The 138,407-nt window shown below is 41.3% G+C and overlaps 3 protein-coding genes across 3 annotated transcripts; 1 reads left to right on the top strand and 2 right to left on the bottom strand.

Annotated features, from left to right (window-relative positions):
- Positions 1-35,546: 35,546 nt before the first annotated feature.
- Positions 35,547-99,876, bottom strand: arhgap35a (Rho GTPase activating protein 35a). Its single transcript, XM_030743900.1, has 7 exons — positions 99,186-99,876; positions 55,635-59,478; positions 47,297-47,438; positions 42,148-42,225; positions 40,081-40,212; positions 38,462-38,567; positions 35,547-37,430 (listed from the first exon to the last, which is right to left on the bottom strand). The coding sequence occupies exons 2-7, from the start codon at positions 59,364-59,366 to the stop codon at positions 36,959-36,961; spliced, it is 4,662 nt and encodes a 1,553-aa protein (XP_030599760.1). The 5' UTR covers positions 59,367-59,478; positions 99,186-99,876; the 3' UTR covers positions 35,547-36,958.
- A 7,831-nt stretch (positions 99,877-107,707) lies between these two features.
- On the top strand, positions 107,708-115,094 carry ap2s1 (adaptor related protein complex 2 subunit sigma 1). The gene is made up of 5 exons (XM_030744352.1): positions 107,708-107,860; positions 108,341-108,490; positions 109,139-109,252; positions 112,879-112,938; positions 113,552-115,094. The coding sequence occupies exons 1-5, from the start codon at positions 107,858-107,860 to the stop codon at positions 113,651-113,653; spliced, it is 429 nt and encodes a 142-aa protein (XP_030600212.1). The 5' UTR covers positions 107,708-107,857; the 3' UTR covers positions 113,654-115,094.
- Positions 115,095-115,842: 748 nt separating this feature from the next.
- rab4b (RAB4B, member RAS oncogene family) lies at positions 115,843-125,340 on the bottom strand. The gene is made up of 8 exons (XM_030744515.1): positions 125,159-125,340; positions 121,778-121,858; positions 120,637-120,751; positions 120,325-120,387; positions 119,435-119,589; positions 119,250-119,345; positions 118,902-119,078; positions 115,843-118,787 (listed from the first exon to the last, which is right to left on the bottom strand). Exons 1-7 carry the CDS (start codon positions 125,172-125,174, stop codon positions 118,963-118,965), a joined length of 642 nt encoding a protein of 213 aa, XP_030600375.1. The 5' UTR covers positions 125,175-125,340; the 3' UTR covers positions 115,843-118,787; positions 118,902-118,962.
- Between the last annotated feature and the right edge of the window lie 13,067 nt (positions 125,341-138,407).

Below are 138,407 nucleotides of genomic sequence, written 5' to 3'. Positions count from 1 at the left end.
CTGAAGAACAAGTTTTACCCCAGAAATGTAATGTCCCCTATTGTGTGTAACTAATTTCATCCAACATGTCACTGTTTTACTGAACCACTAACACATTCTCAGCATTTCCTGATCTGAAGCTCCGGTCATAGTTTTTCTGATGGTTTCTATTTTCTTTTATACCTAAAGTTCAATTTATTCCTGTTTAAAAACATGGAAAACAAACAGCTCAGGTCCCAATCAATCAAAGCTGCCACCAATCTGGCATCACTATTTTTGAGATAATAGCTACCTCGGTTAAGGTTAGAGAAAGCTCAAAGTCATAGTTAAAAGTTGACTCCTCACAGGTAATGGGATACAAACAGAAAGCATGTTTTCCTGGTCCAGCCATTCATTATCTATGAGGCTATTATCTTCTTTTGTTTTGCCTTTTAACACATAAACATCATATAGTTTGTGACATACTTCACACTGTGAATCACTAATTTATTTAAATTAATATTTTTGGCCTCTGAGGTCTAAGTCATCATCAGTGACTACCAGAACCCTAAGCCCAATGCTATGTAGCACTCGCACAGTTAACTATAACAAGTCACAAAGGCTTTGCCAAGAGTCTGCATGGAGCGATAAAGCAAATGTATGAAACGTCCAAACAATTCACAAACTAATGCACTTACTAACTATTAGTAAGTTTAAATTATTTACCTTGAAATTTTATTGGGTAGACAAATGACATCTTACTGTATTGCCTCTATTTACTGGACTGCAGTGAAGACAGACACTCTTATTTGTGGTCCTTCAGAAACGTGAAACTTTTTAAACTCTAAAAACTGTGAGCCACAACTGGATGATCATAAAAGAACCAATAATCATTTAATAATGTCACTGTAAAGTGTACAAAAGGGGAAAAAAAAAAGATTAGAATTAGAATTAGATTAGAAAGCTTATCTCCATACTAAGACTGCATACTACTGTTATTGGCATAAGCCTTTTTATACCAAAATTATCATGTATGTGCTGGAAAAAAGGGGGAAAAGTTCACAACTGCTGATCAGATTCTGGAGTTGAGGAATGCCCGTGAATACTGTGGGAACACTTTATTTTTCAGAATAAATATTCTAGCCTTTCACACTTAATACAAAAGGCAGATGTTTAGTCTTTTTTTTGTGAAATGCGAAAGGAGCTTTAAACTTTCTGACACATGCAGTGGCCTTAAGAAAAAAAAATTAATTTACCTGCAAATATAGCTCTTGAGATTTAGAATCTCTTTTGCAAAAGTTTCTTTGGCCAAGGTTGACAGAATTAAGCTAGTGTGTTATTTGATGGTAGAGCTGATGAAAGAAAACCCATGGAGGGAAAAGCATGAGGAAAGCATAAATATTCCACAAAGAAGGTCCACCGTATTACTAATTTAACCATCGTGACAGGCTGTCATCCATGACAAAACTTTGGTCAAATTTTGGGGCAAACATTTGATAGCAATGAAGCCACATTTTAATAGGGTATCAGTTATACTTTATCCTATCATCCCTAATATCTCACTTTTTGTTATATATATAAAATGATGTAATGTTGGGTTTTCAAACTAAAGACAGCCAAAGTTTCACATAAAGAGTTGAATGCATGCAAAAGTAATCCACGGGCTTCCGACTTCTCGGAGCAGTTTCCAACACTATTTTTTTTTCTACTTTTGTGCCGAGGATACATAAGCACATCACAGATTTCTTCTTTTAATATTTTTTATGCCACTCGGACCCAAGCCGATCCTGCAGACATGAGGCACCACACACACACACACACACACACACACACACACACACACACACACACACACACACACACACACACACACACACACACACACACACACACACACACACACACGGGAAGTACAGCAGATGGTTTGCACTTCTGTATACCAATTAGCAGGGGCATATATAAAAATCTTATTTATGTACAGCTTTTTATTTAAAAAAAAATCAGATTTGGGCTCAGATGTATATGGATAGATCCATTTCAAATCATTAATGAGAAGTGATATTACTTATTATCTTTAGAGTTTCCATCCATTCATCCATTTTCTTCTGCTTATCCGTTTGGAAATTCAACATCAGCAAGAGGTGGAAACAGTGTTCAAAAGCACAGGGTTCTGCAAAGCCTCCCAATCAGAAGAAGGTCCCAGAGCTAAACTAGTTTGTTTCAAAAAGGTTTTTACATTATCATGTAAAGATGCAAACATGCAAAAACACAAGAATAAAAAAAATACATAAACCTACAAAACAGTATCACAGATCCCACTTTTAATGGACTGGGGGATCATTAGTACCATGCTCTTCTATTATTATGGTCCAAACAAAATTCCCCAATCACAGCTGCCTAAATTAAATTGAATGGCAATGTGTATTTAACCTGGTTTTTGTGCATAAACATCTGAATTCTTCAGGAAGTCAGTGAAAGCCTGCTGCCTTCTACTGTGAAATTTTAGAAAAGCCTTTGAGGAGGCATAGAATGGAAATACTTACAATAAAGTACAAAGGCCTAAAATTGTACTTGAGGCCAGTAACTAAGTACATGAAATTAGTTACATTCAACTACTGTCTATAGTCCATGCATGCTAAGACTAGCGACTACATATGCATAGATAAAAACACATTCAATCAAAGATGTAAACGTATACCTGAACAAATAATCACACTCAGAGACTCACTCAAGCACTCTCTCTCCCACCAATCTCTCTCCCTCCTCCCCCTTCCCCTCTCCTCTATTCGTTCCCCTTGCCCTCAAACACTACTCAGAATATTGATACATCACCCCCTCCTCCTTTTCTCTCTCTCTCTCTCTCTCTCCGTCTCTCTCCCTCCATCACTCACTTTCTCTACTGAATACTGATAGGCTGTCTACTCCGTGGTCTGAGTTTCAAATCTCTCCCTCCCTCCCGCTCCCTCCATCGCTGCACCCGCTACAAAAAACAGCAACATAAAGGAGGAAATAGCAGAAGTTAATGCACTGAGGTAGACATAAATTCACTTAAGTACCATTTCAGATTATGTCAAGCTAAAAATGGGCTTAACATTGTGGAGGGGGGACGGGGGGTAATAGGAGGAGGGAGGAGGAAAAGTGCAGCTTTGGTTGGCTGTCTTGCCAGCGGAAACTGGCCGAGCGGCTCGCAGCACAGTAGTGAACTGGCGGCCGGCAACAAAAGGGAAAAGACGTGTGAAAAGTTCAGGCAAATGAAGACGCATTCAGTGGTTTTTGTCCGACTCTCACCCCCCCCACCTCATTGTTGGGCATGTCGACTGTGGCGCGGACAGGGTGGGGGGAAGAAGGGAGTGAATGAGGTCGTCAAAGAGTCCCAGAGAGCCCCCTCTACTTTACACACTCACTCTCTCTCTCTCACACACACACACACACGCACACACGCACACTCAACATCTCGTAACAGCTGAGCGCAAGAAAGCATGAAAATGAGTGAAAATTAAGAAAAACTACACAGAATAAACTGTCCTGATTTTCCTGTGGAGGGGAAGGTTGCAAGGCCTTTGTGTATTTACAACTCTTGAGTGTGTGTAAGATTAAGTGTGTGTCTGCGTGGGAGAGAGCTGTGTGTGCTTAGTCTCTTTGGAGGAGGCTTTCTGTCTGCATTAGAAGTGCAGCGCGTCTGAGATACTGGTAGAGGGAGTGTGTGATTTTGTCCTCCAAGTCTTCCCCAGGCGTCCTTGAAGGAGACTTGAGGGGAATATTTGACTGTGTGTGTGTGTGTGTGTGTGTGTGTGTGTGTGTGTGTGTGTGTGTGTGTGTGTGTGTGTGTGTGCGTTTGTGACAGTGAGCCCTCACAGGCTGAGTTTAGTACAGTACCAGAGGCTTGCCTCGCAGAGCACTATTACAGGTGTTCCCTTCACAAATCAGGGTGCTCCTAGAAGTCACAGAAACCACAACCTGCAGCTGGAGAATTGACGTGGCCTGCTGAATGAGAAATGTAATTAAATCGGGTGAATAAATAAGACTAAAAAAAAAACGGGGGGGGGGGGGGGGGGGGGGGGTCCTTACTCAGTGTGTTTCTGTAAGTGTCTGCCTGCACATGCAAGTGGCATGGCGTATAACGACTGTAGCAGTCAGCGAGACAGTCACACCCATGTCTGACCTTGTTTCTCCGCCTGTCTACACATGCTATCGGCTGTGGTCAGTTCGACGTAGTGACAGCAAACTGCCCTTTCAGAAAAGCATTGCAGGCAGGTCAGTGATAGAAGAAATATTATCTTTAGAAAAGAAGTTACAAGTAAAGGGGGCTAAAAATATGCATTAAAGAAAAACTTTCTTTTTTGGAAAAATTGTTATTTCTGATATAAAGGATTATGCACCATTGTACAGATTTAAAGTAGTGTTAGCTGCACTGGTCAAGGTGGAGCAAATGTTATTATGGACTATTATGTGTAATTTTCACTGATATAGGACCCCCTTTTGCCTTCAGGACTGCCTTCATTCTTCGCGGCTTAGATTCAACAAGGTGCTGGAAACATTCCTCAGAGATTTTGGTCCATATTGACATGATAACATCAAACAGTGGCTGTAGATTTGTCAGCTGTACATCCATGATGTGGCTGTGAATGCTCCCTTTGCAGCCTTAACTGTAGCCTTGTTTTCTTGTTCTTAACTGTAAGTGGCACCCAGTGTGATCTTCTGCCGCTTTAAGGTTCCATGTGTTGTGTGTTCAGAGATGAGCTTTTGCATACCCTTGTTTGTAAAGAGTATTTATTTAAGTTATTGTTGCCTTATCATCAGCTTGAAGCAGTCTAACCATTCTCCTGTTACCTCTGACATCTACAAGGTATTTTGCACCCAGATTACAGCCTCTCTCTGGATATCTTCTCTTTTTCAGACTTTTAACACGAGAGATGATTCTGCAGGAAAATCCCAGCAGATCAGCAGTTTCTGAAACACTCAGGCCAGTGTGTCTGGCACCAACAACCATGCCACATTCAAAGTAAATTAAATCACCTTTCTTGTCCATTCTGATGCTTGTTTTGAAATGCAGCAGGTCATCTTGATGACATCTACGTGTCTAAATGCATTGAATTGCAAACAAGTGTATCTAATAAAGTGGCTGGTGAGTGTATTTTATAGTGCCACATTGTTCCCTGCAAACTGCCAAATAATTTTAGATAGGGGAAACTTAAAACTAAGTGTGCTGTATTCTCATTTACTTAATTAAATTTCCTATTTGAAGCAGGCAAAAAAAAGGAAAACAAGGTTAAAGGAAAGACTACAAGGCATAAATGTTCCTTCTTAACCCAAGATCTGACTTGTATAAAACCTCTGAGATGAGACACAGTTGATATTTAGTGGTAAAAAAAACAAAACACAAAAAAAACCCCCAAAACTTTTGTTCAGGGATCATAGGTGACTACTATTTGCTCTACTTTACAAAAAGAGAACTTATGGCTGCTATCTAAGCTCTGGTCACAAACAATGGAAAGAAAACATGTGGCAGTTTTATGTTAAAGACAGATGAGATTTATAACGTGTCCTCTGACCTAACACACCCTACTTTCTGTTTCCGTAGAAAGTAAACCCAGCAAAACTGGCAGCTAAAACACACTGCATGTGTGCACGGAATGAAAATGAAGTTGTTCTGCTGAAAACGTCCAAAAATAAACCGGGCAACATCAGGCATATAAACACTGAATTTTAATTTTAACTTATAATATCTGAGCGCACAGACCACGCAAGCACTAATTGTGTGGACTTGATTAATCAACAAAATGTGCCAAAAAAAAAACTGATAATCTTTTGTTTTGAGATAAAAGTCACCTTCCCTGTACTCATAATCTACTAAAGCAAAGTTATATACCTTTATCAAGTCTTGCTCTAAGTAATTAAGTTTGTTTTTGACATTCAACTAGCAACTGTTAATGGGAAAATCCTCCAATTTAGCACGTAAAAAAACGTTTACTGGTGTTTGTTAGAACAAAAAGACACCATCAGGTTGCATTTTTTTTTTTCCCCTTTCCCATACAGCAGCGCACATCGATGATAAGCATAAAAGGGTGTTTAAAGATAACTGCCACAGAGTAGATAATATTCCAAATCTATCAGACAATAATTCTTTGAGGGCATGCGGCCATTAAGGAGCCATTTCGCCTTTTTGTTGAATATGCTCCTCCATATTTCATTGAGATGCATATCTGCCTCTCACACTGTCTGCCTGCACCGCTATTCTCTATTCAACAGTGACCCATTGCTCCCTGCCATACAATCCTTCACCTTTCTGGGCTTAAAAGTAATTACCACTTTAATTTGCTGTCCGCTTTTGTGCATGCCTGAGTGTATCTGTAACTGACTGGAGTGCCTGCTGTGTGTATTAATGTGTGTGCAAGGGGGGGGTACATGTATGCATACAAGAGATAATAAAGTGCATGTATTCACATAAATGTGAGTAGAGGTGAAAGAATTAGTCAATAATTGATTAAATGAACTGACAGCACTTGATAACTAATTGTTTGTTTCTCAACCATAAATAAAGCTGCTGTCTTCCATTTTTGCATGTTAATTGTGATGATTTGCTGCTTTGGTATTTCACAAACAACCAGAAGATATTGCAACTGTTTTCTTACATGGAAACATTACATTATTATTATCAAATTCAATTAAACGAAGCCCCCAAAAGGTATGTATTTTTCTATGTTCTCTGTGCAACATTAATGTTTGCATACATGCATATACAAATGGTTTGCACAGATCAGTGATTGGTGAGTGCCTCTGCAGCTATTATTTGCCTGGATAAAATATAAATATGTATTCACATGCATGACTGTGAATAGCTTTGTGAATGATTGTAATATAGAAATGTAACAAAGTGCAATTGACATGTGTGTTTTTAATATATGGGTGTGTGTGTCTGTGTGTGTGTGTTTATGGTTAGCCTCCCATTGGCCCAATTACTCCACAACCAAAACCCCAAAGCTTCCAATCTCTCCACTAAAATCCCTCACCCCTCTCACCTCACGGTCCCAGTGGTAGACTCTCCAAACACCCCAACCTTCCAACCCCGCCCCACAGCCCTGCACAGCCAGATTGTCCATCACAATAAACTCAAGCCCTTGTAGGACCTCCACCACCTCCATTGTACCTTCTGCTCCACCTTTCCTCCTAAGTCACATTCAGTCATCACCACTGCTTCTTTTCTCTCCTCTTCGGCCATCACCTTGCATTTCTCCTCCTTCATTTACCCTGTAAACTCCTCTTTTTCCTCCCTCTTCCCGTTTGCCCCTTCCTTACTCCTCCATTCTTCCTCCTCTGCCCTCCCCAGTCCCAGGTGAGCTGACGACACAAGGAGAGCAGAAACACTCTGCGAATATTAATGGTTTGATCTGAATATTAATAAAGCTTGCATCTTAATGATCTATACAAAAAAAAAAACAAAAAACAAAGAGCCACAGTCAGGGCTATACCGCCTGTATGCACACACACATTCACAGGCTTGTGCATATATGCAGACACACTGAGCTGAACTATCTGTCCTGCACTGTGTAGATTAGTTAAAACAGGGCCTTATCCTCCAACCTGCTGTTTAAATGCTGAGCATCACGTTCAAGACAAATGTGTTGTCTTTTTTCCTCTTCTCAGTAAATGAAGACACCTCTTCTTTCCCACGTCCTTCTCCTCTATCTCCTCCTGTTGCTTTCTTCATTTTCTTTTTATCTCTTTCTACTCGTTTAGTCCAGGCAGCCCCCAACGCCTCCCTCTACCTCTCACGGTTGCCCCATTTCACCCCTCCTCCCTTCCTCTTTTCCAGCATCCTCCCCCCCCACTATCTCACCCTCTCACGCTCTATCACTTTCTCACTAGATTACCCCATCTCTCCCTCTCTCCCTCTCCCAGCCTCACCTACTCGATATTCCAGCCTTGTTCTCCTGCAGTCTCCAGCACAACTTTCTGACCCACTTCCTCTCTCCTCCCTGGCCCCCTGATCAAAGCCTGCAGGACGGCATCGCCTTGGGCAGAGGAGAGGGAGTGAGCGAGATGGGGGGATGAAGGGATCCGAGCTGGGAGAAGAGAGAAAGAGACAGATAGAGAAAGGATAGAGCGGCACGAGAGAGAAGGAACAGAGAGATCACAAGGACAGGAAGAGGAGCCAGGTGCCCTCTCAGCCCAAGGACAAAAGCTCTTCCTGGCTGATCACACACGCGCGCGCACTCGCTCACACACACACAAACACACACACACACACACACACACACACACACACACACACACACACACTAAGCCCTGTCAGCGCCGTCATTTCTGGTTGTGTATGTTACATCTGACAACAGCGTTGACATTAATGTGGGGTGATAAAAAAAAAAAAAATCATGTTTTTTTGTTGCAGTTCGAATCCCCAAAACAAGTCAACTTTACAAGTGATGGCCATTAAAATTCAACAGGATGTTTAATAAATTACACTTTCAGATTACATGTTGTCCAATCTTGTTATTCTGTTTTGCATTCAGGCGCGGCACAGGTGAGCGCACTGACAATGTGTATCTGTATCTCAGCAGGTGTCAGTCAGCGCGTAAACTCTCCCTCTTATTAAGTCATTTTTATCTCAGAACAATTGAAAAAAAAATCTGAACAAATAAGAATTTCAAATATGTTGTACAATCAAGGCATATTTTTCTTGATTGTAGTGCAACAGGCAGCCCTCTCCTTTGTTGATTTTAAGAAATGTGCACTCACTTCTTAAAAATGATTACAAAATTTATTGCAAACCGAATTTCTCTGACGTGCTGTAACACATTTTTAAAGCCCAAGTTAAAATAGCAATTTTTTTTGCAGCGCACAGCTTCCTTCTCTATGGAGCCGTTATAATTTTAAGAGCCCGTGTCTGGCTTTGAGATGTAAGATCTGTCCATCCCAGTGGCCGTGTCGGTGGGGCAGCTGGGGCGGGCAGAAAGGATGGAGGAACACCAGCCCATTTGTACCCAGAGCGAGGTGGCGTGTACTTTAACATTCCCGGCGCATCCCGACAAAGAGCACTAATTATAAATAAATTAGGGACACGACACGGTGTGCCACAGGGGGACCAGCCAGAGCAGTCACAGAATAGAGAGACTGATAGAGAGAGAAGAGGCTGCGTAAAAGAAATGGAGAGAGTTAGGAGGGAGGGAGAGGAGAGGAGAAGACAGAGAAGAGCAGACAGGAGAGATTTGGCAATGACATAGAGGAGCAAGTAGAAGAAGAAAGTAGATAAGAAAATAGAGGAATGGAGCACGGGGAGGCCTGGGGATAGAGAGGAGTGGAGAGAGGAGGAGTGAATGCGAGAGGGTATACAAGGCCTGAATCCTCAAAATATAGCTTGAACATACATCTGCTGCCAAAAAACTGACAAGATTCTCTCTAGATGACGGAGGGAGTGCAATATGTTTGAACTGAGATAGAAAAAGGTGGCAGGGAAATTAACAACCAAAATGAAACAGAGTGAGGCTGTGTTTAAAAAAAAAAAAAAAAATCCAATACGAGAAGAACTGAACAGTAAGAGTGAGACGGACAAAAAAATCTATTAAGAAATGGATTCCTGTTATTTTAGAAGTAAATACTACAAATCTGATGAAATAAATACTACACAATAATCATAAGGTTGCGATATCTAGAAGAGTGTTCTACACACACTAGTAGTCAACACTCCCTACCTGCCACTCAAGCTTATCTGAGATGACTTGTCAACCAAGCGAGTGCATGTCAAGAGACTGCTGCATGTGTGTGTGTGTGTGTTTGTATGGGTATATAGAGCAGGGGGATCTGTTTCTGTTTCTTTGTGTCCATGTACACACCCCGTTTTTGTGTGTTTGCAAGTGCACACATGCTTTCGTCTGTGTTTGGGTTTTCTAGTGTGGGGTGTGTTTAGCTAAGTGTGTGCAAGTGCACAGGGAGAGAACCTCGCTGCTATCTAAATGGATCACACTTCAGAGTGTGCCACCATTTCTCAGAACCTGCCATCTCCACCCAGACAGACAAACACACAGGCAGACAGACTGGCAGGCTATGTGGTTTTAGTGTTGGGACGTGGGGGGTGGGGGGGTGGGGGCACACTCAGCCCACTCGCTCCACTCAAGGTTATGTCCTGCCTGAATTTGAGAACTGATGACTGTCGCCACGGCAGGGAAATATGCTCGAGTTCCAGAGGAAAAATAACCATTGTCTTTACTTGCGGCCATTTCTCTGTGTAATGTGATGTCATTGTCTTAAATGATGGAAGAACAAAGCAGCTGGAAGATAAAGCCAGGAGACATTTATCGTTCCAAAACAACTGCTTTGTGTCTCTTGGTTAGACTGACTCTTAGAGGTGGGGGTCAAAGGTCAGCTAACAGTGACACAGACAGAGAGAGGTCAACAGACTGACCTGTGATTGCCCCGCTGATATGGGGACCCCCCCCCCTGCCCCCAACAAACACACACACACACACACACACACGCACACACACACACACACACACAAGTGACACCACAGTAGCCATAGTTACTGAGCTGCAGGCAAACATGATGTCAGTGTATGACACAGGGGTGGCAAGGAGAAGAAGAGAGGTAAAAAAAAAAAAACTAATCTAAGATTCTCCTCAGCACACACACACACACACACACACACGCACATCTACATACAACTAACCACCCATTTAAACAAAAAAAACAAATCTTCCAGCGAGACTATATTGTGCCTGATTTGAAGAACCATGCTGATCTGTAAAGTGCAAATAATATGAAACAGTTGGCGGTCTCCATTATCAAAGTATGCTTTTGTCTATAGTCTCTAAACTTTCTGCACAGAGGAGAGTTAAAGAAGAAGAAAGGTAAAGAAGGGCGGGAAGACAAGAGAGGAGCAGCTTGTTGCATTAGCATTCCACCAGCAGAGAGGCTGTCTGTTTGCCTCTGGCAGCAGCCGAGAGAGGGGGACACTCTCTGCATCCTCACACAGCTCGTCTATCTCTCCCTCTGTCTGTCTCTGCCTGTCTCTCTCTCCCTCGCTCACCCTGAGTCTGTCTGTTACATTTCCCCCTACCACTCTGCCACTGCCTGTCACTGTTTTTCTCTACTCTGGATGATTTTCTCTGCAGTCTTGTTGTATATTACTATCACTCTGTCTCAAACTGTCATCTTACTGTTTATCTTTCTCTCTACTAATTTCTATTTTGTTGTCTTTTCTCCTCTCCTCCCCAAGAAATTCTATTCACAAACTAGAGAGCCTACAGCTCAAGCCATGAGGGCCAATAGTGAGTAGCGAAACAACACGCTGTATCACAATCAGTGTGTTCAACAAGTTGCAAATCATGGGTAAGAGTACTCAGATCATGTTTTTGTTATAATAACTGTTATAATGATTCAGGTTGACTTGTTAGTTTTGCTACTCAGGTCATCGAAACACGCCCGTTGAAGAGGAGAGGAGTTGCAGTTTGGAAGCTGGACTTTTGCTTTGGTAAGAATTTACAAGCTTGTTGCTGGTTAGGTAGTGGAGGAGATGCCACCAATATCAACTTGCTATGCAATAAGGCAAAATCAAAACACTCAGAGATAAATGGACAGTAGGCTACAAATCCTCTGGATGTATACCCAATATTCATCCATTTTCTTCCACTTATTCAATTCAGAGTCATGTGGGGGCTGAAGTCACTCCCATCTGTCATAGGGCTAGAGGCGGGGATCACCCTGGACAGAGTGTCAATCTATCAAAAGGCTAACACAGAGAGACAGACACTCATTCATACGCACATTCATACCTATAGTCAATTCAGAACTGCCAATTAATCTAACATGCATGTGTTTGGGCTGTGGGAGAGAGCCGGAGCACCAGTAGAGGACTCACACTGACATAGGGAACCTCCTAACAACTGCGCTACCCAACATGTGCAAACTAGGGCCAAATAGGTGTTCATTTTGCCAACTCAAAAGTAGTCTTAAAAGTAGGAAAGGCTTTAGCAGATTACTTTTTAAGTAAGTCATCTTACCCACTATTGTATCATGATGTCAGGAGGTATGCAGGAGGTAAAAAGAAGGCACATCCTCTCTCATTTCTAAGATTTTACATGTTGGGATATAATTTAAAAAATCATCTTGTCCTGAGTAGGTCTTAAAAGTAGGTCAAGACAACCTCAAATGAACAATAATACACAACATATTACACCGCCTTATTATTTATCAACCAAAAACTAAGCTAAAAGCAGTGTGTGAAATATTTAGTATACTCTTACTGCTTCTATAGGAATTAAGAGCAGGAAGCCTTGTTTTGCAGCCACTGGATCTGAGCACCTTGCAGTCATTGAATCAACCATGTATTCCTCTGTATAACAAACTATTCTAGAGTCAAATGTGAGGCCGTCTGCCCATCATCTAAAGCTTGGCTGAACGTTGATCATGCAATAGGACAATGATCCCAAGTACACAGCAACAAATCTGCTAAACAGAATGGCCAAAAAAAGGAAAAGAATCAAAATATTACAATGACCCAGTCAAAGTCCAGACCTCAGCCTGACTGAAATGCTGTAGTGGGACCTTATAAGATCTGGGCACAGGTGCTGGTTTAGCTCATCGGTTGAGCATGAAACTATATGGTGCAAGACTAAATGCAGCAGCCCAGGGTTCATCTTTGACCCGAGGCCTTTTGCTGCATGTCTTTCCCCACTTTCCTGTCTTGTCACTGCACTAACAAAGGTGAACGAGCGCTCAAAAATAATAACCTGTGCATAAACGAATGCCTGCAAGTCTCGAGAAGAGTGGGCCAAAACTGCTCCACAACAATGTGACAGACTGAGAGTCATATAGAAATCAGTTACTTCAGGTTGTTACTGCAAAAGGTGGTTCTGCAAGCAACTGAATGATAGGCTGCAGTTAATGTTTCACACAGTGTTTCATTTTTGTTAAATAATGACACAGTGTAAAATCTCCTGTGTTGTTGTTCATGTGAGGCTTTATAAATTTAAGACCTTATAAAGACAAGATGGCTTTTTATTATGTCCTGATATGTAAAGATTTAGAACTGACAGAGGGTGTACTTTCTTTTTACCATGACTGTGTGTGTGCGCGTGTGTGTGTGTGTGTGTGAGAGAGAGAGAAATTACTTGTAAGCCTTTCTGAAATAACATTACAGTTTTATCTAGCAATAATTAAGGAAACATATAAAACACAGGAAATAAATAGATTCACATTCACACAAGTTTCAGTCCCTTTGCTGTTATCACCATCTGGAACATGCATGCACACGCACTGTGCACATCCATTTCAGTAATCATTAGATTATTGCATTAAAATGGTTATTAATTTATGGAAATATCATGAGGGTTAATAAAAGCTTTCTACAACACTGAGTCATCAAAGTGTAAACTTTACCACACAAGTCAGTGTCGCAGGCAAGTGCAAAGCCAAACTAAGTCCCTTTTTGCTGCCATGGTGATGCTAATAAACCTTGGCCATTCCAAGCATGCAGATACATAAAAAGCAATCCACTAAATAGTATTATATTCATTTTCAATAATTCATTGAATGTATTAAAGCTAGCATTTTTGCATTAATTATTAAATGTCATTTCTGCTGTAAATGAATACAAGACAGAAAATGGAGAGCACAGCCCAATCAAAACATTCAATTTAATCTTATTTTATACTGTGCAGTGGTCTGGAGGAGGAAAAAGTGTTCATTTACTACCTTATCTTTACTAGACGGTGACAGCAAGTGGACAAATGTACTGTGCGCTCTGTAAGTACTGAACAGCCTTCACATTGTTTAAGTTCTGTAGTTAAAAGTAGAATTTGAATGGGATTCAAATTCCATTATTATGGCATTATTTTATGTCTTCAGTATGTAACCAAGCAGAATAATTTTGCAGGAAAAAGATTTCAGATCAAAGCCATAGACTCTCTACTTTAAAATGTTTTAAAGCAAGTAAAATAAAATGGTCCTAAAAAATGGGACTCCAAATATTTTTCTAAAGGTTTGAACTGGTGAGCTGCTTTTGTCTAGCTGTCTGTGAAGGTGTAAGGACCTGAAAAGACCTTTTAACCTTTTAACTATCCATCCATCCATTTTCTTCCACTTATCCAGGGCTGGGTCGCGGGGGCAGCAGCCTTAGCAGAGAATCCCAGGCTTCCCTCTCCCCAGTCACTTCCACCAGCTCATCCGCAGGGACCCCAAGGTGTTCCCAGGCCAGCCGAGAGATATGATCTCTCCAGCGTGTCCTGGGTCTACCCCGGGGCCTCCTCCCGGTAGGACATGGTACGTCCTGCCAACTGCTCCTCCACATCGAGAGGAGCCAGTTGAGGTGGTTTGGGCATCTGACTAGGATGCCTCCTGGGCGCCTCTTGGGTGAGGTGTTCTGGGCATATCCTACCGGGAGGAGGCCCTGGGGTATGGCTGCACTCCTCACCCTATCTCTAAGGGAGAGGCCAGCCACCCTTTGGAGGAACTCATTTCTGCCGCTTGTATTCACAATCTCATTCTTTCGGTCACTACCCAAAGCTCGTGACCATAGGTGAGGGTAGGAACGTAGACCAACTGGTAAATTGACAGCTTTGCTTTTACGCTCAGCCCCTTCATCACCACAACAGCCCGGTGCAGCATCTGCATCACTGCAGACGTAGCCCCGATCCGTCTGTCGATCTCCCGCTCCCTTCTCCCATCACTCGTGAACAAGACCCCGAGATACTTAAACTCTTCCACCTGGGGCAGGAACTTGTCCCTGAGCCAGAGAGAGCACTCCTGTCATGGTCCTGGGCCGGTGGCCCAGTGTTGTGTTTCTTTTGTATAGCTCTGTTTTGTTTTTCTTGGGTTGTGCCTTTTAGTGTTTCTTATAGTTTAGTTTTCTCAGTTTGTTGCGTGGGTGTTCTGTTTAGCTTCCGTCCTTTTGTTTCTTTGTGAATGTCTGATCCCTTTTGTCAAGTTTTCTGTGTTAGGTCTGCGTGTGTTATGTTGGTCACTTCCTGTCTTATTTTGGTGGTCTCATGCTCCGTGTGTGTTGTGTTCAGTTTTGCTTCCTGTATTAAGTTCATTCATTCCACCTGTTTTGCCCCACTGTTTCCACTCACCCCTTGTTCCCTCTGTGTATTTAAGTCTCAGTGTTGTTTAGTTCTTTGTTCAGGTCCTTGTCGGTTTCATGTCTCGTTTGATATTCCTGCTGTAAGCCTTTGTATTTCAAGTTTCATTTTTTGAGTTTCATGTTTTGAGTTTCTTTGTGGTGTCACTAGCCAGTAGAGGCCCTGCTAAGTTCTGTTCAACAGCAAACAAAAAAAAAATGTATTTGCAAACAAAACACTTGGATTTGTCACATTTAATAAAGGATTTTTTTTATTGCAGATGTCCACAGTTTTTCTCTCAGTTTTCTTGATTGCAAATGTGCCCTGTTTGATTTACTATGAACTTTCAAAGTTACTTGAGGGTATTTATGTTTTTATTACATTAACAGTAAATGTAAAACTTTTATACAACAACTTTTGGATTCACAAAACATTACAGCATGACCAATCAAATGGTCCAGCTGATGATGTGAATGTAGTTATGTGGCAAGAACCCCATGTACAAGTTTGTTTTAAGAATTTGTGCTTTTTTGAAAGACAAATGGTGGCCACACCAAATACATTGAATTTTTTGATTTACTTGACTTGATGTTTTACATCATATGATTGTTTCCATTTAGTTCTGCCATCTATCTATCTATCTATCTATCTATCTATCTATCTATCTATCTATCTATCTATCTATCTATCTATCTATCTGTCTATCTGTCCGTCCAACATCCAACAAGACAAAAATAACTCAAATAACCACTTGTTACAATCAAGCTATGCAGAGGACCATCTCTGAACACACAACACGTCAAACCTTGAAACCGAGGAGCTACAGCAGTAGAAGACCAATCCCACTACCACTGCTGTGATTTAAAAACAGGAAACTGAGGCTACCATTTGTGTGGGACTACCAAAACTGGACAATTTAAGATTAAAAAAATGCTGTCTGATGAGCTTCAATTTCTGCTGAGATATTTGGACAGTGTGGGTGATATTTTCTTGGCACACCACAGTGTACCCATGTTCTGATGGCTGCTTCCAGCAGGATAATCTGTCATGTCACGAAGCTCAAATAATTTCAAACTGGTTTCTTGAACATCAGTTCAGTGTATTCAAATGGCCTCCACAGTCACCTCCACAGTTCTCAGTCTAATAGAGCACCTTTGGGATGTGGTGGACTCACATCATGTGGGAAATTCACATCATGGATGTGCAGCCAACAAATCTGTAGTAACTTAGGAATGCTATCATATCAATATGGACCAAAATCTCTGAGGAATATTTCCACCACTTTGTTGAATCTACACTACTCACAAAAAGTAAGGGATATTTCGCTTTTGGGTGAAATTTCAGGACGAGCCTAAAATGCATTCAAACCTTTACAGGTGAACTTAATGTGACCTTCTCTAAGCTTTTGAATGCACATGTCCAACTGTTAAATGTTTCAGAACTTTTTGCACAAGTTGCTGTTCTTTAACGAGGAGCTTAACGGCAAAATTCACAACAGGTGTTTGATCCTCGAATCGACTAATAAATGTCCTGGTTCAATTAGAGCTGGTGTTTAAACAGTTGTCCTCATCATGCTGTTCACATGTTGACATCATGAGACCAAGACGACACCTAACAATGGATCAACAGTACCTCGCCATTGCGATGCTTCAAACAGGACGTTCTCAAACGGAAGTGGCCACTGAGCTTAGAGTGTCACAGAGTGTCATCAGCAGGTTGCAACAGAGATACAGAGAGACTGGAAGAGTCACAGAAAGGCGTAGAATTGGACGTCCTTTGGCCACATCCCATGCTGATTACCGCTACATTGTGAACGATGCCCTGAGAAACCGAATGATGAATGCCACACAACTCCAGGCACGTTTAAGGGAGGTGAGAGGCACCCAAGTGTCACGTCAGACCATTCGAAACCGTTTACATCAGCATGGTCTGCGTGCTAGATGACCTGCTAGGGTACCTGACCACACCACCAGGCACAGGCCTCAACGTCTTGCATGGGCCAGGGAGCATTTACGCTGGACGAGGGACCAGTGGGCCTCAGTGCTGTTTTCTGATTAAAGTCGATTCATGTGGAGCAGAAATGATGGCCACCAACGATGTTGGAGACGTCAAGGAGAGCGCTATGCATCAGCCACTGTTGTCACCAGACGAGCTTTTGGTGGTGGCGGTGTTACAGTGTGGGCAGGTGTGTCCACTCGGTACAGAACTGCCCTACACTTTGTGAATGGTACAGTGACAAGCCCATACTACCTGAATAACATCATTAATCTACTGATTGTGCCCCTACATGAACACCATAGGCCTGATTTCATCTTCATGGACGACAATGCTCCAGCTCATCGAGGTCGCATCATCAGGAAACGGCTGTTAGAGACTGGTGTACCTCAAATGGAATGGCCTGCATTTTCTCCAGACCTGAATCCCATTGAAAACCTGTGGGATCAGCTGAGTCGCCTTGTAGAGGCTCGAAACTCTGCACCCCAGAACCTCAATGACCTGAGGGCTGCCCTTCAAGAAGAGTGGGATGCCATGCCTCAGCAGACAATAAGTCGACTTGTGAACAGCATGAGACGTCGTTGTCAAGCTGTAATTGATGCTCACGGGCACATGACGAGTTATTGAGACTTATTGAGAGTTATTGAAATTCTTTGTTGTGGTGTGCCCACCATTGTTGTTAACTTTTGTTTCAATAAATTGTTTGAGATGAGGAAATCACCAGTGCATTCTTCATGATATGATATCACTGTAGCGAGAACTTTTTACATTTTCCATAAATTTCACCTGAAAGCCAAATATCCCTAACTTTTTGAGTAGTGTATGTCACAAAGAATTAGTGCAGCTCTGAAGAAAAACAAAGTCCAACAACTAGGAAGATGTAGCAAGTGTCCATTGAGTGTAACTATCTTTGTAACAGCTTTATCTCTGTGCAAACTATGTGATCTCTGTAAAAGTAGGGATGCTTTCATTTAATAGTAATTAATAATTTAATAGTATCTTTTTATTATTCTGTTAAAGGAGAGATCTTCTTTGTGTGAATATGATTTTGACCCCACATGTTGGGAAGCAAAACACAAAACCTTCAGTGTACATATGTGAAGACAGGAGTGTATATGTATTATCACAAGTCCTGAATGTTTTAGTGAGTGAGCATACGTTATCCATCCATCCATTTTATTCCGCTTGTCCAATTCAGGGTTGTGGGGGCTATTCCAGCTGTCACGGCGCAAGAGGCAGTGTACTTTCTAGATAGGTTGCCAGTCTGTCGCAGGGTTTGAGTGAGAAGTAACACCGGCTAATTCAAATTTTGCTGAAATTTTTTTTTTTTTTTTTACATTTTGTAAAAATGTAACATATCTAAAATGGGTCTTCAACTTGCTATTTTGCACTTCCATCCCCAAGTTGTACAAAGAAGTTACATCTTTCATTTAATATACACGTAAACACTTAAGGCTGAAAGCAGGCTTAATCAGAGCAGTTGTTTCATGAAAATTCAATTTGCTGAGTTCAGCAAGTTTAACACAGCTCTTTTCTTATAAAAATAGAAAAACAAAGCAAAAAACAAAACACAGACATCTGAATGGGAACAGAAACACTTAAAAAATTAAAAACCAAAAAAGCAGCACAATGTCAAACAAAAGTAAATCACTATCTTACTAACTCCAGACAACACTGTTTGCACACGTGTGCACACATAGGAAGGCCCTTTGACTCAGCCCTGCTTCTCTGCCATGAAAGAAGTCAAACATTGTGAGGATCCAACTTTTGTCAGCAATTTCTACCAGCTTGCGCATGAACCGATGCCTTGTGAAAATCCAGCACAGTTTACCATCACGGTCTTTGTGAAAACAACCAACATTTACTTTTCTATCATCCACACAGGCTACTGCAACAAAGGGACTGCACCCTAAAACATATTCCAACAAGAATGCGTAAAAAAAACTTCTTAATAAACGTATTCAGTAACAATAGAACTAAATCACCTTATCAGTATGATGAGTACTCGCCATAATATTCTAATGATTGCTCAGCTTTATCAAATTTAATTAGATTATAAAGGCTTAGCCTCCAAATAGCTCTGGGTAAGTAAATCACGTGTCGTTCAAGAGCTGAGCTTAAGCCAAGACAACTGTACTGTAGCCACAGAGACAAAATGCATTCAAACAAATTAATAGTCCATTAAATAAAAGCAAACCTCTGCCAGCTAATAGTACCTTAAAAGCATATTAGCATTAGAACAGGATAGACACCCATTTATCTCTTAGGAAAGTGTTTCAGCAGTGAGAAAGTCTGGGTTAAGTGAGCATCAAGCCTCGTGCTTCTTTCTTTGCATACATGCGACTTTTGGTGGAGGTCTTTATCCCCACGGTGCTGTGAGTGATGGTTCGACCTAACCCGGACATGATCAATTCTTTCTTTTTTTTTCCTCCTCATTCTTTCTTTCCTTTTTTTTTTCATTGTCACTGAAACTCATCCTTCTCATTTAAAAGGTACTGTATCTCCCTTGTCTCAATTAATCTCCCTCTCTCCCTCTGTTTGCCCTTCCGCTTTTCCTCTTCCCGCATCCCTGCATCCATCTTGTTCCGGCCCTCCCCCTTCCCTCAGGCCCAGCCACCACTCTGGTATTCCCAAAGTCATCTGCAATCAGACATCTTCAATGGATTAATTACACTGTCCTCACAGAACTTGATTGAACATCTAACATCTACACCCACCTCCTCAGACCCCAGTGCTCCCATCTCACCCCCACCCACTTACAGACTTTGAATCCTTTCTTCTCACCATCTCTTAAGCTCTCTTTCATGCTGCCTCCGTTCCTTCCTATTTCCACCTTCTCTAAATCTCTACCTTCACCCTAACCCTGTCTTCTCTAAAATTGCTTGAGCGGTCATCCCGCATCTTCTCTGAGAGCCTGGCTAATTGGACATTGATTGGAAGAACCCCTCTCCATGATCTCTCCTGAATACTGGGATCACACTAACTGAGGAATTAACTTAGGCGAGACTTGGACCAAGAAAATTCAAGTGGGAGAAAGGAAAAGACATGCAAAATGCTTCAGTTTAAAGAAATACAACAATGTACAGATGCATGCACGAGCACTGACAAAGGTAAAGACATGCAAGAAACTGGAGCACTTTGAACAATAAATAGGTATAGACATTTAGCCACATTGCAGAAGTCACAAAATGTAGCACTGATCGTTATTATTTGATTTAGAGTGACTTTAATCAGGAGAGCTCCAATTAACTTCCTTAACAAAATAAAACAGAAAAAACAGGGGAAATTAAAGAAACTTCTCCAGAAGGAGTTTTTAACTACAGACAAATCTTAACTTATTTTACCAAACAAACACACAGTCTTTTTTTTCATTCCTCCCTCCAACACACACACACACACACACACACACACACACACCGACTTCACATCAATCATGGATCCCAGACCATAACCCCAAAAGCCGAGTGCAGCTTTGAATCATCCTAAAATCATGATGGATGACAACTTCCCAAAGCAATCCCTCTGCGTGCCACCATCATTTAACTAAAGGCATCAACCTGCCCCAGCCAATACCACTCCTCTGTTTCTCCGGCCTGAGAGCGCCAGACTCCTCCTTTCAAACCCTGACATGATTCTGAAAAAATAGTCCTGAGGAGACATATGAAGGCTGCCACTGAAGAATGGGCTTCACCCAAGTTTTTGATCCCGAATCCCCCTCCCCTAGCCCCTTCACAAACTGTAAAGGCAACGGGAGACGAGACTGTGAGGAGGTTAAACTGACCTCAGGCTCATGCTTTGGAGCAGCTTACCCTGGAGTGTGAGATGACAAAACATTTAGCCCGATCTCACTTGCAGCTCACTGACAGGCTGAAACAAAAGAACAGCCTCGGAGGAATTTCAAATCATTGAATGAATGTCAATTAATTTCACAGGACAGAGTTGAATTGATTAGAATATAAAACAATCTTTCTTGAAAGCAAAAGGGAATTGATGTCCAAGGCCTTCAAACAGCGAAAGGGGGAAGACAGAGAAACGACAAAATGAAAGAAAGACGGATGATTTTGTGTGTATCAGTGTGTGTGCTTAATTGTGTATGCACTCAGGTGCGTGTGTGAGTGTGTTTGTGTGTGTGTGTGTGTAAGCTCAGCAGTTGTGTTGCACGCTTGGCTGGCAGGGTGTGTGTAAAGTAATTAACATGATAGCCTCCCTCTCAGCCTGATAGCCTGTTCCCTGCAGCGAGGTCGTTCAACAGACACCAACAGACACCTGAGCTGCATCTCAGACACAACCCTGCAACGCCTCTCAAATGCAAACACACACACAAACATGTTTAACCCACATATGCCTGGTACCAACAAATACTGAGAACATACGGTTATCAGCATATGACAGGATACATGTATGCCTGTCAAGAGCACACTGCGTGATAGCTGACAAACAGTTTCTTCAATATAAGCATTTATTAATTCACCCTGAAAATCTTATAAACACAGTGCAAAATATATATGTTAGAGATGCAGAAGCAAAGAGCGTGCACAAGCATAAGCTAGAAACCAAGCAGCAAACTCTGGAGTCATTGCTGAGAAACCAAAAACTGCTGATCCTCAAATGGTCACACACTCTATTACAAAATGTTTGAATACCTGAAATCTGAGCATAAATAAACAGTTTAAAAGCCTGTTTTGCGTCCCATAGCTAATTTTTCCCTTCATAATACTTATAAAAGAGTGTGATTTATTTTATAAACGGCTTAAATTTCCCAAAATTATTATTTGCATTATTTGAGTTTGCCCCTTTGAGTGGCAGGCAGATGCCAAAACAGGTAGCTGACAGCCATTAGCTGTCTGCTAGGCTTTACCTGAGCCAACTTTTGTCACTGAACTTAAAACTGGACTGCATTTATAGTTTGCATGTCTTGTATGTGCAGCGGCCACATACAGTTTGCAGGTTGCACCTCGTTGTGGAATGCAAGTCCACAAACCAACGGGTGACGGGTGATGTCAAGATGAAAAACGTTAACATATTCTTAAATATACATCTGCGCTGAATCTAACGCAGCCTGTGATGTGCTGTCAATGTTTGCACTGTTATGTAGAGTTAATATTTTTTTTTAATAGCAGTTCACGCAGGCATGACTATTCTGAATGATGCTCTAACTTTCTACATATGTGACTAAAAGTGGGTAAGCACATTTTGATCTTGCTGACTAAAGCACAAACAAAAATGAGGGAGACAGAAACATAATCTCTTTCTATGAGGTAATAAGACCACTGGTGACGGGCACAATGCTGATATTATCCTTCCTCCTCCTCCAGTAAAATCCATTGTTTCCCTCTTCTTCTACCCCAAGACCTTCGCTCTGCTCCTCTAATCCTAAAACAGTGGCTTGATGCAGACCCTCAAACCCCCTCTTTAGCCCCACACAGCCCTCATTTGCTAAAGGATTAGAGTGAGGGCACAAATGTCAAAGGTAGGCCACCACCAGAGACCCAAAAAGGAAGAAATGCACACAGCCAAGAGCCAGGGATACACACAAACACACACCCATTAGCACTGTGTGAACTCTGCATGCATGACACTGCTTTAGAGCACACAATCTGAGGAGCAGAACGGCATTATGTATTCACTTACTGTAGGTGTGTAGGCAGGACCCTAACCCCCCAGACATGTACTGAAACAGAGACACAAATTTGCATGAGCATGTACAGAACTAAATAAAATTGACCTTAACGGTCTAACTCGAAAAATACAAACACACATTTGTGTGAATTAAAAACAACCAGGGTCAAAAAACAACTTCACAAAGAGATCACCTCTAAGGTACCACGTTAGTGAAGAAGTCTAGGAGAGAAAGAGAGGAGGAAGAGTTAGGGTGAGGAGAAAAGTGATTGTCAGGGAGAGAAGAAACATCACTCTGAAAACTTCTGAAGAAGGCCCTGCTCTGGGTTTTAAATGCTCTCCTCCCTCTATCACTCCCTCTCTCTTCCCACTTTCCTCTCATCCCTTTCATGAATTAAAAGCACGGCCGGTCTGTGGGGAGAAGCATAGTTAATTCCGATCAGATCTCCTCCTCCCCCCTCTCGTCTCCCACAACCCTCCTCCTCTCCTCCCTGGGCGACGGTTGCCGTGCAGTCTGACAGACGGAGATGGGATCTGACAGTAAACAGGCGTGTGGATGCCCGGCGCGTGATTGACACGTAGGCAGGTCGGTGGGGGCCCGCCCCCCTCCTAATCCTGCCCTGTCAGCTCTAATTGGGGAGGTGGGGCTCTATGTCACCAAGGTGACTGATTGACAGGACCCCAGCTTTGCATAGATATGAGGGAAAGGTGGGGAGGTTCACGCATGGCAGAACACTGTTAACACTACTATACTGCTAATAGAGATGTGTGTGTGTGTGTGTGTGTGTGTGTGTGTGTGTGTGATAGCTGTGCACTCATGCACATTCACAGGAGCCCAGATGCAGGTGAACACACTCAAGAACATGGCTGAGCACACAAATAAACCCACAACAATAACAATGAACAAAACTGACATGCATACAAGATGTCTGAACACAGAGTGCTTCTACAAACACACAAACGCATGCACGGTCTCCTGACATGGTGTGACGAAGAGCAGGGGTTGTAAATGCTATAAGTGCTCAGATACGGAATTTTATTGAGCACCGGTTCAAAGGTCCAATCCATGTCAAGGCCAATGAACACCAGGGCAGGGATTAGGCACTTTAACAGAGATGTAACACTTCAGCCTGTGGAGGCACAAATGTATGAGCTGTGGTCAGTGAAAGGCCGTGTGAGTGTGTTTGGTTGATTAAAAACCACATGGAGCCATAAGAATAAAATCAGGTGACAGGTATAATGAATAAAATTAACTATCTTGTTACAGTAAAATGTTCTCCTGGAATGATGTGGATCTAGGCATTTGTGACATGTACAAAACATTGATGCACAACACGTGAATCCCCTATGGCAATGCCACAGCCTCCCTCTGCAGGACAGCACACCCTGCAACACTACAAAAAACAGTTTGTTTCTTTTTTGTTTTTGCTTTTTTTTGCAGTGTTGCTTGGTCTTTTTCAAGGAACTGACCCAGCTCACAAATTCTCTAGACCCAGAACAGCCCCATTCCACAGACCCACCTCAAACCCCCACAGAACCCACCATCCTGGTGCCAGACACTACAGCACACCCCGAGAGATCCCTCATTCATTCAACTAAGGTGTCAGTCACACAGGTATAGAGACCAGTTAGTGCCCCCCCCCCAAGCAACCTCCAGTCACTAGGGAAAAATAAGTGTGGTTCCTGGAGATTGCTGGCTGTCACCAGATGCAATCAATCACAAAAAAAGGGAGCTTACTAAAAACCTCTTCCTGGTTTGGTCACTAGCAAATTGCTGTGGTCACCCATACGACACCAACTTATCTGCAAACACAAACATCATTTACTCTCCAAGCTGTAGTGAAATTTGAAATTGCCACTAAGATGAGTAGTTGTTCTCCATTTCTTCAGAGAACATTGGCATTCAAGGTAAAATTTATGCCTTGCTAGTCCAACCAACGCATTTCAAAACTTTAATTTCTACTACTTTTACCTTGCAGGTGAATGGTTAGTCTCTGTTTCCAGTTTAGGTCACACTTTTTCTAATTTTACTACAGTGTGGAGAGTAGTTTGCAAGAGTTTGCACACTTCTTCCATACAAACTGCAGACGATCACAGCAACCTGCTAGCAACCAAAGCAGGTTTGCTGTGCGGCACCGTATTCCTCTTTGGAATCAATCTCACGACAGTGAACAACACCAGCAACCTCCCACAACCAGCCACCAACTGATGTGCTGCTAGGGAAAATGCACCCTTTTCCCTTTTCGGTGGTTGCCAGATGGTTGCTGATCATTCTCCAGGCCTGTGTGACTGGGGCCTAAGTCCATTTTTGCACCACATTAGCATGTTAGCATGCTAACATTTACTCGTTAACACCAAACACAAAGTTCACCTGCAGCAAAATTGAAATATTGACCACACATTCATTTCCCTCAAAAGCCACAAATATTAACCTTGTGGGGTCATTCAAGGAAACTCAGGGAAACATCAAAATCATTAATGATATCATGAACTTCTGTACAGCACAAGATCAGCAAGTAGCTGGTGCTGACATTTCAGCAAACATAGATCAGCATTTGAACCGCTGACATTGCATATTGCATAAAGTTATAACAAGGCATTACATGACTTTCAGTTCAAAGCATATTCGTTAAACAAAACCTACACTTATAAAGGTTATGATGAGATGTTAGAGGTGTTCATTTAAAGTGTCTGACCATTCTGATGCCAAAAGTTTCGGTAGTTGAGTGTTTTTAATATAGCCCACTTTTCACTAATCAGCTCTGTCCCAGAGCCTAAAGGTTGGAAACCACTGCTGTGAAATTACCTGAATTTGTAGGGGTAATTATAAGTTGTTAATTGTCAAACAACATAGCTGTTATCTTTATGTATGAATTTATTTTAGTGATAGTGTGTGTGAGTGCTTGCGTGCACGTGAATAGGTGCATGCATGTGTGTGTTTTGATTGACAGCTGCCACTGACCTGTGCCAGTCAGAGTGCCATGCTGCAGGGCGGTGGGGTCGATCGCTGCGGAGATGACCTTCGCCCTCATCTGCATCCTGCCTTCATTAGCGGTGCCAGGCAAGGAGAATAACAACCCAATAAATTAATAAAGAGAAAGAGGGAGAGTGGAGAGAAGGTGGGGAGGGAGGGAGCGGACAAGAGGAGAGCAAGAAGAGCAAGGGTAAAATGGGAAGAAAGTACAGGAGGGAAGGAAGCAGATGCGAGGAAAGGGCAGGGAAGGAAGCGTATGGGAGGAAAGAGCAGAGCACTAAAGTATAGAAGGGTGCGAAGAGATGGAGGGAAATTCTGGCAAAATAGGGTGTGTGAACATGAGTGTGAAGGCTAAGGGTCTTTGGTCAGCTAAGGCAGAAAAAAGCTAGCAAATAAGAATGAAAAGCAGTGGAAGAAAATGGGCAGCAAGGGTAAAGGTAACTGTTAAATACTGTATATCCCTATCAATAAAATCCAAGTGCAGATTAAACATGCATCTGCAGTATATTGCGAGGATGCAGCACACTACAGTTCGACCCAAATTATGTACCCAAGCAGGACTGCAAACTGATATTGCCAAATATATTTCTGGGGCTGATTTACAAATGTGGCTCTGAGCCCTGTTTAAAAGAGTGTTGATACATTACCATCTGTACTGGGTGTTAAATGCCAGTATATAAAGTGATTCTCTAACTGGCCCAGGGAGTCACATTTTGACGGGGCCAAATGTTCCAGATTTTCCCTCTCTCATTCATGATTGGGATGAAGTTAGCATGCCAACCACACAGCAAATGTGTTAATAAAGCATGAGGTCTAATCATCTACTATTTTACTGGATACATAGCCTTCCTGGTCTTGTTCACAAGCACACAGAAATAGAGGAAAATACTTCTCGAAAACCTCCACACTTGCAGTAAAAAGACACACAGCAGAATCGAGGGGAAGCTTTCCACGTAAATAAATTATGAACAAGTATGTTGTGCAGAATAGACTGTTGGTTGGGAGCTTTCCCAGGAGGGCTCTAGTAATCATACTTTCTCATCTTCCAGTAGAGTTGTATAGCATACACCACCTTCCATTACTCCATCTTGGCGCATGAAATTATGGCCTATACTTACGCCAGGAGATCTATGTTTTAGATTTCTCAAAGAGTAGCTGTTTCCAGCAGTGAGCTGCACCATTCAAACATATCCAGTGTTGTACATACTAACACAGTGCTTCCCAAACCTTTAGTCTGATGTAACCCCTCTGACCTTACAGAGAGGCTGTGACACCACCGTTTATTATATAGAGGTTTTCCACTCAGTCTACAAATTAACTGCTTTTGTCCAGACTGATGTTCACATTCATATTAGTACGTGGTGTGTCAAACCTGGACAGACAATTAGGCAAATTACATTCTAGTCTTTCTAACTGCCCCCTTAAAAATGCAGTTTCACGTGGAAACTTTTGGACATATTTGGACAAACAGAAATGTGATGTCCCTGAAGATAAAGGTGACACGCTTTATCAAACCACAACGCTATTTGAAGAAAAGGATCTTCCTGCTTAGAAGTAACTTTTTGCAGATGTTTTGCCCACCAGTCTTTGGCACTGACCCCACTTCAATAAAAATTCAGTTATGAGATGTCCGAGGGCTTTCTTGCCTAAACTTCCTTTTTACCAGTCCCTGAGGCAGTGAAGCAACCCTAAAGCGTGATATTTCCACTACCATGATTCTCAGCTGTTATTCACAGCAGCTCTTCTCCTGAAATGCTGTTCTTTGATCTGTACCAAACATGTGGCCAAACAACTCTATCTTCAGTTCATCTGTCTAGTGCACATTGCTCATAATATTGTTCTGTCTAAATGTTCGATGGTCAAACTGTAGCTGCAATGTTCCTATTTGAAAAGAAAATTGCTTGTTTTTGTTTTTTGCTTCCAATGTAGATTTCCTACATTGGAATGATTTAATTCAAATAATTTGTAGATGTCTTTGGAGAATCACAGGCAGCAACAACTTCTTTTTTTTCCCTAAGACCTTAAAGATCTGTTTAGCTGTTGATGTGATGGCACCACAAACTTCAATAGCAAAGAGAACAGCAGATATATCTCAGAGGTTTAAGTAGGACCTGTGTTACTCTCTAAGGAGATTTAGATCTTTGGCATCTAATCTGGAATTCCTCATTCTAACTCTCTGGGTTTGCGGTTGTGATAGCTGTTCAGATATATTTCCTTTTTCATTGACTGATCTTTATTATTTATTTAAATTAAGAATATACTACAAAACAAAAATGTTATGCCTCATTTGTGTTTTTACCACCTTTATCTGTAGGTGATGCATCTAAAAGGCTGTGGCTCCACAGTGTAGTGGTTTACACATTTGCCTAACAAGCAAAAGCTCTCCAGTTCGTGCCTGGAAGGAGACACAAATCCCTTTAGGGTTGTGTCAGGAAGAGCAACTGGCATAAAAATCTGCCAAATCAACATGCAGAGCTACCTGCTGTGGCAACCCCTTACGAATAAGGGAGTAGCTGAAAGTAGCTGTGTCTAAGAGGATATATATTTGTCCAAACTGCAAAAAAAGCAAACCATTTCAATTGGATGTCTTGTATTTTCATGTTACAGTTCCTCCTGGTGTGTGTCTAGTTGGAAATCACTACTGTAGAGGAATCCAGATCTCAATCAGTGTTCTCACTGCAACACAAGTTGCAGTGAGAAAGCTGTATAGATAGCTCAGTTTGAGATATTGAGAGTTTATCGAGCTGGTCACAGCAAAGTCTAACTGAATTTGGAGAGGCAGCAACACCAGTTCTCCTAGGAAAAAAGCACAGCCTGCCATAATCACCTAATAACACACATAACATCAACAAGACCCATCTATTGAGAAGACAAAGGCAATGCATCTGGCCCTATTTTCCATGTGTCTACCCAAGAAGTGCTGCCTGTTCAGGGTCGAGGAGCGTGAGCGCCGGTGAGCGGGCCCTGCTGTGCTGGTGAGGAAATTCTCAGGACGATCGATGCAGAGGATTAGGGCTGGCTTTGGGGCTCAGAGGCCTGGATCTGAGCAGTATTCTCAGTGGGGCCCCTGGGAGAGCTGGAGAGGAAAGCTGGAGGGAAGAGAAGAGGAGGGGCAAGGAAGAGAGGAAAAAAGGGCTAACCTGGAACTGTCAGGAGGCTGAAAGAAGGTTGCCCAGGCCGGGAATAGAAGAGCAGTCAGGATCACCAGGTGACATTATGAATGGTACTGAGACCCCACCACCCACACCAATAAACATACACAGGTCAGTCTGATTGGATAAGCTGGAAAGTACAGAGGAAGGAGATTTAATATAACAAAAAAGAGAAAACAGATCGACAAACACAGATGAAGTCGGCTCTTTGGTCTCCTTACATTTCATCTTTTAATTTTCTTCAGGCCAAATCGGTAGTTGTCTTCTAACTTGATGAGCGCAGTGCACAACAAAAGGCTCCCCGCGTCTGTGTGTCTGCCTCTGATGCTCATGATTGGTCAGCCCATTCGCCAGCTCGCTGCTCTCCCCCGGGTACAGACGGTTGGATCCATGATTCATTTTGCAATGAGGAAAAAAAGGAGAGAGCGCATGTGAGAGAAGAAACAGCCAAGACCACTGGGAAATTATACGGTGGAGCAGCGTGGTGGATCTGGAATTAAACGGCATAATTAATCAAGTAAAAAAACAAGCACGTTGCTCATACATTTATTATTTGCATTTTTTCCACTTCAGGAGATGTAATCAGCAGATATACATCGGGGCCCCTGATCCTTGTCACAAGGACCTGAAAGGCTGAGCGCCCATTTCGACCACTGACCCTTAAAGTATAAAGTGGGATCAGTTCTGCTCAATGCTTTTTTTTTTTTTCCTCACTGACTATCATCTTCACACAATGCCCTCTGCCTCCAAAGTAATCTCTACAACAAGCAGAACAAGCCACACAGAATCATGTTGTTGTCTCCCTATCCTTTAAATTAGGGTGTCTGCAAAATTGGGTTCACAACTCTGGGCCCTCTGCGGAGTTGTTCTGTATTATGCAGTGTGCGCTCTTGACACAATGAAGAAAAACTAGCCACTTTTGGAAAGATATGGTGGAATTGTGGAAATATGATCACACAGCCACGAGGACAAAACCATGTAAACATCGGGCAAAACTAATTCAGAACAGCAAAAATGTGGCAACAAAACCCGCACTATGGCTTCATGACATTTTGCAGCACTGTAACCGTGTGACAGCTGTTTCTCCTTTTCAGTGTTCCCTGGTTCCCTCTAAATGATCCCCCTCTCTTAAGGATGCACGTACAAATTGGGCACAGATGATTTAGCTTATTTGAAGCTCGGTTAGCTGTCTCATCTGGCTTTAATAACTCATTTATCAAACTACTGACTGGCACCAGCCTTCTTTTGTAGCAGACAAATGCTACTGATTGGAATTAAATCTAACTTGACCTGATAGTTGGAGGTGTTTTTAAAATATAATTTTAGCTCTTAAAAGTCCTTTCTTGTGAATGGCACATTTGTACCACCCTCTGGCCCCTGGCCTGTGGTCACTTTGGCTGTGATATGGCATGCAAAAAGTTGTTAAGTGCATAAATGCATATTAAATCACACCAAGGAAGCCCTGAATTGTTACCCCAGATTTGGAGGAGAATACTTAGTAGATATTTACATTAAGCAAATTTTATTTCATAAACAGCTAATTAAATTTATGCATACAATGCACACAGAACTTTGATTGAATTTCAGTATTTTGGAGATGCTTTTTTAGTTCAACGTGCATATATATATATATATATATATATATATATATATATATATATATATATATATATATATATACACACACACACTACATCATTTTACTCACTTAATACATTATAAGTACTGGCAGTAAGAGTAGCTATAACAGCTTGTTTTTTATTGTGGGAATATTGATCCCCCCCAACCACCCCTCCACAGGATAATCAGCATGAATAGGTATATTTGCACGTCATGGATATCCTGGGTTTCCACCACAGATATCCACCCTCGTTATATCCATTACACATAAATACATCCGCCAAACAGTTTGAAACGTATCACTCTTCAGCTGGTCAATATAGCTTGTTCCTGAAGCGCCATCATCAATCGAGGTATCAATATGGAAATACCACTGTGACCCAGACATTAATCAATTGGGCTCCTCGGGGAGGAGAGGAAGGGCAGGGGCACCTAAAATCATCAATGAGACGGATCGGCCTGCAGTCAGGCTCGGACAGTCTGTATTGATAAGAGCATTTCCACCTGTAGCGGCCTGAGCGGAGAGACAGGTCGCATCTGAATTCAATACCCGCCGCCGCAGCTGCGCGCTCGAAGCCCAGAAAGACACGGTTGAGCGGAGATACGTGCCTCGACTTATCATAAGACCAGTCTCTTTTTCTCCATATATGTCGCCTTCCTCCTCCTCCTCCTCCTCCTTATCCCCATCCCCAATCTTTTCTGTCTACCTCAGAACTTTTAGGCCAATGCGCTGCACCGAAGAAGCATCACGCCTCTAATGCAGAGCAACAATGACTTCAAATTAAGTTCTTTTGTCTTTATTCCACGGCTTACTTTGCCGAGCACCCCCCCTCTCCTCACACAATCTCTGGAGTTTAGTCAAACCTATCTCCTCCTCCAACTTCAGACTGTGAGAGAGGAAGTCAGTGAGAAAAGTCTTCAGATGCTCGTTTCTCGCGTCCATCTCGCTGCGAGCGCAGGATTAAAGCGCTGTCTCACCGCTGGCAACTAAATCTTGACACAATCAATTAGATCCATGCTCAGTGTTTTTGCTTCATTTACTCAGATACAGCAGAGCGGTGGATGGTGGGCAGCGTGAGACAAGTCAGCCTCCTAGTGGTGTGCTCGCGTACGCACAGGGGAAAAGAAGGAGAAACGCTTTATTCAAACAAAGTGGAATATTAGATCAGTGTGGCTGAGCAAAGTGAGGCTAAGGTTAGGGTTAAAATCATGCAAGTCTCCGTGAATGCTACATTAGCCTGTCAAGCAATGTTGACAATCCTCATATTTGACTTCCAATCACATCCCAGAGCACTCTCTCCCTCATGGTACTTCTTAAAGGTTAGAGTTCATGGGTCGTGTGTCCTGTGTGCACACAGGCCTGCCCTTTTCATTCCTAATCAGCTGCTCTTTTTTTTTCTTCCTGTGCCAGAATGGAGCGATGCACCACAAAGGTCATAGACATGGATTTCCTTTGGTTTGACTCAATGAAAAGGTCAGATGAGGGCACCATGAAATGGCAGTGAGGCCTTCACATTGGCCACACAGGGACCAGAGTTCTTACATGACCCTGAAATGGCACAGACTGAGACCCTCTTGGGCCACTCTCACAGGAACCGGGAGGGTCCTGTGGGCTGCTGTGACCTCGTCCCATCCCCCTGTGGCTTAAGTGTCCCTCAGCAGTGTGCAGAAAGAGAGGAGCATCAAACTGCAGTACAGAGATTTTATGTGAAACAAAACTTTTGAGACCACAGTATAACTGTATTTTTATTACACTGCAACATAAGCTACCAAAAGCAGCTTTCTAGTAACTGCCCCACAACTGTCAAAAGATTGTGTACTTTTCTCTTTACTGGCCTGTTTCCTGTATAAACATTTGCTGGCATTTGTATATGTTTATGACAGCACAGCCTGTCTTTAGCTTGAGCTCACTAAACCAGTTTTCTGTGGTGGTCATAGCTCTCTCTGACATTCATAAGCAAAACACTGAACCTTAAAAGCCTCCTGTATGGAAAAAAGTGAATCACTTCAAACAAAAATATTCTGTAATTTTATACACAGCAGGAGTTTTAGCTGAATATTTGATGATTTCACTGTTGTTGTTTCTTAGACGAGTTTGCATTGCTGCATTCGGTTTTCCAGTATGAAATACTTGCCTTTGGCCTCTGCAAGTTTCCCGTGTGCCAGGTTGTTCATCAAGTCAGTTGTTCCATCCCGCTCACACTGTTTTATGTCATTTTAGCTGAACCACGATGCTGGGTAGACAAAACTGATGGGCTGCAAGTCAGGGACAGGCAATGCTCACACAGAGGAATCATCTGCTCATTCACAGAAACATGCTATAAATTATTTGTCCTTTAAAGCCTTTTTAAGGTTTAAAGTATTCTGTGATTTTGTCAGCGGTCATAAAATGTACTACTTTCCAATCCACAAAACTTAAGACATGGGTAAGTAAACTACCAGCTCACTTCGCAGCCACTGGTTTAGTGATTAGCTGTATTTACTTGTATTTATTCTTACAGTATTATGTGACTAAACTAATTATCAATTTTACTGCTTTAAACCTTTAAAATTTTGACAGAAGTAATCCAAACAGCATCTCTCCTGGACACAGGTACACACATTCAAGTAGCTGCACACCTTTCAGTCACTGAGAGCTATTAGTTATTCCTTCATGGTATTTATAAACGTTTACCACAGTCTGTAGTTAGCAGAACGTATTTCTCCATGAAGACATAGTACATGAAGAATTAACTGAGTAGTTGTGATATCTGGACTGTCATCGTAACTTTTCTCCTCCAGCCTGGTTGGGATTTCCTTTAGAGCCTCACATGACATAACTGAACAGGTAAAAAAAAAAAAAAAAAAGACAAGAAACAAGAGTTTTACAAGATTTGTTTTATTAACTATGATACAGATCACATAAGGCCTTGCTGTTTACACCATTCCCATTGAGACAAATTACCATACTCCGTAAATAATGACAGTTTTTTTGTTTGATGTTACCACTTCAGTTTACAGTACTTCATTTATTTATTTATTTTTTATTATTTCCACTCCGCCCCACCCCCCCGTCATTTCTTAATATTTTTTTTTAATCATCTCTTAAATAGTGAGAGTGGTGGAGCCCACTTCCTTGGTTGGGAAGAAATCATGCACTATACTGGGCTGGTCTCTCAATCGTTCACCAAGAAATTGTTAAAAATGCTTTGTATTTTTTTTTTTTTAATTAATAAAATAAACATAAAAAGAAAGTTTTTTTTTTCTATCACCACTGACTAAAGGGCAAAGTGTTAGACCCCCTAAGATACCAACAACCATTTGAATATAGTTTTGCTTGTTTCTCAATTTAACTTAATAGACAACTGTCACCATTGTTGCAAAAAAAAAAAAAAAAAAGAAAGAAAAAGGAAAGCAACGCAGCCACAAATTATTGACCAAAGTCACATTTAAAAAAAAAAATAAAAAATTCAATGTTCTTCTAAACTGTCATTTTGCTTCCCATCTCTCGCTCAACCCTTTTTTCCACAGTCTTTGGCTGCCTCACAGTCAGTTCAGTATTAACACATTGATATACACAGGGAACGCCACTGGCCGGCATTCACACACAAGTACCAGTGGTCACCCCTCCTTCCTCCCTCCGTCTCCCAAATAAAGATCCCATTCACCAGTTTGCTGTCTGTCTTCCCTCCCTCGCACCCCCACCCCAACCCCCCAATCTCTCTCACACTTTCACTGAGGATCAGTGTGTGTAATCTGGACGAGCTAACAGGGTTACACAGTGGGGTAATGACCGCGAGAAGAGCTGCATTCCTCTCCTTCACGTTTGGTGGGATCACGCTGGTGTTTGGCCATTTGCCAAGCACCACTTGCAAACATGTTAGCTCCAACCTGCTCCAACACACACTCTTACACACATACTGTACATACACCCACCCACCCCCAGACACACACACACGGTAAATAGGTAGTGTGGACTGATAAAAGCTCCTTTAAGAGCTCAGTGATTGGCTGAAAGGTTTTTCTTATTTCTTTGGGCAGCGAGCACAGTGTGGAGAGAGATGCAAAGATGCAATCTAGTGTCAAACAGAGTAAGTGACCTCAGTGAGCATCTGCTTAACATTAACACACATAACTTACTCAAGCTCAAAAAAGCCCCACAGACACACGTGTATGAAGACACACACTGCAAAACCTGCTTCGATCAGGGCTCAGCAATTCTCCTCGAGCCCCATCTTGCTGGTTTCTACGGTAACAGCAGGCTGAGCAGAGGAATTTTGTGATGCTCCATTCGAGTCATGCAGACGAATGAATGGACTGTCTGTTCTGTCTGCTGTCTCTCCCAGACCCAACTGTCTTTCTTGGACAGGGAATGAGGAGGGGAAGCAGTAGCATAACAGTCAGGATGGAGAGAGTTTGGCGTAGTGGTTGCACTCTTGCAAATTAAATTTTGAGTCCACCAAGAACAGGTTTTAATCTTCGTTTTAGAGACATAACACTGTCTCATGAGAGGACAGCATGCTGGGCCCTGGAGCAGTGGTTACCAATTATTTCCAAGGATAAAAAGCCTCCCACCTCTCAAGGCTTGAGCCTTACCTCCAGCTCTTATTTCTCGCCTGTAATGCTACATTGTAACTCAGTCTCTAAGTCTTCATATTCTTTCTCTAAAATGACTTCTGGGAAGTGGAATGAACTACTTTACAAAAGGCTGAATGCTGAGTTGGTGTCCACAGGGAAGTGGAAACTAACAACAAAAGACACAGAGGCAATTTCATTCACTGCATGCCTAACCAACTGCAATGTGGCCACATGCTTTGTGGTTCCACTGTCAGGATCTATATAATCTCAACTGATATTTACCAGATTTTAAACTGACACTCGCTTCATTTATAGTTTTACACTTAAGTTAATTCTACTTGACAGATTATTCTTGACAACTGGACCTAAGAGAGAATCTGACGCTACAACACAAACAAACAAACAAAAAAAAAAAAACCCAAAACACACACACACACACACACACAGTAGGATGCTACGCCCATGCAGCAGTGGAAGTGGCTGCAATACCCATTTCTTCCCCTAGATGTCAGTGGTGTGCTCCCTGAAAGAGAGAGTAGGGTGGACTGAAGATAAAGTGAACAGTGGCTGTCATGTCATGGCAGCTCCAATTTAAAATGTGCCTTAAAAGTGCTCAGAAAAGTGCTTTATGAACAAGGTCCTTGGAATGAAAACTGCAGCACCAGCTCACTTGTAAAACCACCACAGTGTGAAAGAAGAAACATGACAGGTGAGGGTCCAAACCTGGAATTATTCCCCGTCTGTCTAATGCAGGGAATTTCACTTAAAACAGAATGCCACGGATACAGGTGCGCACAGAGAAATAAACAGCGGGCCACACACTTACAGTCGTTGACAGTTCAGCTGGGATTTTTTTTTTTTAAATGAACAAAATAATAAAAACAAATGGGGAAAGTGGTAATGGGATTATAGACCCAAGGTTTTTATCAATTAAAAATCACATTTTAAGCTGTTTGTTTACGTGTTTACAAGAAGAGAGCATGAGGATGAAGTTCAAAAATGACAGCGAGCACAAACAGGAGACTGGGAGGAGCCTTCCAAAAATGCATAGACAGCACAGCACCCATAATCCTTTGCTCTAATTTGCTGCCCCGTAGATCCAGTCGAATGAGATTTATTTTTATTTTTTTTAATGTGCTTGGCATACTGCCTCAACTAAAACTGATTTTGTCTGTGTGTGTGTGTGTGTGTGTGTGTGTGGCCGAGTAAGGGGTTGACAGATAGGAATTTGTGATCGGGGAGAACATCCTGTCGGGTGAGCTGTAATGTGTCTCTTGTTTAAGTCCTCTACAGTGGTGAAAGAAACAAATACATGTTCAGGCTCTGTGATCCACTTTGTCCCAGCCACAGCCTCCAGTTACATACAGCAGGTGGGTTGGTTTGCCAAAAAAAAAAAAAAAATATATATATATATATATCCACCAAATTTCCCAGCACAGTTAGAAGCAAAGGGACTGAGGAGAATGGCTGCTGGAGGCACACTGGCCACTGGGTGTTTGCATTAAGTGCATGGTTGTGTATATGCTGAAGCAATCCCAACATAATGGACTTCACATTCACCCTTGTAATTTACTTCTTAATCCCTCCCTGAGTCCCTTTAACAATTACTGGTACATCTGACTCTTCATTCGCTTGTTTGTGTGTAGATTTGCTATAAGGCAAGGAGGGCAGATCTAGATGAAGTGAGACTGAGAGATAAAAGGGATAAAGTGGCGGGGAGGGAGAAAGATCATACTGCCAGTTCAAAGGCTCTTCAGTGTTCCTCCTTCCTGGCTCCTGTGTGTCCGTTTTTCTAAAAGCACTGGAGGCTGAAATAAATGCCCCCTTCTTCTCCCAAACATGTAAATTTCTCCCTGTACATACTGCATCTCAGTCGCTCTCTCCCAACCTTTCTTCCTACTTCATGTTCTTGTGTCAATTCATCATCTTCAGTTCGTTCCCAAAAAATTCAAAATCTCTCATTCTGAAACCTTTAAACTCTGAATCTTGTTATCCTTCTGCTCTTTTGCTTCTTTCCCTTGATCCCCGTTTCACAGCGTGTGTTGCTCTGCTGGGGGGTGATGTGGATGCAGGGAGGGTGGCAGCAGGGCTGGGAGCGGCGACTGGGGAGTAGGAGGTGGGGAATGGGATGGGGACTGATGTTGATGGGAATGATGGTGGACAGGAGGACCATAGTGAGGAATAACAGGAGGAGTGGCAGGGAGGACGTAGGGAGCTGGGGACGGAGCTGGTGAGGACGAGAAGCCTCCAGCCATGCAAGAGTAGGCAGAGGTTCCTCCCCCAGAGAGTGTAGATGTGGGGGAGCCAGGGAGGCCGTCAGCCAGAGGCTGATTGTAGAAGAAGTATGCACACTGTTGGATGAAGCTCTCAATGATTGTCTGGTAGGTGCGGGTAGCAGTCAGGGCATCCATGGTGGTGAAGTCTGGTCTCATAAGCGTGGGCCAGAAACAGATGGACAGGTTCTCGCTGGTCATCAGGTTCATCTTGTTGTTCTGGCTCACCCTGGGAAACAGAAAGAAACAAGTGAAATTAAATGACCATAACTCACAAACTCTGCATCCTAAATCTCAGTAGTTGGTTAGCTTTATTCCACAAATGTCTGTATGAAGCATCATAACAATCCAACTGTTTTCCAAGATTAAATTGACCATAAAACTTACAAATTTTCTAAAAAAACAAAACAAAAAAAACTTGCATATGCTTTGAGATTATTAAATAATAAATTAAACAAAACCCCAACAACTCATGATTAAAATAACAAAACAAAACAAAAAAATCAACAAAACACCACAATTTCTGTGAACAGATTATCCAATTTTATTTATTTATGTGAAGGAATGACATTGCCTCACTCAGGTGTGACCTGTGACGTGGAAAATGCACGTGTATGTTTGTGACAAGGTTCACTAGTAACACAAAAGGTATCACCTAGTCCAAACCAGTGCATTTTTCTCATTTTTGTCTCAGAAATTCAGAATATATATTTTTAGATTTTTTCTTGCTTGTTCCCTAGAGCAAACCTAGTATGCAGCTGCTGTGTGCAGTTCAATTGTTATCCTTCTTAAATTCCTTAATTTAAAGGCATGAAGAGGTAAAATTGTCTCTTGCTAAGATAAAGAAAGGGGAAAACCGTAAAATGATAACCATAAATTTGGATAACAGATATGCCCCTGCTTGCTATTTCCTTTAATCATCCTGTGGCCTTTTAAGGTCACCTGAGGGGATTAGACCCTCAGATTGTAGACCATCATTCTACACTAACTTTTAAATTTAGGCCTCAAAGTTTTCTGACACATGGTGGTAACAGAATTATTAACACTTTAATTAAAATGTAACATCCACTACCATCCATATAAAAAATAGAGATAAAATGGCCACAGCATTAACAAAGATCATCTCTGAACCTGAGTAAAACCTCTATTCATCAGTAAGCTCATCACAGTGATATCACCTCTGGGTCACATGATTGGCTGACCAGTGGTGAAGTCAGCACAGTTGCCAGAAGCCATTTCTGACCCCACCAATTCACTCACTTGTTCAAGTGGCTGATGACATATTTGAAGACTTCATAATTCTCCTTGGGGAAGCGGCGCAGAACATCCTTCATCGTCTGGAAGCGCTGCTCCCTGTCGTTGATCTCTGAATGGTGGCAAAGAAAGGCAGGAGGTTAGAGGAGGGAGAAAAAGTGGCTGAAAGACAAGATTAGAGGAATCTGAGGCAAAAATGTCAAGGGAGTGAGAGTGGAGAGTAAAGATAGATTAGGAGGGATGAGGAGAGTACAGTTCACTATTGGAGAGCTTGAAGAGGATAGGCAAGGCAATTTCAGCTCTCAAAAATAAGTGCAGGACACACTGATGTCCTCAGTAACAGTTTCACATATCTCCCCGACAAAAACAAAAAGGATTTAAAAGGACTCCAAACTAGAGTTCTCAGAAATAAAATAATAATAATAATAATAAAAAACACTGGACAAAGACCACACACATTCCAGGAGAAATACACCATGCATACACCCATTACAGTGTTCTGCAGCTTACAACAACACACACACACTCGCACACAAACACACATAGGGTGTGTTAAGCCTGATGGCAGTGAGGAGTGAGTCAGACAAACTGACGTCACCGGCTAACACAGTCCATTGAGAGTGTGTGTGGGGATGTGTGTGTGCGAGTGAGGCAGAGAGCAGCAGCGAGAAACGGCAGATGTTCTCCTGCACATCACAAACATGATTTACAATCGCACAATCTGAGTTTTCATTCCCACAATGAGGTCAGCGTGGATCAAAAACAGATTTGAGCCCGAATGACTTTACGCAGTCACAGTTTCCTCCTGCTGTACATCCATCACGAGTGATCAAAAGTTAACTAAAGTTCCTACAGCTTATTTAAAGTAATGTCACCATGACAATATCCACCAAAAATCCACCCACCAGCTTTTCTCTCAGTCTCCTTTTTCTCCACCTCTCTGCTAACCCCAATTTGCTATTTTCTACAAATGACGCCTTTCTCTTCTCTACCATACTTTTCTCCCCACCTTCACTTCTTTTCCTCTATTGTGGCACAGACTGCAGGAGCTTTATCAGGTCTCTGTCACGGCTGAAGGGTCTCGCCAGGGGCCTTAAATAACACACACATACACACTCAAACACACGGGATGCAGAGCTCGGTGAGTGACAGCAGCCTCACGGCCCAGGGTTAAATCTCTCTGGCGTGATGCAAAACTAAGCTATGCTTTAAATCTCCATTCTGACAGATTACAGGACACAAAGAGAAAAGGAGAGGCTGTGGACAGCGCAGGAGCACTCTCGTTTATCTAACATATTTTCTCATGACTTCATCTAAACCCTAGTGTTCCTGCATCCCTCATCACCATGTGCAATCAGCCCCTCATCCTCTTTCCGAAAGCCTTAAATATTCTCTCCTCCATCCATTTCTCCTCCTCCTGTTTCCAGCCCTTTACCAAGTGGCAAATCCAATTCTCCCCATGGATGGATTTGGATTGCAGGAGTTTTGCTTGTTAGGTTAAAGAAAAGTTACAATGAAGGGGAAAGGATTTCAGGCAAAATCCAATACACCTCAGGATTTAGTGGGGAATTCTCCACACATCCCTCAACCTCACCGTCCCCTCACACCACAGCCCCAGGACTTACTGAAGGCCTCCACCAGCTCTGCCTGCATGCTGTAGGGCACCAGAGGCTCAGGTAGCTCAGAGAAGAAGGCCTTCATGGCTCCTGCCACTGTGTTGATGGTGAAGTCTTTCTCCACGAGATCAAGATTGTGGTCTGGGAGAAAAAAAAAAAAAGAAATGTGAAGACAACATTTTAAGTACAAGACACATGTATGCCAAATATATATATCACAACTGTGCCTGCATAGAATACATAAGCAAAAACAGGTTATAATCTCATTCATTCACCACACCTGCAAAAACAGTAGTATTATAAGCTCAATTTGCTTCATCCCTAGACTACGCATGTAAAAGAAGGTACTTTAATACACTGAGCAGTGAAGAATTTTATTTTTGGACAGTGAACTGCAACAATTTATCAAAATGGTACCAAGCAGGGATGCAATAATATCCCCCCATCTTTCAGCTTTTTGTACTATCTTGAAACATTTAACCTGCCACTGTTGCCTGGTTATCAGTGTTATTTTATTGGCTGATATCAGTCAACAAGTTTGACCAATGCTTCTTTGCGTCCATGGAACCAAGTTATTAAAGATTAAGAAAACCCTGAAAACATCTGTCAAAACCCACTTGTTCTTCCTTCCTTAGAGTTTTCTTTTTTCTGTATTCTGTCATCTTTAAGTACTATGAACAGTGCAACATAACATAAGCAGATTTATAACTGATATAAATGAAATACAACAGCATGGTGCCTTGAATTTTTAAAAACTGGGCATGTTGGTAATGTCTTCTCTTGGCTGCTCCCTTAATCTCATCCTACCCCTAGCAACCCCTTCTGTCATGCCAGCCTTCTGCATGTCCTCCTTCACTGCATCCATAAGCCTTCTCTGTGGTCTTCCTATTTTCCTTCTGCCTGGCAGCTCCATCTTTAACATCCTTTGTCCAATATATTCACTATCCCTCCACTGCACATGTCCAAACCATCTCAGTCTTGCTGAGCTGTTCCTCTGATATACTAATTTCTAATCCTGTCTCTCCTGGTCACTCCCAAAGAAAATCTTCAACTCTGCCACCTGCAGCTCCACCTCATGTCTTTTTGTTAGTGCCACCATCTCCAAACCATACATCATAGCAGGTCTCACTACTATCTTGTAAATCTTAGTTATCCCTTCAACATTTCCAGAATATATGCCCATCATTAACAGCAGTGCCTTGTAGAAATAATGATCATTTTAGTTATAAAAAAACTCAGTTAAACAGAACAATGAATGATAGACAATTATAAAGTTAATTTGAGTAAAGAGAAAGTCCAGAGAGCCAGAGAGCAAAACCAATAGAGCACCACTCTCTACAGAGAGAGTGTGTGTGGGAGAATTAAAAAAGCCATTTTCTGATAACTTTTTACTTTACAAAGGTAATATGTGAAGAAAAAATAGAGGCAAGAAAAAAAAAATCTTACAACTACAGTTCAGAGAGTTCTTAAAAGTCTATGCTGCGTTCCCATTTTTAGGGTTTCCAAGTGCAGAGCTTCTGACGCTGCTTCACCCGCAATGAGTTATCTGAATCTTCACGGAGGTGATGAAGTGCTATCTTCAGCACTGCTATGAGACACCTGTGCTGTAGCTTCACCTGTAATTGTCTCGTCTCATTGGCCTGAGCCTCCAAATGATTCAGCACAAGGTTTCAACTCTTATTGCCAGAGTTGGACATAACCTCAACCAGTTGTGGACGCATTCATACAGACACTAGCCATCTTTCTGTGCTATCTATCTCGGCAGCTGCATGCTTCATTAACCAAACCAATCTGCAGGCAATTAACTGCCCACACCAGACAGACACGCATGGAGACGCACATCGAGAGCACTTGTACCAAGTGAGGAGCAGGTAGACGATGGAGGAAGCAGTAATCTAAGAGGAAGTGAAGGCCAGTTCCCTCCGAAGAATTAATGCTCCAAGGTTAATTAAGGTGATACAATAGATAGAAGTAGACATACAGATACACATGCTTTTTCTTCACACAGCTGTAGGTGTGCATCTGAACCATATGCGCACATGAACATGTGAGTACAGTAAGCAGAAAGTAGCACACCTTGGTCAAATTGCCGCTGCATGCTCTCCATCTCTGCCTTGTTCCCGCTGACCCTGTAGATGCCCTCTGTGCTCAAACCTGGTGGAAAGAAAGAGAAAGGGTTAGACAGAAATGTCATTAGCTTGCTGTTCTTTTCATATGTTTAATTTGCAACAAGTGTCAAATATACGTGGGAGCTGCTGAAACAATATATAATTGTGGAGTGTATAAATGTACTCAGAAGTGAGAAAAAGAAGAGCTACTGAGGGCTGTGCTTATTGCCTACATCCACTTCAATCTAAGCACATTACTAGCACGATTTATTAAACCCATAAAGCACTCCTGCAGGTCTGCTAATAGCCCATCGGTCCACTGTGAGAAGTTGAGGTTACCTTAGTGCCACAATGCTATAAAATTATCTGTGAAAGTGTGATTTTTTCCCCCCCTCTCACAATATGCAATTTGAAAGGTGTTTTTTAAACACTAAACAGTCAGCTCATGGATATATTTACTAAAAGCTCAGCAAAAACAATTTGAGCTAGAATAATAACTGCAGCTCAAATTTCCAAGGTCACGATCTGACATTTTTAATTAACAATAAAGGATTGTGGCAAATAGGCATATCTCTAACATAAGATTTCAATTCATGAACGCAAGATAAAAGAGGAGGAATGACTGCTACTTTTCATACAAGTCTACCTTTCTGTTCCCTTTGCCTTCTGTTTAAATTTGTATTTTTTGTAGACTTTTAATGGCCCACAGCAGGTGCACTCTAATGCAACATGATTGAGGTAGTCAATTAAATGCTTATCACGGAGCACTGTTGGTTTTTATAATCTGTTTACAACAATAATCTATCCTAATATAACCTAATATAAATGGCAGTTTAAAGGTTTGGGGAAATGCACCTATTTTTCATAACTTTTCAACTCAACCAGTGATCTTTATGTTGTGATAATAAATACCAACTACACTAATATTTTCCTCACACGTTAGACCACTTACTAGTCATCAAAAAACACACCTGATGAACAAATGAGACAAACTGCGAGCAAGCCAAAGTGGGACAGTTACAGAAAAAGGTGCCACGTGGACTGCCAGTCTGAATTAAAGTGTGCTGCATTTTGGTTAATTAATGCATTTCTTTTACCAATTTCCTTCTAATTCTCTCTTCACTCATACTTTGGTGGCAATTCATGAAGACAAAGAGCAATCCAGAGGAGATGGGGAGTGGCAGAAAAAAAATGGGCCTGAAAGGAACAGGCAGGGAGGAAATGAGAGAGCTCTCAGTCAAGGCATACAAGGCTTACAACATCGATTTCCTCCCCCTCCTACCAATCAATTATCCACAAAAGCTTTTCAAGCCAGACACTAGGAAAACAGGGATGGGAGGTCAGATAGGGAGAGAGAGAGCAGAGTAGCAGTGGTGGGATGAGAGGCTTTGAGATAGGTGCAAAAAAAAAAAAAAAAAGCACCCAAGGATGGGATGGCCATTGGGGGAGTGTGAGGACGCATAGTCAAGACTTAAGAAAGAGAGGACAAGAAAAAATAAAGGGATTAAGATAAGGAGGGCTGACCAGAGGGATGGGAAAACTCCAGAACACGCCACTGAGGGAGACTTAGGGGCCAATGAGAAGAATGTGACAGGAGCAAAAAAGACAACAAAAAAAACCCAAACAAAACAGTGGAAAGGGTAGAAAAGTCACCAGATGTAGAAAGTGAATAAAATAAAAATAATTTACAGAGAAAGCTTGCAACAGCATCTTCTTCCTCCTGATAAAACAAATCACTTCTTGGGGCAGCATAAATAAAAATTTCCCTATGGCAAACAAGTTTGTTTTCTGCCCCCTCAGATGATGTCTTATTTAAGGCTACTGCCAATTCATAACAGTGCATATTTGGACAAATAAATCTTTGGGTGCATATAGTTTTATGCACGGCACACACATTTAAACAAAACAAAAACTTAAAATACACTAATCTGTGGTGACTTGTTAACTTCCAGGAGCAATCAAATGGTCAAAAATGCCCGTGGGCCTGCAATCACACAAACTGAAAGTGCGATAAATGTTCCTGCTGCTTTAGAGGCTGCTTTTCTGCAGAGTGTTACTATCTGACACCACTCCAGCTGATCCCACATCAGCCCAGATCCCAGCCTCTCTCCCTGGGTTCAGCAGCCCAGAGGCTGATTTCATAGTTCACCATGGAGATGAGCGGTCGCTGGGTGCTGCCCTTTTCGTCGCTATGGAGGCTTGTATGGCCGGCAGATATGCCTGCACACGCTAAGACACATTCATCACCTCAGTACCCATGAGCAGAGCACACTGCAACTACTACGCTGAGAAAGCCATAGCTGAGAGGAGATAACAGCAGTCGCTATAGATTGATTTTATATAGCTGCTTTTCTACAAGTTCAGAATGCATGAAAATAACACAAAATACCACATCCATTCCTATTATTCTCAAGGACAAAGAGAGTGAGCAATGAAGCACGAATAAAAGAAGCAACTGAAAAGAAGACTTAAGAAGAGAAGCTACAAGAGCAGACAAAAAGGTGTTTTATTCACAGCCAAAAATAATGATTATGAACATTTGTGTTCTTTTTTTTTTTTTTTTTTTTTATGTATGCATTTATGACTGGAGGATTGCCTTTCACATTTGCACAGATGCATAAATGCAGGGACAGGCTTTAAAGGGACATTTCACCACAAAATAAAATATAGGTCATCTCTTCTCTTGTTTACTGAAGTTCTAGTTATTGTGATATTGGCTGTATTTGGCTTATCTTGGATATGTGGAACTAGAAGGCTGAACCACGGCATCCAATCATCCATCTACCTGAGCTGAAAGCTAGCTGCACGCTTAATTTGGTTGGTGAATATAGTTTGGTTTGGAGAACTGGGTCATGACTTCAGGAAAGAAACAGTTATACAGAGTTTCTTAAATTTGTTTTTTCATTTTTTTTTAGCACTGTAAGATGAGCAAAATCAATTTCCATTATAGTCAAGAGAAGGCATATATTTCTACATCCAATATCTCAAAACCTGGGAAAGTCACACCAAATTGAATATGATCGATAAATAGGAGGAAAAAAATGTTTATTTGATTTGGTGGGAAACTCTTCCTTTAAGTTAGTGCCAAGTATTTTTGTTCAAGGCTAAAGGAAAAGGGAAGGATGTAGGTTAAAGCAGCAGGTCTAAGGTCAGCTTGACGTCACTCATTACCAGCTCGCACTGTAGTGACAAACATAGTATCAGGGCTGTATAGTAATTTCCTGAGAGTGTGATTATACCCAGAGATTATGGATGCAGACAGGAGATAAGTAAAGTCTGACTTACAGCAGCAGCAATCAAAACTAAATAGCACATTGTATCTCATTTCCCCTTCCAGTCCCAGAATGTCTCTATGTGGCAGTACCATTCTGTCCCATACGTGTCAGTACGTAAAGAAAATATTCCCACACACGTACTCTGTTGGATATTAAGATGTGAGAAGCCACACATGCACATACTCATAAGTAAAACTGGCACAAGCTAAACACATAGGAATCTTCATAAGCCCGTGACACTGATCAGACAGGAGGAGCCATTTCTTTAACTTTGTTTTACTAAAACACACCAAAATGTGTGCAAACAAAAAGGTGAGAGGAAAGACAGAAAGTAATAAAAGAGAAACAGAATTTGAGAATAGCACAAGGGGGAAAAATTATGATGACTAGAGAAAGGAGACAACGGGACAGGGAAAGAAACAGAAAAGTGTGCTAGGAAGAAGATGAAGGAAATCAAATGTGACAACTGTAGGTGATCGGAGAGATGGGAGGGTGAAGGAGGAGTGGATCAGGAGAAAGAAGTTCAGAAACAAGGACACAGAAAGAGAGGAGGGGAGAAGAAAACTGCACATTAGGAGAAATACTACAAAGGAGCAAGTGAGGATAAAAGGAGGAAAATACCTCCTGACGAGCATGGAATTCACTCTTTTGCACACTTAAATGCATATTCGACCAGTTTTTCTTCTTTAACCAGATGTAACCGCTGGAGCCACTTCCAGTTAACATCTGAACAGGGCGAGGTGAAACCTATCGTGATGCTTTGTTATCTCGAGCTTATGCCCCTATGCTCCTACACAGAGGAAGGCGGATGTTTTGTGAGGCCGCAGTAATCCACAAATACAAAGTCTTTAATCAGGACAGAGATTACAGTGGAATGCATTGGCATGTCAGTACGCTTGGCCAAATGCAACTGCCATTATGGAGTTAATGTGTGCACATTTTTTTTATTAACTCACAACTCGATCTAAAATCTTTGTTATGACCCAGCCAAGAAGAAAGAGAGGTATGCAATATCTTTACACAATCGCTGACCCTGCAATACTTGGCCTCTGCTTTAACATAACAGCTGGTAACAGAGTGAGAAGCAAGCTGGCAGTCCTAGGGCAGTGGGACAGCTGTGGAACATGGTAACAGGGTAGCAAGGTTAGAAGAGGCTATCGGACCACATGTGTCTGCGCTCGCAGAGACGAGACGAGACATAGCAACAGACTAAAGACCTGTCAGCTAAACACAGTAGCAAAGACATAACAAAAAACAGATAAAAATCTCTCAGTTATAGTCCAGCCATAAGATTATAACATTATACTCTATATTAAAAAAAAAAAGCTAAAATCCATGATTTTAGCTCTAAAGTTAACACAAAACACTGTGACCTTAACCAGAAACGGAAACAATCACGTTCTTTTTAATGCTTTTGCATGAGCCATTTGCAACGTGCCACACAAACCGTGGAATATTTATGCAAAATGTGAATCCAAATAAGGACACCACTGCATCGAATGATATTTAAATTTATTTTGCTTTCTGTATTTTTAACATTTAAAGTTCACGTCCCTGTAGGTGTCCTCCTGTAAAGCCTACAAGCAAGTTTAGAGACAATCGTGTATTAAACCTGAGCAAAGAACAGTAGACATATGCAGAAAATATGTGAATGTAAACAGACAGCTTGAATGTGACTAAAGGTGGATCACAGTGAGAAACAATCCTACCAGAGATTTAGATAAGTAAAATACCCACCAGCAGCTATAGCACATTCATTTTATAAGAGATAACAGCTAAAATGACTGAATAACCTGCGATACATCACATTGGATGCCATTAAGCATCTGTACAAATCCTTACCCGTTGTTTCAATGAAACGGATGCACTTCTCGATGAAGACTGGGATTGGTCTCTCAGGAGTGACCACAGTGGATAGTGGCATGCCAAAGTAGTTGCTTTCAATGGGTTTTGAGATGGAATGCCTGGGTTTGGGACGTGGTTTCTGGGGGAGGGGGGTAGAAAAAAAAAATGGAAGAAAAATCAGAACGTTGGGAGCAATAAGTGGAAGAACTTCAACACTGATACTGCCGACACAGGCATACATTTCACAACATCAAACTGAGCCTGGAGGCACTGGTCTTGACACGGCCATGACCTCATTTAAAAGTGATTGTATTGTTAGATTAGCAACAATTTGAGAGGAAAGACATGTTTACACCCATCCCGCACATTCCTTGAGATGTTAAACTTGGAAGCAATATTCCATTCTTAAGCTCCGTTCTGTGAGAGGTATGCATCATGTATTTCATCACTCTATCTCCCCTTCTTTGTCTGGCATTCTGTTTCTCTCTCTGTGTGTCTGCACTGCTCTTAACAGATAATCAAACTCCCTTATTCATTGCTTAAATATTTTCAAACTACTGTTATGGGACCTGTGATACACTCCTGGAACATTTTTGCCTGCCACTCCGTATGGCTGAGGCATCAGCAGTAATTGTGCTGTGCTTTAATGGTGTTCAGTGGGAATGTTTTGAAGGCCCCTGAGCCCTGGATCTCTAGTAAGTCTGTCAGCCCCCTGAGGCTCTGGCCTGGCAGGCTGGGTGTTGAGGCAGAGATGCATGGTTGGCTGGACACACAGACTATTGGTGCAGTGCAGGCCTGACAGACACAAGAAAAGGAGCAGAGGAGTGCTCATTAGAGAGAAGAAGAACGGCGTGGCCTCTGCTCCAGATACCGGCCTCACTGCACTCTGCCAAACATTTTCGATTGCACATATATTCACACTCACTCTCAGTGGTACTCGAGGGAACAAGCGGTGATACATTCATTAAGACTGGACAGATTAACAAAGGCTCACCTGGAGTTTTTCTGCATCACCATGGCAAGATATCTTTCATTAGGCTTCTATCTATAAGGCCATTATTAGAACTTCTGTAGGCTAGTATTATTGGCTGAAATGTGGATATCACACATAAAATAAACCATTATCAGTCACTTTTAGAGAGGCATAGATGTTTTATGGGCAGTGTTTGTCTTTCTTTCCTTTAACTGTGGGTTCATTTTATAGGGTTTTCTCAAAAGCTAAAATTTGAAATATTCTAATGAGGTTTGCTGTTCAAAACTCATTGCCGCACTTACTGTTATGGCTTTCATGCTAAATCTTATTAACTCATATCGCACTGCGTTTAGGTAAAAAACAGATATACAACAATATATTTTGCTTCCAAGTATTGGCATTGGCCTCATTATGCTTTTGTATGATAATATTTAGGAAAAGGACATTGTCAGTGTTACAGTTGTCAAGTCACACACACACACACACACACACCCACACACACACACACACACACACACACACACACACACACACACACACACACACACACACACACACACACCAAAACCCTAACTAAATGTCAAGAGATAAGAGTGTGCAAAATGAAGAACCTGCTTCAACACTCCTGATGAGGCCTGGACCTGCACTAAGACACATGTTAATTGCCTGCAGACTTCTTCAGCCAGCCAGTTACTGTTTCCCAGTTATCTTTCCATCATAACCCCACATGAGGAAATTTCCTAGATGGAATTCCTTCACTTATCACAGCTACCTCGCCCGCTGCCAAACCCCATGTCGCTTTGGTACTCCCTGAGATGTCCGTGTGACGAGCAGAGGTGGGAAGTAACGAAGTACAAATACTTCGTTACTGTACTTAAGTAGATTTTTCAGGTATCTGTACTTTACTTAAGTATTTATTTTTCTGACTACTTTTACTTTTACTCCCTACATTTTTACACAAGTATCTGTACTTTCTACTTCTTACATTTTCAAACAGACTCGTTACTTTTTAACACGTCAGAGAGAAGTTTGCGTTTCCGGTCAGTGCGCCTTCAAACATAAAACGATCTGAGCCTAAACGGAGGAATAATAACATATAAGAGAAAATCGTACTGGCGTATCCTCCATCATCGGGGCTTATCTCGTACAAAGGGATTAAATACGCAAACCCATATAATTAATGTATCATTTATAGCGCTATAATCGGGCCGGACCGAGTCCGTAAGTTGCGCTGCGGCACATAAACAGCTTAGCTAGCGCTACTGAAGAGGAGCGAGCATGAAGGGAGTAACGTGTGGCAGGTAAATGCAACGTTTCTAAATGCTCAACAAATATCAGCAAACACACAAAGTGTGTGCAGTTTGTCACACAGTGTGTCTGCTAGCTAAAAGAAGAGCTGCTGTATTTCAGGGAGAGCAAAGAGAGAGAAGTTCACTCAGAGATGGAGAAAGAGGACAGGAGAGGAAGAAGAGGTTAGAATTAAAGGTAAGGACTGGAAAATAAACTGAAGTATGCTGACTTTGTGTAATTCAAAGATTCTATGAAAATGCTGCAGTTTAGTGCATGATAAACAGGTTAGCTTGTTGTACTGTATTTACAGTAAAGCTCTGTGTTGGACTGGAGCACAGTGTTTGTGTTCATGGTCAGAGTTACAGGTTACATCAGTGCAGCAGAGATGAGTCTGAATCAAAGCTGCTGATGCTGAGATTCATTCACTGAATCCAACATTTCTACAGCCTGTATGCTGTCAGTGTAGGGGATGGAGATCAGCTCAGAGAGCTGTGAAATACTGGGTTACATCTTTGTGAGTTCAGTTCATCCACACAGAGCAGTAAACCTCAGAGCAGCAGGTCAGCTGATCACAGCCTGCACACCAACATCATTTACTGCAGCTACAATAGAAAGCTGTGATTCTTCTCCCCATGCAGAGCCACTACAGCTGATCTTAGGGTTCCTCCACCTTCTGAATCCCACTGTAACCCCTGAGTATCCTCATGTTGGTGTTTAGGTGGAGACACAGTCACCCTCCACTATGGAGGACACAGAGAATAGAGCTGTGTTTAAATTCCCTTTAACAGTTTGTGTCCTACATAACAGATTCAAGCTGAGTGCATTCATTAGAATTTAAATTTAGATTGGAATAACGTTTGTGTTCTCATGTACTATTTTATATTATTACAATAATATATAATGAGGTTCGGTTTGTTTTACACAAAAATAGCAGGTAGAAACATCCTCCAAAGAGCTACTTTTACTTTCTTACTTTGAGTACATTTCAGAGCCTGTACTTTTTTACTTTTACTTAAGTAGAGAAGTTGAACCAGTACTTAGACTTTTACTAAAGTATTTTTTAACATAAGTACTTGTACTTCTACTTAAGTACAGAATGTCAGTACTTTTGCCACCTCTGGTGACGAGTGGTGGCACATCTGTGCGTATACTTGTGAACCCTGCATTCATGTGTTCACAAGTTTGTGAACCTCCAACGTAAGCCTTCAAATTTAAAAAAAGCAATAACAGACAAAACAGGAGTAGAGAGCTGTGTTGTTGTAATGCGCTGCCAGTTTGGTTTCAAGCTCCAAATCGCAGCTCATAATTTATTTGTGTCCTATCACACTGAGCGTGTTGTATATCTGTGCCCTATCTCAGTTTAGCAGACTGTCTCTATACAACCGCCCCCTCTCCACGTCCTCCTGTACCCACTCTCCTCTCTTACTGTCTTCTCCCCCTGCGGTTTTGCCTTCTGGCCACTCCTTTTAGTTGCTGACTGAGACACGATATGTTGCCAGCGCTGAGGAGACAAAACAGACCTCTACCACAAAATAAAAACACAACACATCCTTAACAATAACATGCAGACACCACAGTGAGCATTTACACACACTGTAGAACACTGAAACACAAAGCCGCTCTAATGTTTTACCATAACTCCTATTCCTCTCCACCCCCCATTTTCTTTCCATGGCTGTTTTTGTGCCTTTTCTTTGACCGTCTCCCTGCGTTTTTATTTCCTGCATGAAGACAGTAGACAAAGTAGGTGACTGAGGAATTTCAAACACTCTTCTTGCTGGCTGAGTAAGTTAGGGGGGGAGGAAAGGTGCAGAAGAGACAGGAAATGTTTCCGGCCGCTCACTGAGGGAGGGTGATCAGGACAGACACAGTTGGCCAGTGCCTGAGGTAAAGAAGGTTTAAAATGGGCTAAGAGTGTAGTTTCCATTACTTGTTCCTAGACGTCATGACTCAAATTGGTAGACAGTACCCCGAGGTTCCGTCCAAGAAAATGTTTACACTGCATAATGCCAAACGTTCACATAAAACACAACTGAAAAAACAGGCTGTGTTAACCCCGACCAGCCAACAACAGGAATGGCTGATTCTATGCCAAACTGAGGCACTGCTACAATACATCTCCCTGATATGACCAAATAACTCAATAAAAGGTCTTCCTGAAGGGATTTCTGGCTAGAGCAGACTGAAAATGGACACTTATCTTAGAGGCAGCTGCTTAGAAAATAGGTGATGGAACTTGATCACTTTGTTACAACCACAATTAAGCCATAATGGCCTGTAATATGAATATCCAGATCCCAAGACATGCTGTAGGGCAGAAATCACGGGCACTGATATGACTAATGATGTTGACACTGACCTACACTCTGTTGGCTTCATTTTTTTTTTAATGTGTGGGTTTAAAATGTGTTGTGTAGCGCTGGGCGGTGTGTGTGTGTGTGTTTATATATATCTTTTGTCAGTATATAGAAAATAAAAACATTTAATGACTTCATAATAAAAAAAATAAAATAATATACTCTTAGGCTTTGTTAACAAAGTAAATATTTGGCACAGGGATATACAGTCGCTCTGTGACAGAGTCCCTGTTGTGCTTTTCAATAAGATAAGATGTAATGTCACTTTTCATTGTCACTGTTTTTAAGCTAATTCATTCATTCTCCATCTCTCTTTACTGTTCTTGAATGTAGCAACAGGCCCCTCCCAGCTGTTAATAAATAGACTGTTATCCTACCTGGCTAGCTAGCATTACCCAGCAGACCTTTCAGTTTCATTATTTTTCAAATGTGAAATTATTAGTAATTGTATGTGTTTCACAAATTGTGTGTCCTAAATTATTATTACTGAATTTGTATGTGGAATATTAATTGCTGTCTTTTGATGATTAGATCTCTGAGGAAAGAAGGGCGTCCAGCTAATAGTGTGCAATACACTCTCCTGTCTCCTGGCAACCCATCACATACAACTTTTGAATCCCTTGACAAGTGAGAGTGGATGTTTTATCTCTTCACTGATACAGCAGCATTTAAAATTCATATCACATACAAAATTGTGCACTATATCAATCCACCTTTTGCCTTACATGGACAGGGTCAAAGCACAGGGTCGCATAAGAATCATAGGTGGCTCAGAGGTTGAGCAGGCGACCATATACATATGCCGCGTAGGTTCGAGTCCGGCATGTCTTCCTCCATATTTCTCCTCCCAATTTCCTGTTACTCTCCACTGTTAATAAAAGCCACTGTGGCCAAAAAAAAAAAAGTTTGGACACACTCACCCAAACAGGTACTGTACACTCACTGGCCACTGTGTTAGATACATGTTCAACTGCTTGTTAACAAAAATATCTAATCAGCCAATAACATAGTAGGAACGCAATGCATTTAGGCATGCAGACATGGTGAAGACGACCTGCTGAAGTTCAAACCGAGCATCCGAATGGGGAAGAAAGGTGACTTAAATAACTTTGAATGTGGCATGGTTGTTGGTGTCAGGTGAGCTGGTCTGATGATTCTTGATTTCTGCTACAGCATTCAGATGATACAGTATTAACAACACGAAAGCATAAAAGCACAAATCCCTCCTGCCTTGTATACTCTTTTGTGGTGGTGGTGGTATACATGTAACATTGTGGAGATTTTCTTGGCACATTTTTGGGTCTCTTATTTCCAACTGAGCATCACTTGAATGCCACAGCCTACTTGAGTATTGTTGCTGACCATGTCCATCCCTTTATGACCACAGTGTGCCCATCTTCTGATGGCTACTTCCAGCAGGATAACACACCATGTCACAAAGTTCAAATCATCTCAAACTGGTTTCTTGACAGTGAGTACACTGTGCTCAAACAGCCTTCACAGTCACCAGATCTTGATCCAATAGAGCACTTTTGAGATGTGGCAGAACAGGATATTCACATGATGAATATGCAGCCAACAAATCTGAAGCAACTGTGTGATGCCATCATGTCAATATGGACCAAAATCACTGAGGAATGTTTCCAGAACCTTGTTGAATGTATGCCACAAAGAATTAAGGCAGTTCTGGGGGCAAAAAAAGTCTAACCCAGGACTAGCAAGGTGTACATAATAAAGTGGCCAGTGAGTGTACTGCTTGAACTAGGCTGCTCACTTCATTTGTAGTCTGATGAGAAACTACCCTGCTGCCTTGCATTTTCATGGCCTTTACATTTTTTTCAGGAGGATAAATGGCAACAAGTACTAGAGAATGTGGTCTAGGCAGTTGAACTATGTGAGAGGACACCCTCTATGCAGGTACTTGGACATCACATCCGAGTGTGTGAAAACATTAATCATCCCCCTCCTGTTCCACTCTGCTAACAGCCATGGTAATTATCACAGACACAGAAGCACAACATACACAGATGTAACTGCTGTTCAGTTGGCACTTCTATACGACACCATGTGTGTGAATGAACAGCATACCGGGCTGATAAGCCTAACACTGTAAGGTCACCGCTCGTGGGTGAGAGACAAGCACAGGAAGGAAAAGAACATGGGTAGACAGAAATCAAGTAAAGGAGAAGATACTCGTGTCCAAAAGACAAGAATATAGTGGGTAGAGAGGGGAAAAAAGTGACAGGAATGTGAGAAACAGTATGAATCAGCAAGAAGAGACAAAACTGTGAATATGAGAAAATTAAAGGAAGGAAGCAAAAGTTAATCTGAGTAGCCTTGGTCAAAATATCGCTGCAGTACTAAAGTAAAACAGTGACGTCAATAATGAGACCATTGTTGACATATGGACTCCACATACTGTAAGTTTTAATTAAAGGGAGGTTTTAATTTTTGACAAAAGACTAATATGCTTATATTCTTTTTCTTTTTTTTTGCTTGTTAGTACTGTTATTTCTTGAAGAGCAGGGATGTTCACAGCTAGTTTTATATAAAAATTTGATCTTAGTTAGATCTGATATTAGTTTTATGTGCCGCAGAGAGATTTGTAAAATAAATGTTGTCAAACCCTCACAAAACATCAGTGCTTAACATTATTCTTCCAGCTCTAATATATGGGAAACCTGAAGATACCAGACAGAGATAGATACAAACAGATGAAATATCACAGTGTATACCGTGGCTCTGTCCCTATCCATTAAGAGTTTCTGCTTTCTGGTATAGAGATTTACTGACCAGAGTTTGTCTCCATTATCTCTGATGAGCTGGCTAGTTTAGAGGGCTCCCACTGAGCAGTCAGGGAAAAATATTGCAGACATCCTTTCATATAAACCCCCTACAGTATGTCATGTTGTCAGTGGGCTAAGCTTCAGAGAAGAGAGATTTTTCTCAACTCATTAGAAATTCCTTGACTTTACTTATAAACACATTTAATCACAATTTCATCACAAAAGCAAACAGGTGTTCAATCTCAACTGTGAACTAATCACATTGGAGATTATATACATTTTATGTGTTCTGTCTGTAAAACCCTTTGAAGTACTTTTGCATACAAATTTTCAATATAATTACATGTTGTGAGGAAAACATAAAACGAACAGGTAAACCTGATATGTTTTGAATATATAAAAATAAACAGCTTAATTAACTCAAGTTTTATATACATAAATGGTTCGTTTGCATGTGTTTGACAAATAGGCATCACAGTGAGTTTAATAATGATTATGTTAAAACTATGTAATCTAAATGGATGGAAAAATTCATATTAGGGCAAGATTTTTTTTTTCCAGTCTACAAGCACACAAAATCATAATATGTGTTGTGGTGCTGGGTTTACCATTGGACAGAGGTTTTCCTGCTTAAAAAAATTATTTTTTCATGAGGCAAAATCAGAAATGAATGCTTAGCAGGGTATGGCAGCTTTCAGTAAGGAGGTTATTAAGAAATTTTTAAATTTTGAAAAGCACTTCAGTGGGAGATGAATTCCAGAATAAATACTCAAAATTTGACAATAAATCTTGTTAACTTTTGCATCTGAAAATTGCTAAACAAAAAAAAAAAAAAAAAAACTCTGAATTTATGAGTTAGTTTTTTTAAAGTTATTTAACCAAAATGGCACTCGTATTTAACTCAAACAGAAAGATGCATGAACACTAACCTTTGTGTTTCTGCGCAGGCTCTTGAGAATATTCCGTCTTTTAGGATCCTCACTATCCTCAATGGAGTTGTCCTTTTGAGGTACGCCTTCATCCTGGCTCGTCTTGAGCGAACCCCCCATCTCATCATCACTGCCGATAGAAAAGCTCGTCCTAAAACTGCTGAATTTCCCAAGCCGTTTGGATCTGTCTCTGTAAAGTCTAGGCTTTACACCAATAGCAGACAACTTTCTCCTGCGCTCCAGTGAGCTGCTATCAGCCTCACTGTCTGACCCATTCCCCCCAGCACTCCCATTCGAATGACCTTTGTTGGCATTGCGGATGGTGATAATCTTTCCCTGTGTGCTGTCATGGGGGACAGAGTAAATATTTTCCTCTTCAGTGTGTCTAGGTTTGCTCACAGCATCCATAGGCTCAGCATAATCTGAGGGGTCATAGCCACCATCACTACCTCGAGCCCAGGTGACAGCTTGGGGCAAGGAGCGGCGGTTGGTGCCTCCCTGCTGGTCCATGTAGGGGCCAAGATTAACCTTAAGGACTGGCTTGGGCTTCACTTGGGGAGGAACTTTGTTGTTCACCTTGCTCTCAAAAGAGCTAAGCTCAGAAATGAGAGAGAAGGGATCATTTGAATCCATTTCTGACAGCTTGAAGCTTCCCAGGTGGGAGCTGAGACCATCCTCCCTCAGGGTAGAGTAAGGAGGTGATGGATCAATGTCATCCTCTGAGTCCATAAGTGTAACTGGGCTGGGAGAGCCACCGCGAGGGCTGATGCTCTCATTGGTGCATGCCTCTGCCACATTGTCATACATGTGTGTGGCCTCAATAATAGTGCGCTTCTCTATCACCTCTTTAAAAAAGGACTGGAAGAGATCTATCTTATGAAGTCCCCCTACTACCCCACCGTGTCCACATATTACTGTGTTAAACCTAGCCTCTATTTCATGGGCCAGGTCTTCCCCCTGACTAACTTGTTCCTTAGCTGAGTCTGAGTCTGAGAGCTCCATCTGGCTCTCCCCTACTGCTAGTAACTGGACTGGGATGATGTCTTGGACTTCACACAGAAAAGCACATAATGTCTCCATAGAGGCCTTGCGGCGAGCAGAATAGACTGCTATGTAGCCATGGACCAGCCCAGTCTTGCGGAGGGAGAATGAGGAATGGAAGGAGAGGAGCGACAGCTCGATGTTCTGCCTCTGACCTCCTATACTAAGATCCAGCAAAACGGAGGTGCCACTACTGAGGCTGGAGGAAGGACGACAATGCTGGGGCAAAAGGAAGGGAGCAAGGAGTTGATCTAGGTCATACGTGTCTCCACACATCAGGCACATGACTATCCTCAGGTCTGCCTCAAGCATCGACTGGGACTGAGAGTCTCTGAAGGCAGAGGATGGAGGAGGAAGGGGAGGGGAGCTGCTCCCTATGTTTCTGCGTGTTTCTAAGAGTCCTTTCAACATCTGGCTGATCTGCTTCTCACTGACATTGCGGCCATAACCCATGCCTGGAGAGGCAGGGTCTAGGTAAGCACTCTGTAGCTTTGCAGCCACCTGCTGCCCTTGTTGTATGAGAGTTTGAGCTGTCTCCCCTCCAATATCTCCTATGGACCCCACCCCCCTCTTGGTGACCAGAAGTAGGGACAGCGGGAGTTGAGCTAAGCTGTTCTCCCTTTCCCTTCTGCTAATAGTTGACTCTCTAAGCTTCTCTATACTCTCAACAACATAGGAGAGAGATTCCTTTGAATTGTACAAACATAGGCAACCATGGGGTGTAAAGGTTGGTGTGTAGAATGAATTGACTGGCAGACGTACATTGCCCTCTATGGGACGAAGGGCTAGCTCATACATTTTGCCATCTAACACGTACCGGTCGTCACTGGAGCACAAGGCTCTTATCTCATTTGCCATCTCTCTGGCTAGTCCATCTTTTCCTAGAATGACAAGATTTATCCGCTCGGCCCTACCCCCTTCCAGTCTTGCACAGTCTGATGAAGGGTACCGAGTTGGGAATCTGGAGGCCAGTATCTGCTCTATCTTACTATCCACACAATGTGGACTGTTGGGGCAGGTGTCCTTTGTGGGGTGATACACAAAGTGGATATGTTTCAATACAAGAGCATCCCTTTCTGCTTGCAGCTTCTGCAGGGCCTTAAATCTTTGCTCCTCCCCCAACACTTCCTGAATGGCTCCCATTTTCTCTTTACTTGGTTTTGCGTCCACTTCTAGCTCATAAAATAGCTCAGAATATTCAAGGAGCAATTCTTGAAAGTCTTCTTTGGCCCGGTCAATGATTTCTTTCTGGTGTTTATTGTAGATATCCAGATATTCAGCTTCTTCCAGCCATTGGTAGAACTCTTCATTCATGATGAAGCTTCTGGCCTCTTCCCATGGCTTCCCTGGTGTGATAAAAGGTGAGACACTTAATTTCTCCTTGAACTCCCACCTCATCTCAGCCCGTTTGCGCTCATTCCTTAGCTGTTCCAGATGTGTTTCATAGATAGCTTCAGCTGCTGGGGTCTCCAGAAGGTCCTGTGGGATGCGATCATCATCTGTGTTATCGATGTGTGCTGTGGTCTCCCAAGGGGTATCATCCAGCACTACAAACCACTGAGAGAAATCTCTTTTTGTCTCCAGGACTTTCTGAACTCCAGACCAGCTCAAGTGGTCTATCTCATCCAACTGTGGTAAGAGTGCAGACAGTGCCTGCGGCAGAGTGCTTAGATAGGTCTTCCTAAGTTTCTCTATATGCTCTTGTTTAAGTCTATGCACATGCTGCTGGAAGAGCTTCTTGGCTTTAGCAGTGCCCTCAAGAAAAACATAGTCATTGTACTCAGGGGCTGTCTGCATGCGGCGATTGACAGCGGGCCATGTCTCATTGTAGTTCTTCACAATTCGGTTGACCAGCCACTCATACCGATCTTTGGCTGAGGCAATCTGTTGACTCTGCTGTTTCAGTGCCTCATAGTAGGGGATAATCTTGGGCTTTCCCCTACTCTTGTCTATTAGCTGAACCAGTGTAAGAAAGGCTAGGTCAACATTGACATTAGAACGTGCTGAGGATTCTACCACCTGTAGATTCTTCTTAGCTAGGGCAAATGTGTGTGAGTCTTTAATATAACGCTCAACCCCTTCATCACATTTGGTGAGGACCAGCACCACAGGCTTTTTTGTTTTTGCTAGCTGGTTATACAGGTTGGTAACAAACTTCATCTGGTCCTCAAAACTACGGTTCATACCCCTGCTAACATCCACACTGAGTAAGAAGCCATCCACCACAAGCTTGCCTTCAGGCATCTGCTTCTGCTCAAAGTCTTGCTCCAGCCCCAGCTGATCTGTACAAAAGTACATCAGCTTTTCAGCTGATGCCAGCTTGGTGGAAGCTGCCCTCTTGATGTAAGGCTGCAGTGCTGTGCTTCGATGTGGCTGAAACGTCTGATCATCAATGAACTCCGTCTGCTCCACCACATTTATACGGCACTCTGACCCCTCCTCCAGCGTCCTCGCAGCTTCTCCCCAGAACAGGAAGTGATCATTGTTCACCACACGGCCTCCAAAGTCACTGGTACTGAGAACAGAGGTGTGATCTAGGTAGAAGTCATCTGCACTTGGCCGGACAAAGCGATTACACAGGCAGGACTTGCCCACACCGCACTGCCCTTTCTCCTTCTCTGTGCCGGACAGCCCAACCACAACCAGGTTGTAGGTGGGTGGCCGGGGATCTTGCTTTTTGGCCATCATCATCGCTGGCAGAGGCTCATCCTGCCATGCTGGCCGCAAGCTCTAGGGAGAGGAGCAGGCTGCCAAGGAAGCAGGGTTTCCATGCAAGAGAAGCTCACTGGTCTGAGGTCTGGTCCTGAATGATAGAAAGAGAGAGAGAGAAAGTGGAGATTTAAACTAGAGATATACAGAAAAATATTCCAATATTCTAATCACAAATTTTAGCCATTGTGTCTCATCTAAATTCCCACTATATGCCTGTGTTCTGTTAACAATGTTTAATTTGTGATCCTATTTCCCCACTGAATATTTCCTGAAAAGATTGAGGTCAGTGGCAAAGCTGCTGGAATGCTGCACATTACTTAAGCCAGCTGTAGCTCAGTTAAAGGCAATCATTTAATTTTAATGCTGCCAGGACTGCAGCGCTAACAGTGGTGTCTTCCACATTTCACTCACATGTTCATTGCAGCACAATATGTGATTTGGCTTATTATCTGGCTTCTAACAGTTTGGTTGCTTTGCCTCACTCGCAGAAATATTAAAAGAAAGTGATGTGGGTCTATCACTACTGTAGCAAACAGACAAATGAATGTGCACGCAAAGATATGCACACACTTGTAGAAACAGGCACACTAAGCTCTCAGCACCCTAAATGAAAGACACACACAGGAAGATGAAAGCAGATAAGTGTTCCAGAGCTAAAGTTACTAATTGGCCAACTAGGGAAAGCCATCTGCATTTTAAAAGGCGGCACTGCCTGTTGGCTGACTTGTTTCCATCAAAAACATGTTTTCCTATGTTTATAACCAAACAGATAAGAGTTGGCTGGTGTACCATCACTAATGTCATGCATATTTACCTAAATCAGTTACAAGAAACGAGTGCACTGCAAGCATGAAAACGGCACATACACATTAGAACATATAGAGATGCTTAGTTGACTTGCTCATCTCAATATTATTTATTTAATTGGTAGATCAGGCCTAAAAATAAGTTAACAAAAGGGAAAGAATGAGGGATGGAAGGGTGCGACGGCACAATTTGTAAGGAACAAAAATCTTCCTAAGCTCTCAGTCAGCCAGCACGTACTGGATTTGAAAATGATCAAGAACACCCACTCCATGTCATAACTGAGTGATTTATGTAGTAAAAACAGACATTAAAACCACTATTAATCACGAGCAGCTCTTTTGACAGAGAACACAAAAGCCGACAAAGCCGTCATTACTGTTGATTTTGAGTTTGGCAGACAACACTGATCTGTGGATTCGCAAAGATGAACTTCACTGTCCAACAATGATTCACCAGAGACACAGGCAATGACAAGAAACTCCGGCATTAAAAAACACCTGCTATGTAACGAGTACTACGTATACTGTATAACTATATTTTATTTGATAGGTAGGGCCACCATTCAAAGTTCAAAGCTGAAGTCAAGAGTTTTACTGAAAGTAAATTCCAATCAGGCTGTGGATTAAAACTGCAGAGACAAGACTACCCCTGTGCTTAACCAGGTGTACAACCCAGCACGAGCAGGAAAAGGAATCCATATCAAAAAGAATGCCTTGTTTTGATATTTATCAAGGAAACAATCATGAAAAATACATCAAGGCTCACAGAGATAGGCCAAATCCCTGTAATAACAGTATGCATTGTGTACTGTGTACAGCCTGACTTGATGGTCAATAAGATCAAATGTGACCTGAGAATTATGATGAATTCATCATCTTCTCTTACTAGGTGTGCGTCTATTTGCTTGACAGTGTATGAATGTACACATTTATAGATGATTCACATCATGTGCACCACCACAGACCCCTTAACTGGATGGAAGGACTGCAGTGTGGTATTCACTGAGCTACAGTCTGTGGGTTAAACCTGTGCACTGACTTAATTATATTCACATTACAAAGATGACCTTAGCAGATACCTCAAATGCACCTACCAGCTAAAAAAAAAAAAAAAACACAGAAAAAAACATGACCTGCTGCCCCTGGATATAGTCCACTGACTTAACTGAACATGTATTCAGTGTAATATTAACTTCTTAATATACTGCGTCTATGTGATCCTTTCCTGTGCTGCACACTGACAGCCTTCACAGATATGAAAATAATAAAGTTACGTGGGACTCAAGACCACCAATAAAGACATCTGATGTCTGTAGATGTCATTTTATTACTGGATCCTTCATAACTAGTAACCTTTTACTTTACAGCTATTGTAATTCTGTACAGCAGATGTCACTTAATCTATTCTAAATTTTATATACTGTATTTTCTTTCAGAGTCAACCAAAAGGGATTTCTGGTAGGTCTGTGGGCTCTATTTTTGCAGTGCTTGCTTGTAAAACTTATCTCTGCAGAGTAAACTGCTGTGACATGCTTGAAGTAGCTGTCTACCGCATGAGCTGACAGAGGGTATTACCTTAAGAGATAAGTAAGGAAACCCTATTGCAGAAGCACATTAGCATGAATGTTTCATATGAGCTCGCACATAAAAATGCACGCATGCATGTGCATGCATACACAGACTACCCAGAATGTACCCTGTGTAATCAAGATCCTGGTGATGATCATTTCATGTGTGAAATAGGTCATGATTGCAACTAGCAGTGAGCTTCTGAGTTAAGTGCAGTCAAGCACTCCAAAGGTCTATATGGACTTGGAGGCTGGCCAGGCACAGTGCTCTCACAGATGCCCTGTTAATATCTGCTTTGCTGATCCTACCTATCTTTTCCTAATTATGCCCCTGTGTGCATGCACTGTGTATGGAAATCTTCAAGCTGATATCCATTTTGTGACACTCAGCTAACATATTCACTGGAGCAGAGTGCAAGTTCACATATAAGTATGCATGACAAGGAGCTGCCATAACTGCAAAAAGAAAAAGGCAAAAAAAAGATGTCATTTTTTGCTGGTCTATTGTGAGGATGCAACTGTTTATAACACAGGAAATAATAGAGAAAAATAAAATGTCTCACTGAGTGGCTGCTGCACCAAAGTCACTGACAGAAACACAGAATTTATATTAAACTACAACTGCACAATTCAGCTTGTTTTTATAGCATGTCTGGTGGCAGTCTAAGTGTAGCATTTCACACACTAGATCTAGTCATTAGGGGAATACATTTCCTCTTTCCTATAAAGACACCGCTGCTTGTGCTCAGCTAGTCTCAGTGCAGCAGTCCAGGTGCAGAGTAGTCAGGCAGTTTCCTAGTTCACCCTGAGGCCTTGTGTCTGGTGCGCATGTCCAGCTGCATACCACCATCTCAAGGCCCTGGGCTGCACACAGCTGAGGCAGACATGGGTTAAGGCCTGTGTTGTATCTGCCTTAGACCCTGAAACATGACAGCAGGCAGAAAGCGAGGAGATGGGAACAAGCAGAAAGCACTATTGAGAGGCAAAAGAGGGTGGAAAGTTAGTGCACATGGACAGGATGGGGGTACAGAGAAGAATGGGTACAAGAGGAAGGGGAAAGAGGTCAGCAACCTGGGTCATGTGAGTTGCACGCTAGAATTCCCTGAGGGAAAAGGGCCAGGGAGTGGCAAGGCCTGGAGGATATGAGGGTCAGGGTCTGACCTGCCACACCCCCACCCCCTTAAACAGCATTACAAGCATGGCCTACCCAAATACTGCATCAACATATTACTGATTATTTCATCCCCTCCTTTCAGATGGTTAAAAGCAGTGAAGCTACAGGAATCTTGCTTCGACTGAACCATCCCTTTTTAGGACACCGACTCTCAAGGACAAAGTAGAGGGAGATATGCTGTGTCTGTAAGGTACTGGAGTTCAGCCTTAAGGTAATGCTGGGGCGTCAGGCCGTGAAGTTCAGAATAACACGTGCTACAAAGGGCAACAAGGGAGAGACTGTTCACTGCCCGTGAGGCCATGCAGCTTTCGTGAGTTGCCTGCATTCCTTTCGTTACAGAGTTACAAGAGTTAGCAAGGGAGGATGACAGTCAGGCCTGTTTTGATACACATAAAAATCATTACTGATTTGAAATGTTGGACTAGAGAGAGTGCATATGGTTTGAATGTGATGACCATGACTGAAAGCTACATCTACGAAGAAAGAATTTTAAAGTCAAAGTCAAGAAAAATAGTTGTGAGGGAAATAAATGTTGAGTGGAAGTACAACATTGTTAGCTAAAGGTCAAGTATTTTATAGATTATATGAACATTATGTGCAACCAGTAAAGGGATAGTATAATACAAATAAGAGAGCAAATGTATTTCTGATAAAAGAAGGAGCACTTAATCATTTTTCCCAAGTCAGTGAGTGCCACACAGTATAGAGTGAACAGTGTTAAACAAGGATAAACTAGGAAGCCAAGTTTCCCAGCAAAGCCTCTAATTGTACACTAATATACACTCAGGAAGGCTGGGAGTTGATAGAAACAAAGGTCATGAAATAGTTATGAAGTGTACAGTGTGATGTTGATGATGATGACGACGACGACAGAGAGGCAGCAGGGAAATCTCTCTCTCTCCCTTATTCTCTAAAATATTCCCAAAGAGTGAATGACCCTTACTTTGTTTTGGTCAACAAAGTGTTTTCCCCCTTTTTTGCTTCTTCTGCATGATGCAAGTCTGCAGCTAGTTGTACCTCCTTGTTGCATCTCACCCAGAACATTACCACCATCATCATATAGATTTTCGATTCCCATCTGTCAAGAATTCCCTCCCCTACTCTTACCCTTCTCCACCCCCCCCCCCCCCCCCCCCCCCACCCCCCTCTCATTTTGCCCCTGCTCTGGAGACTTGCTGTCCATTAGTAAGATACTAGGGTCATGTCCAATGCACTGGGGCTGTGCGTGGGTGTGCACAGCCCTTACACTGATGCCACTTCCTGTTCACACTGGGTCAGGTTCTCAGTGGAAAAGGGAATTAACTGATATGAATGCTGAAGAAGAGAGCTCAAAAACAACAAAATGTAAACATACCAGTGATGCACACACAGACATGGGTTTTACAGTGACTCAAATATATAATGTATATGCATCTATATGTAAATGCCTCCACACTTCACATTCATTGCTCTTTACATGAAGTGCTCTGCAGTGCAGTGCGTTCAGTGTATCCGCTTAAACAGAAGGCATTTGTCTTTTCCACAAATGCAGCACATCCATCTATCACACACCAAACAGGAAATAAAAATACCCTCACTCTTTCCATCCACTGTGTGCATGCATCAGCAGAAGACAAACACAGCAATCATACCACTGCTAACATATTTCACGAGACCACGCAAACAACATACACCAACCAAACCACACAAGCACACCCAACTGTAATAAATGATTCCTATAAAATAAAAATATTTTGCACAAGCTGAATCAATCAACCTATAGCTCTCTCATATAGCATATTAATTTTTTTTTTTTTAATCTAATCTTTATAAACCAATCAAAAACATATTTTCATGTCAACGCACAGAAATATTAATGCAGCAACCAAACCATTACAGATTCAGAAGCACTGGTTAGCTATAACTGGGATTATGGTCACTCTGTGCTCCAGCTCTTCACATCTTTCCATTTGTACAATCACAAATTGTGCAGTAGCATCATCTGATGGCACAGTGATATGATCACATAAAAAAAAAAAAAGACCAGAAATATCAACCCCCACCCCCCATGGCTTCTCTGTCACAGTACATATTTGAATTCTACTACATGTGCACAGGCACACTGTACTGAAACATACTTATGGGAGTATAACATTTAAAAAATGATTAGCAGCTCCATATATTCTAATATGGCACAATTTTAAATACAATACACCTTATCATGAATTGCAGCTGTATTCTCAGAAGACCTCTGAGCATTGCTAGTAAGTCACTCCCAGAAGGAGGAATGATGCTGGATAAGAGGAGGAAAAAAAGGGGACAAAAGCGAGTAAACAAAAACTACTGAGAATGCAATCTGAATCTAATCTGAAATTCAAGACTATGAATAAAGACTCTGGGGAGGGGGGGGGTAACACACAGGAAAGAGCAAGGTTTAAGCCGCATTAAAAAGGTTCCTGGGAGGAAAAAAAAAATTAAATGCCCATTCAGAGAGCAGTTGGAGAACATGAAGGGAACAAAGAAGTGTGGCACTGTGGTTTAAAATTGTCAGCTGCACACTGAGGCCTCACTGACAGCGCACTTAAATAAAATGTGCTAGAAACACAGAATGGCAGATATAAATTCAAACTACTACCGTATAAATCCACTCCTGTAGACACAAACACACATACTTGGATGCACAAGTACTCACAGGGCGGTACTTTCTTCTGAGGTAATTTCTCTCCAAGCTAACAGCAAGCCAAGAGAAAAGTGAGATGTTACAAGGTTTCTGCAACTCAGATTAGCTCTCTGACTCTACTCCTGCTGATTAATAATTTAGGTTATCAACAAATATGCTAACCCTTTGAGAAGATTTGCCGAATCTCAATTTAAGCTCAATGAAATAATCTTTGTGTATTGGACTGTTATTGAATGCAAAAAAAAAAAAAAAAATGTAACCCTCATTTCTGGGTGAACAGGGAGACTATTTGCCAGATTAACAGATTCATCTACAGTATGAATGAAAATATGAAATTAAAATAATCAATGGCTGCAGCCCAGATGTGGGATGCAGCCAATTGAAAGCTCTGTACTTTTAAGACACAGTCTGGTACATTTGCCCTAGAAATTCCCTGTTCAACAGGCTGTACAGCATAAACAACAACAACAACAACAACTGCTGCTTTGCATGCAAGGTCAGAAAGACAGATGGCCTGTGTTTTCCTTTGGCACAAAAGTTTATCTGTGGACCTTCTCTCTCCTTGCTTCTTAATTCCCTGTGCCTGGCATGAACTGCCTTACTTCTTTTAATGCCTCTGACCCTTATGTAATTTTACCAATATCCCCTCTCTCTCTTTCAATCCCTCTCTCTCTCTCCATGTGTTAGCATGTCTCTGCTGGGCTCCATCTCTATCTGTCTCTCTCCCTTAGCTTTGTCTTCTCCTGCAGCAGTGCCTAACCTTGCAGCCCAGCCTCTGTCAGAGTAGCAGACTGTCTGCTGGTGATATTAGCATACATCTGATCCCTGCTCCCCTGCTAGAAGGCTTGTCAGCATCAGCACAACTGTATACACACATTCAGACATCCAATACAGCGGCCCTGTCCTCCTAGCCAAACGTGATGCAACAGGACAAACAAAGACCTACAATAAACATGGATATTGAGCATACACAAATATGTCCAATAAACAAAGCGAGACATAGTATTAAATGCAGACAGGCATGCTTTCATAAAGTAAACACAAATAAACACATACATGGCAGTTTTATGGTTAAATCAGCATTTTGCAGAGAGGGGTTGGCAGGTGGGTTTTTAAACTCAGCTGGCAATCTTCCACCTGAATGAGCTTGCAGTTCTAATTACTAGTGTAACCGGTTTGATGTGTGTACGTGTGCGCGTCTCATTTTAGCACTAGGGATGACCTCCATCTTTCAGTACTGAGAGGTGGATATCATATGTCTGCATTTCCTGTTGTTAATAAACATTTATGAGTTGTTGCATTATGATAAAACTACAAATTGCTTCACTTAACAAATAAAATAAGACTGCATAATAGATTTCCTCAATTAAGAAAAATCTACGTTCATATGCATCTTAAAGAACAGCAGAGCTGAGTGGGACTTTCACCCCTTTATATCCTGCGTAAAAAGAACGTAGCCAACTCTGTGCTCTGACCTCTTTGTGGAAAATCTTCATGTAGTAAGAGAATGTCTTGATAATAAAACAATTTTGTAGATTTTCAATAGCTCGGCTCAGTGACTTACACTTACTCAAAACCGCAATTCCACTCCCCAGGCACAGAAAACCATTCACATAAAATAACATGATTTGTGAGTGGCAGATCAACTGCTGACATTACCTTTAATTTAATTGTCATTATTAACCCATTTTCAGAAGAGCACTCGTCCTTAGCTGGAGTAAGTGCCTAATAGATGTGCTGGGTGTGTTTTCCAGATGGTGCACAAGACAGGAAAGCTGTGTGCACTCACAAAGTGATGCTGCTGCCACCAGAGCTAAATTTTTATTACTTTTTCATCCGCTGCAAAGATTTTGACAGCCAGAATAAACTTAGGGCACAGTCTTGATTGCGACACTATTTTTTTTTTTTCTTTTTTTTTTTCCTTTTTCTTTTGTGACACAGCTTCCATTGTTTTGTCTTACTATGAAGGAAAGTTTCAACTGTGCAGCATATGTGTGTATCCTTTGCATTCCCCGTTTCCTGCTTTGGATTGTAAGGGAGACCAAACAGGGCAAAATAGCTGATGCTGGCTCATTTGACTTCAGAAACTTGAGGCCAAATTATACACAACATATCCATATTTCATTTGCATTCCTTGAGATGTGGTAAGGAGGTAGAAAGGTTCTCTAATTGACCTTTTAAACACAACCCTAAATAAATATATTTTACAATTAGCCTCCATCAAATAGAGAGCCATTAATAAACTGCTGATACACACTATTCAGAAAACTGTAGCTGTCACGACGTGCATGTGAACATTTTTCACTCTGACATGATAATTTTTCTTCAGATCAGCGCTCAGAATATAAGAGTAATGTTATTAAACTCCATCTGTACTTGTGACCCGCAGGCTTTGTATATAATTATGCTCTATGATCCCTACAGGGAGCTCTTACATCAGCCAGAGATCACCCAAACCGTTACTAGGTGACAGATGGTCTTTACACACACAAAAACAGCCACTTACACCTACAGCATATGCTCCAACATAGATACGGCACGTTCACATCTAACAATATACACAAGCCCTCTAAACTCATGAGCTCTCTGCTAAAATACTGAACGTTTAAATAAACTTTGCCCCCCCCCCCCCTTCTTTGCCAGAAATGTTCATGCACTGCTGAATCTTGAGACCAATTAAAAATGAAAATGACAGAAATGAAGAAACAAGGACTGAGAGGGAAGTGGAAGATAATTTAAAGCAATTTTTTACAGAATGCCACAGAAGCAAAGTGCTGGCTGTGAAAGCAGCTATGGTACATCACTGCATGCCCGTGAATGCCACATTGCATGTGGCCTGGTCTGTTCTTGTCATGGTGTCATGTGTGGAGTCTAGGTGCTAATGGGCTAGCCTGGGCAGTGGCACACTTGTAGCATCATTGCACCCTGCCAGAAGCAAGAGAAACTAGTCAATAGTTGCCACCTTCATTCGCATCTCCAGTCAATTCTCTCTGTCCTTTCCTGCTTTGTGGAAGGCTAATAAAGCAGACAGTAGTAATAAAAAAGTACGCCTGGACAATACACTGCCAACTGCTTTTGACAAGCTCTCCAGAATTAAAGGCACAACCCAGATTCAAACAATAGTTGGAGGCAGAACATCCCAATACAAGCTTTGTTTGTGTAATTATATTTTTGTTGAATTGGGTGCTTTTTTTGTACTCTTATACTGATCGGCTCGGCTAGGGAGAAATGGCTCATTGTGTAAAATGGAAAAATTGATTTGAAAACTACAAATGGTTTTTGAAAGCTTATATTGACGCCAGATTCAAATTGTGTTTTTCATTTTGAGTGGTTCAAAGAAAAAGAGAAATTATTTTCCATTGGTAAATGCAACCTTTCAAGAACTTTGCAAGTTTGTTTGAAGTGAATGTATTGTGAGGCAAATACTAAGAGAGAACAAATGGTAAATGGACTGGTTATATAGCGCTTTTCTACTCTAGCTGAGCACTCAAAGCACTTTATGCAACATGTTTCACATTTACCCATTCACACAAGCACTGTTTTCTATTTCAAAGTGCTTTATATCTAACATTCACACTCTGACGGTTGCATCAGAGAGCACCTTGGGGTCCAGGATACTTTGGCATGCAAACTGGAGCAGCATCGAACCACCAACCTTCTGAGTAGTAGATGACCTGCTCTACCTCCTGAGCCACAGCCACCACCAAAACGAGTTTCCAACAAAATGAGAAGAAGAGAGAGACTTAGTGCTGGAGGAGGAAGTTAACATAAGGAGCTTCTGGTAAGTGCTTAGCACTTGCGGTCAGCTAATGGTATACAGACAGGACTACTTCACCATCGCTCATCTGTACCTCTTGCTGCTGCCCTAACAAGCCTCAACATTTAAAAAAAAATAAATAAATCACAGACAACCACCTTCTATGCTTCTGTGCCCCCAACCTTCCCAACAACCGTCTGTACTGCCATTCCCTTTTCATGTTCATGACATTTTAATTTTAAATTGTTCTTCGGTCATGTTTTGTTCTTTCTGACCAGCTGATTCATCAGTACTCTTAAGCTGCGTACACACTGAAAGCGATCCGCAGTGATGTGGTGACCAGAGACCAAAGAAAATGAATGACATTCCACAACTTCAAGCAACTACAGGCGAAAAATAATTCCAGCAACAGGAAGTGGGCGGGACCAGAGATAAAATGTTATCAACTTCCATGTGAGCAACTGAAGCGACTACCAATGAGTGTGAAGAAAACCGATGACTGACGTATGATCTGGAAGTAAACACATTATACCAGAGGCTGGAATGTCTGCAAGTCAGAGAGAGAGGGGAAAAAAAAAAAACAACTAATGATACAACTGAAAACACCTGAACCTGCCTCAGTGTCAATTAAAGATAATGACTTTTTACTGGTTGCTACAGTAACCAAATGTTGGCACAAAGGCAGATGGTTGCAGACCCCGGCTCATACTGATTTTTGAGGCTGATGCCAGTGCACATTTTTAGGAAGAGAAAAATTAATCTGATATTGCATACACGTATATATAACATGTTATGACAGGGTTATTGTTTATCAATATTGCAGCAGTATATCTCACAAACTAGTCAGCAACTCACTGTAAAGACACAGCTTGACTCTGGTCTATGAACTACAGACAATGCTGAAAGTACAAGAGACTTTGAACTGCTATAATGGGAAAACTATGTGTGCACACCATATCTTTTTTCCTGTATTATGTTGTGGAATATGTTTAGCACAACTTGACACCAAATACTGAGAAACCAATGTCTCTGTGATAGGCCAATATAATCTGGTAATATTGATCAGTCAAACTAAACCCTTTTCCATGCTTTGTCTCCTTTGTGACAAGAAATGAAATGTAGAAGTTACTAAATCATATATAAAATGGTGAGTAGACCCAACTACAGTATATAGTACACAGTATTTAGCCCGTAAGCTCTAGCAGCATATGAATATGTAAATCCATCACCTTTTAGAACTCTTCTAACTGTGCTTATGCACCCATATGTGGGAGTACCACCCCTGAGCTCCTTCTGTAGTCTGAGTGGAGGAAGCTGGCAGGCTCTGGGGCAGCAAGTCCAGAGGTTACAGGGGTTGTGCTTGGTCATCCATTTTAAAGCAGTCTACAGACAGACACTGGTGCACCAGTACAGCTCAAGACTTTGCTATTCCGCACTGATGTGTCTGCAGCTGCAGCAGTATTAAGGCCCAAGGCCAAGCTTTGCCCAACGAGGCTCGCTAAGATGCTTCCACTAACTAATTGGTCCTGTCTACATTACAGTCAAGTGGATGCAATTTTTCAGGGTAAGAGTCAACTTTTTAAATTACAGATCAACACTTTTGTAGGAGTATGATTATTTTGTATTTTACACAATCAACCACAAAAAATATGTATCGTTATTAATTCACCATAATCCTTTCTAATATTCTCCTAAAGATATGGTAATTCTTTTGAAAGTGGAATAATGTCAGTATAGAGTCAGAAGAAACCTTAACACTGCCAATGTATTTATGCAATAGGTCATAATGCTGTAATATGCCATGTCCTTGAGGCGTAGCGTCTAAGGACAGAGTTAATATTTCCTTCCACTGCACATTTTCATCAAATAAATGCTAGCTTTTTCCCATTTTTTTAGCTAAAAGTCACAGGAGCGTATTTTGTGGTCATCTAAGTCAGCATTTGTTACTTCCTTGACTACAGAGATAATCTGTTCAATACTAGATTCATTTGCCTGTGTTTACTGAGAACCCAGAAGTCAAAGTCTGGATCTTTTAAAGTAGCCTTAGAGCCTTCAAGGCTTCAGACCAGAAGTAAAGGCTGAAAATATACTAAATGCTGTACAACTGTTAAAGCACACCAAACACAATGGCAGTCCATAAGCACAGCCGCAGCCATAAATAATCAATCATGACCTCTGTTGACTTCATCCTCCACTTCATTTGTAAAAGTTACACTTCTTCTATAGAATTCATTCTTTTTCAGACTAGTTTCTGTGCATTGTCTGCTGTACTCTCTCCATGCCTAGAGGAAGAAAATGTCAGGAAAAGGCAGTGGTGAGAATTTGACTATCCTCTCTGCTGAAACAGGAAAAGAACCAGGTTGGATTTTACAACAGTTCTCCTGGACCGAATCCAAGTGTTCACCCCCCCACCTCTTTCCATTCTTATGAAAACTAACACACACACACACACACACACACACACACACACACCATTAAATTCCCGTTCTGTGATGATGCCAAGACTCCCTTTTCATTTTCCCCTCCTCCCTCCACCCATCCCATCTCTTCCCTCTGATTGGCACTGCTGCTTTACACTACCTCATATCCCAGGGTTCTCATATGAACCCACTGGCCAATCACAGTGGCTGATAAGGGTCCAAATTCTTGCTCGATTCCTGCCTTAGGGTACAAAAAAAAAAAAGAAAAGAAAAGAAAAAGAAATTAAATAAAAAAAGTGTGCACTCCTTCAAGCTGTGTTTCCTTCAAATCACTTCTCTTAATAAAAAACAAAGTTTCAACTTGAACATCCTGGTAAAAATAATTGGTTTACAACTCACCACAGCAAGCTATGACGTAGAAGGAGTACAACTAATTATTACTTCATCTCATTATTGATTAATCTGGAAATTATTTTGTCTATAAATTGGTTGCAGAAAATAATTAAAGAAAATATTGTTAGACAATATTCTTAAAGCATGGAGTGATGTCATCATATGTTGAGTTTTGACCAATCAGAAGTCAAAACCTCAAAGACTGAGCTCACCATCACCAGCAAGTCAAAGAAATCACAGATTATAAACCTTCACATTTTTTTTTTCATGATTCGAAGTATGGGTATACAAATTGATTGCATCGGTCATGTGTAAAAATATAAAATATTGGCAGTAGTATTATTGTTATATTTATTAATAACACTTCTGTGTGAAATCTGAGTCCATTCCATACACTGATGAAAGCCACAAGAGGTGGCTGAAGACATCAGAAGAAATGCAGATAACTTTAAGATTGTTTTTGCAATAATATGCTATTATTTACTGAAGGCTGCACTGACCTGACACAAGACTAATATGTCATGCAGAAATGAAACCAAAAATCATGTTCCTATCTCTAAAATTGCCCATTCATAACCACAGTGGGCCAGTACTACTGCAGCCTCTGTACCTGACTGCATTTCAAATGCAATACCACTCTCTATTAGCGCTGACGTCATTTGAGATAACGCTCACCTCACAAAAGACGCACAAATGCGCACATCCGCCAAGGCGTAGCGTCTTTTAAGCCTTTCTAATCCTTGATGTGTGAGTGCCCCCCTCCTCTCAGACAAAGAAGGGGGCCACTCACACACACACTCACTGCCTCACACACTCCATCTGTCTATCCCTGAAGGTGCTGGTCTGTCTACTGATGAGCGCAGGCAAGGTCATTAGTGTGATTGTTGTGTGAAGGTAAGGAGGGATTATTTTGCCACCGGCCACTCAACACACATCAGGGGACTTAAAGTTTTCTCTATTATTTTTTTTTAAATCTTTGGTTCTCTAGCAATCTCTCCAGCTTACTTTCTTTTGCTTCCCTTCATGTCTCCATGGGGATTTGCACATAGAGAGCTGGGAAGGAGGGAGAAGAAGTAGGTGAGAAGGCATGAGCCAGTCAACAAGTTTCATTTTTTTTGTTCATACGAAGAGATAAGAGAAATATGTGTGAGCTGCGTGTGCAAAGGCTCATCAGGAACAATGACCAAATGACCTTCAGTGAGCTCATTCATAAAACCAAGCTACAGAACAGTGGAATACAGCTAAACATCCAATAGCGATAAAATCTAGTGTGAGGGTGGGTGAAAAAAGGCTGGAAAGAAAGGAATAAACGAATTAAGTCAGATAAAGCCTTGTTTCTATTGCACTCTGAGAGTCGCTGCCATGGGAGAAGAAAAGGGTGAAAGGAAGAGAAAGCCAAAGAAAGTCCCCAGAAGTGGAAAAAGGTAAAAGTAAAGCGCTGAGTCACAAACTGAAGCCTGTTACTATAACCACTCAATACTTTCTCTGTGAAAAAGCAGCCAGAATCATTCTACAGCTTTTCAATTTATAGACTAGATTACTATTATAAGCTCCTATTGTCCAATAATCTTTAAAATCCTTGGCGCATGGCAGTAGCAACAGACTGCTCCTGGCCCCAGTCCCAGAATCCACTCTGATGTTTAGGTTTTCAAGTGTGGCTCTTCCCTCAGTAGAAACAACCTACGATAGGAGCTAAATCAAGAGCTTGACACAATGAGGGGAGAATGATAATGAATGAACAGAATTAAATAAGAATTTAAACACAAACGATGTGGCCAGATATGGCGAGGTCAATTTAAAATCAATCAGACATTGTCCAGACTGGTAAATATTGCCCTGTTTAAATAAATCCACTACACTGCTTATTAAACCCTATCCCTTCATCTCCCCATTAACTGGTCTGTCAGGCTGTCTGTTTGCTGGCTGCTCTACACAATGACGTGTTTACCTCCAGTCAGATTCCCATTTAGATCCCTGAAGAAGCAGAGGGAGGTGCGACTGTCTGTGCATCTAGCAATAACAAAGAGGCTTGCTGTAATTTTGCCATTATCACCTGTACTGCTAAATGCTTTTCAAAATAAACGGCAAGGTGAGTTCATTTAGCCTGTTGTCTGTTTTTCACCAGAATATTATCACTTAAAAAAAAATAACTTATTGAGATAATAAAAATATTAGCCGTTTAACGGAATAAGATGACAAGTATCCTGTACTCTAATATGGTAGGTCTGGGGCATACATATGGGTGTCCTTCTCCACATTGTATCAAGCTATTTTTATCTATACAGGCCTGCTAAACATTAAATGTCATTTAATCCAAGCAGAAAAGTCTGTATCATAAGGAGGAAGGTGTGACTCTTCATCACAGCTCAGAAACTTTGCATCCTCATTTACAAACATCCTCACTCTCCAAGATCACCCTACTCAGTAACGTCTCCATCACACCAGCAGAACAAATAATGTCTGTAAAATGCTGTAAACCAACCTTGATAGGACATTAATCTCCAGTCATAAGTCGTCTCACTGGGCTGCATGAGCAGCCAGTCTACAGTGCAACAACATACCACCACTGAACCAGAGAGATGCCTGCCAGATGGTGAGCACAACAATTTATGCACAGTCATGCTAGATTCATTGACTCAGAGAGAAATCAGAACACAGGTTCCTATAGGACTGTCAGCACATGAATCAGCACCCGTGGAAAGTGTTAGTAAAGTTTATCAGTACAATAGCTCGGACTGCGTTACATTAAAGTATGTTAACTTTTTGGATCCCACAAGTACCCGCTTCTCACCCAGTGAATGCAAACTACAACCTGATTCCTCTGTACAGAGCAGAGAAGCAGGGGTTTATTATCTTTAAGTGTGCGTGCGATTTACTGTGAGCACTGATCATTCTCCCCTGATTTTCTTAGAGATTCCAGTGGGACCAAGTTTTGTGTAAGCTAGCAGAAAAAAAAAAAAAAAAAAAAAAAAACCTCTGCACTGAGCTATGAGTCTTCTTCATACACACACAATCTGTAAACCATACAGCCGGCCTTCTGGAAGGCAAATGTATGCACACACGTCACTGTATCATGAATGTGTCTGCAGGCAAATTATCCAGCTTCTGCTTTGACAGCATTTTCTCAGAGCCCACTTTTCACACACTGACAAATCTACATGCCAGCACAGGAGACACCCTTTCTTCCCGATTCCAAACTAGCGACACATAATTATCCACTCAAATGAAGACAGAAAAGCTGTTTTATGTAGTGTGTGTTGCGAGACGCACACGAGTGTATGTTTAGATATTCTACACACAACTTAAAAACCTTAATCAAACGTGTGAGCACTTGTTCTCATACATATAGCATGTGAACATCTTAACACCCTTCTCACATAAGAATTGTTTCATTGAATCCACATGAACAACAAAGCCCGCCCACACTGTCTCTCTGTGCACCAAACATGCAGCGCTTGTGGTATAATAGGGGAACATGCAGCATAAAGACAGCACAAAGGCAGCTGGACCTGACTACTGACAACACTCCCATTCATCACCAGGCCCCTAGAGACTCTACATCCCTTCACAGTGCCAGCAGTCAGCCAAGTACACACACATACGTACACACACACACGCATAGTTGTGTTCCAGAGAGTGCAAATGCACAGCATACAACAGCCCATGTCAGCATCACAACCAATCGAATAGGGTTACTTATGTGTGTGTGCATCCACATATATTATTCATCTGCATGCAAGCACATGAAAGTGTCTCTGGTAGGAAAGATAAGGAGCTTCTTTACTTCAGCCTTTCATTTGCGTGAATGCATGCATGCATGCAGGCATGTATGTATGTGTGTTCTTCCAGTCATGTATTAAACAAACCATTTACAAAAGGGAGAAGTGGAAACATATAGAGATAACAAGTAAAAGGAGCAAAATGGTTTCTGGAGCAAGGAACAACAACAGGATGCAATAGAAGAAAAATCAGTTAATAGACAGAGGACTATAAGAACAGAAAGGCAATGAAAGAGAAAGTGAGGCTTGGAGACAGCAAAGAAGCAGCTCAAGGGGTCTTATCGTCGTCATATTTTCATTTTATAGTATACAACCTTGAATTTATCCAGAGAGATTTGCAGAAATCAGACAAGTACAGCTGAAGTAAAACACTGCATATTTTGCCATCCCATTCTAGCCCACAGTACTCAGCATTCATCCACCCCATCAGCGCTAACAAGCCAATCCTGTCAGCACTCTCAGTGGGCTTTATTTCATCTACAACACAGTCTGCTTCCACAAAACCAAACATGCATGCTGGCACAGGCACAATGAATTACACACTTGCAAAAACAAAACAGAAAGAAAGGCATGAAAGCACATAAACCATCCTTTTTCATACTGAAAAGATAACCCAAATTTTTTGGGATCTCTTATCATCCACCATCTGTCTGCACCCAGATGAACACAGAGTTGTCATCAGACGGGTGGTAGGCAGAGAATGGGACGGGGTAGGGTAGAAGAACAGGTGCGGATTTATGTTTAAAGCACTGCTGAAGTTGCTCCACCCCCGTGTTTACAGGTGTATTTGTATCTGTAAGAAGCTGTTGGGAATGAGCAAGGACCACTAATTGTGAACCTTGCATAATTAAGACTTTAAATGTCTAAGCCTCCGACTGTTGATTTTACTGGTTACAAAGACACTAACTACTGGAAAATTATCAGTTACAGGTACCACTTAATGTTAAATGTGTGAACTGGTCTGCAATAGGGAGTCATTTGCTACAATTTATCAAAGTGCATCTAGCTGAACAATTTCAGCACAAATGACAGCTGGCTGACTAAACAGAATCTCTTTGTTAAACTTTCAAATAGATATCTCTGTTTAAAATGTATCACCTTAAGCTACAGTGCAGAGCTGTTCACAACTGCAGAAGCACAGTGATATTTTGTAGACCGCAAATAAATGCAATGAAGCACCGGGAGCAGGTTAGTGGTCAGGAGAATGTGGATTTTATATTTTTCTTGTTTAATTTAAATCATTCAGCCAATACAGCCTGGTCACTCCTCTGCTGTACTGCCTTTTCAGTGACCACGCCCATGATCACGTTAACCAACAATGCAGCAATCAGACCATTCAACCCAACTTCTAAAAGGATATATTGCTCCTGGTCCCACAGGTTTACACAGATTTGGAATTTGTGCAGACACTAAAGGTGAAACTATTCAAGAGACCGCTTTCCATATTTTACATGAAAAGCTATTAAAGACCACCATGCATGTATTAAAGTGGTGCAGTGCAGGGACTCTGGGATTTGTCATGTTTCGAGCACAAAATCTCAGCCTGCTCATGGGTGGAAACAAAACTGGCACGCTAAATGTATGCATAATAATGTGTATTCACATGCACACACTTCCACGGGCAGAAAGACACTCATAAGCGCACAAATACCCACAATAGAAAGTCGGTCAGTGAATGGGAGGAGGCAGGCAGACTAGCAGGTGCTGTGTTGGTGGAAGATATGGCTTCTGTCCACCTCAGCATTTCTAAACACTCAGTTATCTTCCCTCTCCACAGGAGAAGAGGTCATTTCTTTCTTCTTTTCTCCTCTGCATCACAGTCCTTTCCTCATTTCTGCTTTCCCCTTTGCTCCAGCCATCTCTCCTGACTCATTTATCTACTCCCCACTTCTCTTTTTATATCCTTCCCCCATAGCTTTTATCTTTTTTTTTTTCCAGCATTTTCCTGCTTTTCCTTTTCCACTCCACCCTTCTCCTCTCCATCCCCTCCTTCCCCTGCTCCTTGTCGTCTGCTGCGCTCTCAGTGGAACAGTCCATTCAGCAACAAAACAAAGCTGCCTACAGCATCACACACTGGCTAATCAAGCAAAACCAGAATGCAGCAGCCCTCAGATCCACTCAACAGTACCATGATACCGGGCAGCAAAGAGACTGATTTGGGGGGTAGGAGGCGAAAGGGTTACCTCATCAGGAGAAGATGGAGCAGGATGCACAGGGACAACAATTTTTTACAGCTGATAAGAGCTAAAAGCAATTTCCATTCTAAAAATTTAGGCAGTGTTTGCATTTGCTTCATCTAAATGGATGTAAATATACTCTAGCACCCGTAAGACAGAGTGAAGAGAATGAGTTTGACAGTGCAAATGACCATGAGCATTATGGGTTAAGATGAGGTGGGAAGGTGGGCTAAAGGCGGATATGAAGGAGAGGCTAAAAGATAATGGGGTGAAGAAAATTATCTGACGGGCCATCAACAGTGAAGCAGAGCATTCATGACGATGATGAAACTCAACAACGGTCAGCTGCAATCTCCTCCTGGACAGAGGATGAGCGTTTACAAGCTAGCACGCCAGCAACTCCTCTGCGAAGAAGAAAAAAAAACTGCTGTTTAGCTTCAGTTAAAATAAAGAAGCTGGTTTTGAAAGATATGTAAACATGCCAAAGCAGCAACAAGGGGTCACATTAAAAGCTGGTGTATTAATAAAGCCTATTTAGAGCTGGGAAGATGAGGGATCACTCACCCACCTACAGATAAATGTTCGTATACATACGAGGTAGAGACTTTTCCTGTAGTGGGATTAGGGAAGAGAGGTGTTGCTACTGACACCACAAACATCCTCTTTTTACTGGAGGGGGAAGAGGGACAGCATAAAAACAAGGCTGGGCAGTCTGGAAGCGCTGCATAGGTCTAAAATTAAAAGACAGCCTACTCTGGCTTTACTGCAAGTTATTAACAAGTTATTCGGCAAACCTGCCAAGCTCTCTGCGCCACTTCAACCGCTTTTATTTTTGAACAAAGCAATAATTAGTGCCTGATTATATTTTTTGTTTCATGTGCCCTGTTCTTTATGAACTTCATCACACATCTGTCAAATTAGATGAGAAGCAGTGACTGCATGGACAGAAATATAGAGTTTGTGTGCCCTGAACTGCCTTTAATATGGAGTATTTATCAAAGCATAGAACACTGTATTCCCCATTTGTGTTGCATTACCATTCACAATAACGCTGTAATCTCACCAGAGTTTCTTGGCTCCGAGATGCTGTTTCAATAAAATGTCACGTTATCCTTCTCTCATCTTGATTTTTCACTGCAACGAGGAAACCCAGCCCGCAAAAGTACACCGGAGGAGACTAGCTGCTACTTGAAGAGAAATCAGTAAACAGTATAGAATATTGTACATTTGCCCAACTTCCCTTCCAAGATGTAGGCAGAACAGGCACAAGTTCTATAAGCCACAAATAATAGAGATGTGTACACTGTGTTTTTTTGCCAGATGAAAAGGTCTGATGCTCCTCTGCAAACACCCTGTTGGAAGTGTTTGAGAGCACTTTGAAAGCTGTGATGCCTTAAATTGCTACAATATATAATATCTAAAGAAGAAATGTGTTGCAAGTACCTGTTCCTACCTGAATGCTGTTTAACCGGTAGACTCACGGAACAAAATTAACAATATGTTCCTCCAAATATTAGATTCATATCAGTATTAGTTTGGTAGTTTGGGGATGTTCTTGGGTATAAACAGATCAGCAGTAATAACTTTTCCTCCAGTTCTATTTGGTGCACAGAAGTATGGCACAATAGGTGGTTGTGTAGACCCACCCCACCTTTACTCAGTGATGAGTGCTGCATTCTACCCAGAGTTTAACTTTCTTTTAGCTCCGTGGATGTGCCGACCTATGAATGTTCAGCCATCCTTTTGGATAGAAAAGACGTTCAGTGCTCACCACCGAAAAGACACTCAGTTCTTCGTCACACTTCTGGTGTTTTTGCAGCTTAAAAAAAAAATGCAGTACTGACATTGTAAACAATTTAAACAGAATGCGGACTTGAGAAAAAATGCTTTGGTATACATACTTCTTAATGTGCCAGGCACTGGAGAATTTATCCAATATGGTCTTCACCACGATGGAGCCAAGATATTAGATGAACATTTTTGGGATTAGATTATTATCTGTCAATTATTATCTGTCAATTTACAAAAAGCATGCACTCTAATCTGAATCGTTTGAGTACTTCACAATCAAAAGGTTTAAAATATTAAACTTCTGAGTTATGCAAATGTATGCTAACAGTAGTCTAGGTGTAGGTGGAAAGAGGAGCCGCAAGACCCAGCACAGAACAGAGCCAGTATCAGTGAAAATAGATACGACCGGGTAAAGCTGCTAAAGCAGCTTAAACAGTGTGCCCCACACAAGATTTACCAGTTGGATGTATAGAAAGAGTATCAGCTGAATCATCAGGTGATGCCGGCTGGCACTCATAACAGCCGACCTGGGGCTGCAGCTGAGCTCGACTTTGTGGCCTAAACTAATTCTATGCTGAGTTATTGAATTTGTTACTTAAAGTCTGGTGGTTGGTTTCTAATTTCAAATATAAGTATATAGATGTCTAAATGAATTTAGGGGGATTTAATATTGTACATTTAATAACACAACATGTTACATTTTCATTTGTTCTGAGGACATGCTGCTATTGCTGAGCAAGAACAATTCAGTGCTCTAAAGAAACTATGCTGATGATGGGTGGGTTGTTCATGTTCAAGGTTTAAGGTTGTCCTGTAGGCAGGACAGAATGTTTGGGTGGGATGGAAGACATTAGTGGTGTTAAAAGGAAAGAGTGGGATGGTAGGGAGGAAGAGAGAGCAGAGTGTGCTGTGAGGAGGAGGAGGAAGGACGATGGTAGGCAGCAGATAGGACAGCGCAGTGATGAGACGAAGAAGCACGGGTGATGGTGTGGAGTAGTGGAGAGTGTGATGGTAGGATGGGATTTGAGTCTTTTAACTTCATTAGTTCCGCCTCAGTCTGGGGTCTGTAGATTATGTCTAATTAAGCAGCTTAACATGGCTTAAAAAGCACCACAAAGAAAGCACAAGAGCCTTATCTGTCAACCTGCTCAAACGATTCTCCGCTTCTCCTTTCATTCCCGCGGCAGGCTAACATAAATTCTCTTTGCATGGCCTTTATGCTAGAGAGATTAGAGGCTCCAACATCGGTGCGAGCTGGATAGCTAACAGCCGCAGCGATAGCAGTGAGGGCTGTGGAAACAGGGAGAGAGCATGTGTGGTGAGCAGTGGGGAGACAGAGGGGCAGGCAGATGCTTCCTTTCAGACTGTGGGGAGAGAGAGTCGATAAAAAGGGTGGGGCTCAGCGAACAGAAGTCCTCCTGAGTCCTGTCATTCTAATCAGTGCTGCTACACCAGCAAGAATAAGGCCGTACAGTCTAATCATTATTAGAGTATAACAAGACATTACCAGCCATGTAGAACTATTAACCCCTGACCCAGTGTTACTTAGACCAGTGTAGTCCAGGCAACACCCTAAAATTACAGGTGATTAAGTAGGCTGTCACTTATCTTTTGCTTTGACAACCTGGATGTGCTGGTTACAGCAGCCCTCCATATTAGAGTATAACAAGAACAAGATTTTATTGGTGGGTAATTCAATTTAGTGTGCTCTATTGGCATCAAAGTTTAAATTAACAAAAGAGTCAAAGCACAAGGATTTATATGATAAGCAATATACCAGTGAACTAACAATAATATGAAAATTTAGATGGACCTACATACATATATTCAGTTAATCTAATCTGGTTGGTCTCCAGCAGGAGTATAATGGCTGCTGCACTCCTCGTCCCCTCTCATTAGCTACAGCTACAGCTTCCTGACAAAGAATGACCATTATCCACTTTCACAAGCAGTTGATACTGAGTAGAAGCTGTGTACATAAATAATCCAGGTGTAGCTTCTTAACATTAACATACCGTATACAACACTATGCAAAAGTCTTGAGTCATCCCTCTTTTTTTTTTTTTTTTTTTTTTTTAATAGTTTGCTTCCAAGGAGCCAGACATTCTTTTAATTTTTTTTAAAGTGGTCTTGAGCAACAGTTCCCCAGGCTTGCTTTCTGAAGGTCTTTCAGTTTAAGTTCACGTTGTTCTTTGGACACTGGCTGCCTTTTCACTCATTTTCAGTCCAGTCCTCGTACCTGACCATTTTTTTGACCGTGTTTTGCCAAGGCCTCATCAGACACTGCCTCAATGGAACGGTGGCTCTCAGGAAGCTAGAGAAAAGGCTGAGGCATGCCAAATTACACAAAAACTAGACTGAAAAACAGTAGCAACAAGTCTTGTGGAGTGATGAATTCAAATAATAATTTTTTTGGTTCAAATCATGGTTTGGGGCTGCATTTCCACCAGTTAGGGTACCATCAGCTTTTGATCCTCAACATAATCACAGTTAACTTGAATGCATCAGTTTCAGGTTTGGGCAAATTTTTACACAGCCATACAATGCTGTAACACTAGTAACCATTTGCAAAACTCCTGACTGTTTCCATTTAGGAATTTAGCAGTTTTCTCTTCAGGGGAAAGCCAATAACAATCCTTCCTCTTGACCATGACCACCAAATGTATGTAAACTCTGGCTCAGTCATATCGAGGAAAATAAGTGGGCAAATGATAAGAACTCCAGCCAAAATACATCTGCAATGTTAACTGTACTGTTGCGCTTATCTTTCACTCAACTGGTGACCAAGCAGAATTCTTTGTGCAGCAGCAAAGTCCACAGATCAAGAAACAAAGTGTTTCCAAAGAAAACAAAGGTTGGCACACAAAAGAGCAAATTTCTTTGTTCCTTGTAAAAAATCTTATCTTGCAAATGATCAAACCCAGTGTATGATTCAAAACTTTTACTTTACATGCAAAAAGTCATAAAATGGTTATAAATCCATAATTTGGGTTACTGTAAATCTTGTTAATCCCAAAATCAGACAAAAAAAAAAAAAAATCCCAAAATTATTAGAAAAAAAAAAACTGTTTTAAACATTCCAAAATGAATTCAAATTTATCAGCAGAATGTGATGAAAGATATGACATTATGTTTAAGAAATATATGTAATGTATTGCAGAGATGGTAAAAAGTGGTATTATATAAGGGTGTGAACCAGCACTACCTGGTTAGGCAGCACTTTGTACCAATATGGAATGAGTCACTGCAGCATCCAGTCCGCCTTCTGTCTGACATAAGAGAAAGAAGTATAAACAGTAAACACAACAATGGCAGAAGCTCTTGGCAAGCGACATTTAGAGAGCAGGATGGCCGTTTGTTTTTAGCCAACGCACAGACCATCATTCTTTCTTGCTGCACTTATGCTTCCTCGCTTATGACGTCATGGTCCCCGGTATCGCCGGCAACACTAAGGCCTGGTCCCCAAAGCAAGCTGAGATCATGCAGCTTATGCTGCAGTTCATCATACAGATTTGTTGCTGGATCATTTCATCATACTCTAATGGTGTCTGGCAGTGTCTTTTAATTTGACTTTACCCTGTGACTGAGTATTAAAACACAAATATGTGCACATAATGATAAAGTGCTTTCAGTAACTTAGAGCTATTTAACAGAAACAAGTGACTCCTTCTTCTACACCTTTTTTCTAGAAATTTCACTTCTGTGTTTGTGGCACCTCCACCTTTCATTATACGGCACCTGTAAATTGTCTAGATGAAGAATCGTCAGAGAAACTACAGCTTTGTGTGACATCAGACATGCCTGGCTACTATATGTCACTAGAGAGCAAGAATGCTGGCAGTTTTACACAGCGGAGGAAGAGTTAGACGGAGCTGTAATAAAACAAGGAAGGTCACTTGGAGTTTGGCTTCACTCAGCTTTTCATGCCAAGCAACATTCCCCACCTCAGGCTGGAGAGTACTCACACAGCAAGTTACAGGTAGACAAAAACACTCCCTTGTTTTTTTTTTTCCTTCAATATTCTTCTCCCTCCCTAATCTCCTTTATTCCTGTGATATCTTTTGTGACACAGGTATGCAAAACTAAACCCATACGCAAAAAAAAGAAAAAAAAAAAAGTTCCCTCTAATCCGCAAACACTTTTCTTCAGGATGTACTGTAGTATCTTGTGCAATTTCACACTGTTCCAGGCAAGATGGCTGCCCTCAAAACTGGTCCATCTAGTTAACACGCATGAACACACCAGGGAACAGGGGAAACTGTTCACAGAGACTGTAATGTGCTGATGTCAATGAGTAGCCTCAGAGCAAAGCTCACAGTGTGTCTCTTTCTGACACCAGATCATCCAATTCACTCCAGGTATGAGGCCAGTTGGCACAGAAAATCAGGTATAATGTGCAAACAGGTGTGTACCGTGAGGCATTCAGGTTCTGAACAGTGAAAAGAAAAGAATAGAAAAGAAAAATGCGAGTAGTGGACAACTGAAAGAGAACATGAGCGTTAGATAGTGATAAAAAGATAAAAGTATGAGCCTGACTGACGTAGTGAAGAGAAAGACTGTGGGACTTAGAATGGAGGGAGAGATGAAGAGAGAGCTGCTATCTGATGGAAGGGATTTGCCCTTCCCTGGAACAGTAATTTACTAAAGCCATTCTAACAGAGACCCATCAGTGGCGATCTGCTGGCAGATTAGACGACAAAACCTCATCCCTCGCTTTCCCTCCAGCCAATCAGCGCCAGGCAGTGAGCACAGGGTAGAGGATGAAGGGAGGACAGAGAAGAGGAGGGGCAAAATTTCCTGTCTCTGTTGAAATCAGGGAGGCCACATACACAATGGTACTCCCAACACATGCACACAGAATACATCCAGGAGATTGAATTGGACTCAGAGCTGTTGTGATTGCATTTTCCCATCCTCGGGACAGAGCAGGTAACACTGTTTGGTTGCAAGAGCTGGGGATTTGTCATTTATAATCAGTTTTCTGGCCTTGTTTTCCCACTCACTTTTCCTTTTTGCAGTTCGTATCCTGCCCCAAAGGCCCTCGCAGCATTCCACTGCTGTATCGGTCCAGTCACTCTCCGCCCAGCGCTAACCCAACTCCCTCTGACTACCTCCTCCCCGTCCCACTTCACATGCACTGTAGAGGTTGTCAAGTGTACCCCAGCTGTGCAAGCAGTGGGAACTGTTTACAATGGTACATCATCAGTGAGACCCAGGAGCAACACCCCACACATTAGCAGAGCTCTCACAGCCACTGCTCAAGTGTTTAGCACATGATGTTAAATATTATACACCCTCTGAACAAGTCAGTGACCCAGCATTAACTAACACAAGCTTCGTGTGGAAAGTGGAAAACTCCAACAGCAAGAAACACAAACTTATTTTATACTCTTGACAACACCGTAGCAAAAACAAGGAAATTCTGAAAAGCTAAATGGAAAAGGCAGCAGAATCACGATTTAAATTCAAATCTGGAAAACTGGTGGTGTGGCAAGTATTTCCAGTTGCTTATAAACATACATCTATGCATAAATACTCATGAATGAGCTCCTCATGGATGTCGAGGTGTAACCATCGACATCCTGTGTCTCCCTCTTTAGCACTGACGTGAACAAAACAAAACAAAACAAAAGCAAGCTGTTCCTTCCCCTCTCTGCCATCACTGTTTCCCGTCTGGAGCTGCTGCCCAACCTCACAGGACCCCTGAGGACCCCTGAATTCCCCAAGGAAAGGGCTGACATCATCCACCCATGTCTCCTGTCAACTATAACCTCTGAAGGGATAGGCAGGAATGAAAGGAAGCGAAGAAAAGGCAAGACCTTAAATGGAAGCTCAGCTCTGCCGTCTAAAAGCTGCACGTGAACAGTGCGAGTGGCAAAATACCCTGGAGCCTAAATCACTATGGTCAAACACCGGGAGACCTGAGACAGAGAGAAGTTGGATTTACAAAGTTGTGAAGTAAAAACTGGAAAGTTGCAGAAGGGAGTCTCTTATTATGCTGAATATGTTGAAATAGGGCTGCATAAGGTCTAACACATGCTCATGTGTAATACCTTGAATCATTGTTCAAGGGCAGGTTAAACTAGTCTTGCGCACTGGTTTGAGTCATCTTACCAAAGAACACCCAAACAAGAAGTGCAATCAAAACAGGAAGATTGAAAGAATCTGACATGTCAACTCCAAAGCTAATGGATCTAAGATACTTTGGGACCTTCTCCTTGTATAATTATTCTCTTAGGCTTGTTTATTGCAAGTTCCAAATCACTTCTTTGTGACTCTTGATCTCTTTATAACATATGCATAGTTTCTCTCTCCCTCCCCTCTCTCTCTCTCCCTCTCCCTCCCTCCCTCCCTCCCTCCCTCCCTCCCTCCCTCCTCTCTCTCTCTCTCTCTCTCTCTCCTCTCTCTCTCTCTCCTCTCTCTCTCTCTCTCTCTCTCTCTCTCTCTCTCTCTCTCTCTCTCTCTCTCTCTCTCTCTCCTCTCTCTCTCTCTCTCTCTCTCCTCTCTCTCTCTCTCTCTCTCTCTCTCTCTCTCTCTCTCACACACACACGCACACACACACACGCACACACACACACACGCACACACACACACACACACAGAGCAGGTGATAGAGCTTCTGAAGGAAGTTTTTGGAATAATTTCTTTCCATTTTTTTTTTTTTTTTTTTTTAAATGTGACAAGAAAGGGAAGGCTCCATTATATACGGTGACTGACCCAAACATGAGCAGAAACCTCTCTGGCTTTTTTAAAAAATATTATTTATAAATCCACTAAATATTAGATTGCATATTTGATTAAATCAGGATCACACTTGTCCAAACCCTATTGCTTCTGTGGGAGAGGGAGGGCTGCAGCCATTCAAACAGAGACACGAGGAATGGGTCTTGATTACAGTGAATATGGATTCAAGGCAGTATGAGCTGAAGTCATGCTGAAACTATGCAGTTAGAGCTGAAGTGGACTGTAGTGGTGGGTGAAAGAATAAAAAATAAAAAATAAAAAACATTAAAATATTGTGCTCTAAAAACAGTCTTACTTTGTATCATGTGTTATGTGCACAAAACTGTACCACATGGTGTAAAATGCTATTGCATAATCTAACAGATGCTGCTTCTACTCTCTTGTTCTCTTGTTTGTTTTCTTAGTTTAAGTCTCAACATGGACATACCACTAATGTTACCTTATGGTTAACATAAAGCTTTGTTTTTAGCATGCCCACAGAATACTTAAGTAGAATAGATTTACACTTTTCAGCTCACAAATGTCCCAATGTGCCCATCAGCATTTGTAGTGCTTAACGTGTCATATATATGTACTATGTATTGCCCTGAAGATTTGTTCGCTTGAAGCCAGTTTGCTTAAGGGTACAAGTCTTACTTGTATTAAAAACACATTCATTTCCTCAATTTATTTTACTTGACTTTCATGCTAGGAATTGAGCATTCATAATCAACAATACCACACTGTCTCTTCTGTTTCATAGTCCTGCAGTTCAGAATTAATGTCTTCATGATGACAAGATATAACAAACAACCAAGAACAAATGACATTTTTTAAACAGCAGCCACAATCACTGCTGGATGAGTACCCTATTAGTCATTCAGAGTCGTTAGTGATTAACTACTTTGCTTTGTGGTGTGGCTGCAGGACTTAAAACATAAGAACCTGCATGAATAAACATGAATAAATTGCCCCCCCCTGTTTTTTGTTTTGTTTTGGAGGAGTAACAGTAGCTATGGGCAAGCTTGAGGGACACCTTGCCTCTTTGTTGGGATTCTCATAAAACTGAGGTAATAACCACAAAACCATATATAAATATTGCATTAGTATACTAATACAATAATCCTTCATTTTTGTACCAAATTGGAAACCTCAACAATTCAATTACGCATTCATGCAATCATTGTTCCTGAAATATCTTAAACATTCAGTAAGTGTAATCTGTAATTTATGTTTTTTAAAGGCTGCTCTGCTAGTTCTACTAGTTATAGTGAGGTGTACACAGTGCATGGAAAAAACAGTCTTCTGTAGCTCTGGCGGGGCTCTGTCAATTCAGAGAAAATGACTCAGTTGGGCTTGAACACTTGAAATGCAGGATCCACACTGTCTGCGCTACAAACTTAAAAGACAGTTTCACTGGTGCACAAATCCTCTGAAATCTCGAAATAAAAACTGAATATCTGGAGTTCCTCTTTAATAGATGCAATCATGTGTAAATGTCTAATTTCAATTACATTTGATTTTAAAGGTCACATACACCTGTGCAAATGGTGAAGATTTAAATATTCAGCTGAATCTAAATGCTGCCTCTCTTCTTTTCAGCACAGATGAGTTATTCTCTCTCTGTTTTTCCCCACTCAAAGGCCACCGTCTTGCATTCATCTTCTCACCAAAAAATGTGTTTTGTTTTTCTGGCAATCACGTAGGTTTAAGCTACAGCAGACAAACCCATCAACAACAAACTGCACTCACAGAAACGTTTTCCCTCATTGGGCAAAAGAGGTCTGTACTGTTTTTTACCTTGATGAATATAAGCTAGGCCATCAAACCAAAAACAGCTCCTAACATGCTTACATTCTTCACCCATATTTTCTTTACCTTTATTGTCATAACTTAGGACATCCATAGAAGTCAACAAAGCAAGAAATAAAGAGGAAGGGCAAGTTTGTGGTGACATTTCTTTTTTTAAACTGCCTTTATTTTAAACTACTTCACTGACTCATTTTTGTGAGTCATAAAAAGGAACTTCAGTAGGTTAATCTTGGATTCAGTAGATTCATCTGGATGCATGATTTCACACTGATGTTTCAAGCATAGTTTCACCTCAACCACACTTTATTGACCATAAACTGACTGTGACATGTTTTTAGGTAATTTGCAGGAAATTATCCGCAACTTTTTTCATTCTGTGCAGTCAGCTCATTCTATAAAATAAAAAAAATAAAAAAGTTATGAAATACATTTTTAGAGTTAAAAACCCACATTTTAAAATAATGCATGGAGAACTAACACAGATTTCTCGAGCCCTAGTCAGGAATATTACAAAATGGTGGATCAGGAGCTACTGGAGCACTCCAACAGGAAATGAACTCTGACATAAGAGCTATGGACCTTGGGGCCCCTACTGCATCCTGGGAAATTATGGCACTGAGAAGAGAAATGACCCATGTCACTACCATGAAACCCCAACTCCAGAAACTCTATGTGGAAACCCCTAAAATGGCACAGTAGCTATATAAATGACTATTAACTGAGGGTGCTTTCAGAAATAACGTCATAAAAAGAGCAGTAAACACAAAAATAACCTACAATCAAATCAATATTTAGTACAACCACCTTTGCCTTTAAACAGCACAATTTCTCCTTGGTGCACTTGTACGGGGCTTTTGAAGGTTGGAGGGTAGATCGCTCAGAGAACTTCGAAACAGCTCTTCTGTGGATAAGGCTCTCTTAGTAGCTTCAGTCTCATCATTCCTAGATTGACTCCATGGTGCTGAGATCAAAACTGGGAGGGCTACAACGTCAGTGTCAAGACACCTTGCTGTTATTGCTGAAAACCTGTAACTGTCTGCAGCTGTGTGGTTGGGATTATTGTTTTACCCTGCAGATGAAATTTGAGACAGATCAGACAACTTCCCCACTTTTAATGACTGACTGATTGGTCTAAAATGTCTAGAACTTTGGAATGGTACTGTACCATAATTAGGGCTTCACAGTAGCCCTTTTTGATGGCCTCTAGATCAAAGCATTCCATGTGATTCATCACTGGGGGTTTTTATTAAGCAGATACATGTATGTGTTTGCTTAACAACAGTAATAATCCGAGTAACACAGTCAAAACCAGGCCAGCACAAAGTCTGGCAGACTGGTGAAAATCATGATCTGTCTTTCATGCAGATGGACCAACCAGCATCCCAACAAAGACAGCCAGCAACAGAAAGAAGAGGAGTGGGCAGAGTGAAAGCGCAGGCAGTGATAAGGACAGGCTAACACAGTATCACTCAGGCTAGGTTTCTTTAAGCAACCGGTATAGCTGGGCATTGGACCTAGGGAGAGCCAAATGCAAACAGACAAACACGCTATCTTGGATTCCGCTTTAGGTGTGTCTCCTCTATTATCAAAAGACATTTTCACTGATGCCACCATCAGCCGCCACTGCCTGCTTTATGGCAGTTTTCCAAGCTGTGAGACAATAGTATGGGCATTAGCTAAGTGGTGGCTGGATGACAGACGGTGCTGTTGCGATCGATAGCGGCAGGCACAGCCATCCGCAGGCTGAGCAGTGCTTACTCATCAGCCCTGGGCACGCATGAGCTCAGGCCTGGGACAAAAACTGGGACAAAGCCAGATAAGGGATGTGGAGGTGTCAGGGGCTCACTGCCTGTGATAACAAATGGCTATGAACAGCCACCTTATCTTCTCACCTTAAAGAGGATATGATGTCTGCTGTCACATAGCTGCCGAATGGCCAGAACCACGCTGACAGTTATGTTATGAGTATGAGGAAAGGTCAGCTGCTGTTGCTCCCATTGTGTGTATACAGAGTAGTGTACATGTTTTATTTTCACACTGTTTCAGTGCCCTTATGACTCAAAACAACCAATTTTAAAACATTTTAAGTCACTGGATCAAACAAGAATACTAAACACTAACAGCCAGGTAATGATTTGCACATTTTAAAATGCCTGCTGCAAGCTACAACCTCAGAATGCCTAATCACAACATTGTAAAACGTGTCCTTTCTCCAAATACAGGGGTTTTTGTGCACCCATCTATGTGTAGGAGACAGACAGCGTCAGCACATATTCACTGAGGAGTTGCCAAAGGCTGCCACAGTGCTGGCCAGATCCCCCTGAAGTGGCATCTGAAGCAAACATCTAGTGACAAGGTGGTGCCCTTCCTGTGTCCTTAACCACAGCTCAGACGACCACTGCACTGCCCTCCAAGGACAAGAAAAACAAGTGATGGAGGGTGCCATGGGAACAGAAATAAGAAAAAAAAAAACATTCTGTGAAAAAGAGGAAACAGAAGGGCAACGTAAGCAATCCACACAATTTAGAAAAGAAAAACTTCCAGTGAGACTCTTTTTGAGGCCTCTGGTTGTCTGAGTCTGCAAGCTTTTACCCTGTCTCTCCACTCAACTTCTATCCCTCTCCTTTTTTCCTCCAATGCTTATCAGTCTGTGATTAAAGCTGCCAACCTTAATTAGAATATGTCTGACGCGAAACACTTCTCAGCCTCCCACTCTCCACCTCTCTTCTGTCTGAGAGCTGCAGGTGTATGCCAACACCTCCAATAAAGTTGTCAGGATTCCAGGCAGAAGCAGCATGTAAGATAAATAGACAGCAAGTCAGGATAATACAAACTAAACATAATGTTGTAGCAGTGTCAATGTCATTATCTATGAGAATTAACGAACCCAAACATAAAGCTGTTCTTTCTTGACCATGCACAAAATTTAAACCCAATTACAGTACCACCATCTCATCTCCTGCCTCTGCACACAGTCTCCTGCTTGTACACTGCCAAATACTAAAATAATTTCTGCATCATATTCAACTAGACACCTAATCTAAATTTTGCTAATAATGAGTTAAAATGAAATGAAAAACATACAGCTGCGGTGAGGAACTGAGGTGAGGATTCTAGTTATTGCTTTGTGTTTTGAGTTGTAATATCATAGCTGACAGAAAGAGCTTACAGCCATTCTTCACAGATAACAGCCTAACCTCAAAGTTTCTTTGAAATACAGAAGTTGTTGTTACATGAACCTCTTTTTCCCTTTCCCAGTGAATTTAATCCAGCTGGTGATGCTCCAAGGACTCCACCATTAAATAACAAGACTGCAGGAAGAAATGTTCCATCAAATAAAACTAAAATTCTAAATTCCACCATCTATCGCTCTTTTCTTTCAGAAGGTGGACATGCAACAAGTTGCATCCAAATACACACAATTATTGCTTCACCTAAAACAGGACATCAAGTATGTGCAAAAGGTTAAGAACTCTTAACTCAACAGAACTCAAAAGATGATGATATACTTAATAGTGAAAGTCCTGTACAGCTTAGATTTTGCAATTACAATTAAAGTAGCTTCTTTCCGCTGCTCCCTTATTCACAAGGGTTTACCACAGCATATGGATTGGCATATTTGATTTGGCTGGATGCAGCCCTCACATGGATTTGTGCCTCCTCCCAGCCTCAAACTGGCAACCTCTCACATGTTAGGTGAATGTGTTTACCACTGCACTCTGGAACCTCTTATGATTACAGTTATATTCTTTTAGCTGATCAAACTTATTTTTCATTTATCTCTTTCATCAGTTCTATTCAATTCTACTTATATAGCACCAAATCACAACAGTAGTCATGTCAAGGTACTTTATATTGCAGGATAAAGACCCTGCAATAATACAGAGAAAACCTCAACAATCAGGTGACCCCCTATGAGCAAGCACTTGGTGACAGAGGGAAGGAAAAACTCCCTTTTAACAGAAAGAATCCTCCAGTAGAACCAGGATCAGGGAGGGGCAGCCAACTGCCACAACTGGTTGGGGTTGAGGGGAGGGGAAACAGGACAAATGACATGCTGTGGAAGAGAGCCAGAGATAAATAATAAATAATTTTAGAGATCCTGCACAAAAGCAAAAAAGCAGTCCTACATGTGTGTTTAATATGTGCATTGAAAGGCATATCCTGGTTTAAAAAAAAAAAGACTCATAGTGTTTATGGAGGCCAAGATAATGCCATCCAAAGTATCTGGTTAGGCACCATGCTTCCTGCAGTTTAACTATTTGGTGTGTGTCACTGGCTTTGTGGATAGATAAAGCTGGGTATCATCTGCATAGTAATGAAAATGTATGCTATGCCTTCTAATAATACTGCCTAAGAGAAGCATGTATAATGTAAATAGAACTTGTCCTTACACAGAATCCTGTCAAACTCCATTATTAACTGTAGTGTGTAAAGAAGACTCTCCATTTACCTGAATAAATTGAAGTCTAAATAGCTATGATTCAAACCACTGCAGCACAATACCTTTAATACCTAAAGGCATGCTGTAATCTCTGTAGTAAAATATTGTAGTCTACTGTATCGACTGCTACACTGAGGTCTAGCAGGACAAGCACAGATATGAGTCCACTGTCAGAGGCCATAAGAAGATCATTTGTAACCTTCACTAATGCTGTTTATGTACTATGATGAATGCTGAAACCTGACTGAAACTCTTCAAATAAACCGTTCCTCTGCAGATGATCAGTTAGCTTTTTTACAACTACTCTTTCAAGAATTTTTGAGAAAAAAAGGAAGGTTGGAGATTGGCCTATAATTAGCCAAGACAGCTGGGTTAAGTGATGGCTTTTTAAGTAATGGTTTAATTACTGCCACCTTAAAGGCTTGTGGTATATAGCCAATTGATAAAGATAGATTGATATCATATTTAAGATTGAAGCATTAATTAATAGTAGGACATCTTTAAGCAGTCTAGTAGGAATAGGGTCTAATATACATGTTAATGGTTTGAAGGAAGTAATTATTGAAGTTAACATAGAAAGAGCAATTGGAGAGAAAGTGTCTAAATGAATATCAGTAGTATTGAAATTACCTGTACATAATGATATGTCTGTGAGATGGTTAAAAATACTTTTTTTTTTTTTTTGGCCTTTTTGCCTTTATTAGATAGTGTACAATGAAGAGAGAGGGAGAGATAGGGGAAGAAACGCAGTAAACCACTACATTCACGCAGCATACATGATTGCCTGCTCACCCACTGAGCCACGCCAAAAGTCCACTGGTTAAAATTTTATTGGTGAAGAAATTCATGACGTCATTACTAGTTAAACTTGAAGGAATACTCGGCTCAACAAAGCTCTGGCTCTTTGTCAGCCTGGCTACAGTGCTGAAAAGAAACCTGGGGTTGTTCTTATTTTCTTGAATCAGCGATGAATAGTAAGATGTCCTAGCTTTACAGAGGGCTTTTTTATAGAGAAACAAACATTTTTTTGTGAGACACCATTTCCTCTCCAGCTTGCAAGGTTATCTGCTTTAAGCTGCACATTTCAGAGTTATACTAGGAAGTCAAGCACTTCTGATTTGAGGCTCACTTTTTCAGAGGAGCCACAGTATCCAGAGTTGTACGCAGCGAGGATGTAACACTATTAACAGGATAATCTACCTCTGTGGGAGTAGAGTTTAGGCAGCTGCTCCCCATTGTGTTAAAACATGGCATTGAAGATAATAGTGGAAAATTATATCTTTAAACTTAGTTACATCACTTTCAGAAAGACGTGTAGTATAATGAAATTTATTCCCAACTGCTGTGTAATCCATTATTGTAAATTTAAATGTTATTAAGAAATGATTAGACAAAAGAGGTTTTTAGGGAATACCGTTAAATGTTCAGTTTCTATGCCATATGTCAGGACAATATCCAGAGTGTGATTAAAGTGGTAGGTGGACTCATTTACATTTTGAAAGAAGCCAGTTGAGTTTAATAATAGATTAAATGCAGTGTTGAGGCTGTCATTTTCAGCATCTACATGGATGTTAAAAAATTACCCACCATAATTATTTTATCTGAACTGAGCACTAAATCAGATCAAGTCTGAGAAATAAGTGTATAAGACTGCAACTCTGCCCCCTGGTTTCAACTCTGGACAGTCATGTTTTGGGGGCCTTACTAATTAGATTAAGTTCACACAACCTAAAAATCTATAATCTTTGCTACTGCAAATCGATAACTATTCAGACAGCTCTGCTTGGGACAGTCCAATGTCAGACACACACTGAAACAGCAGAAATAAGTACAGAGACATTATACTGTTAGTTGGGTGCTAAATAGTTCAAGTTCATCAAAACCAATTTGTTTGATCAACTGGAAAAACTATTTTATACTGACTAGATATACTAAATGTTTAAGTCAGCAGAATGTTTAATATTACATGTACACTAATCTTTTTGTACTTTAAGCGTTGGAGTTTGAAGTGCTACTGAATGAGGCTTCATTCTAATTTGGCTTTTCAGTCTGCTTTCTAATCTCAGATAAAGAAGGGTCTGGGGGCAGAGCTTTTCTTTAAATTTCCAAAACAGTCAAAGCAGCAGATTGGCCAGGATTTAATCAAATTTTTTTATTTGTTACCATGCTGGATTTTTGTTACAAGCAGGAAATCTTTATTCTGATTTTTGCCACTCTTCTTTCTTACAAGTAGAACCAAACTGGCTCCATTGTTGCCACTTTCTAACTCCTACTCTCACCTTTGACCCTCAGCTCTCCACCATCCTCACCCCAACCCCCCGCCTCACATAAACACACAACCAGGCATCGTAAGTGGACTTCCTTCAGGAAATTCAGGGCCGACATCGGGGAGAAGCTCAAGAGAAAAAGTCAAACAATGACAAACACGGACTTCTCCTGCTCACTGGAGCCCAATTTTGGGCAATAAAGCAGAGATCAGGTCAGCACAAAATGAAAACCAAGTGTTGCATTAGTGTGGGAAATGAGAGTGTGTGTGTGTGTGTGTGTGTTCACAGATTGCAAACATGCTCAGTTATCCTTTAATACTCATGTAGGTGGATTTCAGAGCAGCCTCTCTCTTTTTTTGTTGTTGCTTTTTTTTCTTTTTGAGTGAAAGAGGTTTCAAATGTCTACAGGCTTTCAACAGTCCATATAAACACTGACTCATCCAAAAACCATCAGAGGCCATTATACCCTTAACATGATAATGTAATGGAGCGTGTATTTATGCATGCCAAATCTCTCATTTTAAGCTAGTGCCCTGCACAGTCCATAAACCTCAGAGAACTTTAAGGATAAGAACCATGTTGGCAGTGTGTGTAGGTGGTGCAAACTTTATGTGTGCAATTACAGAAGCAGAAGTCCAACCTATTGAACTCTGGGGAGTGGCCTCATTTTATTGGCAGAGCCTCAATCATAACATCTTATCTATGGCCATGCTGAGTCATGGAATTCAGCTGTGTCCAATAGCCAAGCAGCAGGGTTACTTATGGCTGTCATTGATTGGTTGATCCCTGAGCACAAAGCTGAAAGGGCACATACCAGGAACACAGCCTGAAGCAGAAACTGGCAGCAGTTTGCTCACACTTTACTCAAACATCCTTGTAGCTGCTTTTTTTTTTTGTTTGTTTTTTGTCTCCCCCCCACCCACACCCCCTTAGCTGAAACCCCACTTTGTGGTGTCACTCTCTCACTTTCCCTAGTTCTTCTAGATCTCCCTTCATGTTCAGGCTCCACAGCTCTTCCAAATTACCACACCACCTTGTCCTTCTGTTGTGTAATCGTGTTTGGAAAGGAGAAAACAGGGTCGTACACGTCCAGAGGTCACCATTCCTCTGTGGTCCTTCATCTTGATGGTCACGGTAATTTCAAACAGTGTCACCGTTTTTGTTTTTTTTAAATATCAAGGCTATTTTAAAGTACCTCAATAGAGCCATACGGCTACCATTCAAACCATTATTCATTTCAAAAGCTCTTTTCTAGTATTAAAAAATAAATAAATTGTCCAGCAGTGATGGATTTGTGATGAACTTAAAATTCTCAGATAACCCATCTGTTATACAGGGCCAGTGAACAGGAATTATTAGTAATACTTTTTAATCTTTTTGTCCCTCAAAATAGGGTCATTTCCCTCATGCATAAATTGGTCATTCAGAATACAGAGCTAAACTGGCTCTAAAACAGAACAGGGCCACAGTACAGAGGCCTTTATATCAGCCTGTGCCCATCTGCAAATCTGTAATGAGCAAGGGAGCTGAAACAGTGGGGAGAGAAGAGAACCTCAGTTCAACTGAGGCAGGCACACTTTCTAATGGAAATTCAGATACAATCATCCCAGAATGCACTTCTCTCTGCCTAATAATCAGCCACCAGAACAAGGCAGCCATTGAGAGGAGAGTGACTGTAATCTGGTCCACCAAACTCCAAAGCTGCCCGCTATAATTAGCTCTTTTCTCCATCAAACACAGACTTACACTGACTCGCAAGCAAACCTCTCTTGTAATACAAGAGAAAAGAGATTTAGTGAATTGCACATTTTCTGATGAGTAGGAAAATTTCTCTATCCTTGGCAGTTAGAGTAACTTCACCCTGACAGGTATGCAAGCAGTTTAAAAAAAAAAAAAGGAGCAGGTGCAAGTCCACCATTTAATTCAGCAAGCACAGTAGAAATTTAACAGCGCGGGTCGACATTGCAGAGCAGACTGAATTGTGTTACAAGCCAAAGACACTTTGTTCCTTATTGAAATAAACTACTCACAGCTTGGCTTAGTGAATTAAGCAATGTTTCACACTACAAGGCCCAGGTAATTTCTAATTACCTTTCTTCATTTGTTCACTGGTCAACTGTTGAGAAATCAAGTGAGCCGGCATCTTAGATTTGCTGTAAGGAGTAAACGTCCCAATGCTGTCTCTCTTACAAAACATGCCAAACCCTGGATTTATCTGTTCACATAATATGGGACAGAACGATGTCCTCATCAAAGGATGTATTCTCAGCCTGGCCTACATGCTGACAAACAAAGCCTGTTCTCCTCTAATCTCAGTGAACACGTTCAAGCCCGGGACTCACAACATGATCCCAGAGACAGACTGACAGGGGTGAGTGGGTATGCTGGTAGCTAGCCTGCTGCCTGGGCAAATGGCACGGCTATTAGGGGAAGAAGAGGCTTCCTGGAGAGGTGTGACTGCACTGCAAAGGGCCCAATCAAGCACAGAACAGAAGTGCTGACAGCTGCTAATGCATTTACCTGAGCGCAAAGAGACCCATCTTACCAAGGAAAGTTTGCATATGCGTCTGCGTGTTTACTTCCTCCTTAGTACGGTCTTCCAAACAAGGCTGATTAAGATCAAAGGGAGGAAAACTCATCAAAAAGCACATATCCAAGCACAGCCAGTAGATGTGTGCTTATGAGTCAACCTAATTCCCCGAAAAGGATGCAAAACACCAAAGAATATACCCTTTATCAAGGTTCCTGTTTTAAAATGTCTCCTTTAACTGGCAATGACACAGCAGCACAGACCACACCAATGGATACTGTTTTAAGGCTACACCATAAAGCTATGCAGTTATCTTGTGATTTAAAAGCAGTCATTGTCATTCAGTTTTAAACGAGTATTTTAGATGCATGTAGAGGGATCACTTTTGAAATGAAAGCATCCAAGTCTAGTGGAAGGACTCCCAACAACAAAAAAAGGAGTGGCTTCCAGGCCAATGATCACTTTGCTGCAGGATTAGGCTGTAACACACTGGTGACTAGTCCTGGTATAAAAATAGATTAACAGTGTTAATTGTCTCCATTAGGTCACCCTAACCAGCCTAGAACAAAAGGGGTAGGCATACTGTATTCAGTGAGTCAATGTAAATATCCCCACCTGAGACCAGTGGGAAATAACTTGACATGTTTTATACGCTGTCTAGGAAGAACACAGCCATTTGTGACAGGTCGGGCAAAGGAAATGAGGAAGTCGGTAGAGGTATACCCTCAGGTATTAGCCAGCTATATCAAATAGCCAGCCCTGTGCGGCCTTGACATTTAAAAAGTTAATGGTACATTTAATAAAGGATAAAATATCTGTACATGAACAAAAAGTGTTATATTTAAGAGCTTACATGTGACCTAAATGTCAGTGGCCACTGTAAGAAGTTACAATAAACAAAACTTTTTAAAATATTAGAAGTCTTTTTTTTTTTTTTTTTTTTTTAAGCAGGACAGTAAGAAATAAACAGAACATGCAAACATGCTGTAACAGAACTGTTGGACAATTCTTCAGCCTATCCCAAACATCCCATCTGCTCTATCCCGATTTAAAGTCCTGCTTGCCCCTTATATTCAGGCATAGCCTGGAGTTTCTCCAGGTCTGACAGACCAATGCATTCCAGGTGGTGTTGTCCAAACAATGTTAAGGTTTGGACAGGATCCATTTTTATGATCACTCCTTTCTCCTACGTAAACGTCCCCTTTAAGCAAGCACACCCCTAACCTGCATAATAACGGCTTTTATTTTATCCAGACATGTATCACCATATAATCATTATCATTACTATTATCGGGCTTCAAATCAATCCAGCCCTCAGGGGGACTGGGGTTAACTCCCAGTTTCTTGTTACTCGCAGCAGTTCACTGTAAGCCAAGCTGCAATGTTGGAAGAAGTAAAGGAGGTGAACGCCTTAAAAAATGTCTTTTCCCAACACTGGTTAGGTCTTCAAACTGTCCATTCACACAGAATCATGGGCGAAAAGGTATAGTCTACATACCGTATCATTCCTATTTCTGTCCAGCTCTTGTCCGCTCCTTTCTTCCTCTCTGTGCTCCTCTGCGACCCACAGCCGGGGAAATACTTTAAAAACCAGACAAAAACACTCCCTAGAAGCGCTCACATCGATTATTTTCCGCCTTTTCAGTAAACAGGCTGTCTGTCCATCGCTTCCCACATTAGGTGCTCACTTACATCAGTCTGAAGTTTTCAAACACGAAATACATAGATGTTTTGTCTTCCCCTCGTCTGGAAAAAAAAATAGTAAATTCTGGCAGGGAAAAAAGAAAGAAAAAAAAATCCTGCTTAACTTCAGTTTTTTCACCAAGCCTGGAAACGTCTTGCGAGGAGAAAAGGGGGCTGGCGTTGGAAAGCGCTGTTTCGGTGTGTTTCCCTTTCTTGGTTCACCACCACGTTGTTTTGACCAATTATTATTTCCTTTGTTGTGTCAAAAATAAAAAGAGTCCGCAGGAAACGCGACGGCAGACTCAACCTTCATTTACAAAAGCGCTACTGTTGGAAGAGTACAACAGTTCGTACGAAAGCCTTGTGTTTTCCTTTCTGCTGTTGAACCCCTTGCAGGGTAAATGTGTGACGTTGTGTTTAAGTCTATTTTTTTTCCCAGCTTCCCAATAATGGCGGCCCTTCTCCCGAATCAAGCATCTCCACTCCTGTTCACAGACAGCACACAGAGAGAGAGAGTCTCGCCCAGCGGTGCAGGCACACAATTACAACACACGCAGACAGTTAGGCTGTTCATCGCCACACATTAAGACGTAGCTAATGGTGACCAGTAAGCCTAGAAAAAAAGTGGATTTATTCCAGATTAACTAACATACGCGTTTCACGGATAATACTGGGCTGCACATATGTATATATACGATTTATTTTGTTTGACATATGAGATGCTGAATACATTAATATTAAAAAGAAATATCCAAAATAATAACTAAACGCACACACACAGGCATACAAGGGGTAACTATACTTAAGCAAACAACTAAGTACTTCTACTTACTGTAGTTGAGTATTTGTGTTACTTTATGCTTATATTTTCAGTCCATTTTGGAGGGAAATGTTTTGTTTAACCTGTGAGTTGTCTAACCTTAAAGTAAAAGTCGTACAATGTATCCAGTGCGGGTTTATTTATTTATTTTACGTGAAAACAAACACATCTCAGAGATTTTAGTACTAAAGCACGAGCTTAACTACGACGATAGTAAAACCTACAATAAATATTAGGACTGGGGGTAAATTCAGGCGCAGCAAACTAGCTATTTTTATGTCATTTTCTACAACTTGGAAATAATCATTTTACTTTTATGTCATGGAGTACTGTTAAACATGAAACTATTTATCATTTCTGAGCATAAAAAAAATTAATGTGTTCATGTTATTGTGGCAGTAATTATTTAACTTTATTTTGGCCCATTTGCCCTCATGGCCCTGTGACTCCCATACCACTTCCTTACAGAACTGACCACCATTTCCCTGAACAGATTCAAGCATTAGTTATACAGTGCTGTGCAAAAGTCTTGAGTCACCCCTCATTTCTTTATGTTTTGCTTGGAAAATGGTAAATAGATGCAGCAATTTATTGAAACATCTGCAAACATACATGGAAATACAGTATATAAGGTAAAAACATTGTACAATTCGAATGATCTTAAAAGTCAGCAAAGTGTTCCATCATGTGTTTTTCTACCCAGGTATGTTTTTGTTCTACATTGGAAGTGTGTTTGGGATCACTGTCATGCAGAAAAATGAAGCTGTTGCAAATCAGATGCTTTCCAGAAGGTGGATTCAAATCTGAGTATTTTCTTTCCATCACTTTTGACAAGATCCCCAACACCACGGGCTGAAATGCAGCCACAAACCATTACAGAGCCTCCACCATGTTTAACAGATGGCTGCACTTACGCACTGTTGTACCTTTCTCCTCTCACATCCTCTGTACATACTGACAGCGATTTGAACCAGAAATTTTTAATTTGAATTCATTATTCTGTAACATCTGTTAGTTTTTTTAAGCCTGCCACTTCTTCTTTTGTCCTCCATTTTTTTAGGACACACTGCACAGCATGTCGTGATATGTCAAGCTCTTTGGGAATCACTTCATTGATGCAAAAACACAGTTGTATTCCTGTCAAACTGTGTTATGCTGGAATCTTTCATAGATTCAGCTAAAGAAATGGGAACAAATTCTGTGTTTCTGAGGCAGGCTGCTAGTAACAAAGTGTCTAAAGATACAATTTAAAACTGGTTCTTTGCTAAATTGTATTTTATATGTAGATACATCATTGGTTCATACCTTGAGTTAGGTACCTTTTTTTTTATGATTGAAGTATTCATAGGTCAGTCCCTCTGAAAATGATCAGGTACAAGAGCTGGACTAAAAAAGAGTGAAAAAACAGAAAATGTACAACAACAAACTTTGAAAGACCTTCAGAAAGCCTGGAGAGCTATTGCTCAAGACCACTTTAAAAATGTCAAGAAAATCTTTGGAACTCCTCCGTGAATCGCCACCTTATCGTGGTGGAGGGGTTTGTGTGTCCCAGTGATCCCAGGAGTTATGTTGCCCGGGGGCTTGTCCCCCTGGTAGGGTCTCCCATGGCAAACTGATTCTGGGTGCGGGTCCAGACAAAGAGCGGTTCAGAAGACCCCTATGATTGTAACAGCAAGGGAACAGTTTACCCTGCCTGGGATAGGGTTACCGGGGCCCCACCCTGGAGCCAGGCCTGGGGAGGGAGCTCGAGGGAGAGCCTCTGGTGGCCGGGCATTAGCCCGTGGTGCTCGGCCGGGCGCAGCCCGAAGAGGTTACATGGGCCCGCCCTCCTGCAGGCCCACCACCCGCAGGAGGCGTCGCAGGGGTCGGGTGCAATGTGTGTCGGGCAGTGGCCAAGGTCGGAGGCCCTGGCGGACTGATCCCCGGCTATCGAGACTGGCTATTGGGACATGGAATGTCACCTCTCTGGTGGGGAAGGAGCCTGAGCTAGCGTGTGAGGTTGAGAGATACCAGCTAGATATAGTTGGGCTCACCTCAACGCATGGCCTGGGCTCTGGAACCAGTCTCCTGGAGAAGGGCTGGACTCTGTTCCAGTCTGGAGTTGCCCTCGGTGAGAGGCGGCGAGCTGGGGTGGGTATTCTTGTATCCCCCCGGCTTGCTGACTGTACGTCGGAGTTTTCACCGGTGGATGAGAGGGTAGTTTCCCTGCACCTTCGGGCTGGGGAACGGGTCCTGACTCTTGTTTGCGCTTATGCGCCGAATGACAGTTCAGAGTACCCACCCTTTTTGGAGTCGCTGGGCGGGGTGCTGGAGAGTGCTCCATCTGGTGACTCCATAGTCTTGCTGGGAGACTTCAACGTTCATGTGGGCAATGACAGTGAGACCTGGAGGGGCGTGATTGGGAGGAACGGCCTGCCCGATCTGAACCCGAATGGTGTTCGAACATAAGGATGTCCATAAGTGCACATGGCACCAGGACACCCTAGGTCACAGGTCGATGATCGATTTTGTAATCGTATCATCAGATCTGTGGCCGTATGTTCTGGACACTCGGGTGAAGAGAGGAGCTGAGCTGTCAACTGATCACCGCCTGGTGGTGAGTTGTATCAGGTGGCGGGGGAAGATGCTGAACAGACCTGGCGCACCTAAGGTGGTTGGTGCCTGTCGTGGTGGTAACCCACGAACCAGATGGTGGTCACCGGAGGAGAAGGGAGCCATCAAGCTGAAGAAAGAGTCCTATCGGGCTTGGTTAGCCTGTGGGACTCCGGAGGCAGCTGACATATATCGGCAGGCCAAGCGGAATGCAGCTTGGGCAGTGGCCGAAGCAAAAACTTGGGTGTGGGAGGAGTTCGGTGAGGCTATGGAAAAAGACTTTCGGACAGCATCGAAGTGATTTTGGCAAACCGTCAGGTGACTCAGGAGGGGAAAGCAGTGCTCCACTCACACGGTTTATAGTGCGGGTGGGGTGCTGCTGACTTCAACTGAGGCTATAGTCGGACGGTGGAAGGAATACTTCGAGGACCTCCTGAATCCCACTGACACGCCTTCTGTAGTGGAAGCAGAGTCTGGGGACGAGGGAGATGACTTGAACATCACTGGGGGTGAGGTCACTGAGGCAGTTAAACAACTCCTTGGTGGCAGGGCCCCTGGGGTGGACGAGATTCACCCTGAGTTCCTGAAGGCTCTGGATGTTGTAGAGCTGTCTTGGTTGACACACCTCTGCACATTGCGTGGAAATCTGGGGCAGTGCCATTGGATTGGCAGACCGGGGTGGTGGTCCCCATCTTTAAGAAGGGAAACCGGAGGGTGTGCTCCAACTTTCGGGGGATCACACTCCTCAGCCTCCCTGGTAAGGTCTATGCCAGGGTGCTGGAAAGAAGGGTCTGTCTGTTAGTCGAACCTTGGATTCAGGAGGAACAATGCGGTTTTCGTCCGGGTCGCGGAACGCTGGACCAGCTCTTTATCCTCTCAAGGATATTCGAGTGTGCGTGGGAGTTTGCCCAACCAGTCTACTTGTGCTTTGTGGACTTGGAGAAGGCATTCGACCGTGTCCCTCGGGGTATCCTTTGGGAGGTCCTGCGGAAGTATGGGGTGTCTGGCCCATTGTTGCGGGCCATTCAATCTCTGTACAACTGCAGTGAGAGCTTGGTCCATATAGCCGGTAATAAGTCGGATTCGTTTCCTGTGGGTGTTGGACTCCGTCAGGGCTGCCCTTTGTCACCGATTCTGTTCATAATTTTTATGGACAGAATTTCTAGGCGTAGCCAGGTGGCGGAAGGCTTCTTCCTTGGTGGCCTCAGAGTCTCATCTCTGCTCTTTGCAGATGTTGCGGTCCTGCTGGCTTCATCAGGGGGTGGCCTCCAGCTCGCAGTGGAACGGTTCGCAGCCGAGTGTGAAGCGGCCGGCATGAGAATCAGCACCTCTAAGTCTGAGGCCATGGTCCTCAGCCGGAAAACGGTGGAGTGCCCTCTCCGGCTCAGGAACGAGTTCTTGCCCCAAGTGGAGGAGTTCAAGTATCTCTGGGTCTTGTTCACGAGTGATGGGAGAAGGGAGCGGGAGATCGACAGATGGATCAGGGCTGCTTTTACAGTGATGCGGACGCTGCACTGGTCTGTCGTGATGAAGAGGGAGCTTAGTGTAAAAGCGAAGCTCTCGATTTACCGGTCGATCTGTGTTCCTACCCTCACCTATGGTCACGAGCTTTGGGTAGTGACCGAAAGAATAAGATCACGAATACAAGCGGCAGAAATGAGTTTCCTTCGAAGGGTGGCTGGCCTCTCCCTTAGAGATAAGGTGAGGAGTGCGGCCATCCGGGAGAGGCTCAGAGTAGAGCCGCTGCTCCTCCACATTGAAAGGAGCCAGTTGAGGTGGCTTGGGCATCTGATTAGGATGCCTCTTGGCCGCCTCTTGGGTGAGGTGTTCCGGGCATGTCCCACCGGGAGGAGGCCCCGTGGTAGACCCAGGACACGCTGGAGAGATTATATCTCTCGGCTGGCCGGGGAACACCTTCGGGTCCCTCCGGATGAGCTGGAGGAGGTGGCTGGGGAGAGGGAAGCCTGGGCTTCTCTGCTTAGGCTCCTGCCCCTGTGACCCGGCCCTGGATAAGCGGAAGAGAATGGATGGATGGATGGATGGAAAATCTTTGGAAGCAGATCAAATTTTTGGAAGCAAAACATAAAGAAATGAGGGGTGACTCAAGACTTTTTTTGTGTAATAGATTTTAATGCTCCATGGCTGAATCACTTGTGATAGATTTATTGTGCATTCACCCACGGACTCCCACCTAAACTGTTATTGAACAGCAGAGAGAGGAAATATTTAATGCCTTTCCTGAAAGAATCAATCATCTCAAAGGTAAGTCCTAATTATAAGTGTTGTGCACTGAGTTATATATTTGGCAAGAACAATTGTGAAGTAGTTTCCAGTTTGATTACAGCTATTAAAAATTTAAGATTTTCAGGAAGACAATTGAGGTACTTCCACACTGGAGAAATGTCTACAGTGTTGTACAAGACAACAGCCTGTACTAAGAGCTCAAACAGATGTTTAGTGTCTAGCAGTGAGACCCTCTCTTGAAATTCTTGTCCCTCTCCCTTGCACTCTCTCTCTCCCCTTTAGTCCTTCCTTGAACTCTCCAGAACACGCAATTCCAATCTGCTAATCCAAACTCTGTGTGATATGAAAACAAATAGTTTGTGTGGCTGTAGAACTCAATTTATTGTTTTGAACTGGAATTTGGCACTTTAGGGGATATTTAAGACTAAAACACTGTAAATGATAGAGACATCGTGTTTAAAGTTTGTTACAATATTCAACCTCCTGGAGTGTTGGATAGCAGAATCAAAACATGAGAGATAATCATTTGTGAAAAAGAAGGCAATTATGTTATTATTACATTGGATATAAAATTGCAGAATATGATGTGCTCTATGTGTGCTCTGACAGTTTGCAATGTGACCCACCGTTAAATACACAGTCAAACGGGGTTCAAGGTGCACTGTCCTCTGAGTAAGTCCACACGCTTCTGTCCAATCACATTAGTCACCAGGTTCTCAGCAATATTTGCATGACCCCAATCACACAGAGCAAGATTAGCAGGGGTCAAAGTTTGTGTTGAATAATGTGCTTCTGTTTTCCATCTCTTTCACCTACTTCCATTTTTTTTTAACGCAGGCCAAGGCTCTTGCCAGTATCACAAAACGCTGCTACATAGTGGTATTTATGCTAATAATTCTTATATAACCACCACAGCAATTGTGCTTTTTTTTTTTTTTTTAACTCTAAATATGGCAGTATCAAAACACAGCTGCAAGCATTATATGGAAGAAAAACTTCACACTTTTTGTTTAATCACTGGTTGGTTTCCCATTTCATTTTATTATTTTTTTTTTCCAACCCTTTCTGCATTTGCAGCTAAAATATTTCTGGGTCCCAAGGGCAGCGCATTCCTCCACTCACAGTTGTGCAATCCCTGACAATCACAGTCCCCCATCCCCCCCTCTGACTCCCTGAACACCCAGAACAGAGGCAAGCTGTCCAAGCTGTCTGGGCAATGTTCTGCGGTGAACTGGCTGCCCAGGCAGACCAGTAAACAAACTCTGACTCTGCAGAAAACAACCTCTAAAATAATGCGAACTCAAGGGGGTGGAAATAGCTTATACAGGCAATTGTTACTTTTCATCCTGTAATGAGTATAGGAATACATTTTTTATATTCTACAAATCTTCCACTCCACTCATATATCTTTATGCTAATTATTCTAATATAGTTAATTGGGTATAAATAAAACCACCAGTTTTATTTACAGTGTATGTGACAAATTCTGTAGCACATTAGGGTTTTTGTATTATGTTAAATAAGCCTGATTTTTTTGATTTAATAAATCTTTATTTACACAGTTTTCATCATGCATATAAATAAACAGAGCAGGCAAGAGTCTCTGTGGACTATGATGTTCGCTGACAACAATGTGATCTGTAGTGAGAGTATGGAACAGGTGGAAGAGAGATTAAGAGGTGGAGGTGTGCTGTGGAGAGAAGACGAAGCAAAGTCAGTAGAAGCAAGAGAGAATATGTGTGTGTGAATGAGAGGGAGGCAGGTGTAACAGTGAAGCTGCAAGGAACAGAGGTAAATACCTGAGGTCAACCATCCAAAGCAACAGACAGTGCACAAGAGAAGTAAAGAAGAGAGTGCAGGCAGTGTGGAGTGGGTGGAGATGAGTGTCAGGGGTGGTAAGTGACAGAAGTATAGCAGCAAGACTGAAAGGGAAGGTTTACAAGATGGTAGTGAGAACTGCTGTGATGTATGGTTTGGAGATTGTGGTACTGAGAGAAAAGACAGGAGGTAGAGCTGGAGGTGGCAGAGCTGAAGATGATCAGAGTACATCAGAGGAACAGCTCAGGTTGAGCAGTTTGGAGACAAAGTTAGAGAGGCAAGGTGGACATGATCTGGACACGTGCAGAGGAGGGATAGTGGATATACTGGGGAAAGGACGTTGAATATGGAGCTGCCAGGCAGGAGGAAAAGAGGAAGACCTCAGAGAAGGTTCATAAATGTAGTGAAAGAGGGCATGCAGAAGGTTGCTGGGTTGGGAGGATGTTAGGGATATGGTGAGACGGAGGCAGATGATCCGCTGCGGCGACTCTTAAAGGGAGCAGCTGACAGAAAAATATAAGCAAATAGAGCAACATTAACTTTATACAAGTCCAAGAAGGTACAGATAACTGCCAAAGAGAACAGCAACGTAGTTTTAAAAATAGTATAATATAAATATAAATAAAAAGTATAGTATAATACTGATAGATAATTCCACTGTTCTTTCAGAAAATAAATAACATCCGACGCAGACACGAAAAACTACAGAAAACGTTTAGAATGACGGGCCCTCTGCTTCTCATGTGATCCACGGCACGACTCAATGACATATGTCTCACAGGGATGTCGGTTGTTGTAGTTCTACATTATATCCCATCGTTTCTAAATGGACGATAAAAACTACATTCCCATCATGCAACGTTACATAGCGCAGGTTTGCACTTCCTATTAGCTTGGGAAAGATAGCGGACGAGCGGTCAAAAAATATCGATGTATTAATGTAAAAATTATTGTACATTTGCTCAGGAACGTGCTGTTTTGGAGTCTCTAAGGTCCATATTTGGGAGGCGAAAATGGTAAATATGTCTCATATAGACAATGTTTTGTTTTCCTCTCATGTCAGTAAGCACTCTCAGATGCTAGCATCTGAGAGTTCGCCTGATCAGCTAGTCCATTCACTGATTAGAAAACGTTAAGCTAACTGCAAGGCCAGCGATTTGTGGATGATTTACCGCACAGACGAACTACCAGTTTGTTCATTTAAATCGATCTTACTTTGCGAAGTTCTCGAAAAATAATGCTGTCAAAATGAATGGGTGTGGTTTAGCTAATGCTATCTTTCACGGTAGATAAGCTAAGGCTAGCTACAGTGACTTGTTAATGCTGTTAGATATTCAAATAGATACCTTTATGGTTATAAGATTAGATATTCGTGTGTTGTTAATGTTATTTCTGGGAGTTTTAAAATGGTGTCAGACTCAAACTCCTTAATATTGGACACCAAGGACAGGTAAAGAGATGCATGATTTAATTTTTTCTTGTCTTTATCTTTACAGATCCGCTTTATCCTCATCCAAAACCGAGCGGGGAAGACGCGACTGGCTAAATGGTACATGCAGTTTGATGACGACGAGAAACAGAAGTTGATTGAGGAAGTGCATGCTGTGGTTACTGTCAGAGATGCCAAGCACACCAACTTTGTGGAGGTATGGGATTAGCCAGTGCCATATGTATGAACGTTTTCTTTTAAATGTATAATGACATATCTGCCCTGGCTTAATTCAGAGTGTGGATTACAAGCATTGCCGCCTAGCATTTATTTAAAAAAAAAAAAAAGAAAAGTATAAATACTGAATGCATTTCTAGAGGAATACAGCACTGAAAGAAAAGAGAACACAGTTTGTTTATCAGTTTTTAATGCTTGTTTTTTTTTTCTTTTCAGAGTGAATGTATACCATACCATCTTTTATTTATAAAAGCACTTTTAAAACAACCACAGCTGACACAAAGTGCTGTACATTGAAACATACAAAAAAAGGGAACTCTTTCGAGTTTAAAAACATACAGTTTAATACTCAGTCTCTGGGGTCAAAAGCCAAGGAAAAAAGAGGTTTTAAGACTAACTTTAAAAATGGGCTTGCAAAGGCAAGTTATTCCATGATTTAGGAGTAACAATAGAGAAAGCCCTGTCCCCTCTGAGCTTCCTTCTGGATCTTGGCACTTCCAGGAGCAGCTGGTATGCATACTGGGTGTGTTTTACCTTACCGTGGGAGCTTCAGCCCTGGTAAATCTGCTGCTGTTGTCATAATATGAGAGATTAAGCTCTTAAGAGGATTTTTCTGTTGTTCTCACAGTTCAGGAACTTCAAGATCATTTACCGGCGTTATGCTGGGCTGTACTTCTGTATCTGTGTGGATGTGACTGATAATAACCTGGCATACCTCGAGGGAATCCACAACTTTGTAGAGGTAACTGAAACACACAATGTATAAACTTAGTAAGTGAGCTATGATAATTTAGTTGTCATGGTCTGATGGCTTTCAAGAATGTTTCTTGATGATTTTGTACAGAGTTTATTATCCGTGACCAGCTTGCAGCTCCTTTAGCAGTTTTCTGGTTAATAAGGATTGCAGTCAAATGAGATTTAGTGATGAATTTTAGTACATAAAGTCAAAGTACAGTTAAAGTAAAAAAACATTAAAAAAAAAAAACCAAAATGCAGAGGAGGAATGAAAAGGGGAGAAAAATTCTTAAGCATTATTCTGTACAGCTACACACAGCTACACACAGCCCACACATAACATACCAAACTATGTACATTTATAGTTACATGCACACAATTCAGTACTTTTTTTTTTCATTTTAACTAAACAAAGAGCAGGAACAAAACCAGAAACAAAAATCCTTCTAGCCTCTTTCATCAGTCTCCACTTGTATTCCCAGTTTTCACCTTGACTCAAAAGTCTCCCATCAATATTCAGAAATGAATTTCTGCTATTTATTCTAAAAAATATATTTTTGTTTTGGTCTGATCACATTTCTTCTTCTAAATCAGAAGATTAGACACATACAATCTGATTAAACTAGCAACACACATGATTGTACTTTTCATGTCTTTATTGATCATATTAACAGATTAACTGTTGCAGCTCCAGGAGGTTCTCAGAGTTACTAAATTAAGGGTTTACTATTATCTGGCCTGTACTGTGATTTATTATTCAATAAGTACTGAAAAAGATGTTAAAAGTACACCTTATTCATTGTTTTTAGTGAAGTCAAATTGGTTTCTATATAATATCTGACTTAGTTGAAGATCAGACCACATTCTGTGAGTAATTCTGGTAATTACTAATGGTTTAAATGCTGTTTCTTGCAATTATATGAGGCATTATCCACACTAATTGAATGTAACAAAGTTACTATAAATGTTAAATCAAGTATTGTCCTGAGCAGAATATGGAATGTTACAGTTCTTCACCTCTTAGCATGATGTTGTATTTCAGTACAAATTCCAAGACCCATTAAAGTTATGTTGATGTCACATTTATTATACAGTCTTGGGTGTATCCTTTTTAACTAGGGTTAATGTTATACCATGCTGAAAGAACTCCTTATCATTAAAATATTGATAGATTTGATAGCACTTTACTACACAGACACACTGCAGTGCCTAATATTATGACCTGGCTCAACAGCCGCAACATGAAGACCGACAAAGTTGGTTTTATTTTAAATTACTTAGAAGCTCAGCTAAAATAACAGCCCTCAGAGCATAAAGACAAGAAGTAGAATCCCCCCCCCAAGCCAACTTCAGGCATGCCTTTATCCACACCTCATCAATGTAGATAATTGGCAATTAAGCCTTGGCAACATCCACAGACTCTTGTACTAGCACTGCAAGGCAAGTAGGCGGGTATAACACTGCCCCTCTCAGAAAGGTTCCTCCAGGAGCCCTAAATAAAGAAAAAGCCCCTCTGGAGTTTTCTGGTTCTTGATATCCCAGACCTGAAAGATGAATGGGGAAAGCAGGACAACATGTGTGGCTTGCAAAAGGGCCAAATTTAGTCCTCTCAGGCAATAGCCAACCCTGCAAAGAAGCTTGAAGTTTCATAAGCATGCCATGCTTGAGCATTTAAACAGAGCAGATGTCTGACCACTACACAGCAAAACGAAATGTTCGCAAATAATTTAAGTGGACTTTGGTAAACATACACAGATGCCCTGACATGAAGATCACACAAGTTGCTACATTGAACACACAGTAGTAATATGTGACCAACCCAAAGTGGAGTACAGCCACAAACCAAAAAGATTATTCAAACAAAACTGTACCACACAAACCAATAGTAGTAACCAATAGTGACAACCAACCAAAAGTGAGGTGCTGTCTCCACAACACAAATGATCACATAAGTTACTATTTCCACAAAATTCTGTAAAGCAAATGTATTAGTGCCAACCATAAATGGAGAACTATGCCACAAGAAGTGTGGCTCAACACCACTGCCCAGAAGTGGGCCAACGTCTCCACAACCCTAAAGGTCACAGCACAAAACACCTCATTACCCCATGCTCACTTTGGCCCAGGAAGTGAATCAGTAAATTAATTTCATTTGAGATTTTTGCTTTTCAGTATTTCAGATTTTGCAGCAAATACTTAAATTACTTAAAATTAATGTTACAAGTAGTGGATGAGTGGTAATTAATTGTGAAATCTGAATCATTTCAGTTCATAGATGAGTTTTGATATTTGGACACTGACCTGCTTGAAGTTGAAGTTTGTGAAGAGAATCAGGCTATTTTTTTACTTGTTACTTTTTCATATACTCAAGAATGATGTGAGAAAACAGTTTTGTTGTACTTGAGCTATTTTGAATTGAACATTTAAAACATGATTTGTACAGCAGAACATTTTTAAATGCAGCGCAGTTTAATGCACTTTGTGCATTATTGAGTAACTGTGTAACCTGGACCACTAAGATTTATTAACCTGCATTGCTCCTTGCTTGTCACTTTGTCCATATGTGACAGTTTTCCAAACAGCATAAGTCTAAGATAAAAATGTTATACTGGCATAAGAGTTTCACCTTTGTGCACCTTTGTGGTGCTTTGCTACATCAAATTTGCACATCCATAAGAACGCCAAGAGAAGAATGTCAGATGCTGTTCAAGAAGTATATTTTAAATAATACTGTTTGCCTGCCAGTAGTTGAACACAGTGTAACATAAATTATGCTGCCTTCGTGGAATTTAACCAGCAGTCAATATGGGACAGTTTTTATTACTTTAAAAATGGTTGAACTCCTTTGTTACTGAGTTATTGTATTTGGTTTAATCTGTGACTTACAGAGCATAGCTAAGCAAGTTTATTTTAAGTCGTGGTGATTATGTGGACACGTTAGACAGCTTGAGTGTGCCTTGTTTTAACACTTAGTTTAACAGCTCTTAATGTTTCTAAGCACTCAGTCTTTAAATCATATGGTATCAACTGAAATTGTGGGCTTAAAGTACAATCTAGTGTTTGCCATTGCTAAGACAAACAGACCATTTTCTGTCCAGAGCACTCAGGATTGAAGGTCATTTGATGTAATGTTTGACTGTGAAGGAATGCACGTTGGGGCATTTCCAAAATGTCCTTACATGCAGTCTTACTTTGTCACTTTTAGTTTGTGAAAAGATTCTCTGTCCATTAGCTCACAGCAGGATTTACTCACAGGCTGGTTTTAATATTCATTGTAGCAAATACTTAACAACCGGTCAGTAATTCTGGCTTTGTGAATGAAACCGTATCACTGCTCGAAATGATTTCCTGTGGAAATGAGATGAGGCCAGACTCATATTAATTTTAAATTGCCGTATTTTTGTTAGATGTAATAGATATCAATGTATTACATGGTTTTTAAGTGGATTCCTCTGCTGCTACAGTGTCACATTATTTCTGCACTAGTGCATCACATTAAGCTATACAATATCTACCTACATACATTCATTTATACATACATACATACATTTATACATTTGTATCTTACTAAAATAGACTGTATCTTATCTAATTAAAGGCTGTATTTTCAACTGCTCCTGCCTTTCTTTGTAGGTGCTGAATGAGTATTTCCACAATGTGTGTGAGCTGGACCTTGTGTTCAACTTCTACAAGGTAAAAACACTGAGAAATGAGTTCTTGCCTTTTGTTTTTGAGATTTATAATATACAATTAGAAAGACCTTGAACAGAGGATGAAAGTGAGATCTTAAAACATTTCTTTAAGTATAGTGCCATGGTAACTGATATCATATTTACAGCTATTACAGATATTTTTTTTTTATGTTAATTTTAGTGGGGGTGGATTTTTTTTTTCTTCATAAATGTTTAAACTCCCTTCCCCCCCACCTGCTGCTTCATTCTTCCTAATTACTTTAGGCATGTGAGCATCCGCCCACATGCTTAACTTAACAATGCTCATGTACAACAATGACCAGAAACTGACAAATAAAGTAAATCCAACTACCAACCACTACAGCCTTTTCCACAAACTCCACCTGCTTCTCAGGGGTGTTGCAAGGAGGAGTGACTCATCCTGTCATGCTTTTCAGGTTAATTCATGTGTCACTCTGTGGTTATTTTTACACTATGATAATAAACAATGGATAAGTTGAGTAATATTGGCTTGACTATGTGCTAGATAACCACTTTTGATATTTGAATCATCTTAATTGCCTCAGTTTCATCACAGTGTTGGACTCTGACTGTCATTTGAACTGTGTTTAAAGGTGTACACGGTGGTGGATGAGATGTTCCTGGCGGGAGAGATCAGGGAGACCAGTCAGACGAAGGTCCTCAAGCAGCTCCTTATGCTTCAGTCACTCGAGTAAAAAAAGAAAAAAAAAGTCAACAACTGTCTTTCTTACCTGGCCACAAATCCGCTGCCCTGGCACCCAAAACATCCTGCTCCTTGTTTCTATCACTCTCAAATGGACATTCATCATTTTCCTGTCTCTGAAGAGCCAACATTTACCAGGACTTCAAAGGAAGTGGGGTTCTGGGTATTTAGTCAAGATGATTAATATTGTTTACATATGGATGCTAGTCCAATTAATCTTTTGTCATAAGTCTGTATGTTGCAATATTCTGCACTCGTCTTACTGCTAAGGATGTCATAGAGTATGAAAGCTATACAGCACATTTCAACATGTTAACATTTCATATACTGCCTTAGTTACAATCAGCTGTATTCTGTTTTTCTTCTCCCAAAAGCCAGTGGCCATAGAAATGAGTTATTCCTGTAGTAACCAGTTAGTAATTGCATTTATCGCTGTGCAGTGTAGAAACAGGTGTGACACTGCTCTGTTCTGCCCTCCTCTCATTAACCTAAACATTTATTTAATGGCACTACTGTGACTAACAAGCACCATAGAGACTGCCTATCATGACCCATGTGCATTGAGAACTTAGAATAGCTTTGCAGCCTTTTCTATAAATCCATGTTATGCAGGATCTTGCAACTTTTATGGTATTCATCATGGCTGCTGTGCAATTTATCTGTGAACTGGAGTACGGGCAAACTACAAATAGAAATCTCTTCAGACCAGTTGACCCAGCACAGCAAGTTCATAATTGAATGGAGTGTACTTGGAATGAGTGCCATTCTGACAATGTGTTATTGCAGCCTGTGCTGTCAGACATCCTCATTGCTGATGGTGGTCAGTAGTATAGGTTATGTTACATCAGATGGTTGCATTATGGATGTTGTAATGATTTCTGTTGCTTTAAAAATGATCTTGATCATTTAATGCAACTCATTACATCAAATGGTGCTGGTTGGTTACTCTCAAAAACACTTAAAACAATACCTGGATGTAGAAAGTATATTTTACATAAATCGGTGCTGTGAAAATTGCTTTGTATGGTGTGTACATACAATGTAGGCTGTGTTGAATATTATGAAATGAACATGTGGTTCCTGCTCACAGAATTTCCATACATTCCTTTGGCATTGCATAAAATGAGTTTAAATTCCTCTTAGAGACCTCTTAGTCTGACCACAAAAAAAAAAAAAAAAATTATTCATGCCCCTTTGCTCAGCCTAAATCTTTGACATGGTCAGACTCCAATTTTAACCATATCCTTTTGCAGGTCTCAAAGGTGGTTTCATGTATTCAATTTTTGTATTTTTTTTTTTAATGATTAGTGAAATATGTAATGCTTCCCTTCTTGTCCACCTGTGTGTTGATGGAAATGATTTGTGTAGTACGGTCTCCATTCACCTATCTCAGTACCTCCCTTTTTGTGTAAATAATAAACAGATGAAGTAAAGCAAAGGTTTCAGTATCTCACTTAATATCCTGTGAAGTGGGAATTTTATTGTGTGTTGATCTTGATATCTTCCCGCCTACACTCATTTCCTGATGTCTTAAAATATGTAACTGTATTACACTTAACTGTTGGCTTGATTTATAAATCATAACACTCAAAAACAACTGACCGGACCTGTAAAAACGAGTCTTTAAATACTGGACTAGTCCTTTTTCTGTACAATGTGTTAGTGCCATCTAGTGGTAAACCTCTCCTCTCTTTCACAGTAAATTTGCAATGTGGTTATGAGGTCATCTTGATAGCCTGTCTACAATCAATAAATCATTCAATAGATCCACTTGAGCTACATTAAACCACTCTGGCCATTACTCCATCAACCCAAGAGCATAAATCCAGACAACTGTGACAGAGAGCATTTACTCTTCATCGTACGAGTCCTCTGATATCCTAACCTCAACCTGCCTTTGAGAGAAATGACTCGATTGAAGAATGGCAAGCAGAGGTACATGATTCATTTACCTAGTAGAACCCATTGTTAAATTTCAAGGTCCGTTAAGTCAGCTGGCTATGAATCTGATTTGTAAATGCTGCTTGTGTTGCTCCACACAAGGGGTGGGGTTACCAATATTCAGGATTCAGTGCACTTTAACGCCCTTGAGCAATAAACAATGTTTACAGTGGCTCCAAGCCAAAAAAAAAAAAAAAACTAAACTGACAGCATTAACATTCAGGAGACAGGTGAAAAATGTTAAATGGAAAAACAAGCAGTTTACTGGGAATTGCATAATCATTACAATCAATGAGCAACACTCACCCTCAATAGACAATAGACAAATCTTATTTACAGGATAGGTTACTTGAGATGTACAGTAGTATTTAGGCTGATTATATAACATTACTAAGCAACAACTGAGTTGGACTGCATTCGTCACATGACAGGCTATAATGGAACAAGTGAGAAAATACTCATGGCTATTCTGACTGATTTTTATGAACTGTACAGCAAATACATACAGATGAATGTGAGCTAACTCTGATTCAACAGTTGACTTGATAACTAGGCATCGATGACAGCCTGTGAGTGATCAGAATTGCTGCTGACGGCCACCTGCAGCTCACAAAGTTCACACCCTTCCATCATTACCTCCACATCAGCAGGGAGCAATGAACCAATCAAATCTCACGCAGCATGAGATTGCACTATTACAGCTTTGTTTTTGCCTGATGACAGCAGAAACAAGGAAATCAAATGAAGAATCTCAGTTGTTATTTAGTAAAAAAGAAAAAAAAAGACTAACATCTAAAATTAAAATATTTATTACATTATACAGTTCAAGTAAAATAAAATGTACAGTTCTATAGTTACAGCATATTAACAAAACAAACATGGATTCAAAAGTAAAAGTGCACTTGCAGAAGGAGACAAACGATCACGTGGGCAAATATTTTATGAAAGCGACATGCTTTGACCATCTGTCTCTTGATGTCCTATATTATCGCATGTTTGCACAACTCACCATGTTTGCCCCCTTCAGTGTGCTGGCTCAGCTGAGCTTAAACACATATGGTTTGTCTGTGGGAGGACGTATGCTAACACAGAGGCATGAGAAATAAGTTTACGCGCAGTTTGTTTTTGATCTCCTCTTGGCTTGGTTAGTATGACCTGCTCTCAGTGATTCAGACAGAAGCGGTGCCTTTGATTAAACAGTTGAGCAGGGGCTTTGGATTTTCTAAGTTATTAACTTGCAACCTCATTTTCCTCCTGCAGCACCGCAAACCATGTTGTCAGTGTTAGAAGCAGAGAGGAAACTGTGTTTCTGTGGAAATTCCCCTCTTTCTCTCTAGGGTAATACGGAGTCTGTTCTAAAGAGAAAACATCTGGGTCAGTTCAGATCTGCAACAAAACTGACATTTTGCAGCAGAGCTAGAGAGGGAGACATTAAAAGGAAAAACTTGAAACTTGACCTATACAGTAAGCGGATACAGTGTCTCAGTTATACCGTGAGGGCCGCTTTGCTGGCATGGACTAGGTCCACTTTTCCTTTTAGAGGGTCGGGGTCACTGACAGTCAATACAAAGCTGGTCTGAGTCACCTTCATCTTATGCTAAAACATTTCTATCCTGATAGGGGTGGCCTCTTCCAGGGTGCCCATATCCATAGAGCACGAAGTTTTAGGATTATAAAAATGATGCCAATTGTGTGCTATAGCTCAAAAATGAGCACATATGGAAGATTGACCATGTTAAGACACAGAATGAGGAAATAGCCATCCCTCTAACAGAGCTCCACTTAACAGAATCAATGCCAGATCATCTTCATTGTGATCTGTACATGGTTTAATAAACTGTGTTTTTCCTTCTGCTATCTAGCACTTAAAAGAGAAGCGACTATTTGGAAGGTTAAAAACAAAATCCTGTCAAAAGTGCACTTACAACCTGGCAAGATATATAAAAAAAAAAAGTCAAACCTCAATGATGGGACTGGTTGGGCAACACCAAATGTTTCCAAAGACAACACTGAGGCAAAAGCCAGCTGTGGTTTCCTGTGACGTCCCTTACACAGCATGTGCATGTATAGCAAGGCATGTCATGGAGAAAAGCCCAGCAGGAGGAGTCAAAAAAACATTATGCTAACCTTTCACTATAACTGGACCAGACACGTCAATTTAAACATGGTGTGAATCTGATAAAGCTTAATTTACAGACTTGTGGACATTTGGTTTAAATAAAGGGCAAAATTTCTCTTCTTTGTGCTTTCAACCTGACCCACAGGCTTGTCTATATGGGTGTAGAATGGAGTGATAGGCTCATTCCCCATGACAGTTTAAACATATCACTGTTGGGAATAATATAGTATAAATCCACAATATCAGGCCTACTACTAAGGCCAACACTCTAGATCATAACAGTGCATTTTATTGCAACCCAAATATTTTCACTGTAACACTCAAACACTATACACTTGGGCCTGTTTTTAAAACTGAGGTACACCTAAATCCACTGATCAGCAGCTTCAACATTCACTTTAAATAATAAAATGTATTATGAGAAAATAACAGTACAAACTTTTGTAGGGATTTACATCACACCTGATGTAAATTTGAGATAACAATTCTAACCCAAAATCTGTCAAGTTTATAATTTATTTACCATAGACTGAATTTATGGAAAGTACAGTTAACGGTGCATGACAAAAAAACAAAAAACAAAAAGCAAATGGTAAGGGGTGTCTTCACAAATGCTAAAACTTGAAAGACTAAACTAATCATGAGGCATACTGGGATAGGTTGAACGCACAAAAAAGTTTAACAATACAATTTACTATGATATGCAAACACTGAAAGCATTTTGGGGGTTGCTAAAAACCAGAATGAAAAAGCACAGAGAAAACAAACGAAAACCAAAAAAAAAACCAACAGTAGGACAGCCCACACGCACAACCCTTGACTTGTCCTTGTCTGGTAAGTGACTGAGAGACCACGGAGGAGGATGTCTCTTCTTTATTATTCCACTGTGCTCACACTGAGGAGTTATGTTGTCCAAACGCAAGGGTACAACTGACCCCCTCAAGTAAGAGACTCTTGCCAGAGGTCAGGGGGTCAGGGGTTGCAGGGATCTCCACGACCCAAGGTGATCCAAGGTGTGTGAGACTGCGGAGGAGGGTGGCAGTCACACACCAAAAAACACCTGGAGCTGAGATGATTAAGAACGGAAAACAAAATGATCACCGACACTCATCAACGCTAATACAAGTAAATCCTGTTATTTTAGGAGTTCTGCTCACATCTGAGTTGACAAGTTACTGACCTGTAGGGGGGCATTCTGTCTGTGTGGGCCTGTGGGTTGGGGTATGGGTGCGGCCCGACCCCTAGCAATTGCACTGCTGCTTATTCTGTGTTGTGGTGCCTCTTGGCTGTCGCAGCTGCCTCAACGATGCATCTCCATACTGAATACCCGAACCCATCCTCTCTGGGTCCAGCTCGCCTTTGAGTGAAGCACAATGAGAAACATTAGTGATGTAGACACAGAAAAAGACCCCCCCCCAAAAAAAAAATATCAACCAAAACCCCCGCAAAACATACAAATGTCTGCATACTCTGACAGAACTCAGACACACCTCTGAACTAATTATAAAAAACAAAGCAAAATGTGTACCTGAATCTATCTTGTTGAGGATGGTGCGAGCGCACTTCAAGAAACCCTCCTCCACATTTTCACCTGTCAGAGCACTTGTCTCTAGAAACATCAGCTCTGTGTGGGGCAAAACATTCATAAGACTGGTAAAGAGGAGAAGAGGACAAGATTTGAAATCTATGACTAAATAATTTAACATCAGTTACCGTTTTCTTGAGCAAAGCGTGAAGCTTCCAGGAAGGTCACCTCCCTGTCTGCATCCAGGTCTTTCTTGTTGCCACACAGGATAATAACAATGTTGGGACTCGCCAGTGTCCGTGCATCTGTCAGCCAGTTAGTCAGGGCATTGTATGTCTCTCGACTGTAAGACATTACATTATATTTTATTCAGGTTATTTACCCAATTTATGTGTGCTTTTGTTTAATTTGTTCTAGTTTGTTTTCAGAGTGAGGGTGTTTTTTTTTTTTTGCTGTCATTTACTGTAACTCTAGTTTCACTGTATATTTGTGTCTGTTTCACTGTGCAAGTCAGGTGACACTATCTGTGACGGACTTCTGCTTTCCTTGACAGCCGCTACCTGACAGAGAATGCCTCTATATTACAGCTCTTGCCACTCTGAACTCCACCTTCCCTCAACAAAAGCCTTTACTCTGTTGAAAGCACAATACTGCAATACTCCATTCAACCCATCTTGATTTTACAACCCAGAGCTTACTTACAGGAATGTGAGTGGTCTATCATTAAATAGCACAATTTCTGGAGGTGATATAGACACAATATGACTCCTTTAAGTTGTCGCCATATGTACTGCAAGCAATACGAGTACTCATAAAAATAAAATAAGTTTACAGTTAAACTTCATGCATCTGTAAATTTTAATTTCAAGTGCAGCCACATTTAAAATGTTCAATAAATCACTGATGCCAGTGTCCAGTGGCTTCTGGTAGTTTTAGTAAATATTTAGTATGCAAGTCTGGGAAAATGTACATACAACTCTGGTACCTACATCCCACTATCATGGCAAACAAAAGGCTCATTTTTGATAGAGAAACTTGTGAAAAGGAAGTGGGAGAGTGAGGTCAGTGGCTGATTTACCTGGTAATATCATAGACAAGAAGTGCTCCAGCTGCTCCTCTGTAGTAGCTGCGTGTAACAGAGCTGTGGAGAAAATAGACTCCTTTAAAATATCAGATGGTGAAATCTGACTGGAGACCTGTCCTGACTGTCCTGTTCTTTTAGCTGTTATCATCAGACACTATTATTCCAGTGAAGCTGTGAAGAGACTGAAGTCTCCACCTCAAATTGTAGAAAATTGACTCGAGCAATAACACATTATCAATGATTTTTTTTTTTTTTTTTTTGGGGGGGGGTTGTTAACCCTTAGCAGGAAAAGTTATAAGTTGTTACCGAAATCGCTCCTGTCCAGCAGTATCCCAGATCTGCAGTTTGACCGTCTTTCCTCCGACGTTGACCACCCTGGAACCAAACTCCACTCCGATGGTGTGGTTGGAGTCCTGTTTAACTGCAACAGGAACAAATAAGTATAAAAAGGGGACAACATAAAAGGTAAGTAGTAGAGCAGGGAAAAAAAAAAACCTATTATGCATCTATCCTTTGCAAAGCTAGATATCCACCGTTGTAATAGAGCCAACACTTGTAGCTCAGAGAATCCACATCTGTAATAGCTCGATGTGTCGTACGTGTTTAAAAGGCCTCTGCTGCTGTTTTTAAACACCTCGTATCCATACTATAGACTACAGGGAGTCATAGATTAGATTAACAGTTGCCCAGCCTTTCTCACTCTACACACAGGGATCCCTGACAAATTTTAACCTTTTGACTGGCCACGCCCCGTCAAGTCCCATCCACAGGACCAATGTAGTGCTTCTGAATGCAAGTTGTGTATCAGAGAAGGACTATTGGGAGGATTGTGTTTTTTAGTCTATGTGTATATGTAGTATATGTTACTGTAATGTATATGTTACTGTAACGTTTTTTGTAGATTTATTTATTTTGGATGTGTGAGGGAATCACTGAAAATAGACTGGGTGCGGCCAGGTAACAGGTTAATCAAATTAAATACAATCATGATAGTGAATGTGTGTACATGAAGGAGTGGTTACATATTTTTTTTAAATGACCTCTTTAAAACTGGAGTGAAGTTTCTATATGCATTTTTAATGTGATTGCAGTTTTATATGGAGCATTTTAACACAATTATGGTGTAACATAGTATCAGGCTCCACGTAAACCTGACCACTGTAAGCCAGCGAAAGTGGACAGGAAGTGTAAGTTTCAGTTAACCACAGAAATTTTTTAGTATGCATTATCCTTTTAGATTCTGCTTCTGGAAGACAGAGTAAGCCAGAGAACTGATGTTGTATTTAATTTTGAGTCAACAATTTCCTACATCATCCTGTCATACTCTGACTCCACATACCAATCAATGAACACTTTTCTCAGGATTATCAACGATGTGAAACAACTCCTGAAATCAACCACAATAATTTCATGACTGACTTTAGAAATGTATCGTTTCGCAACTTACATTTGTTCTCAATGAACTGGTGGAGGAGACAGGATTTCCCCGTCCCAGCACTGCCAATCACCAGGAACTTAAACAGGAAGTCTGGAAGCACAGGAGAGGAGGTAGAGATCAATGGAACGCTAACATCAGTGGAGAATCTACTGTTCTTTGCACTTCCATCCTCAGGGACAAACCTTCCTCTTAATCCCATTGAGCTACTCTGCTTTCACAGTATCCTGCCAAACCCAAATTAGCCTACTAATCACAAAGTGCCTAGCATGTAATCAGTTTAACTTGCCACTTACGCATCTAATTTAATACACTTGTTTGAGGTGGAAACTGAGTGTGGCTGAGGCCTTAGAAAAGCACCAACACTTAATAATACATGTCATTAGAGAAAGCTTTAGCATTATTAAACACGGCTTAGTGCAACAGACTTGCACAGGGGTTGAATAACCAAAAGCAGCTGTTTGCACAGATGTTGTTGTGGAAAGTGGGCCCTTTCCAGCCAACACTAATCATCTACAATGACTTGGGCCCTTCACAATGCAAAGCCATTCACAGTACAGATAGACAATGCATGCTGTGGCCAAAGATAATACGGGGGACATTTACATACTGGATGCACACTGTGCTGCCGTTCTGACTACACTGGGAGATCTGAACAAGAGACTGAGAATATGAAAAGTGGGTGCCTGTGTGCGTGAGTTTATACTGGTGAGTTATGAAAAACAAGTTGCAAGAGAAAAAGAAGTTGTGCAGCCCTTTGGAATTACCAGGATTTCAGAATTTGTCATTTCCAATAAAGACCTGACAATATGTTTCCCGCAGCTGCTTATGAGACATGACAGGGATGACAATGATAGAGAAGAATTCCAGACCATCCTTCCCAAGAGTACTGTTTCAGTTCATAAATATTTGTTTGAGTCCCATTTAGGTCAGCTTGCTAGGTTAAGGTCAGGTCACTGTGGTTTGGCCATTGCTCCCCAAAAATTCCTTGTTTTGAACCACTCTTATCTTTTTGCTTTGAGTCACTGTCTGGCTGGTTGGCTCAGCCTCTTCAAGCTCTGTTGCTGTTTTTTTTTTTTTGGGTGCAATTTTGAATTAAATGTTCTGTTAATGGCAACCAGACCCAATGGTAGCCTGAAACCATGATGCTACCTCTACCATGCTATCCTTTTCAAACAGCACGCTTTGGGAGAAACTTAACAGAAAAGTTCACTTGCTCAGTGTATTCAAACAAGACGTGAACTGTTAGCGCTTTAAGTGAATGAAAGTCTTTGTGTGTTAGTTTAGTCAGGTTGTATCTGCCTAACTTTCAATCTATCCTCTTAGCCAGATATGACTTGAAAGAAACAGACATTTAACTGGTTACATAAAGTATAATAACCAATTAGAGAGGTAGCAGATGAAAAACAGAACCTTTGGGACTGATCGTGTGCTCCAAAAACTGTGAAAGCTAACCATGATGGCACATGACACCCTTCCTTCTAAGAGCCTGCTCAGGTTGAATTTGAAGGCAGTTTTCAATTTCAGTTTAAGCACAAACACAGTTTCTGCAAGCACTAAGTGCTGGCCTGGGCAAATAATTACTGACTGCTGCTGATAGCAACAGCTTCACACAAGGTCAACAGAAACAGTAGTTTAGACAAAAGAGCAAAGAATGAGACTGATCTTTAGTTTGTGTGTGACATTCCATTCCATGAGCCACCTTCATCCGCTGACATGTACCTCCGCCAGCTCAGTTTATGGTGCACCTTTGTTGAAGCGGGTGTTTTCTCAAGCAGCACAAGCCAGAGGTCAAAGTCTCAGTAACAGAGCAGCTGGTGCAAAGCGAAGGTCTCAACAGCCACTTATTTTTCTGTCAGCGTTACATCTCAACCACACATTGTCAGTGGCTGTGACACCAGTACTGATTAAATCAGTGGCTAAGAGTGCCGTTTTAAAAACTTACCAAAGCCTTTCTGGATTTTCTCAGACATGGTATATTCCCATGTGAGATCTGGACACAACAACCAAGCTGTCAATACGCCAAAGCTGGAAGAATAGCCTGCAGCGCTGCCCTGCAGAACAGTCTCTCTGGCTATTTTATTCTTCCATCCATCAATATTAAATAACTCTCCCAGGGAGCAGAATAACAATTAAATACATTCACTCACAGTGTAATGGCATTCTTGGTGAGATACATCTCAAAAATTCTAAAAAATAATTAATAAAAACTGCAAAAAAATAAATAAATAAAGTGAAACAAAAAAAAAAAAAAAAAAAAAAAAAGAGAACTCCCGTAGTATTTTCTTTAACCCCCCGGCCCACACACACACACACACACACACACATCCCAAATTCTGTGACAACAAAAACGAATGATTTTTATTTTGACCTAAATTAATAATATTAATAAACTTAAAGTATATATTATAAAACACTTAACAGGCCTTAATTGCATTCATAATGCTTTTTGTCAATCCCTGACCCTCCAGATGAGACTGGGAGAAAAATCAATAAAAGTCTTTTACAGCACCCATTAGTGCTGGCACTCTCCCACTTGGATAAAGTTTCATACAAGGAATGAGAGAGACAGGGTAGAAGTATAAACAGAGGGAGAGAGTGTCTCTGGGAGTGCAACAGGAGAGGATGATGGTGTGCCATTTCATAACAAATGGCTGTACAGTGTCAGGCCTACTCTCTATCACATAGAATATTGCTTAATGAATCTATGCAGAGCAGTAATACATCTCTATTATGCGAATGTCCATAGACAGGTGCAGCCAGCACTCATTTGTAATGAGTCAAGTGCAAGAATGAAGGTACTTTATATCAGCATGGAAACAAACATATTTACACCAGTGACACACCAAGCAGCGTTTGCTCTACAGGTAACTGATGCATGATCAGCCATCGCTACCAAACTTCCTCTTACGGGCCTTGTGGTTAACAGTTAAAAGTAAAAATACAGAGCAGATTGCAGCAACCTTTCACGTCGCAAGGTCACCTAATTTGCTTGAATTACACCAAGCTCAAGTTAACTCGGCGTATCTACACATGCTACTAATGCCTTTTGTCTAAAGTTTGGCCAACTTTTACCCATTGATGTCTCATCATCATTCTGCTCCTGTTACTGACCGCGTAACACTGCACGCTGCCATCATAAGGCAGGGGTGTCAGTTAATACACACAAAAAACTCAAGCCAGACCACTTTCTCTGACTTAAATGTCAGCACTTAACGTTAATTATCAGTATTAAAACCCGCAGACACAGTGAGGTGGCAAGTTAGCCTACGGCTAAGCTAACCTTATAGCTCGCTGATAGCACCGTTGCCAGCCTGTCACATTAGACCACGAAGCAGTCAATACATAACAGCTAGCGAGCATGAAATGACAGCCTGCCCCGCATAAACATACCGTATGTCTCAGACATGCTGACCCTCGCTGTATGGAGAACTCAATCGAACTCTTTCACTGTTCTTTTGGTGCTGTGACAGCTGACTGCCCGCTGGCTTCACACCTCTTTACGGTGTTTATCTACAATGCTAGAGGTTTCCTTGATCCTTTCCCAGCTTCCTCTGCTCCGACCACACAATCTCCACGGCAGCTGCGCGAGACGTCATTAGTTATCTAGTGGTGTTGCATTCAAGTGTCATTGGCCACGTTGGAATTTTAAGAGAAGAGAAGAATCCATTGAAAGCACAGCGAGATCTCACAGAAACGGAGTGGATTTCATGTATAAACGGTCCTCATTTGTACGCTTAGGCACAACTAGCAAACATTCAGATCAGTTCATATTTTTCAGAGTTTTTTCTTCTGTTCAGTCAACAACAACAACAACAACAATAATAATAGTAATAATGACAAAATCATAATGATAATAATAATAATAATAAGTTATTATTGCATTTCTTTGTGCGAAGAGATGCTTTCAGAAAAGAGTGCTTAGAGAACTGTGAAGAGGAACTAAATCACCAGTCTAGCCACCTTTACCTTCTCTAGAAAGCAAAACATTTTGTATCCAGGCAATTCAAGGGCAGATTACGTTTTTCTTTTATAGTTCAAATTAAACAACAAATACATAGGTAGGTAGGTAGTTTATTTATAAATTGCAAATTTCCAGCAGGACATTGTCATCGATTACAAACGCACCACAAAATAGACATGAGGAAGATAAAGCAAAATCAAGAAAAGCAGAATATAAATCGAATTTGCGATATATGAGATATTGCTATTGTACAGCAGAGTATAGTGTGCAAAATATGAAGCGGAGTGAACTTGTGCATTGCCACTCACAGAATAAGTGTCCTCTTTATTGGGTTTAGTTTTGGTGTACAGGATATTCAGGCCATGACGGTAGGTGCAACAGGAAGCCACAAGATGGCAGGCAAAGATAAAGGAACTTGAGAAGCGAAGAATGTAGGGCCCTCTAACAACACTAATGTTTTAGCATAATATGACTTCAGGTGATATGACAATTTTCATTTATTTTGCATAATTTTTCTCTTTTAGATGTTATCATGAAGTAATACTGCACTATTACTTAAGATGTGTGCTATGGAAACTGATGTGTTGCTCTTTCTACTAACTCCAATATCTTGGGCAAAAAAACAGCACATAAATATGTCGTGCCAACGTCTGTCTGTGATAACGGGATAAGGCATAAGTGTGGAGTCTTTGGTAAGCAGACAACTGCTTCCTTGAGAAGAAAATTGCTTAAAGCAATCTGAGGTTTTGAAAGAATCCAGAATACCTGCTTTCTTATTCTTTGCTTATTTATTCATCATCTTACCATACCTGCATATACATAGACACAGTAACTCATAGTAAGCCCAGGGCATGGAGTGCAGGGCCGCCCAAGGGCAACAGGTGATAAATTACAGAGCCTTCCACTCTGCTACTATCTCTCCAAGTTCCTCCCTGCCTTTGTTCTTCTTTGGCAGATCCACTCATCCTCCCCAGCCTTGTTAAAAGCTCTTTTCACTAAGATTAAAGACAGAAGGAAACACAAGGCTCAACATCGTGTGGGGGCACGGATGTTTTCCTAAGGTGGGCTACAAGAAAGGCTGGCCTCAAAGGTGTGCAGCAGGCTGAAAGAAAAGGGGAGGTGGGTAGGTGGGGGTGCTTCCGTTAGGTGCTCTGCTTTCCTTTATGGGTGTCTCGGTGCTCATTGTGTCTTTGTCTCTCTTGTCCTTTTCCTTGTCCTTTTATCCATTATGGTATCATCACCAGAGTAGATATTTGTTGGACTGTAGGACAAACAAGGTGCTTGCGTGTTTGTGTGTGCAATGTTTGGGAGTTTTGACCTTGGGCAAATAGAGAAGTGGCCTGCTGGATTCACGTGCTGTTAGGAAAACATAAATATAAAGGGAAGGAAGTGGGGCAGAAATAAAACTGTTTCATGCCCCCATCCACAGAGTTTCTATCTGAGATCAAAACAAATGTGCTCCTGATGAGCACATTAGGGAATCCCCACATAAACCATACAACATTTACAATGTTTACAGCAAACAATGAGTCATCTTTCAGGGCATAGTTAGAGACAGGTGAGCTCTGTGTTCGGCTGGCATCACTGTAAATATAAATGTGTCTGTCACATTGTGAGTCATGGCCTACACAGTAAAACAGATGGATTCTTGCTGGTTTAGATACAAAAACAAAGGCATTAAGTTTATGAAGTAAGGGCTATTAAAGCACAAGGTGGTATAAAGTGATGAAAGGTGTGAATGCATTAATGAGTGAAACACGTGATTCGTGATGACATACTTCAAACATTCAGAACTAAAACTAAAACTAAAAAAAAAATCACAGGTCTAAAATCCAACTGCTTAAAACTTAACAGGGCTCTCAGACAGACTGCTATGTGTGTTAGTTGGGAGAATGAACAGTACAGCTCTGATTCACCCTGGGGGGGAGGGGGTATTTATGTGCATATGCACTCTGCACAGTAGTCCTTGTGCAACTGTTTGTTTGCACACAAGGGCATTCACTTCAGCTTCTACTTCACGTTGCTCTGTTTAAGTCAGTAAATCCACACAACAGCATGAGAGCAGAAACCCCAGGGTACGTGAATCACAGTAAGTAAAGGGAATGGGAGCGACACATTTACAGAAGTGGGCTGCAGTGTTTGAAACGAGTGAGAAGAAAAAGAGAGCATCTTTTAAAGTCATACTGAGGGCTACACATAAAAGAGAACAGTCTGTCATACCATGGATATCAAGTTCCTTTTAGCTAGTCATACTTCATGTCTCTTTCATCTTCCCATTATCAAGAGATGTAATGCTGTGGATCCCCTATATTCAGCTATAAATGGACTATGGCCTACAGCACTGTATTTTAACAATGAAAATAAGGCCGGGATGACTAGCTTCTGTCATGCATGTTTATGTCATTTTAAACCCTCTGTATTTGGTTTTTGCAAAGATATTTAAAAGGGTTTAATAATACTGACTGCAGCTACAAAAAGAAGTGTGCACGTATTGGAAATTACAAAACACCTTTAATCTAGTTTAGTGTAATTCTTGTTTTTCAGAAGGTTAGCATGCCTACAATATACCTCATAATAAGTCATTTTGCAAAGGTTATGATCAGCCTTCTTTAACTCCATTGTCAGGGGGCTGTGGACAGATGAGTTGAGAGAGGCCCAAATCTGTGTTGGGCTGATGTAGTGATTCCCTTTATCTATATACTGACTGTGGGAAGAAATAGACACATGCGGCCCACTTTGATCTTAAGTGGGCTGGACCAGTGAAATTCCCCTTTCTGTCTGTGTAAAAACGTTTAACTACACATTTAATCTCTGAGATATTTTAATATAAGTAAAAGAAGTGCAATTGCAACAGCATGTCTCTGTTGTTCTACATGATGAAGAAATGCTGCTGTAGTAAATGAAAGAAATCTGTAAGCGCAACTGTTTGGGTTTAAATTAGAAGAAATAAATGTGTAAAATTACAGAAAAAGTTATGGCAGCTTATTGCTCACAAAATCTGAATTAAAAAAAAACTTTATCATTAGATCTTTATCATTAGGAAAAGCTGTAAAACTCGTGAATATACAGTTACAAGTCCAAAATTTATGCCCTCCTACTTCACATCTTCTGAAGCTGTCCAGTGGTGGGGATTGGAGTCTTTGCCGGGCCAATTCTGGCCCCCCCAGCCTTATTTAGCACCCAGATTTCTTTTGTTGCTATCAAAGAAGTAGCCCCTTACTGGCCATTTGATATAAAGTATGTTCAAGGCACTTTGCATTAATGCTATAAGTTTGGACTAAAATAACCAACACTTTTGAAGATATACGGTTTGTGGCCCTTATTAGTTTAATTCAAAGTTGAAAACATATTTTTACTGGGAATGAAGAGTGAACATTTTGCACTCACTTATACTGAAGTCGTTGTATGATCACCGTATAGGCTCAAATGTAGACAGCAGCTGCTAGTGACGTGTAATGGACATGTAGGCATGGCTGTATGTTTTTTTTTAACATAGACTTGGACTAATTTCACTCTGCAGGTGTCCACGAAGAAATACCGCGGTGAGGAACAAGTTTCAAAAGAAAACAAGAATGCCTTGGAGTTCAGGGTCAAGCAAACCCAAAACAGCAACACGCTTGGCTTCTTTCAGTCTTTTGGTGACGAGTGAGCTAGTTGATCATGTTACTGCAGAGAAAGGTTTTGGTGCTGTTTGTGCCCATCGTGTAAGGTGTCTGGCACTTTTTCTGTCTGTTGGCAGCTTGTGTTGGCAGTGACTCTTCTCTTACTGCAGAAAGGTTAGGCATCACCAGTTCATTTCAGCAAGCCCAGATTTTGTTACTTGGACTAACATGATTATTGGGATTCTGTCCCTTGGCTGGTGTTTAGCCCTATTTCTAATCATCATCCGTTCTTATGAGCTTGTTTTTGTATTCCTGGGAAAATGACGAGGTCAGAGCCTAGACGCTAAATATCGACTCTGCACATATTCAGTATTTGCATAGTACACTAAATCCATTCCACATGAGTTGGCTGACTCCGCCGAGGATTTATGACCCTTTTAATTCTGAGTAAATGAATGATGCAGAAAAGAAAAAACATAAAGAGCATTTTAAAGGAGTTCACATTGACTGTACTCAAAGTTATTTATGCACAAATGCATTTCTGAAATACAGCCCATTGTCAGTTTCAGTAATTTATAATATAGGATTTAATATAGTTTATATTAAATCTGTTGTAAAGAGTTGTCTGTTATAGAGAGTGTAAGACTATGCGGTCAAGGGTTAAGAACACAGGCAGAATTGGCTATGTTATCGCTCTTTCAAACAGCAGCATCCACATAAATCTTCTTCTCTCAGTGCAGGACTTCACCTCTCTTGACCTCCACACCACCCGTTTTGCTCTCCTTCCACTTTTCACAGTCACACCCCGGCCTGGAGGAAGAGGAGGGGAGCAAGAGGCTGTTTGTGCGCAGGTGTTTTCGACCAAGCAAAAAGGTTTTGTGCTGTTTGTATTTCAGCTGCACCGATTTATTTGTTTATTTTTCCACTTGTAAGTAAAGGAAGGATATTCAAAGCTATCAGCGGCCCACATTTCTCCATCTGGCCATAGGCGTAAAACACACAATGTCAGTTACCCTGATAAAACAATATGCCTTTCTACAAAAACAAAACAAAAAAAAACAATTTGACATATTGCAGTAGCAGAGCTGTAAATATAAATAAATTATGTAGATCCAAATTTGATGCAGCTGCTTCAGTTTCATGGGTCGATGTTACACGCAGGTTTACTGGTACGCTTGAATAAAGCAGAGTAGTAAAACCAGTGCTTTCCCTACTGTTACTGCTCTGAAAAAGGCTTTATTGGGGGAATTTTTTTTTTTTTTAATTATTCACACTTTTCATTGTATAATGTAGAAATAACATTTGAAAGTAAAAGAGTGAATGTATTTGTTAGAGTGAGAAGTTGTGTTTTTTTTTGTTTTTTTTTTTGCTCAGAAGGGAACATTGAGTGAATGCAGCATGAAAGAAAACAACAACACACTCTTTTGCTCAGCATGTGTCCTGTTGCTCAAAACATGCTTTCTCTTTAGAGGCTCTCTGAAATTTTAGTCATCAACATCACAAATAAGGGCTGTGGGGTGGGGGTGGGGGGGCATTAACACATGATATTTTAATTAGCAACATGCCCTGATTTGTTCCTTGTCTTCTTCTTGGCTCCATTAAAATAATCAGTCACAGTCACAGCGTGCATGCCTGCTGGATGAAACTTGTTGAGGAATCTTTGCATGAAGTCATTCACAATGTGTGGAATTCATACAGATCTGCTGTAAAGATCATCTTTCAGGTCCTCCAGGTGAAAAGTGGAAGGGTTGCTAGAGGTGGCATGTCTACTCACCTCTGAACAAGAGTGTCAGTGCTTGTTCTTTTCTTTTCTTTTTCCCTGTCTTGCACTGCAAACAACAAGGGCCAACATTTCTTCATATAGGAATGTTCTGCAAATGCGATCGTTACTGAAAAGCCCATAAAAAACCAAGCATTTCGTGAACATGCCAGACTGCACGTAGGCTGCACGCAGCCCCAATTCCGCTCCATCTTCCACCCCCCACTACGTGAAGTCACCTTTGCTACCACTGTAGGGTCTCTTAAATGACAAAGCGTACAAATACAGCGGCAAATGGTGGGACACCCTCGCATTTCGATGGAAACAGAAACTACTGAAAAGCGTCTGCGTCATTTGTCAGATGGATCATGTCTGTCAGTAACTGCAAAAATAATTTCATTAAGGCCTGTACTATTTTGTATAACAACAACAATAATAACTTACGACGCATTCACAAAGTCATGAATGCCTGCAAACATTCACACGATTCCCATTTAATTTTATTACTGACAGAACCCTGATTACATTGAGCGCAAATCTGTTAGCAGTCAAACATAATGGTCCAAAATTGAGATCTGGGTTAGTGTGGCGTTTGTGGTTAATTAAGCCTGCGTGGGTGACAACTCTCTATTGGATGGCTTTACAATAAAATGGTGCGACACTTTCTGGTGGATGGTCCAGGCAAATGCGCAAACGGAGAGAAAGTGTGCAGGACGATGGCGCAGGAAACGGATTGAAAAATGAGCCAAAGACGGATGCTTGCTAAGAGAAAGACTCTGTACACAGCAGGATATCCCCGCTACACGCAAAGCTTCAGTATCTACAATCTGCCGCTCCAAGTTGCACGTGTATTATATTTGTAGAACAAAAAGCAACCTCGATAAGGCCGCATGCTAATTAATTACTCCATTTCTTTTTTTGCCACTAGCTTACTTATCTCAGAGTTTAACTCTCACGTTCTCACACAGGCCCAGCAGTCTCATGTCCCTGCCTCAGGCGCACACACACCAACCTCTCCCTTGTCTTTCCCCTTCCTCTCACATGTGTCAAAAAAAGCACGGGAATTTATCTCCTCCACACAGATATAATCCCTTAATTACTGGATTATGGCACTTTGTTCTATGAAGACAACTTGCTTTTCCTGATTTATCCCAGGGTTGGCTATTACATGAAATGAATACATATGTCAGACAAATCCCTGCCTTGAGGGGTAATTCTGTTGTGAATTTTTAAATTATTATATATCTACACATGAGGGAAAAAATAAAAGGAAAGACAGACACAAAGTGTCTTAGTAGGATGTTGAGTCATTACCTGCCATCAACACAGAATAAACGCTCCATTAATTGATTCTTCAGGTTTCTGTAAGTATGCTAAAGTTACAGATTCATTAAAACATATTCCCTTATTCACATTTTAGTTATGGCGGTTATGGCTGCTAACATATCAGTTCAAAATCTCCCACAGGTGTTCAGCTGGGATGAGAGTTGGTGACTGCAAAGGAAATACTCATTAATTAAACCATTCACTGACACTTCTTTTCTATGGCTTGTCATCCCGAAACGGCGGCTCCCATCAAAGTAAAATTCTTTCATCATAGGATATAGGTGATCAGACAGATCAACTCTGCATTGACTTACAGTGACACCCACCCCTCCCACCCGAGTATAACAAAAGCACCTCGCTGTAGGGGTCAGGGGTCAGGGGTTCAGGTTTTTCTTTAATTTATAACCTCTCTGTAAATGACAGCTTGTTGCTAAAACAAATCCCCAAATAAAAATACAAAAAATATCCCAGGAGAACAGGTACAATCTGGGTCAGTGAGTAATGAAATCCAAAAGTGCGCTTGTGAAGAAGACACTCTGTCCAAGGGATGGTGTTCATTTGTGTGTTCTTGCAAGTTCTTGCACGCCCTTGGCCTGCCCTGTAGGAATGTGTCAGTGAGGGAAAACACTCGCCCCAAAAGGATGATGTCAGGGGCTATGATGGATGACATCATCGGCCACAACATCCATATATCCACAAACCAAAGCTATATCTGCGCACATCTTTTTTTGGTTGTTTGTTTCTCAAGAGGTTAGAAGAATTTCTCCATAATAACTCATCACAAAATAGCCAGGTTTGATTATTTTTAATTGCATTATTATTATTATTATTATGTAATTAGTGCTGAATGAAATTCCAACCATCAGTCTTTTATAAAAGTGAGAATTAGTTGCTTTTAACAGCTTTTCTTATTGTAAATTGAGTATTTTTTTGATATTTCATTATTATTAACAACCTTATTCAAAAAATATTCAAAATAATAAACACATCATTAGAAAACAAGACTAACTGTTTTGGTTAAACTAATCATTAGTTGCTCTCCATTTTATAAATGTCCCTATAAAATTAAAAGAAGTAGAATACTGTCAAGAGCATGAACCTGCTAATGTGTCCTAATTCCACCTCACAAAATCCCCTCCCTATTAGTGACAGGAGAGCGGGTCATTGACCTCAGTAGGCAGGTTAATGTATGGCTTGTGGGGAAACCCAAAGGCCCAGGTGTGCAACACCTGTGCTTTGGTTTGGATACTCATACAGGTGAGTGTGTGGCTCACCCCTACCCCCACCCAGATGCCCTCCTTTAAGCTCCTCTAATTGTGTTTTCATCCCACATCCCCTCAAAAAGCCCCAAAAAGCTCCTCAGCTCCACCTCATGCTGTTGTTCTCTTTCCTTTTCTTGCAGAGCAATTTCTACTGTGGAGCTGTGGAGCTGACGTATAAGACTGTATGGAGTTCAGTTACTTGCCAATAGACCTTTGTCAAATATGATCAAATAAAAGGTGTTTACACTGTGCATTTTTGAATACATATAAATCATCAGCAAATGAACAACCTCAAAGATTAAGAAACATGCTGAGACAAGGGAATTTATAGTTGGGATTGTTTAAATGGAGCAATAAATTTCATAATCAGTACCTTTTTGAAATCCAACTACTGTGTTTTTACAGAAATGAGGAGAACTATATATCACTCTTTAATGCCCCTTTATGTCTTACAATAACCATAAAGGAGCCAACTGCACCTGTCGGCAGAGCAGTTAGCTCAGAGCAGTAAAATCGCACACGAGTTGTGGTCGAGAAATCAAACCAGTGAGCAAAAAGTCGCAGTGAATCAGCCTTCACACTAAGCGGCCCAATAAACTGACTGTAAACATAAAAATGTGGCTTTTTGCTGCTTTAAACTGAAATAGAAATAATCTCTGAAACAATGCACAATGCTGAAACTTTAAATACACTGACTTTATTCTACTCTTGTTTTGTTTTATTTAGATTGAGCTTTGGTGGGTTTTTGCAAAAGCTTTGACTGAGATTCGTGTGTGTGACAGTCTAAATAAAATCGCATGCAATAATAGCATAGGCCAGCTTTCTGAGGTCAGCTAAGGGTAAAAAACACCTTATTGTGGTGAAGCAGTGATGATAAGTTTATCTTTTGAGTTTGAAGGAGTCCAGCTGCAGCTCTGTCCTTACTTCCTCTCACTTGTCATTGCTCCTTACCTCAAATCACAGGGTATGTACAAAGACTCTCAGAAGTGTGCCTCGCTGTTTTTGCTTTAACTTTTCATCATCTAATCTCAGCCTCGTGTGCCCACTGCAAACATTAGCTACAGACTTGTCACCTTGGTTTAATTAAAAGGGTAAACTTGGCCAGACTGGTCCACCCCCTGCCTCCCCCCTCTGCCTTTATTCTCCCTGTCACCATTTTACAGAATGATTTCATAAAGGCTCATTTCCTTGAGCGGTGACTTGAATTCTTCAAAGGACTCTCAATTAATAAAGTTAAACCGTGGTCCAACAGCAGGCTTTCAGAAGCCTGAGATTAGATTAGCGGGCCACACTGCTCTGAGTGGCATGCCTCCAGGGCCCTGACTGGTGGCAGAACAGGACACAATGGAGCAAAAGGATTATCTTTTGTAGATGTGACAGATTTTGAGGGGGCTCAGAAGTTCTTTTGAGCTCACCTGGGAAAGTGGCAATTTAGCCGATCCCTTCTTTAGTCGCTATGACAACAACGTCCCTCTTACATACACAAGTGTAAACACGCATCAGGGTTTAATCCACTCAATCCTGCTATGATTTTGCCACTTTGAACTACTTTCAGCCACTTCTCTCTGAGGTTCACACGGTTAGTTTCTCATTAACCTGCTCATCTCCAGATACAAAAGCACATCCTTTAGGCTATGACAGCTTCTTTACAGGGGCCCCCTGCCCTCACTCAGCACCCACTACTCTTGTCCTAGTTCCCCCCCTTTGGGCGGAAACAAATAACCTCTGGTGGGATTTCCCCAGCAGGAGGCTTTAGCAGTGCAGAGCTGCTGATCACTTTCCCATGTCCAGCAACCGAAGGGATGAGAACCTTTTGGTGTTTCTCTGCTTAAGGTGCGACTTTGCCTCACAGTAAACAATACGAAAGCATATGGACAACATGTGGCATGTACCTCCCAAGATGCTTGCTTCTTCATCCCTTGCGCAAAAGTTTTCAATAAAAGCACAATTGTTCTCTCATGTAAATGTGGTATTGATTAGAAGCCAAGCAAAATTCTGCTCTGATGTTGTGATTGCAGTGGAAAGTGTGTAAGATCTTCTCTTTGATCACCACACATGTAACCAGTAACACGAGTACACAGCTTATGGGGCCAATAAATCATCAAACAATGGAACAAAGTCTCTCAGGTGGAAAATGTCAGATCATCTGGGTGGTGTTCGTAGGTGAATTTTAACTGTCAAGCATGAGAAATGAAATTAAAGTATTAGGGAAGTTTCTTGATGTGTAGATGAATAGATGTTGGCGAAGGCTTATTTAGAGTTTGTTTGCCTGTAAGCCATGCTGAATCAGCCCTGTTCTGTTCTTGAGTCAGAGCTGCAAGTGACTGCCAGCCAGGACAGGCAACCACTGTGACATAACTTCCTTTACTTTCTAGACACATACTGACTCAAACACACACACACACACACACACACACACACACACACACACACACACACACACACACACACACACACACACACACACACACACACACACACACACCTAATTTCTAGACATACATAGACACTAAAGATTGGGTTAGCTATTGCATGTGTATATAAGTGTGCATGTGTGATTGAAGCCCTTTCATTTCCTCAGTAATCTCTTAATCATAGAGCCCACCTGGGGGCTACAGCCTCTGTTTGCACAGCAGTCACTTTCCATGATGTCACTTCCCCTCTCAGAAACCCCCCACCCCACACACATGCACACAAATACCTAGTTCATACATAAGCATACAAAACTATAAAACTGTCTTCTTGTCTACTGATATTGATCAGTGTTTTGAGATCAGGGATAGCATTTCAAATATTAAGATCACAGCTGGCAATTAAAATACACATAAATTCAAACTACACAAGACAACACCACCACCACACATGAGTGAGGAGAGCAGTGCGAGTGAGGAGAGTCTCACAGAACGTCTTTCTATTTTTAAGTGTTTGTTGTTGAGTGCTTAAATAGAAACAAAGAACATAGTAGGAGAAACTCAGGAAACGTACTTTGGGCTTCCACTGATTGTATTCTCCAAGGTTTTTATTGTGATGTAGCTCAACAGGACAATTGGTCATAAGAACTGAGGAACTGTGGAAGCCCCTCAGAGCCTTTAAAGGGTTATAAACGGGTTTATTTGTTGATTGATATTTAACTTAAACAAAAATGTTTCGAAAGTTTTTTCACACTTGCACAGGAACCCCAAACTTTTCTAGGCATCACCCCGCAGAGGTTAAAGTGAGAACACAAATGTCAAATCAGCCATTATGGGACATTTAACAGGCTTTAAAGTGCCACACCACTGGCAAAACTCAGTGTCCAATGTCCAATTACTCTCATGCGCAAATAGATCAGGTGACGTCTGGTGGATTAACAGCGAGTGAGTTCCCCTTTTTATGTCCTGCCGCTGCACATCTGCAGTGGGTGCCAGCTCCCTCCCTTTCTAGTATTAAAAATGCATCTGACATGGACTATCTTCTGCTACACAGGGAACAACTTAGGGCAATGCCTGGAGTGTATCTCCCCAACATTTTCCAGAGACAAAGTGTGAAAAAGAAATTTTGTTTGACCGAATTGTCTTACAAAGACACTTTATGGGGGTTGGATTACTTTAACAGCACCACTCCAAGTGTACTAAGTGCACAATGGAGTGTCATCAAAAGAACGGGTGATGTAACACAATGATAAACATGCCCTATTCCAATTTTTTAAAAATGTGTTTCTGGCATTAAAGTTAATATAAGCATTCATTTAAAATAAAGAAATAAATTCTCTGCATCAGCATCTGATGTGGTGTCTTTGAACTGCTTTCAATTAAACATTGAATTTAAGTGATTGAATAATTTACATTTTCTACAACATAATTTTTTTGGAAATGGGGTAGTATTTGGAAATTAGTTCTTCTATTTGAATTCTTCTGTAATTGTGGGTTTTTGTTAACTTGGTATACCAGTAGTCAGATAAGTGAGGGCTTATACAATATAATACCTGTAGAAATAGTTGTGTGTCTACCTAAAATGTGTGTGTAATGCATGTGTGTGTGTGTGTGTCTGTGCGTGCAGACTGTATACACACACATGCATGCACACATGGAGCACACACATATAGCCCAAGCAAAAAATATTCTGCTGCTGTATTTATTTATGCATGTTTCAGTGTGTTTCATAATTTTAAATCCAACACTTTCAATCAAAGTCCACAGAATGAACCTTTAGTCAATATTTAAACAGCATAATAAAACACTGTACAGTATGTCCTCCTAAGGTTTAATTATAGCACAGGCAGGTATTGCCTGCCAGCAAGGCTTATTATCCTCTGCTGGACAGAATCAAGGCCATCATTTCCCAAAATACACAACAATTTGCCAGTGAAATAACCAGCTTCGATAGTTCTTCAAATAAATCACTTTAAGCTCCTTTGACACAGCACTGGCTAGACAGTCTCTAACAAATGCTTCAAGTTAACACACACTCAACAATGGATCTTGGTTGCCACACACATACACAGACACCAGACACATTTCTACACATAGCGACACAAACAGAGACAAGTACACACACAGTCTCCCTCATCATCCTCTACGGCGTCTCTCTTGATCCCCTCATCCTGTCTGCTCTGTCTCCATCTCAACCCAAACAAGCTCACGTTTGGAGAAGAAATTGTTCCAATAAATCAAAACTGTAACCAACACCAGCACAATGCCTGTGTTTCTCTGTCCCACTGACCCCAGAGCCCCATTAAGTAGTTCTAGCA

Source organism: Archocentrus centrarchus, chromosome 13, assembly GCF_007364275.1.
Source record: "Archocentrus centrarchus isolate MPI-CPG fArcCen1 chromosome 13, fArcCen1, whole genome shotgun sequence".
NCBI classification, from domain to species: domain Eukaryota; kingdom Metazoa; phylum Chordata; class Actinopteri; order Cichliformes; family Cichlidae; genus Archocentrus; species Archocentrus centrarchus.
The sequence above is the reverse complement of the archived record's forward strand: the minus strand, read 5'-3'. Positions and strand labels throughout refer to the sequence as shown.

What these genes read in the sequence shown, in the direction of transcription:
- arhgap35a (XM_030743900.1), bottom strand. Translation starts at nt 59,366, where the DNA reads ATGATGATGGCCAAAAAGCAAGATCCCCGGCCACCCACCTACAACCTG. An exon ending in GCCTGCGCAGAAACACAAAG is followed by an intron (nt 47,439 to 55,634) that starts GTTAGTGTTCAT and finishes CCCCTCCCCCAG; the next exon opens with AAACCACGTCCCAAACCCAG. An exon ending in AGAGCTGGTGGAGGCCTTCA is followed by an intron (nt 38,568 to 40,080) that starts GTAAGTCCTGGG and finishes GCCACCATTCAG; the next exon opens with AGATCAACGACAGGGAGCAG.
- rab4b (XM_030744515.1), bottom strand. An exon ending in CTTGTCTATGATATTACCAG is followed by an intron (nt 119,590 to 120,324) that starts GTAAATCAGCCA and finishes AATGTCTTACAG; the next exon opens with TCGAGAGACATACAATGCCC. An exon ending in CCTCAACAAGATAGATTCAG is followed by an intron (nt 119,079 to 119,249) that starts GTACACATTTTG and finishes CTTCACTCAAAG; the next exon opens with GCGAGCTGGACCCAGAGAGG.
- ap2s1 (XM_030744352.1), top strand. An exon ending in AGCACACCAACTTTGTGGAG is followed by an intron (nt 108,491 to 109,138) that starts GTATGGGATTAG and finishes TTGTTCTCACAG; the next exon opens with TTCAGGAACTTCAAGATCAT. An exon ending in TTGTGTTCAACTTCTACAAG is followed by an intron (nt 112,939 to 113,551) that starts GTAAAAACACTG and finishes CTGTGTTTAAAG; the next exon opens with GTGTACACGGTGGTGGATGA.